At 44.5% G+C, this 109,981-nt stretch overlaps 2 protein-coding genes, 2 long non-coding RNA genes and 1 other non-coding gene across 5 annotated transcripts; 1 reads left to right on the forward strand and 4 right to left on the reverse strand.

Annotated features, from left to right (window-relative positions):
• Window positions 1-245: 245 nt before the first annotated feature.
• LOC118941549 (U2 spliceosomal RNA) lies at window positions 246-432 on the reverse strand. Its single transcript, XR_005037846.1, has one exon. It is a non-coding gene; the product is annotated as a U2 spliceosomal RNA (small nuclear RNA).
• A 23,998-nt stretch (window positions 433-24,430) lies between these two features.
• LOC149975147 (uncharacterized) lies at window positions 24,431-31,397 on the reverse strand. Its single transcript, XR_016488858.1, has 2 exons — window positions 28,117-31,397; window positions 24,431-28,015 (listed from the first exon to the last, which is right to left on the reverse strand). It is a non-coding gene; the product is annotated as an uncharacterized LOC149975147 (long non-coding RNA).
• Window positions 31,398-31,898: 501 nt separating this feature from the next.
• Window positions 31,899-34,578, reverse strand: LOC149975148 (uncharacterized). Its single transcript, XR_016488857.1, has 2 exons — window positions 33,899-34,578; window positions 31,899-33,145 (listed from the first exon to the last, which is right to left on the reverse strand). It is a non-coding gene; the product is annotated as an uncharacterized LOC149975148 (long non-coding RNA).
• Window positions 34,579-44,218: 9,640 nt separating this feature from the next.
• Window positions 44,219-53,613, forward strand: LOC110497448 (thioredoxin-related transmembrane protein 2-B). Its single transcript, XM_021573553.3, has 8 exons — window positions 44,219-44,690; window positions 45,297-45,357; window positions 46,552-46,665; window positions 48,493-48,569; window positions 48,843-48,949; window positions 50,508-50,573; window positions 50,708-50,837; window positions 52,085-53,613. The coding sequence occupies exons 1-8, from the start codon at window positions 44,502-44,504 to the stop codon at window positions 52,262-52,264; spliced, it is 924 nt and encodes a 307-aa protein (XP_021429228.1). The 5' UTR covers window positions 44,219-44,501; the 3' UTR covers window positions 52,265-53,613.
• Window positions 53,614-54,075: 462 nt separating this feature from the next.
• Window positions 54,076-80,606, reverse strand: zdhhc5a (zinc finger DHHC-type palmitoyltransferase 5a). Its single transcript, XM_090210617.1, is given in 19 exon segments — window positions 54,076-56,436; window positions 57,434-58,473; window positions 62,580-62,692; window positions 63,025-63,145; window positions 70,293-70,340; window positions 70,342-70,420; window positions 71,105-71,196; window positions 73,327-73,368; window positions 73,370-73,433; window positions 73,781-73,903; window positions 73,905-73,950; window positions 74,564-74,609; window positions 74,611-74,642; window positions 74,645-74,725; window positions 77,277-77,297; window positions 77,300-77,368; window positions 77,371-77,390; window positions 80,378-80,476; window positions 80,478-80,606. Coding segments are annotated over 19 exon segments (2,421 nt in total). The 5' UTR covers window positions 80,534-80,606; the 3' UTR covers window positions 54,076-56,207.
• Window positions 80,607-109,981: the final 29,375 nt, after the last annotated feature.

Raw genomic sequence — 109,981 nt, forward strand, 5'->3', positions numbered from 1 at the left:
GAGAGCGCTCAGAAGCTGCCAGCAAGCGAGAGACCAATCAGAGTGGAGCGGTGGACCTATTTATTCTTTTATTTTTTTAAATGGCGGGAAACGGGGGACCCCATTGAAGGGCGCTTCGCCTTTCTTTCAGTTTGAATGTTTCTTTGCTTCTCTTCTACTGCCAGCTAGCTAGCCAGCCAGCTAGCTGGCTAGCTAGCTGTTTACATAGCTTTGTGAATTTGTATTTTTCCTTGACAACGGGAGAAAAGTGTTGCACCGTTCCCGGAGGTACTGCAATAGCGGGTCGATGCGCGGAGCGGACGGAGCAAGCCCCATTTCCGACTCCCTGTTCGAAAAATCCATTTAATATGTAGTCCCCCGATGGGGGACGTATCAGATATTAAACTGATAAGAACAGATTTTTTTTTATTTTATTTTTTTATCAAAATATATTTATTACTTTCAAAAACCAACCAATAATCTTCCAAAATTCAGTCAACTTAAATATACAATTCCAACAAACTACAAATAATAATTCCAAACCTGCTAAATTATACCCAAGTCCAAATCCAAAAACCATTGACCAATAACCTACAAAATACCCATATACCCCACCTATATTACAACAAAGTCTCACCCAGTACTCCCCTTCTCTATCCCGACTAACTGTGACCCCACCTCCACTCGTAAATCCCCTACATCACCCCCATCTCTCACCATCCCCCCTCCCCTGAACACAGCAACAGCGCCCGGCACATGCCCCACCCTCAGGTCCATCACCCCCCCCTCCTCCGGACTCCGAACCGGGGATGTCACCTCCCCAAATAGGAAGTCCGGCTCCCCCTCCATCATCCAGTTTCGAGCCATACCCGGGAGGTCAAGTTCAGCGAGGGGTTTGAAAGATGACGATGACGGAGCCCACGAGGGCCCCGCTACCTCCCCACCACCCTGTTCTGCTCCCCCCCCTCTTTCCACCCCTCCTCCTCCTGCTGTCCACCACCTTCTTTGGCCTCTTGCACGGAGGTGCCTTTAGCAAAGGTCCTTGATAGTCAACGTCACACACAGTGCCTTCCTTCTCCTTTCCCTTTCCCATTTCCCTCTCTACCAATTCCCTCACCATCCCTCTCAACTCCTCCACCCTTGCCCTCGTCACTTCACTTTCCCCCCAATCCTTCACACCCCTTCGCCCTTCCGCCTCTCCTTCCGGTTCCATCTCCAAAACCACCTCCACCTCCTTTCTCTCCACTGTTGTCTCCTCTGATCTCTCGACTCTCACCGTCTCCTCACTCTCCTCCATCACTGTCTCCTTCTACCTCCTTCCCTTCCTCTATTCCGACCACCTCTCCTTCCATCCCGGTCTCCTCTCCTTCTGTCCCAGCCCCTCCTTCTGTCCCGGCCCTCTCCTCCTCTTTCTCTTCTTCTCGGGGCTTTACCTAGCAAAGTTTGTAGATGACCTGGAGCCAGTGTGATTGGCGACGGATATGTAACGAGGGCCAGCCAACGAGAGCATACAGGTCTCAGTTGTGGGTAGTAAATGGGGCTTTAGTGACAAAAAGGATGGAAATGTTATAGACTGCATCCGATTTGCTGAGTAGAGTGTTGGAGGCTATTTTGTAAATGCCATCACCGAAGTCCAGGATCAGTAGGATAGTCAGTTTTACGAGGGTATGTTTAGCAGCATGAGTGAAGGAGGCTTTGTTGCAAAATAGGAAGCCGATTCAAGATTCAATTTTGGATTGGAGATGCATCAGTCTAACCAGACCCCTAGGTATTTGTAGTTGTCCACATATTCTAAGTCAGAACCATCCAGAGTAGTGATGCTAGTCGGGCGGGCGGGTGCGGGTAGCGATCGGTTGAAGAGCATGCTCTTAGTTTTACTAGCATTTAAGAGCGGTTGGAGGTCACAGAAGGAGTGTTGTATGGCATTGAGGCCTTTGCTTTCCTAACTGACTGTGTATATTGGTTCCTGACTTCCCTGAAAATTTGCATATCGCGGGGGCTATTCGATGCTAATGCAATACACCACAGGATATTTTTGTGCTGGTCATGGGCAGTCAAATCAGGAGTGAACCAGGGGCTATATCTGTTCTTAGTTCTACATATTTTGAATGGGGCATGCTTTTTAAGATGGTGAGGAAAGCACTTTTAAAGAACAACCAGGCATCCTCTACTGACGGGATGAGGTCAATATCCTTCCAGGATACCCGGGCCAGGTTGATTACAAAGGCCTGCTCGCTAAAGTATTTTAGGGAGCGTTTGGCAGTGAGGAGTGGTGGTCGTTTGACCGCAGACCCATTACGGACGCAGGCAATGAGGCAGTGATCACTGAGATCCTGGTTTTAGACAGCAGAGGTGTATTTGATGATATCTATGAGGGTGCCCAAGTTGAAGGATTTAGGGTTGTACCTGGTAGGTTCCTTGATAATTTGTGTTAGATTGAGGGCATCTAGCTTAGATTGTAGGATGGCCTGAGTGTTAAGCATATCCCAGTTTAGGTCACCTAACAGTACAAACTCTGAAGATAAGTGGGGGGCAATCAATTCACATATGGTGTCCAGGGCACAGCTGGGCGCTCAGGGGGGTCTATAACAAGCGGCAAAAGTGAAAGACTTATTTCTGGAAAGGTGGATTTTTAAAAGTAGAAGCTTGAACTGTTTGGGCACAGACCTGGATAGTAAGACAGAACTCTGCAGGCGGTCTCTGTCTTGACGGAAAATGTAGTTGGGGATGGAAATGTCCGAATTTTTGGTGGACTTCCTAAGCCAGGATTCAGACACGGCTACGACATCAGGGTTGGTGGAGTGTGCTAAAGCAGTGAATAAAACAAACTTACGGAGGAGGCGTCTGATGTTAACATGCGTGAAACCAAGGCTTTTACGGTTACAGACGTCCGACTGCTTCGCCATCTTGGTACAGCTGACTACAATATGACTACAATATGGATGCAAGGACAAATGTCGTGGAAATTTCCTGCATTACCAAATAATGAGAGAGCAAACCACACACAAGTCAGAGTTGTATTATAAAGTCCATCTTTAATTATATATGAGCTTCACCATAGCCCTGTGACTCTCAGATCAATTCAGTGTCTATAAATGAATTATCTGAGAGTGCTTACAAAACAATTATTAGTATCATGTATAGCCAAGACACACCCCTCTCAACTCACATGACGAATTACAGATCTTAGGAACATTACAAAGGAAGACTTCACTTGAGAGAGGAGTATCCCATAGCCAGATAGCATGGACAAGATCAGAAAAGATAGTGAGCCTCTTAGGTCATATACTAGGTCAACATCAGAGGGGACATACAGTGGTTCCAGACACTGCCATACTCTTCCCCCAAATGGGGAAAGTAGGGAGTGACTAGCACACAGACATTGTGGAGCCAAGCAATAATTGGTTCCCCCTCAATCAACAGTTATCACATGGTTTAAAAGATACGTTCACATACAGTGGAGAGAACAAGTATTTGATACACTGCCGATTTTGCAGGTTTTCCTACTTACAAAGCATGTAGAGGTCTGTAGTTTTTTATCATAGGTACACTTCAACTGTGAGAGACGGAATCTAAAACAAAAATTCAGAAAATCACGTTGTATGATTTTTAAGAAATTGATTTGCATTTTATTGCATGTGTGCAAAGAGAAAAACATTTTGACTCACCCTCTTTCATGCTGGCACAATGGTCAATGACATCGTCATACAGTATTCCGCTGGACTTAAGTTCACGCAGCACACACGTTTCCATTGACATTTTTTTGCTAAATGCGTGAGTCTCTCTTATCCACAACTATTTCATAGGTAGGTTTTAATCCTTTTCAGACAGGGACATTACCTTTCCACTGATGTACTTGTAATAGGGACGGTCAGCATCAGTTTCAGGTGCTTGCGTACCATGGGGAAAGTGGTGGTCATATTGGCACAGGGTTTTCATGAGCGCCTGAACCCCACCTCGCTGCCCACTCATGCAGCTTGCCCCCGTCGTAAGTCTGGCAGATGAGTTTGTCTGCTGGGTTGTAATTTGCCGATAGTTTCCATTACAACAGCAGCGATCACCTCTGCGTTTGTCTCTGCGCTCACATCGGAAAAACCCCAGGAATCTCTTGCATATAACATCCGTGTCATTAACATAGAGTGCTCTGATTGTCAATTGACATTTGCAGGACATGTCTGTGGTGTCATCCACGTGGACTCCTGTGAAGGGTGCTGAACTGATCTCACTGTCAGTTTCACTTGATTTTCACTACCGATGCTCCGAATGATGTCATTCTGTATGTTGTTTGACAGGTTTGCTCCTGCTGTCCCAGGTACATTGCTGCGATGATCAGTTTCTTCAGAATGTCTCTTTTTTTATCTTCACCTGTTCGTTGTGCCTCTGGACACTGATCACTGCGGCCTGGTTGAGAGCTTTGTTGATCCGGACTCAACCGGAGAGCTTTAGTTTCAGGCTCGCCATAATGTTTTTTTTTTTTTGTTTTTTTTTCATGACAGTCAAGGGACCTGCCCAGGTTTGCAGGATCAGAAAAACCGGTGGTGGCTCAAGGGTTGTTGAGCAAACATGTGCTCGTCAAATAGAAGACATGGCCAAAACAGATTCTTTAGCCTAGCACTCCATTCTCACTGTTGAAAGGTTGATTCCCCCCATGCTCCTCTCCCCTGCACAATATCCAATTTTGGAGTCGGCCTCCCATTCTCCTTCATTTTCAGCTGCTGCTCAAACTAACTAGAAACTTGAGATCCTCATCTCCATCCATAGCTAGCTACTGCAGGACACAGACCAGAAGCTAACTATAACGACACAGAGCGAGATCCAGATGACACAGGAGGCAGATGGTTCGAGTCTCTGATATTTATTGAACAAGAAGGGGCAGGCAAGATGCAGGTTGAGGACAGACAAATGTTCATAAACCAGGTCAGATTCCAAACGGACCAGGGCGGCAGGCAGGCTCGAGGTCAGGGCAGGGCAGGCTGAATGGTCAGGCAGGCTCGAGGTCAGGGCAGGCTGAATGGTCAGGTAGGCGGGCTTAGTGTCAAGGCAGGCAAGAGGTTAAAACCTGGAGGACTAGGAAAAACAGAGACTAGGAAAACCAGGAACTTGGAAAACACACTGGTAAGCTTGACAAGATGAACTCGCAACAGACAAACAGAGAACACAGGAATTAATACCCTGGGAATAATGGGGAATACGGGTGACACCTGGAGGTGGGTGGAGACAATCACAAAGACAGGTGAAACAGATCAGGGTGTGACACTAACAATGACGTTTTTCTTTGTGTGATTTGATTGGAGTGAAAAAAAATAAGTGATCTGCGTTCAGGGGATCTACGTGTTTGAGAGTGTGAGTTGGAAGCAGACGCTACAGGTGGCATGTCTTGTGGGGTGTGCATGGATGTCTGAGTGTGCGCTAATACATGTTAATTCCTCTCACAAAAATCAGTCGTGATGCAGTCAATCTCTCCTCTACTTGGGGAGGCGCGGTTAGAGCGTTGGGTCAGTAATTGAAAGATTGCTAGTATCAAATCCCAGAGCTGACGAGGTAAAAAAAAATGTACCATCTACCAATAGGTGCCCTTCTTTGCGAGGCATTGGAAAACCTCCCTGGTGTTTGTGGTTGAATCTGTGCTGGGAATGTACTGCTTGACTGAAGGACCTTACAGGTGTATGTGTTGGGAACAGAGATGAGGTAATCATTCGAAAATCATGTTTAACACTATAATTGCAATGTATTATGTGACACGTTAAGCAACATTTTACTCCTGATCTTATTTAGGCTTGCCATGGCAAAGGGCTTGAATACTTATTGACAAGTCTTTTCAGCTTTTCATTTTTAATTATTATTATTAATTTTTTAAATCAACTTTTACACTATTTGGTATTGTGGGTAAGTCATTGATAAAAAAAAATATCAATGTAATCTATTGTAAATTCAGGCTGTAACACAACAAAATGTGTAAAAAGGCGCTGTATAGGGACTACAGTATAAGGAGTAGGGTGCCATTTGGGACAAGCCTTGGTATTGGGGAGAAGAGAGACACGATCAGATCAGAATCACAATTCTTCAAGAGAAGATGATTATCAAGTTGACAATTGAAACCCCTCCTTCACTTCAACTTCTCAATACAGTAGTCATGGACTTTCCAATATTCCAATTTAAGGCTGAAATGACATTTTTGCATCTACCTTTCAATTCTGATATTTGTTTGTATTCTGTGCCGTTAATATGAATATATATTTTTTTTAAATGTCAAAATCAAGATAATTTTTTACATTTTCCCGAGTTTATCATACTAGTGTAATCAAAATTTTGTGAATATTAACCACTTTAAAATGGACATGCATCCATAATTTCAAAGCTCACTACATGGAATTAAACATAATTTATAAACCAATTTCATAGATATTGTAACAAACTGGACTATATGTACTAATTTTCTTTCACGAGATGGCGATTGGGTCTAAAAAACGTGTTTAGCGTTTGGTAGTCTAAATTCAGTGTACTTGTTTTTATCTGCCATTTGTCAGACTTCCCACATGCCAAGTCATTTTTCTCTGCACTTGCCCGTAGGGATTTATTGATATGTGGTACATTTTATTTCTATTTAACATTTTCGATAGAAAACATTTTCATAGAGGCATTTAATTTAGAAGGTAAAAAGATTTTAAAAGTATTTATCCACAATCTGCTCTGAGTACGTTCTGTCCTGGAGTGTCTTAACAAATTAAACCAAAACATTTAGTGTGACTTCATCTAATGTCCAGTATTGTTTTTGTAGGATAATGCAAATATGTAGATATTTCAGAAAAATGTTAATCCAGAAAAGTATTATATTTGTGTCTACTTTCAACTGGTAAAAGTTGATTGTGATATGTTAAGGGGAGATTTTAAAAAATCCCTATTAGGGTGTGGTGCCTTTCCTTAAAATATATAGTTTTTTTCTTACGTTTTTATACAATTGGGGTTTCAATAAAAAAAATGTAAAATAAAAAACAAACATTTGGCTAACCTGAATTGATACAGCATCCCTGTCCCCTGGGGTGTGGTGTGGTGTGGTTGTTCCTGTCAAAGACACTGGACCTGATCCAAATCTCTGCTCTACCCAACATCATGTGTCCAAAATGGCACCTAATTCCCAAAAATAGTGCACTTCTTTTGACCAGAGACCTTTTATAGGGTGCCATTTCTGATGCCGACCAGATTACCAACAAGAAGGGTGTCTGCCCACCCGCCTGTCTGCCTTCCTTCACTCTGTGAATGGTCTGTTAACTTATGATTGCTGGATTGTTTAAGCTCTACAATAAGTAAAATACATTAGTAGTTCAACACATTTTTATAACCATTGAAATAATGTGGGTCTTATTGTCCCGTCTCACTATGAAATACAGACACAAAGATACAACGTGAAGCACTAGCAACAAGATTACCTTTCAATCTTCCCAGATAAGAGGGAATTAATCAAACCTAGGGTTGCAAAATTCAGGACATCCTGGTCATTCCCTCCTGATTAGGGGAATCTTCCGACCAGGTTTTCTGCAGAACCTTTTTGGCAAAGTTACCAGAAGATTGCAACCCTAATCAAAGCACATATTTTTGCTAGCACATCTACAACTACCAACGTCTTTACAAGCTATTACCTAACAGTTATAAACAAACAGGTTACAATTGGTCCTCTGTATCAAGTGAAACTGGGGGGTATTAACTCTTCCTCAGAGACCTCTGATACAGGGCAGTTTCCCAGCCCTGTGGAGGAAGAGCAGGGGCTGCACAAACCCACTAACTACACTGATGAAGAGACAAACATATGTGGCATGAACAAACTGCCCCGAATCTAAGATTATAATAAAAGGTATAACCACTACCCACGGGAGGTAGTTCACCATCATAGACACCATGATAATCACAATGATCTTAAACGCCCTCCTCTTCATGCTATTTGTCCCCTCACTCTCTCTCTCCCCTTCCCCAGGCCCAGGCTGTTTCAGAGCCCTGAGAACTGAGAGGCAGCAGAATAACAAAAATGCAATGAAGACCAAACATTCGCCCAAAGACACATAATATAAGACAAGTTGGTCTTTAAAAAGCATGAAAGTAAAACAGAACCCAATCACAACCAGCCAAACCAATCCAGAACACCCCACCTTGTATCTCAGGGGTCTGTACTTCAGGAAGACCACAGGGTGGACCACTGCCAGGTAGCGCTCAAAACATATACAGCACTGGAACAGGGGGCGGCCAGGGACTATAAAACCACTAAAGAATGCTACTAGAGCTAGGAGAGGGGGAAGAGGGAGGTGTATGTAGACAAAGACAAAGACAGCACACAGGCAGTAGAGGATCTCAGATACAGCCAAGTTGAGAGCGAAGAACTCTGAGGCCATCGTCCCTCCGGCTCCGGTCAGTATCAGCCACAAGACGTAGCCATTGGTGGGTAGACTCAGGATGAGGTTGACTGCATAGCAGGGAGTGGCAACAGCTACATCAGGCTCCAGATAGCCAGAGAGGACAGAGGAATGGTTGGAGGAGTTCATTTTGGAAGTACCGGCTTTAACATTCCAATGATCAGCGTAGAAGAGAGATTTGACAATAACAACACCACCATGTTAATTCTTCACTATCAAATGGACTTCGGAAAAAAAACAACATCAATGTCAATGTCTGCACTTTCCGGTGAAAATAACATGAAATCAATTGAAAGTTATCTGAACACAAACATTTCACTCAGTTACACTGCTTCATCTCAGAGATTAAAAAAATGTAATCCCACCTGAACTCAGTTTGGTGTCTCCTCTCTTCCCGGTGTCTCGCTTAGAACTGAGCTAGGTACACACACCTGTGTGGCATACATCATTGACAACCTACGTTGCCGAACCCCCCATGTCCACACGCCATGCAAATATCCTACTCAGTGTGACAGGAACCACAACTATCAATGTGATTGATGAGGATGTTCTGCTGTTGCTACTGAAAGCCTACTTTTTAAACGCAGACTTGGATGGTGCTAACACATGCTAGCCAAAAATAAAATATTTTCTTGACAAGCTCGAAGAAAAATAAGTCATTTTTCAGGTCGTATACAAGGCTTATACTAAAGAGACCAAAATGTGTATGCAAAGGTTAATGACGTGTCCTCTGACATTTGCCCAGTCTATGTTAGCTGTAGCCTCCTCACATATTATAGTAGTACTAGACGAACACTGCTCTATGGGTGTTAAACAATTGGATTTGATCCATTTGATTCAGTACAATTTCATCTTGGAGGAATACAACACATAACCACTCACACCTCAGTCGCTCCCGTCTGTAAACTGATGCTGCCCGTCACCTCACTTGATGGACCACACCTGCCATGCAAATGTAGTATATTGGTTATGACAACACTTTAGGACGACTGAAGAGAATATGCCGTGCTGTGTGCAACGTGTTAGGGATGGAAAGGGCGCTGAGCTATTCCTGACCAGGTCAGGTCAAGTTTGTCACTTATTTTAAACGACGCAGGTATTTAACCAGACCGACAACTGTATGAACACAGCTTGAGCCTTTTTGGAAGTAAGACAATGGAGTGAAAATCTACACAGTATTTATTCAAATAATAGCTTTGTCATAAATAATACCAAAAATAGATTGAATGTTAGTACTAATTATTAAAAAGTAATTATACCACAAGTTTATCTGCAAATCTATCAAACAGTCTGTCTCCGAAGTAAAAACTGAAAATGTTACGTACTCATTATATATTAGAACGGCATTCAAGCAAATGGCTACATTTTCATTCTCAGATGCCTCAAATATATGAAATAGTAGACCTTTGTTTTGGGGAGTTTCCTGGTCAACATTTAAAAACAATTTATAATCTAAGAGCAGTTTTCAAGGATTTGGAGATCTACATTTAACAGTGATGGTGGTCCATGAGAACCACAGAGTTGGTCAGCCTCATCCTGCTTACAGAAATCATATTATGTCAAACTAAATATCTTGTCGATGCCATATTTGACAGCAGTGACATCTAACAGAGCACTCACACAACTTAATACCCTCACCTACCTTATTACCAAAACCTACCCTCAGCGGTGTATCTTCTGAACAGCTTTTAAAACAACACGTTGGTTGTTAGCCTACACAGCGCAGTGTCAAGCTAGCTATTGAGACCCTCCCTCCTCCAATTGGCGATCGCGTGGTCGCATTGCTGATGAGGTGCATAAAGTTGGAATTTTTCTCATATTTGGATGCCAACTGTCTAGGGGCCAAGTGTTCAATTGCTGAATGACTCCTTTTTAAAATGACAGATTTCTGGTAGCTTGATTGCTGAAAGTAGTGAGCAGTGTGAGTGCCCCATATAAGGAAGTTACCTATTCCTCATAGACCTCTGTTACAGGGCAGTTTCCCAGCCCTGTGGAAGTAGAGGAGGGGCTGCACAAACCCACAGATCATACTGATGGAGAAACAAATGGATAGTGACAAATAGAACACAACCTGATTGAGGACATTGTACAAAGACCTGATTATAATCATAGTGAGGTTGATCTTAAACGCCCTCATCTTCAAGTTACTTGTTATTTCTCTCTCTCCCCCTCCCTCTCTCTCTCCCCCCCTCTCTCTCTCTCTCCCTCCCCCTCTCTCTTTATCCCCCTCCCCCTCTCTCTCCCTCTCTCTCTTTATCCCCCTCCCCCTCTCTCTCTCCCCCTCTCTCTCTCTCTCCCTCTCCCTCTCTCTCTCCCCCCCTCTCTCTCCCCCCCTCTCTCTCTCCCCCCCTCTCTCTCTCCCCCTCTCTCTCTCTCCCTCCCCCTCTCTCTCTCTCTCCCCCTCTCTCTCTCTCCCTCTCTCTCTCTCCTTCCCTCAGTTTCAGAGCCCTGAGAACTGAGAGGCAGCAGACATCAGGATGAGGTCCTGAACCACAAAAGTGTAGTAGTATATTGATTTAGGAATCAGAGGCATTCAGAACAAACAGGACCAAAGCACCATCAACAACACAACACCAGAGTGTGTCTCAGGGGGTTTAAACATCAGGTCGACCACAGGTTTGACCACTGCCAGGTAGAGCTCCACACAGACACAGGTTTGAAATGGGCCGGCCAGTGTTCGAAAAAACCAATAAAAAATGCATAGACGGCAAGCAATTTGTCGACAAAGAATAAGACAGAAGACAGGGAGAAGAGGATCTCAGACACAGTCAGGTTGAGAGCGAAGAGCTTGTCCCTCCAGCTCATGTCTCTGTCAGCCAGAGGACGTAGACATTGGTGTGGATAGCCAGGATGAGGTAAATTGCATAGGAAGCAGTGGAGATGGATGTGAGTTGTGCATAGAGGACAGCAACAGAAGAGCTGTTTGTCTCTGAGATGTTCATGTCTCCTCCTTCTGGACTGATGTGTGAGCTTCAATATTCTACAACAGTAAATAGTTTTCACCAGGATTTGTTCCTGTTGTAATGGCACTGTAAAACATGAGTCAATCAATCATGAATCAGTCAAAGGAACCAAGGTTGGGTTCAATTACATTTCAACTCAGTCAATTCAGGATATTAATTAATATCAGCACAAACGGACATACTTACTCAATGTATTTTTCAACACATCTAATGAAATGATCTGATTGAATAAATCATAAAAAATATATATAATAGTTTCCTACATAATTTTTTAAAACAAAATGAACAAACCTGAACAGACAGTTCTCCTCTCTTGTGGAAGGTGTAGAGGCGACGTTAGAAAGACAAGCTGAAGCCAGAGTGCAGACAACACCCAGTCACTCAGTCATTCACCCTGACACCACAAACGTCAGTCATTCCAACCTGTAGACTGATGATGCCCATCACTTGACAGACCACACCAGACATGGAAATGTAATCCACTTGTTAGTGTGCTTGTGTCATTTTTATGGATGGATAGGAGCCCTGCTGTTCCTAGCTAGGTCCGAAAACCAAGAACTAAAATCTTGCGTAATTGCTACTTAATGAAGTTCTGTAGGGAGATGAGAAAATATGTGAGAAATAAGAGCGGAAGCACGGTCAAGACTTTACAAATTTCCTTCCGGATTTTGAAAGACACGCAACGCAACACACGCTAAATCATTATTTGTTCAAATTTTAGATACTTAAAGAAATACCTAACCCACCCAAAAAAATGCTAAAAAATACGTTTAAAAAAGACAGACATTTCAAATATACATCTTTTATGTGTTTTTCCCACATGTAAAAAAAAAAGTGACATTTCTTCCAAACACTTATTTTTCATATGATTTAATTTCACCACGTGCAAAAGTGCAGTGAAATGCCTTTTTTGAAAGCTCTAACCCCAACAATGCAGTAATCAATACCAATTTAATACAAAAAATAACAAGGTAGAACAAAAACACACGAGATATAAAAACAAGAAATAAGAAGAACCCAATAAAGTAAGCATACTATATACAGGGTCAGATCCAGTACCATATTTACAATGTGCAGGGATACTGGAGTGATAGAGGTAGATATGTATAGGGGTAAAGTGACTAGGCATCAGGATATATGATAAACAGAGTAGCAGCAGCGTATATGATGATAATATTTGAGTGGGTGTGTGTAGAGTCACTACAAATGTATGTGCATATGATGTGCATGTGAGCAAATGATGGAGTGAATGTTTGTATGTGTGTTGGAGTATCAGTGTGCGTAGAGTGTAGGGCCCTGTGAGTAGAGTGTAGGGCCCTGTGAGTGTGCATAGAGACAGTGTAAAAATAAGAATAAAATACAAAAGGTCAACTCAGATAGTCCGTGTAGCCATTTGGTTAGTTATTTGATTAGCTATTTAGCAGCCTTATGGCATGGGGACAGAAGCAGTTCAGGAGCCTGTTGGTGTCAGAATTGATTCACCTGTACCGCTTGCCATGCGGAAGCAGAGAGAAAAGGTTGTTGTCCTGGTCCCACACTGCCAGGTCACTGACATCCTCCCTGTAGGCTGTCTCATCGTCCCCGGTGAGCAGGCCTACCACGTTGTCAGCAAACATGATGATGGTGTTGGAGTCGTGCATGGCCAGGCAGTCGTGGGTGAACCCGGGAGTACAGGAAGGACTAAGCACACTCCCCTGTGGGGCCCTCGTGTTGAGGGTCAGTGTGGCGGAGGTGATGTTGCCTACTCTCACCACATGGGGACGGCCCTTCAGGAAGTCCAGGATCCAGTTGCAGAGGCAGGTGTTCACTCCCAGGGTCCAAAACTCCCCAAATGCAGGTGTGCCAAGCGTGTAGCGTCATACCCAGAAAGACTCGAGGCTGTAATCGCAGCCAATGGTGCTTCAACAAAATACTGAGTAAAGGGTCTGAATACTTATGCAAAGGATATTTCTGTTTTTTATTTGTAATAAATTTGCAAACATTTCTAAAAACCTGTTTTTCCTTTGTCATTATGGGGTATTGTGTGTAGATTGATGAGGCAAAAAAAAACAACGATTCATCTATTTTAGAATAAGGCTGTAACGTATCAAAATGTGGAAAAGGTAAAGGGGTCTGAATACTTTCAAAATGCACATAATGTAGTACTGCAGTCAACTTTCTGAACTTTCCAATATTCCGATTTAAGGCTGAAATAACATTTTTGCATCTATGCATTTTGAGGTTTGTTGGTATTTTGGTCCGTTAATATTAGTAAACATAAAAATGTCCAAATCTTGATTAAAATGTATATTTTCTATTTAGTTTTTCATACTACCGTCATCAAAATGTCATGAATATTACCACTATAAAATGGAGATACATCCATAATTTGAAAGCTCACTTACATTGAATTACACAATATAACTCTTAAATGCAACTACACATAATCTAAAATGTAATCGATGTATCATGAAAGGACCATCTTTGACATAAAATGTTTTGTTTAAAATATTTTAGATGAATGGCTTTGAATCCATCTCTGAATGTACTAGCGATTTAAAAAAAAAAACATCCTGCTGCGCTACCGTGTAGGGATTGGAGACATGTGCTTTGAAAGTGGGATTGGAGACATGTGCTTTGAAAGTGGGATTGGAGACATGTGCTTTGAAAGTGGGATTGGAGACATGTGCTTTGAAAGTGGGATTGGAGACATGTGCTTTGAAAGTGGGATTGGAGACATGTGCTTTGAAAGTGGGATTGGAGACATGTGCTTTGAAAGGGGCAGTGATGTCGGGTTCAGCCAGGAGTCGGACAGTCGGAAGAGCAAATGAAATGGTAGGAGGGACATCCCAGCTTCAAGTGGTTTTAAATGTTGATTTATAAGCGGAAATGACGATTGGAACGGCACCGAACCATGCAGGTCCCCTAAACGGGACTTTACATCTAAGAGGTTTTAAAATCCCATTTCTTAGAGAATGTAACAAACTGGACAAAAAAAAATACAAAAAATAAAATTTGTGATAAAGGGAAAATAAAATCCCTTTTAGGGTGTGGTGCCTGGCCATTAAAATATTTTTCTGCAGGAAAAAACATTCTACATCTCCTTTTTTAAAACTATTCCATTATCACAAAGGTATATTTTTGTACTATGTCAAGTTGTTATTGAAAATTGACAAAAGTCTGACTAAATATCTTGTCGATGCCATACTTCAGAGCTGTGACATCTAACAGGACACACACTACTCACTACCTTGTTGCCAAAACCTTGTCTCAGTGGTGTATCTTCTGAACAGCATGTAAAACATGTTAGTAGTTAGCCTGTCCAGCACAGGGTCAAAGCTACTGTAGCTAGTAAAACCCTCCGACGTTCAGCTATCAAGCTAATTTGTTTTCTGTAAGCAGGAGGCTGAACAACTATGTGGGTCTTAGACCACGATCACTGTTAAAAGTACAGTACCAGTCAAATGTTTGGACACACCTACTCATTCCAGGGTCTCTTTATTTTTACTATTTGCTACATCATATAATAATAGTGAAGACATCAAAACTATGAAATATCACATATGGAATCATGTAGTAAGCAACAAAAAGAAAAGTGTTAAACATATGAACTTTTATTTTATATTGAGCATTCTGCAACAGTGCTGAACTTTCTCCATTTATCGACAATTTGTCTTACCGTGGACTGATTAACATCAAGGCATTTAGAGATACTTGTGTAACATTTTCTAGCTTTATGCAAGTCAACAATTCTGAATCTTAAGTCTTCTGAGATGTATTTTGCGTGACTCACATCAGACAATGCTTTTTTTGTGAATAGCAAACTCAAAGTTTGTGAGTGTTCTTTTATAGGGTAAGGCAGCTCTAACCTGAAAATAAAGGAGAGCAGCACAAAAGGAAACCGCACACTGCTCTTGATAGTATCACTGATATTAAATAAGCTTTCGTATCGGCCTCACGGCCTTCGTCAGAGCTTTTGTGAATATTATATTATTTAAATGTGCACCCTTACAGACAACCTCACCAACATCCGTTCCACGCATCAAAAGTTGGATACCAAGGAAAAATAAGTGCCAAATATAACAATATGCATTTCATCAATATTACAAAAGTGTATAAATAAGACGTATTAAACAAGTCTGTAAAACCACAATGAGGACATAGCAAGTTTCCATTAGTCATTTGGTACATCGTACGAAAAACAGAGTCATCTTAAATAGGCACATAATTCATGTTCAAATTCACATAACATACAAAGGCCTTTCATCATTAAGTCCTTTAGGAAATAATGTCTGGAGGGTGAAAACCCCAAAACATTCTCTTTTACTCAGTATTATTAATATCACCTCCCCTGTCTCATATCTTAACTTTCTTTATGCCACAAAACACAGACCACACAAGCTTACAAACAATTAAAATGGCAAAAGTCACGATAATCACAAGAATGGCTTGAGAGTCTACGTTGAGACCGAAGGGAGCAAGGGTCTTTAAGTTAAAGATCCAGGCAGCCTCTCGTTTTAACAATAAATTATCAAGGTTATCAATTATCACCACCCCTTCTCCTAGGGAGGGTGACGTGTTCGATGCCAATATAACGCAGACGAAATCGAGTGGTGTGCTTCCAAAAAGTGGGCCGCAACTGGATAATTAACGTTTTTGCACCTAATGGTGCTTAAGATGCTCTGAGATACGTACTTTGAATTCGCGCTTTGTTTTTAACTCACATCATTTTTCCCACAAGGACAAGTTCCAAGATAAATACCTGCCCTAGTAGCGCACGTAATAACACCTCGGTTACCCTGTTTGCGGGTGTTTGCAGGATCAACATTTATAAGTGCCATTGCATTGAGCACAGCCATTGCACAGGGAACACCGGAATAAATACCAAGGGACTAATGGGGAAAACGGGTGATACCTGGAAGTGGGTGGAGACAATCACAAAGACAGGTGAAACAGATCAGGGCGTGGCAATACTAGTAACATTATTGACAGTGAAATGTTGATGTGGATTGTCATTTGACCGATGTAACGCTTACCTGATCCTCTTCGATATCTAATTGAGTGAAAAATGAATCGCACTTGGCGTAAATATTTGTATTAACACATTCACCGTCACATGCTTGAAATTATATTGTGAAATGTATCCTCATTAATGCTATTTAAATTGTGAAATGATTCCAATGTCTCGTACCGTATACCTTTTAATGAAATTGAGCCCATTGATATATTTGAATGACCGTAATTGAAACTGTACAGCCTACGGATCATCAACTAGATTCAGCAGCGGGACAATTTTTTTCTTCAGGGGATGGTCAGAGGGCAGGAACATAGTAATTATAGTTCATTTGTAGTCTGCAAATTGACTGTAAGAAGCCGAGACAGATATGATATTTGACTAAAGCATAATCATTTCAAACCTTGCTTTTATTTCTGTAAGGTCACGTGTATCTCTATTATGCGTGGGAATACTTGGGAACAGATTTCTTCAATTAAAATTCCTGGTGTTTTTACAGTGTTATGTTCAATAACAACACAAATAAATACACACATTTTTTTGCTCAGAGAACTTGGGAGGCCAAATAAAAGTACAGCGGGTCAAATTCGGCACCTGGGGCGCCAGTTAGGGAACCGTGGCCTACGGCCTTATGTTCGACTTCATTGGAGACTGGCAACCTTAAAAAAACTAATCAATGTCAAATCCATGGGACAAATTTGTTGCCCTTTTGTCACAGTTGACTATAAGGTGTAAAAAAAACTACAAAAAAAACACGTTTGCATCTACTACTTGAGTACTCACTAGCACCTTAGAGGCTGCTGCCCTATATACAGTTGAAGTCGGAAGTTTACATACACCTTAGCCAAATACATTTAAACTCAGTTATTCACAATTCCTGACATTTAATCCTAGTAAAAATCCCCTGTCTCAGGTCAGTTAGGAGCGCCACTTTATTTTAAGAATGTGAAATGTCAGAAAAACAGTAGAGAGAATTATTTGTTTCAGCTTTTATTACTTTCATCACATTCCCAGTGGGTCAGAAGTTTACATACACTCAATTTAGTATTTGGTAGCATTGCCTTTGCATTCTTTTTATTTGATTTAATATGCCCTGGGAGTCGTTCTGAATGCAGGTGACAAACTTAGGTCTGCATATTAAGCCCATTGATATGCATTGGACTTGTTTTGGTGAGAGTGAACCATCTCGCTTCACCTCTTCCTCTCTGACTTAGTTCTGCTTGCAACCAATGTCAGCCAAAATTATGTGGACACCTGCTCGTCAAAATCTCATTACAAAATCATAGGCATTAATATGGATTTGGTCCCCCCTTTGTTGCTATAATAGCCCCCACTCTTCTGGGAAGCCTTTCCGCTAGATGTTGCAACATTGCTGCGTTGACTTGTTTCCGTTCAGCCCCAAGATTATTAGTGGGGTCGAGCACTGATTATATGCGATTGTGCCTGGCTCGCAGTCGGCGGTTCAATTTATCCCAAAGGTGTTTGATGGGGTTGAGGTCAGGGCTCTGTGCAGGTCAGTCAAGTTCTTCCACACTGATCTCGCCAAACCATTTTTGTATGGTCCTCGTTTTGTGTATGGTGACATTATCATGCTGAAACAGGAAAGAGCATTCCCCAAACCGTTGCCACAAAGTTGGAAGCTCAGCATTGCCTAGAATGTCATTGAATGCTTTAGCGTTAAGATTTCACTTCACTGGAACGAAGGGGCCCGAACCATGAAGAACAGCATCAGACCATTAATTCATCCTCCGCCAAACTTTACAGTTGACACTATAAATTGGGGCAGGTAGCATTCTCCTGGCATCCAACGAACCCAGATTTGTCCATCGAACTGCCAGTTGGTGGAGTTCATCACTCCAGAGAACGCGTTTCCACTTTTCTGAAGTCCACTGGCGGTGAGATTTACACCACTCCAGCCGACGCTTGGCATTGTGCATGGTGATCTGCTTCTGTGCAGCTGCTCGGCCATGGAAACTCACATGTACCTCCTGACAGACAGTTCTTGTGCTGACTTTGCTTCCAGAGGCAGTTTGGAACTTGGTAGTGAGTGTTGTAACCGAGGACAGACGATTTCTACGCACTACGCACCTCAGTTCTTGGTGGTCCCGTTCTGTGAGCTTGTGTGGTCAACCGCTGAGCTGTTGTTGCTCTTATGGAGCCAAAATAAAGAATAGTAAAGTGAGAATTTAAACATCATTTATTAAATACATAAGTAATTCAAATCGATCAACAAGTTTCAGATTCATACAATCAACATTGAAAACTGTACAGAGAACAAATCAAATTCTATTTGTTACATGCGCCGAATACCTTACTTTTTAAAATGTATTTTACCATGCAAGTCAGTTAAGAACAAATTATTAGTTTCAATGACAGCCTTGAAACAGTGGGTTAACTGCCTGTTCAGGGGCAGAACGACAGATTTGTATCTTGTCAGCTTGGGGATTTGAACTTGCAACCTTTCAGTTACTAGTCCAACACTCTAACCACTAGGCTACCCTGCCGCCCCATACTTACAGCCTCTTAACTAACAATTCAGTTTTAAGACAAAGTGTTAAGTCAAAAATAGATAAGTAAAACATTTAAACAACAAATAATTAAATAGCAGCGGTAAAATAACAGTTGCGAGGCTATCTACAGGGGGTACTGGTACAGATTCAATGTGCGGGGGCACAGGTTAGTCGAAGTAATTGAGGTAATATGTACATGTAGGTAATTTCCTTTGAAAGGATTGGAACACCTTGTTTTTACGATTGAATTAATTTGGTCTGCAGATACAAATGTCAAAAATGAATCTGTAATAGAACGTTAATTAAAATAATCACTGCAAAGGGTTCTCCCTTTGATGCAACTTTTTCACTATGTTTCGGTTGTGATACAGTCAGTGGCGATTTTAGCATGCAAATCTTGGTGGGGCCCCCCCACAAAAAAAATGATGCATGCCAGCAAAGCCACTACACAACACAACACTAAACTACACATTAATTGCACTATAACGGTGACAAACGGTGCCCACAAACTGTTATGGCCTACATAAAGCTGTCCCAACAGCAGTCCACAACACCTTACCACTGCTACAACTGGTTGTCAGCGGAGCCTTGTCTGGCAGAGAAACAGTTCATTCAGCCTCATAGCTGATATGGCTGACTTGCTTAAACAAATGTGGTTTCTACTGACAATTAACATGTACAAACTATGACATAAGGGGACGACGAGCAGATAAAAGGCCATCTGTAATTTCGATTAAGACATTAATGAGCGAGCTAGGACGGACGTAGTCAATATACAGTGGGCTCCAAAATTACTGGCACCCCTGACCGTCAATACACAAACAAAACTTAAAAAAATATAAACAATATAATTATAGAGAAACTCAAAATACCAAAATGTAGGAAGTACTGTTTATTAATGTTTCAATGGAACCAACCAAAATCCAACAATTATTTATCACAAAATCAAAGTTTCATAATTATTGGCACTACTCATTTAGTACTTAGTGCAAACACCTCTGGCAAGAATAACAGCATGGAGTCTTTTCCTGTAATGTTTCACAAGGTTAAGGAACACGTTTGGAGGGATTTTGGACCATTCCTCTATGCAGATCCTTTCAAGATCCTTCACATTCTTGGGTTTGCGCTTATCAACTTTCAACTCAGACCACAGGTTTTTCGATTGGATTGCGGTCCGGCGACTGAGATGACCATGGCAGAACATTGATTTTGTTGTCACAGAACCGTTTCTGTGTGGATCTTAAGGTCTGTTTTTGGGTCATTTTTATGTCCTAGTCTTCTGGCAGAGGCAACCAGATTGTCAGACAAAATTGCCTGATATTTGGTGGAATTCATTATGCCATCAATCTTAACCAGTGCCCCTGGACCTCTGGAATTAAAAACAGCCCCAAAACATCACTGACCCACCACCATATTTCACCGTGGGTATGAGGTGCCTCCTTGTATGCATCTCTGCCGATGCTGTATCTGACCAAAACGTTCAATTTTGGTCTCATCTCACCAGAACACCTTCTTCCAGTCATAAATTAAATGACGTTTGGCAAACTCCAAGCACTTGCGTCTGTGTCTTGGGGTCAGAAAGGGCTTTCTTCTGGCAACCCTTCCAAAGAGCCTGTGGTTGTGGAGGTGGCTGATGGTGCTTTTTGAAACCTGCTGACCCCAAGACACCAGCAAGGCCTGCAATTCTTTCACATCGATTCTTGGGGATTTTGTTGATTCTTTCACCCTCCTCCTCCCTATCTTGGGGGGAGGGGGGGGGGGGGGATGTATTTGCGCCCTCTACCCGTGAGGTTTTCAACTGTTCCATATCTTTAGAACGTTTTAATAATTGCCCTGCCAGTGCGCCGTGGTATATTCAATCATGTGTGGATCTTCTTGTAGCCATTACCAGATTTATGAAGATCTACGACCATATGTCTCTTTTGAACTGCCAGTTATTTTGTTTTCTTCATGGTGTTGGATGACAAAGGGATATTGCATGCGTGTTACCTCATTTTTATACCATAGTGAAACAGTAAGTGATGTAATGGTTCAATATAGTTCCTTAAGACTTAGATCAACTTAAATACGTGGAATTTCATTCCTGGTTTTATTTTGGTAGATGTTATTTAATATTTAAGGGTGCCATTAATTGTGAAACCTTGATTTGGAGGACATTGATTTTTAATTAAATCCGTAAATGATTTTGGTGGGTTCCATTGAAGCATTTTAATAAAGTACAGTATTTCTCACATGTTGGTATTTTGAGTTTCTCTCTATAATTATATTGTTTATATTTGTATATATTATATTATATTATATTGTTTGTGCATTGCCAGTCAGGGTTCCAGTAATTTTGGAGCCCACTGTAACGATTTGTTCAGCACTTTTAAATGTACAGCAAAATATTTCAGAACATGGGCCGTTCTTACAGTGCTCTCCCTGTACACCAAGTCAGAACCGTAGATTAATAAAGGGGGGCACATAAGCAGACAATGAAAGCTCTTACCAAATTCAATGATTACATTTCTCTAAAACAGGCTATAGGCTACATGTGCACCACCAAGTCACAACAGTAGCTGAAATTAAGAGCGGAAAAGGGACCAAATGACTAGGGTGAGGCACATGGGCTACTAACAGCTTACTACACAACATATACTTATTGTGCTTTCAAGATAACTTCAAAAAACAAAGTTGAATCATGATGATATCAGTTATCTTCAGGTCGGAGCTCTAGAAAGAGGCATGAGTTCCCGACTTGCAATTCCAAGTTGGGTGACCATTCAAAGAGTATTTTCCCAGTCAGAGCTCATTTTTTGTCTAAGTTCCCAGTTGTCTTGAACTCACTGAAGTCAGACTTCCCAGTTATTTGTTTCCAGTTGTTTTGAGCGCGGCAGAAGTCATGCTGGATTGACAGGCCAATGTTGTATTTATTTGTATATTTATTTTCTTGCTAAAAAGGTGGGGCTCAAAAAAAGAGCCTTACCTGCCCTGAAGGACGGGTCGCCACTGGATGCAGTTAGTGGGGTGGTAAGGAATTCAAATAAATATATGGAAATATGCAATACAAATAAAGTATGTAAGAAGTACAGTATGTCCCACTGACATTATGTTGGAAGACATGTGTGCTGAAAGTTTGGGAAAAACAGGATACAACTTTGTATTTTTTTTTTACTCTTAATTTGCACCACTTCTGTAAAATGACCCATATAGGCTGCAATTTAGGACACTAGACTAGAACACAAACAAGACACGTGTCTGCCCCCCTTCCTACACTCCTGTGGAGTATATCATATTTCCCTTGACCTGACATGCAAATAGACAGTTTACTCTGACTGGACCCAAACCCATGCAAAAAAACACATTTTTTATAACCATTTAAATATTTTGGGTCTTTTCATCCCATCTCACTATTAAATACAGACACAAATATGCAATGTGATGCACTAGCAAGAAAATTGAAAGGTAATATTTCCAGATAAGAAAGAATGAATTAAACGTAGGGTTACACAATTCTGGATTTCATAGTTATTCACCCCTGATTACTGGAATCATCTGACCATTTTTTGTAAAGTTACCAGAAGATTGCAACCCTAATCAAAACACATACACATTGTTTGCTAACGCATCTACAACTACCAACCTCTTTACAAGCGATCACCTAACAGTTATAAACAAAAAGATTACAACTGTCCCTCTGTATCAGGTGAAACCGGGGGTATCGACTCTCCCTCAGAGACCTCTGATAAAAGGCAGTTTCCCAGCCCTGTGGAGGTAGAGCAGGGGCTGCACAAACCCACTAACTACACTGATGAAGAGACAAACATATGTGGCATGAACAAACTGCCCCGAATCTAAGATTCCAATAAAAGGTATAACCACTACCCACGGGAGGTAGTTCACCATCATAGACACCATGATAATCACAATGATCTTAAACGCCCTCCTCTTCATGCTATTTGTCCCCTCACTCTCTCTCTCCCCTTCCCCAGGCCCAGGCTGTTTCAGAGCCCTGAGAACTGAGAGGCAGCAGAATAACAAAAATGCAATGAAGACCAAACATTCGCCCAAAGACACATAATATAAGACAAGTTGGTCTTTAAAAAGCATGAAAGTAAAACAGAACCCAATCACAACCAGCCAAACCAATCCAGAACACCCCACCTTGTATCTCAGGGGTCTGTACCTCAGGAAGACCACAGGGTGGACAACTGCCAGGTAGCGCTCAAAACATATACAGCACTGGAACAGGGGGCGGCCTGGGAATAGAAAACCCCCAAAGAATGCTACTAGAGCTAGGAGAGGGGGAAGAGGGAAGTGTATGTAGACAAAGACAAAGACAGCACACAGGCAGTAGAGCATCTCTGACACAGCCAAATGTAGAGCGAAGAACTCTGAGGCCATCGTCCCTCCGACTCCAGTCAGTATCAGCCACAAGGCGTAGCCATTGGTGGGTAGACTCAGGATGAGGTTGAATGCATAGCAGGGAGTTGAGAAAGCATAATCAGGCTTCAAATAGCCAGACAGGACAGAAGAATGGTTGGAGGAGTCAATTTTTTTCAGTTTGGAAGTACCGGCTTTAACATTCCAATGATCATTGCGAGAGAGAGAGAGAGAGAGAGAGAAAAACATAATTCAGAATATCAGTCAGTGTCTACACTTTCTGATGAAAATAATATAAATTGATTTGAAAGTAATTTAAATACAAACATTTCACTCCGTTACACTGCTAATATTAGAGACTAAAAATAATCCTCAAACCTGAACTCTGTGATTGGCGGGTCCTCTCTTCTCTGGTCGTTTTGCGATTGTGTCTCTCCTTAGAACTGAGCTAGGTACATCTATAGGCTACATCAAAAACCTTGCCAAACTCTGTAGCTAGACCCAAGGACCACACGTCATGCAAATATCCCACTCAGCGTGACAGGAACAACGTCGATCAATGTGATTGATGAGGATGTGTGGCTGTTGCTACTGTAGGCCTACTTGTTAAACGCAGAGTTGGTTGGTGGTGCGACATGCTAGCCAAAAATGATATTTTCTTGATATACTAGAAAATGAGAAGTTATCAATTTGTTTTACAAGGCTTACTGTATATATATAATTCTAAAGACACCAAAATGCAAAGGTTAATGACGTGTCCTCTGACATTTGCCCAGTCTATGTTAGCTGTAGCCTCCTCTCATATTATAGTAGTACTAGACGAACACTGCTCTATGGGTGTTAAACAATTGGATTTGATCCATTTGATTCAGTACAATTTCATCTTGGAGGAATACAACACATAACCACTCACACCTCAGTCGCTCCCGTCTGTAAACTGATGCTGCCCGTCACCTCACTTGATGGACCACACCTGCCATGCAAATGTAGTATATTGGTTATGACAACACTTTAGGACGACTGAAGAGAATATGGCGTGTTGTGTGGAACGTGTTAGGGACAGGGCGCTGATTTATTCCTGACCAGGTCAAATGTGTCACTTATTTAGATGACAAACGTGTGTACTCAGCTTGAGCCTTTATTGGAAATAAGAAAATGGAGGGAAAGTCTACAGACCAATAATTCTCTCAATATCGCTGACATAAAAAATACCACAAAAAATAGATAGAATTGTTTTATTAATTATGAAAAAAAGTAATTACAACACAAGTTTATTGGCAAATCTATTAAACAGTCTGAGGAAAAAAAATGAAAATGTAACGTGTATATGATGTACTAGAACTACATTCAATCAAATGTTCTTTCTTAGATGCCTCAATAACATGAAACAGACATTTATTTTCTGGTCTTTCCTCTGATAAACCCTGTTTGGACAGCATTTACAAAAAGTAAATAAAAAAAAATAGTATTCAAGTTTAAAGGATTTTGCGACATAGATGAAACATTGATGGTGGTCTATAAGATCCACAGAGTTGCTCAGCCACCTCCTTGTTTACAGAAAACAAATAGTATAGCCAATTGTAAAGTCTGTGGACATAAACCATTACTAAGAGACTCATATAACATCACAATCCGTTTGTGAATCACTTTAAAATAATTGAATTGAAACAAAAACAGGATTAACTTATTAATTATAAGCTCAAGTTTATAAAATTCCATTTGATTATTTCAACTTCTTATCTTATTTTTGAGACACTGTTCCTACATTATCTATCACCAAGTAGAGATTTTTCTTCTTTGACTAGTTTTGATATTGAAAATGATGAATGACAGAAACTAAAATAAAACGGAATATCTTGTCGATGCCATACTTCAGAGTAGTGACATCCAACAGGACACACACTACTCGCTAACATCAGCTAACTTTTTGCCAAAGCATCCCCTCAATAGTGTATCCTCTTAATAAAATGTAAAACAGCTTGTTAGTTGTTAGCCTTTCCAGCATGGTGTTAAAACTAGATAGCGAGACCCTCCCTACTCTGATTGGCTATCACGCGGTCACGTCTTTGATAATATGCATAAAGTTGTAATCTTCTCAACTTTGGTTGCAAGCTCTCTAGTTGCCAATGGTTCAATTACTGAATGTTTCCAAGTGTCTCATTCCATTGAAAATGAATGATATTGGTAGCTTAGTCACTGAAAGAGTTGAGCAGTGTGAGTGCCCCATAATAGGAAGTCACCTCTCCCTCAGAGATCACTGACACAGGGCAGTTTCCCAGCCCTGTGGAAGTAGAGGAGGGGCTGCACAAACCCACAGATCATACTGATGGAGAAACAAATGGATAGTGACAAACAGAACACAACCTGATTGAGGACATTGTACAAAGACCTGATTATAATCACAGTGAGGTAGTTCACCCTTATAGACACCAGGAAAAATTAAATGATCTTAAACGCCCTCATCTTCAAGTTATTTGTCCACTCTTTCACTCACCCCATTACCCTGCCAGGGACGTTTCAGAACCCTGAGAACTGAGCGGCAGTAGGATGATCTCACACACTTCGGGATGAGGTCCATGAACCAAGAAATAATAGTTGTATATTGATGTAAGAATCAGAAGCATACAGAACAAACAGGACCCAAGCACCATCAACCACACAACAGCACAACACTCAACCCTGTATCTCAGGTGTTTGGACTTCAGGTAGACTACAGGATGCACCACTGCCAGGTAGAGCTCCACACAGACAAAGGTTTGAAACGGGCCGGCCAGTGTTCAATAAACCAATAGAACATGTATGTAGACAAGGATACGACAGAAGACAGGGAGAAGAGGATGTCGGTCAGGGTCAGGTTGAGAGAACTATGGTGGTTAATTTCTGTATTATCAAATGAGGAGAGACAAACTTATCACACAAGTTAGAGTTATACTTAAACTAAATCTTTATTAGTGAGAGCTTTGCAATAGTGATGGCTGGTCGACAAACCACCCACAGATGATTCGTTGAGAGCCACGATGTTACTGTAATTTAATTATACTAATGTGTTTTCATTAATTGAATTCCCTTAATCTATTTTATGAGAATTTGTAAGATTCTTGTTTGCATAAAATAGACGGAGACCAGTCTTATCAATAATAGGTAACAGTATTTATTCTCGGAGCGCGCTGCCACGTTACCACGAGCAACAGTTTATATACAATAACATGAAGTCATTTCATTGCTTCTAAAATGAATCTCCTCCTCTCGACCGAGACAAAGGGAACTTTAAAAGCTCATTCTGAGTTCATTCTGACCCACTAGCACATACACAGGACACACAACACAACTGAATTAACTTTTGACTCCTCACCATTATCGATCACCACTTAGCTGACAGTTCTAATTAACAGAAAACCTAGGAATGCACTCACTGCCTTATCTAAAACACCCCAGAGCTCAGTTTCGTCGGTTCAACCATAGGTTAACTACCTTATCTGTTTACTTAATCCACAACCCATTCCTTTCTTCCTAGTTGGAATGGTGTTCAACCTGTTGCGACTCTAGGGGCAGTATTTTCATTTTTGGAAAAAAAACGTTCCTGTTTTAAACGGGATATTTTGTCAGGACAAGATGCTAGAATATGCATATAATTGATCGCTTTGGATAGAAAACACTAACGTTTCCAAAACTGTAAAGATATTGTCTGTGAGTGTAACAGAACTGATGTTGCAGGCGAAAGCCTGAGAAAAATCTAATCCGGAAGTGCCCCAGGTTTTGAAAGCGCTGGGTTCCAATGAGTCCCTATTCAGCTGTGAATGTGCCATCAATGAGCTTACGCCTTCTACGTATTCCCCAAGGTGTCTACAGCATTGTGACGTAGTTTTACACATTTCTGTTGAAGATTATCCGTAGGCGGCCACATTGCGTAAGTGGTCACATGGTGGAGATTCTCACGTAAAATACAGCGGTAGCCAATACTCCAATCGGTCCTACTGAAAAACGAATTGTCCCGACGGATATATTATCGAATAGATATTAGAAAAACACCTTTAGGATTGATTCTAAACAACGTTTGCCATGTTTCTGTCGATATTATGGAGCTAATTTGGAATTTCCATTATTAAAGTGGCTGGAGTTGAGTCAGTATGTTGGCAGCAGCCACTCAATGTTAGTGATGACTGTTTAACAGTCTGATGGTCTTGAGATAGAAGCTGTTTTTCAGTCTCTCGGTCCCTGCTTTGATGCACCTGTACTGACCTCGCCTTCTGGATGATAGCGGGGTGAACAGGCAGTGGCTCGGGTGGTTGTTGTCCTTGATGATCTATATGGCCTTCCTGTGACATCGGGTGGTGTAGGTGTCCTGGAGGGCAGGTAGTTTGCCCCCGGTGATGCGTTGTGTAGACCTCACTACCCTCTGGAGAGCCTTACGGTTGTGGGCGGAGCAGTTGCCGTACCAGGCGGTGATACAGCCCAGGTGCAGACAGTTCCCAGCCTGAGAACTAAGGCAGTACATTCCATTTACCCGGTACTTTCCCATCATTGCACCTTGCAAGCATACAAAGGTTATCACACCTTTGTATGTATGTGTAGCAGAATGACATCACGTATAAAATCACGATGTGAGCACTCATGGTCAGTCTAAAGTAGGGAGTGATCAAAACCATGAAAAATGTGTCCAAACACAACCCGATCACAACCAACCAGACTAAACCAGTGAATCCGACCTTGTATCTGGGGGGGTTTGTACTTCAGGTAGACCAGAGTGGACTGCCGCAAGGTAGCGCTCCACATAGGACGACAGCACTGGAACAGGGGCCCGAGCACCTATCAAGAAACCAGAGAAGAATTGCACAGCAGACCAGAGAGAAACATATGGGAAGCAAGTAATCATCAAAGAAAAAAACGGGCAGACAATCAATTCACACATGGTCAGGTGGAGAGCAAAGAAATCTGAGGCCATCGTCCCTCCGGCTCCGGTCACTATTAGCCACAGGATGTAGACATCGGTGGGGAAACTCCGGATGAGGTTGATTGCACGGAACACAATGGATAAGGTCCCCCGGTTGAGATGTACGACTGGTGGTGGGGACCACAGAGGAGAAATAAGAATCCCCCTTCAGTCGTGTTCATCTCCTCTCTGGAAACTGCTTCTGTGGATACAGATGGAGGCGTGAGCGGTTGCGCCCTGGGCTGCATCTCAAATGTCACCTTTTTCCCTACATAGTGCATTACTTTTGACCGGAGTCATGTGCGCTACATAGGGAATAGGGTGCAATTTGGGACACATCAGTAATACACAAATGCATCAATGGAATATTTTGCATTGATTTATTATCAAGTTGACGCTTAAAACAACTCCTTTACTCAAACTATATTATCAAATACATGACAAACTACTACATGTATATAGTGTCATACTGTAGTCAACATCTGAACTTTCCAATATACAAGTATAAATCAGCAATATACAATGAGCCAAAAAAAGTGTTTTACAAATTTGCATAGACCCCAAATATCTCCCATAACAGTGCTGAAAGATCATGTGTTGATGTCTAATGGACAACTACAGAGGAATATGTTTGTTTACCCTATCTGTAGAGTGAAACTCTAAACCGTAGCCGAAGGTGAAGAATATACAGACCAGACCTTAGGAGTGGACTACAGGGTTGAAGGCTGGCATGTGTTTCGCAAGGTGGCGTGTCCTGAACTGAGAGCTAGCGCAAAGGGTTGTAGCTTGCTCACGGGTTACGAGGCCCGTTGGGAAGGTGCCCCTGACTCCTCAGGAAGAACATTTCATAGGGTGAAAATACAAAGAAAGAATTAACTTCCTTGTGGAATGCGTGGAGTTCTATATCAGCAACGAGAAAATCCGCAACGGTCACATCCGTGATGGTGGACTGACTGGGGATTTTAGGCCAAGTATATGCTTATTCCTTTTACAGGTTGGGATATAATGGAATTGAAAATGTTTGAGTTAGTTGATGCTCTCGTTGTACAGAGCCAACATGAGGATGTGTTTGATGGGGTGGACAGTGTTATATTTATGGACACCATCAAGGCCTCTGTAGCCACACTTTTAGATGTGGGGATTGGAGAGTATATAAGAGAAAAAATGCCCCGGTTGTGAGATTAATCACCCCAGCCAGCGACGACATCCTTGTTTGTATGACCCAGACAAGTACTTCTTCTTCAACCACTTTGATGAACTGGTGAAAAGACTGTGGTCCGGCCGTTTTATAACATCGATGGTCAGAGCCCTGGAGTCTATGGGTCTTGTGCCATCGATTCCCAGGGTTTATGGTGTAACAGAGGCTTTCCTACATGAACTGAAAGAGACGATCTTCATCCACGAGAAACTCAAAGAAATCAGGCACACACTGGTGGACAACAACAAATACAAGGAAGCTTTGGTGTCTGATGTGGTGACTTTCTGGCTCAATGAGCACCCAAGAAAACTAGTAACATGATTTATTTTTAAAATGTTGATGCAAAGCAATGGGTAACTATTTGCATACTATGGTAGAGAGAATATATACATTTGTTTTCTTTTGAGAGAATTTGAAAATAAAGTGGACAACGTATCGCTCTGCACAATACAGGGCTTAATGCATAGCGTGTGTAACAAATGGAACAAATCATGAGTCGTGTAAGACATACGGGGAAGACTCTACACTGGTCACAACAGGTATCACGTCTTGTGGATGATTCTGAAGAACTAGAAATATCCTTGTCTAAGATTTTAGTATATTTGTTTGAATCATCATTTAATTGTAACGCATCATGTTTTTTGTTGATATACTTACATAACAATTTCCTCAAAATAGTGTTTTTCTACTCATCCCATGTCTCAGTTTCAGGCGGATCCATGTGACAAGCAGGCACTTGCTCTTAAAAATGATGGAAATCAATACATGCTAACGGTTATAGACATTTTCTCTAAAATAGCATTTGTAACGGTCTTAAATCAGTGGTGCAGAGGTGACCCGGGCCTTTGACTCTATCTTGGAGGAAGGAGGAGCACCCAAGAAAGTGCAGACTGACGGCGGTAAATAATTTTTTTACAATACTTTTTAGAAACTCACGAAGAAGCACAATATCGTACATTTTGCTACAGGTTAGGATTTTAACAGGACTTTGAAGGAGAGGATGTGGAAATACTTTACGCCTCACAACACCCATAGATATGTGGATATAGTTCAAGATTTAGTAAAGGGTTACAACCACAGCTACCATAAGAGTAAACGAATGAAACCGTCTGAGGTATCTTCTGAAAACTCTTTACGTTTTTAAAAATCTGCATGGTTTGTTTCCCCTTCTCCGTAATATATATTTTTTACATTTTAAATTCATAGTGGGTGACTTGGTACGTATATCCAAGTTGAGGGGTGTTTGACAAAAAATATGAGCAAGGTTGTTACCTCTTCTCTGAATCTGAAGCATCCTTCACGCAGTATAACCACATCATTGTCACAGTATAATTCCATCTCTTTATGGAAATCAAAAGATATGATGACGAACTCTCTCATACCAAGTCATAAATCTCTCTCGCTCTTTGGGAGACATTTGATCACACCCGTACATTTCGGGACTGGGATAAGATCCAACACAATGTAGATTCTCCTCAGATGTGAAGAAATGAGGAAGCCAACCTTTCAGAGTTTTCAAAACCCAAAGCCTCAGGCATTTGAGCCAATCTCACGGGTAAGAAACTTAAACTGTCAGTGTATCTCTGGTTGAAGGCTGGGTCTACAAAACACACAATTTTACTACCTTGGGCTATGACACTGGGTGCAATGCCTTGCTGCATCAAGGGGTTCAAAAGAAGATAGGAATCATAGGATCTAAAATTGTGCGCTACGAAAGTGAAGTTTTTGTACTGGGGATTTCGGAAATTGTTTTAGAAAGAGTAGTGCACAATTGGGGCCCTCTGCTGACCAGACTCTTATGGCTATCAAATCATTTCACCCGCAGACTTCCTCTTCCAATGAGTACCCAGGCAGGGATGTTCCCCTCAGGGCCTGTTCGATTTGACATAGAGCAAGTCTTATCTTAAGCCAATCTCTCATCTTGATAAAAAATTATATTTTATTTTGTTTATCATACTACCGTCATCAAAATGTCATGTATATTAACCACTTTAAAAATGGACATCCATCCATAATATCAATACTCACTACATTGAATTACACATGGACAGTTGGAGCGAATTACAAATAATTTTACAGGGCACAAATTGGTATGCTAAGAACGCTATATATGGCATACACATTTGTGCCCTGTAAAATATTTTCATTTTCGATTCAGTATAAATTAATCTTCGAGGAATACAACACAGAATCACTCACCCACACACCTCAGTTGACTCTCGTCTGTAAACTGATGCCGCCCATCACCTCACTTGATGGATGACACCTGACATGCAAAGGTTGTCCATTGGTTATGACAACACTTTAGTATTACTGAAGATAATATGTCGTGTTGTGTGGAACGTGTTATCGATGTATAGGGCCCTGAGTTTTTCCTGACCAGGTCAAGCTAAATGTGTCACTTACTTAAATGATGTGTGTCTTATTGTCTAACATGGCAGGCATTAAGTTCTCTATTGCGGCCACATGCAGTGATATTTGCTACAGTGGAATGGGGATTAAACTTCTTGATTAATGAATGCCAGATTGTTTCTGCTCTACAAAAAAATTAAATACATGAGTAGTTCAACATAAGCGTTTATTGAGTATGAAGGATAAAAAAATGATAACATGCAAAGAAACAGATTTTTATAACCACAAAAAGAATGTTGGTCTTATCATCCCATCTCACTATTAAACACAGACTCAAAGATGCAATGTGAAGCACTAGCAAGAAGATTGATAGGTAATCTCCAGAGAAAAGAGGCAATGATTCAAAAGTAGGGTTGCAAAACTCTGGATTCCCTAGTTATTCCCTCCTGGTTACGGGAATCATACGACCAGGATTTTTGGAGAACCTTTTTGGTAAAGTTACAGGAATAGTCCAAACCGAATCAAAACATATTTTTGCCAGTGCATGTACAAGGACCAATCTCGTTACAAGCAATTAGAGACCTCTGATACAGGGCAGTTTCCCAGCCCTGTGAAGGTAGAGGAGGGGCTGCACAAACCCACTCACCACACTAATGGAGAGACAAACATTTGTGGCATTAAGGAACTGCCCCTTATCCAAGATTCCAATAAAAGGTATAACCAATGCCCACGGGAGGTAGTTCACCATCATAGACACCATGATAATCACAATGATCTTAAACGCCCTCATCTTCATGTTATTTGTCGCCTCCTTTTCTCTCTCCCCTTCCCCAGGCCCAGGCTGTTTCAGAGCCCTGAGAACTGAGAGGCAGCAGAATAACATAAATGAAATTAAGACCAGGCATTTTCCCAAACACACATAATTTGAGAATGTATGGTTCTCTACAAACAGAAAAGTAAAACAGAACCCAATCACAACCAGCCAAACCGATCCAGAACACCCCACCTTGTATCTCAGGTGTCTGTACTTCAGGAAGACAACAGGGTGGACCACTGCCAGGTAGCACTCAAAACATATACAGCACTGGAACAGGGGGCGGCCAGGGAATATAAAACCACTAAAGAATGCTGCTAGAGCTCGGAGAGGGGGAAGAGGGAAGTGTATGTGGACAAAGACAAAGACAGCACACAGGCAGTAGAGGATCTCAGACATAGCAGAGTTAAGAGCGAAGACCTCTGAGGCCATCGTCCCTCCGGCTCCAGTCAGTATCAGCCACAAGACGTAGCCATTGGTGGGTAGACTCAGGATGAGGTTGACTGCATAGCAGGAAGTTGCGAGAGTGGAATCAAGCGCCAGATAGCCAGAGAGGACAGAGGAATGGTTGGAGGAGTTCATTTTCTTTTTTTACCGAGCTCAGTTTTTTTGGAAATACCGGCTTTAATGTTTCACTGATCACTGCAGGAAGAGAGAGAGGGAAAGAGAGCGAGATGTGACAATAACACCACCACATCAGAAAAACACAATTCAGCATATCTGTCTGCACTTTCCGATGAAAATAACAAATTGAATTGAAAGTAATTTAAATACAAACATTTCACACTGTTACACTGCTAATATCAGAGACCAAAAATAATCCTCAAACCTGAACTCTGTGATTGGCGGGTCCTCTCTTCCCGGTCGTTTTACGATTGTGTCTCTCCTTAGAACTGAGCTAGGTACATCTATAGGCTACATGAAATACCTGACAGCACACCTGTGTGGCATATCACATTGCCAACCTCCTTAGCTACACCCAAGGACCACACGCCATGCAAATATCCTACTCAGTGTGACAGGAACCACACCAATGTATGTGATTGATGAGGATGTGTGGCTGTTGCTACTGAAAGCAGACTTTCTAAACACAGAGGTGGTTGAAGCTACCACTGTGCTAGCCAAAAAGGATTTATGTTCTTGATATGCTAGAAGAAATAGAAGTTGTGTGCCAGGCTTAATGTATATATATATCATTCTAAAGAGACAAACGTGTGTATGCAAAGGTTAATGAAGCGTCCTCTGACATTTGTTTCACTCTTTGTTAGCTGTATTCTCCTCACATATTATAGTAAGTACTAGCGTTACCCACCTTATGGGTGGTAAATCATTGGAAGTGATTCATTTGATTCAGTATAATTTCATCTTTGAGGAATACAACACAGAATCACTCACCCTCACCCACACACCTCAGTTGACTCTCGTCTGTAAACTGATGCCGCCCATCACCTCACTTGATGGATCACACCTGACATGCAAAGGTTGTCCATTGGTTATGACAACACTTTAGTATTACTGAAGATAATATGTTGTGTTGTGTGGAACGTGTTATCGATGTATAGGGCCCTGAGTTTTTCCTGACCAGGTCAAGCTAAATGTGTCACTTACTTAAATGATGTGTGTGTTATTGTCTAACATGGCAGTCATTAAGTTCTCTATTGCAGCCACATGCAGGGATATTTGCTACAGTGGAATGGGGATTAAACTTCTTGATAATATTACATTAGGTGGAAACAGGAACATCAAGTTCTCTGGAGATGGACTCGTAGCCTTGAGATTGTCCATGATTGGCTACAATCTTGTGTCTGACCTCAGATAATTTAGTGTTCTTTCATTTCTCCATGCTCATTGCAGTACACACACTGACACAAAATAGGAGAATGACTCCTTTTCTGTATTCAAACTGGTTGAATTAGTGATTTTTATATTGCAGGCACCTGCAACTCACCACAGGTGGGTTCAATTGCAAAGTAAATAAGAATTACCTCCTTGAAATCAAATAATTTCTAACTACTTCTAGAAAGTGCCAATAATTTTGTCTCAGCCATTTAAAGATGTATTTGTGGAATAAGCTAAGATTTAGCAAATGATAGCGAAATTTTTGTTTTAGTTCAACTACACACCAAAGACATACATACAGTGCATTCGGAAAGTAATCAGATCCCTTGACATTTTCCACATTTTGTTACGTTACAGCCTTATTCTAAATTGGTTTAAATAAATGTTTTTCCTCCTTCCATCTACACACAATGACCCACAATGACAAAGCGAAAACAGGTACATTTTTTTGTTGCAAATATATTAAAATAAAAAAAGGTTATTTACATGTATTCAGACCCTTTGCTGTGAGACTCGAAACTGAGCTCAGGTGCATCCTGTTTCCATTGATCATCCCTGAGATGTTTCTACAACTTGATTGGAGTCCACCTGTGGTAAATTTACTTGATTGGACATGATTTGGAAAGTCACACACCTGTCTATATAAGGTCCTGCGGTTGACAGTTGTGGTGGATTATTACAAATTAGACATGCTATGCTGTTTTTTTTACTTAGAGAATTGTTGCGTGTTATATGCTAGTGTTTTTTTCTAACCTGATAAAACTTGTCTTTGTGTGACCTAGTCATAAGACTGGGCGTACAGCTAAGGGCTGTTTGGATGCTACCGCAGCATGTGACACATCCCGTGTTTTCACACATCGGCTAACTGTCGCGTAGACAAGAGGTTGTACTTTTTTTATATATGCTGACAGCCAACTCTGTTCTTTGGGTTTTTAACTGCAGTCTTGAGTGATTGTTAACTGCTCCAGAGCTTCAAATCTTATAATAAAGTTGTTGTTTGAATAATCGACAGTCTCTCTTCCCTTTGGTTAGAAATTCCATGACAATTCTTGGCGACGAGGATGGGATGGCTAACTCCACTTGCTGATCGTTCCCGGAGAGGCCAATGTTAACTGTACGGTGGCTTAAGCGGAGCCGAACGGTACCCACCTTGGACCCAGCAGGGAGCTTCAATGAACGGATACACCATCCCAAACAAATAGAGACTTAAGGATGAGACTGATTTTTTTAAAACACAACCTCCAGAAAATCCTGTTCTGGGAACAGGTTGTGCACATTAGGATCTCTGTTGGAGCAGAGACATCTTTAGTTAAAGGGAAAATTCTGGGAACAGCTTGTGCATCATTGTTGGAGCAGAGAACTGACCATAAGATGACATGGTTTACTAACGTAAGAAGTAAAATGCATGTGTTATGTCATTCCAAACTCGGATCCTAATATTGAATTAAGAAATTATTCCTGCAGGTTAGAAAAACATTGTAAAAGAAAATGAATTAATCAGTGTACTGGTAGTTGGTTATGATTGGGAAACCAGCTATAAAATTAAAACCTAAATGGAAATTTGCATAGGAGGTAACTACCATGTGGGTACAAAATCCAAAATTACATCAAGAAATGTACAAATATTTTGATGGAGAAGAAATTACTCCTTTTAAACTATAAGAAAGGAAGACATTCCTAATGAAACACTATTGTTTTGTGGTTGTGTCTGAGTATGTGTTTAGACAGAGTTTCACAATGGAAGCCAAGAGCAGCAAGGGAGAACCATGCCTGTCCGGCACGTTGACTGGACCGGTGAAGTTAATGACAGAAGTGGGTATCACTACCTTGGAAATTTTTTAAAATTGGCACATAAAGACGTGAGTGAGGAAATCGAAACACTCTGGACACCAGAGGCGCAGAAATAACCACCATTGAAATGGCATCCGTGGTTTCTGATACTCTCGTAAAAAGGGGAATAAAAAATATCAACTATAGCAAAGCCATAGAGGCGCTAAAAGAAGCGCAAGAGCATTCTACCAATTCACACATGAAAAACATCCAATCACGGGTAGAATTGGGCAGCATTTCCCTGCTGACGGAAAATTCCAATCTAATAAAGAATTCAGAGATGGTATTGTAAGCGGGAACAAAGACATTAAAGAAGAATCTACTACTCGTGTCTCTGACCATAGGACCAGTAATAATACCCAGATAAGCTCTGGATATGACGCTGAGCACGTGCATTCAACTTCTTTGGTCGACCATGGCGAGGCCGGTTCTGAGTGGAACCTGTCCTGTTGGGGCAAGGAGTTCCCCTCAGGGAACTGGCCAGCGAAAACACAACATATATTTATGTTAGACCACCACCAAACCAAAGAAAAAAAAACAGCAATTTTTTCCAGCCAAAGATAAAATCACAAAAGCAGGATTAGAAATAAAATGAATCACTAACCTCTTGAGAATCTTCATCAGATGACAGTCATATGACATGTTACACAGTACATTTATGTTTTGTTCGATAATATGCATTTTATATCCATAAATCTCGGTTTACATTGACTTCATGTTCAGAAATTCCTCCAAAATATCCGGAGGAATTATAGAAAGCTACGGCAGATAACAGAAATACTCATAAACTTTGACTAAAGATATATGTTCTACATATAATTAAAGATACACGGGTTCTTAATAATGCAACCGCTGTGTCAGATTTTTAAACGTTACGGAAAAAGCCTAACATTGCAATAATCTGAGACGGCGCTCAGACGTAACCGCCATGTTGGAGTCAACAGAAATACGAAATTACAACATAAATATTCCCTTACCTTTGATGATCTTTCATCAGAATGTAGTGCAAGGAGTCCTAGTTCCTAGTTTTGTTCCATAATGTCCAATACTAGTGTCCAATTAGCTGCATTTGCTTTCACGTTCAGCTCAGGTGCCCAAAAACTGACTGCTGGTCCAAGATAAGTCGCACGAAAACTTCCAAAAGATATATTCCAGGTCGAATAAACTGGTCAAACTAAGTAGAGAATCAATCTTCAGGATGTTATTATCATATATATCCAATAACGTTCCAACCGGATCATACGTTTTCATCTGGAGCCGAATGGAACAGCCGTGACACCCACAGAGAAATGCACCACAGGAAAATGGCATTCTGTCGGGACACTGACTATTTTCCCTCCCATTAGGTCAAAGTTCACAGCAAATGCTCCATTACACTTTCTACTGAATGAGGACATCTAGTGGAAGGCATAGGAAGTGCTTCCAGATCCATTTCTTGTTGGGAAAGGAGGGGGCGATGACGACAAAGTTGCCCCAACTTTCAGAATTTCACTTCTTGTTTGGAAGATTGCCTGCCCTATGAGTTCTGTTATACTCACAGACATAATCCAAACAGTTTTAGAAACTTCAGAGTGTTTTCTATCCAATAGTAATAATAATAATAATAATAATATGCATATATTAGCAATCTAGGACAGAGTTTGATGCAGTTCACTATGGGCACGCAATTCATCCAAAGTGAAAATACTGCCCCTATCCCCAACAAGGTAATGTATGGTATTGGCCACCGTGCTGCAGCTCAGTTTCAGGGTCTTGGCAATCTTCTTATGGCCCAGGCCATCTTTATGTAGAGCAACAATTTTTTTTTCAGCTCCTCAGAGAGTTCTTTGCCATGAGGTGCCATGTTGAACTTCCAGTGACCAGTCAGTATGAGAGCAATGGCACCAAATTTAACACACCTGCTCCCCATTCACACCTGAGACCTTGTAACACTAACGAGTCACATGACACCGGGGAGGGAAAATGGTTAATTGGGCCCAATTTGGACATTTTCACTTAGGGGTGTACTCACTTTTGTTGAGTTATTTTGAGGGGACAGCAAATTTACACTGTTATACAAGCTGTACACTCACTACTTTACATTGTAGCAAAGTGTTGTTCTTCAGTGTTGTCACATGAAAAGATATACTCAAATATTTACAAAAATGTGAGTGGTGTACTCACTTTTGTGATATACTGTATATACAGTGCCAGGCAAAAATTTGGACACCTACTCATTCAAGGGTTTTTCTTAGTTTTTACTATTTTCCACATTGTAAAATAATAATGAAGACATCAAAACTATGAAATAACACAAATGGAATCATGAGGTAACCAAAAAAGTGTGAAACAAATCAAAATATATTTTATACAGATACAGAGACAGAGGGGCGCTGTTTTGCTCGCTCAGATGCTTTCTCCGATGAGAAACATTCAGCCTCTTATGAATTTAAGGAAAATTATGAAACACTGAAAGAAAAATAAATTATTTATATGTGTTTTTTTCTTTGTACATTTTTTGGGGGAAGCCTGGCTTCCCTTGTTATACCCGAATACACGACACTGAATATGATCCATTTTTGCTAGCGATCTTCAGGAACAACCACACGAACGAACGAGACAGAGGAAATGGAATTATGCTAAACGTAAGGAAACTAACACTAAAGTGACAGTTTAAATGTATGTGGGTATAAGTGACGGTGGCTATCGATAGTGGCTAATATTCAGACCCAGCTTGGCATGGGTCTCCAAATTTCACCTCTGCAAATTATGAAGCCATAGCTCTACAATTGAAATTTTGAATAAAGACACAGCTATATATACTTTACTGTGGAAAAGAGGCCGAAGTACCTGTCAAAGAATTTAAAGTGTGGTGGAGGTGTGTCTACATATACGCCGTATTTTCACCTTGATTTAATTCACCCACACAATTCAAACATCTTTACACGTGATGAAATTATGAATAAGGTCGAGCAACCTATAGGTTCCGAGTGGAACAACATCTACTATCTTTTTTTCAATAGAAATAATTTTTAAAATCCATGCACTGTAGTTTACAAATCGATAAGAGCTAGGTACATGAGTAAGCCATTTGGATTAGGGGATTGTAAATATATATATTTTTATATATACGATACCGTTCAAAAGTTTGGGAACACTTTTTGAAAGAAAAGCACATATTTTGTCCATTAAAATAACATAAAATTGATCCGAAATACAGTGTCGACATTGTTAATGTTGTAAATGACTATTGTGGCTGGAAACGGCAGATTGTTTATGGATTATCTACATAGGCGTACAGAGGCCCAGTATCAGCAACAGGGGAGCTTATGGCTGATTTGCTTAAATATGGTTTCTACTGACTCCTTGTGGATTTGTGTAACTGGATAAGAACCACATTCTCAATCAATAATAATGAATGTCGACATGAGTTTGGACTTTTGAACCATACAAACATTATTACATTTATATTCAGTAAATTCACAATGTTTGTTCTTTTATAATTAGCACTTAACTCTAAGCATAAGCAAGTGCAAGCAAATGAGCTGCGATGAGGTAGACCTATTCGTTCAACAATTTCGAAATGGACAGCGACAGAAATTCAAATAGATGTTAGTTCCGATAAATTCAGCAAGATGTTGAGGCCTTAACTTTACTCTTTAAGTCACCACAGAGAGAGAGAAAGAAAGTCCCAGACTCAGCGGTTAGCATATCATTCAATGTATTTTATTAGGCCTTTGTGGTTGTCACGTTCGTCGTATGAATCAGACCAAGGCGCAGCATGGTATGCGTACGTTCTTTATTAATATAAGAATGAACACTGAACAAAACAACAAACCGCTATACAAAAGAGTGCTGACAGGCAACGACACATAGACAAGAACCCACAAACACAAAAGGGAAAATGGCTACCTAAATATGATCCCCAATCAGAGACAACGATAAACAGCTGCCTCTGATTGGGAACCATATCAGGCCACCATAAACATACAAATTACCTAGACTTACAAAACTCGAGACATACAAAAACCCTAGACAATACAAAAACTAGCGTACCCACCCTAGTCACACCCTGACCTAACCAAAATATAAAGAAAACAGAGATATCTCAGGTCAGGGCGTGACAGTGGTCTAAAAAGGAAGAACAATACAATCACGAGGATCCACTTTTAGAGACAGTATACAGACGCACTGAGAGCGCATTGCACAAACAAAACAACCCTCGCAAAATAAACTGGAATTACATGGGTCTATTACTGAACTTTTTGGAATGGGAGTATTTGAATGGGAAGAGACTGTCACTGGCAAACATGGTTACGAGGAGGGGATACTACAATATAATGTTGTTGGGTCTGTAACGTACCACCCTCCTCATGGAGAAAAGCACCCTAGCTAATTATAACACACAAAGTAAGAAAAACAATTAAATTCCTCATTCTAAAACTGCCTAAAATTATTAATAAGATACTTATGAGATAGACCTATACAGTATAAGCAATATAACAATGCAGATGTGAAGGTTTTTATCCTTTTAAAGGTGGAAAAGTTTCTGTGTGACTCGACGGTTGTCATCAGAGTGGTGATGATGATTTTGAGAAGAGAGACCGTCTCAGACAAGGCCTCCTGCAGGTTGTTCTCATAGAGTTACTTCCACAAAGAAAGTGCTGTCTTTCCAGTGTCCAGCTCATGATGCTGGTAGAGAGTGGACAGCTCTGTTTACAGGCTTCTCCTGGTTGCCCACAGGCCATAGCTTGGTGACACGCTGGAGTTCTGAGGTTGGAAAGGAATGTACATACTGGAGGGAAAATGAGCTGTCCACCAACTTAAGTTTCAGTGCACATTTTTTTGAATTTTCACCTTGAAGTTGTTGACTGCTCCGCCGATTCCTGCTGAATCAGTGGTTCTTTTCTGCATTATGTTGTACAAAACATCCACCTCTGGCATGACCAATGAAAAGAACTTGAGCAGTTGCAGAAATGCTTCCTTCCAAACCACCCATTGTTGAATTTGCGACTTCCGACTTGTTGTATAATATTTATGTCCAATGGCTGATGAGCACCGAGACATTTTATCTCTAATTTCTCTTCATATGACAAGGATTGAAAAGGATTTGCCAGTAGATTGTCAACTTGATTCATGATGATGACTGCTAATGTAACAGTATAAATTTAGACCGTCCCCTCGCCCATACCCGGGCGCGAACCAGGGACCTTCTGCACACATCAACAACTGACACCCACGAAGCATCGTTACCCATCACTCCACAAAAGCCGCGGCCCTTGCAGAGCAAGGGGAACTACTACTTCAAGGTCTCAGAGCAAGTGACGTCACCGATTGAAACGCTATTTAGCGCACACTGCTAACTAAGCTAGCCGTTTCACATCCGTTACACTCACCCCCCTTTTGACCTTCCTCCTTTTTCCGCAGCAACCAGTGATCCGGGTCAACAGCATCAATGTAACAGTATAAATTTAGACCGTCCCCTCGCCCATACCCGGGCGCGAACCAGGGACCATCTGCACACATCAACAACTGACACCCCCGAAGCATCGTTACCCATCGCTCCACAAAAGCCGCAGCCCTTGCAGAGCAAGGGGAACTACTACTTCAAGGTCTCAGAGCAAGTGACGTCACCGATTGAAACGCTGTTTAGCGCACACTGCTAACTAAGCTAGCCGTTTCACATCCGTTACACTAACTTGCTAGCTAAGATTTTGAAGTATGATGTTGAGTCCAATCAGTTCAATCAAAGCTATTATAGATATAACGTGATTTGATATCACTCTATCTGTGGCCAATGACCTTGAGCCTTCTTGGATGGGCACTTCTAATGTAACTCTACGGCAGAACTCATGGGGCTAAAATTTTAGAGCTCTACCCATATGACTTGGTGGTGACGTAGTGTCCCCATGAGTGACAGAACACTGAGCCAATCACGGCGCAACACTCCATATTTTCTGCTGGCTTGCCCCACCACCACAGAAAGCACTAAGCTAGGCTGGAACACCTGCATTTTGGAGCTGCCTTGCTTGAAAATGCAAAACAGTAGCCATGTTCGTATGCACCTTTTATTAACTCAATGATTTTTTTCATGACTCAATGAGTTATTTTTTTTACATTGTTTGCAAACTGATATGTGACACGTATTAATGCCAAAATAACAGCCCCCCAGGTGTGGATCCCTTGCTCGCACTACATAAATTTAATTCAACCCCTGAAAACACTCCCACTTGCTGGCCAACAGATTTTCTCTGGGATTTTACATTCAATACTGTTTCCACTGCATCTATCTAAAGCCATGCCTATACATTTGGAGTACCTTTTAATTCGAATTTTCTCAACAGACTCATTAGAACATATGGAGAGAACGGTTCAGAATATTAGGGCTCAAAGAAAGAAAGCCATGTAAATACATGCATGCTTGTCTCATTTTCAGCACCAATTGGTAGATTTAAAAGATACTCTGATCAGTGTATTATTTAGGGTTAGGAAAGTATTAATGAATAATACATTTAAAAAACAGGATTGGAGAGCCTTTACGCACTAAATGTATTGGTGAATCAAAAATACAGTGGTTGGATTCCTCCTGAAAGTAGCCATATTCAATTGTTCAGGTGAGAAAAGTGTACAATGGGGTTGAACAGAAGTCCTATAAATCTACCCTAATAATCCTCACTATTCATGGACTGTGATGACAACGGTCCAGTTCAGTCGTTCTGAACTGTGCACCAGGCTCCAGGTTTAAACTGCTATGTATGGACTGTGCTCCATGGTGATTAAAATAGGCTACATGACCCAAATTATTAAACATCTTAGAATATGTTATATGATCCGTAGCCGTGTGTTGGTAAAATCACTGGGGAAGCCAAGCCCCCTCAAAAAAGCCATATTACCAAATGTTTCTGGACACCTGCTTGTCAAACATCTCATTCCAAAATCATGGGCATTAATATGGCGTTGGTCCCCCCCTTTGCTGCTATAACAGCCTCCACTCTTCTGGGAAGACTTTCAACCAGTGGTGTAAAGTACTTAAGTAAAAATACTTGAAAGTACTACCTAAGTAGTTTTTTAGAGTATCTGTATTTTACTTTACTATTTATATGTTTGATTACTTTTACTTTTACTTCACTACATTCCTGAAGAAAATATTGTAATTTTTACTCCATACATTTTCCCTGGCAACCAAAAGTACTCAAATACATTTTGAATGCTCAGAAGGACAGGAAAATTGTCAAATTCATGCACTTTCAAGAGAAAACGTTGTCATCCCTACTGCGTCTGGCCTGGCGGACTCACTAAACACAAATACATATTTTGTTAATAACGTGTTGGAGTGTGACCAGGTGTCAGAGCAGCCCACATATCCCTGCATCTGTACAGAGCCCATCTGTAAATAGCTCATCCAACGACCTCATCCCCATACTGTTATTTTTAATTTTTATTTTGCTCCTTTGCACCCCAGTATCTCTACTTGAACATTCATCTTCTGCACATCTATCACTCCAGTGTTTAATTGCTATATTGTAATTATTTCGCCACTATGGCCTGTTTATTGCCTTTCCTCCCTTATCCTACGTCATTTGCGCACACTGTATATAGACTTTTTCTATTCTATTATTGACTGTATGTTTGTTTATTCCATGCGTAACTCTGTGTTGTTGTTTGTGTCGCACTGCTTTGCTTTATTTTGGCTGGGTCGCAGATGTTAAATGAGAACTTGTTCTCTACTAGCCTACCTGGTTAATAAATAAATAAATAAATAAAATGGTGTCATCTGCTTTGCTTAAAATAAGACATTTCAAATTATTTATACTTTTACTTTTGATACTTAAGTATATTTCAGCAATTACATTTACTTTTGATACTTAAGTATATTTAAAACCAAATACACTTAGACTTTTACTCAAGTAGCATTTTACTGGCTGACTTTCACTTTTACTTGAGTAACTTTCTATTAAGGTATCAATACTTTTACTCAAGTATGACATTTGGGTAGTTTTCCCACCACTGGGGGAGTCAGTCGTACAGTACGTACAAATTATTTCCAAAAAGGCATTTTTTTCCCATATGAAGAAAAGGGAGGAGCCTGGTCTTTCATTAGTCCTTCCTCTTTTGCCTTTGATTTTTTTCAACTGGCCAATCACCACCATTTCACAAAGGAGGCGGGACCATTTCCAAGGATTCGTCCGCAGTGACCTCCGCACCATCCTTCCTCCCCTTTAATTTGCATTGGCCGACTGGAAATCTATCCTGCGAGTCGCATCACGACGAGTTTCGCATTGCTCCGGGCGGCCTCATCTTCTCCTATTCCTCCGGCTGTTTTATTTTATTTGTATATCTAAATTAGAAAATGGCGTTGCTAACACCTCTCCTCGCATTCCTCTACCACTTGCCGCAGGTGTACAAGTGGCTGCTAAAGCCATACTATGTCGCGTCTCTGTTCATGTCAATCGGGTTTCTCATGATCCGCAAGACGCCAGGCATCTGCGAACATCTTTCGACACAACGAGAGGATGGCAATCCCTGCGATTTTGACTGGGTCAGTATTGGATGGTGTAACAAATTGGGATTGAAAAATATAGAGATACGTTAGCTTGACAACGAGCTAGCTAACGTAGCCATCCTATGCTAAATGTGATGACAGAGTGGGGTGTTCCGTTAGCTAGCTGACGCTAGCTACATGAATGGCCATTGCAATTCGATGGGAGTTGGCCTGGGTTCGACATTGAAAAGTGATATAGACTGTAACCCGAACCGAGATCGGAAAGTAGCAGGCAGGTGATGAGACAGAACCGCGCAAAGGGTGAATATACTGGGGAGTTAGCAGGTGCGAACCCCCTCTGAAACTAGGCTACCAGGGCCTTGATTTTTTTTCTCGGGCAGAAAGTGCCACTGCCACCATGAGTGCATGCACCAAAACCACCTTAAAAACAACAGGATGACACCGGCAATGCTGGAGTTAGTGGCAGGCCTTGTTTAGCCTCCTAGCTAGTACTGGAGCCGCAGGTAGCCTAGTGGTTACAGCGTTGGGCCAGTTACCGGAAGGTTGCTGGATCGAATCCCCGAGCTGACAAGGTGGATGCATTCAGACTAGGTATCCACCTTTTTATAAACTGTATGTTTACTCTGTTATCATGTTCCACAGAGAGAAGTGGAGATTCTTATGTTCCTCAGTGCCATCGTCATGATGAAAAACAGAAGAGCTAGTAAGTATCAGCCCTGAACCAGGTTAATCATTAGCAGAGTTGTACCCACCTGTGTTTAACCATTAGAAAACTGCCCCCCCCCCCAGTTGGTTGTCACTAGCCACATAGGGTTTTAGAGTTTATTAGTCACATGCACAGGGTCACAGATGTGAAAAGTATGACTAGTGGTGGCTATTCAGCAGCCTGATGGTCTGGCGGTAGATGCTATTGATCGTCAGTTTTTGCCATGATGGAAGTGGGGAGAACAGTGTGTCTTGGGTGGCTGAGGTCATAAACCCTGCCTATTTCTACAATTTATCTTCTTAAAATCTGATTTTAACCTTAACCACGCTGCCCACCTTATGCCTATCCCTAAACTTAAATGAAGAACAAGAAAAGCACATTTTTGTTTTGATTTAATGTTTATGATATAGACCATTTTGAAGCTGTTGTATCTATTGGAAACGCCCTCAGTTGGAGCTAGGGGTCTCCTTCAGCAGGTAGACATTTTTTGTTTTACATGACATGGTTACCATTTCAGTAAAACAAGAAGTACCCACACACATTGCTAGCGAAGTTTCACCTTTGTATCCGCAAGGCTAACATTTCAGACAGTTCAACTTTGTCTGAACAACTCGTTTAGTGTAGAGCCAACGTTTTTTTGGTTTGTTCTGGGTTACTGCTGTATATTGATGTTATTGTTGTAGGTATTCAACCAATCTGCTATGGCAAATGTCTTGTCCACACAGCCCTATTTAAATGAGTAGTTTAGTGTTGTAAACGGACTGTTTTAATAGGTCGTTCATAGGAAGAAATGTCTGTCGACCTTGTGGTGTTTACGCTGCGTTAGCCCTGTTGGCACTCCCTTGGTCTTTCATCTGCCTGTCTCTCCCTCCTTCCTAAAGTGAATCCCTCACTTGTTAGGCCTCAACTACAAACTGTCCCTCTGTCTCAGACTCCAAATAGTTTCTACACTATTCACTTTCTTTTCATATCACTCCTTTATCACTCTATGGTTTTACAAAACTGTTTGTTCTAGTCTTCTATTCCCATCTGTTCTCTCTCAATGTTATTGCTCTTTGTCAATGTTATCATCTTTGTTTCCTCTTCCCCACGTGCATTATTGTCCTCAACCTTCAAATTGTCCTTATTCTAGGCAATAGAATTGTTGTTTTACTCGATTTAACCCCAACTCTCCATCTCTCGTTGTCTCAGTAACGGTGGAACAGCATGTGGGGAACATCATTCTGTTCAGTAAGGTGGCCAACGTTATCCTCTTCTTCAGACTGGACATCCGCATGGGCCTGCTCTACCTCACCCTCTGCATCGGTCAGTACACACACTTGCACTACACAAGGTGTGCATACAAACACACTTTGTTTATACATACACACACATACAGTTGAAGTGGGAAGTTTACATACACTTAGGTTTGAGTCATTAAAACTAGTTTTTCTACCACTCCACAGATTTCCTGTTAACAAACTATAGTTTTGGCAAGTCGGTTAGGACATCTACTTTGTGCATGACACAAGTAATTTTTCCAACAATTGTTTACAGATTATTTAACTTATAATTCACTGTATCACAATTCCAGTATATCAGAAGTTTACATACACTAAGTTGACTGTACCTTTTAAACAGCTTGGACATTTCTAGAGAATGATGTCATGGTTTTAGAAGCTTCTGATAGGCTAATTGACATCATCTGAGTCAATTGGAGGTGTTCCTGTGGATGTATTTCAAGGCCTACCTTCAAACTCAGTGCCTCTTTGCTTGACATCATAGGAAAATCAGCCAAGACCTCAGAAAACAATTGTTGACCTCCGAAGTTCTGGTTCATCCTGAGGAGCAATTTCCAAACACATGAAGGTACCATGTTCATCTGTACAAACAATAGAACGTGAGTATAAACACCATGGGACCATGCAGCTGTCATACTGCTCAGGAAGGAGACACGTTAGTTTCCTAGAGATTAAAGTATAAATCAATCCCAGAACAACAGCAAAGGACCTTCTGAAGATGCTGGAGGAAACGGGCACAAAAGTATCTATATCCACAGTAAAACGAGTCCTATATCAACATAACCTGAAAGGCCGCTCAGCAAGGAAGCCACTGCTCCAAAACCGCCATAAAAAAAACAGACTACGGTTTGCAACTGCAATGGGGACAAAGATCGTACTTTTTGAAGAAATGTCCTCTGGTCTGATGAAACAAAAACTGTTTGGCCATAATGACCGTTATGTTTGGAGGAAAAAGGGGGAGGCTTGCAAGCCAAAGAATACCATCCCAACTGAAGCACAGGGGTGGCAGCATCATGTTGTGGGGGTGCTGCAGGAGGGACTGGTGCACTAAACAAAATAGATGGCTACATGAGGAATGGAAATGATGTGGATATATTGAAGCAACATCTCAAGACATCAGTCAGGAAGTTAAAGCTTGGTCGCACAATGGGTCTTCCAAATGGACAATGACCCCAAGCATACTTCCAAAGTTGTGGCAAAATGGCTTAAGGACAACAAAGTCAAGGTATTGGAGCGGCCATCACAAAGTCCTGACCTCAATCCTATAGAACATTTGTGGGCAGAATTGAAAAGAAAGCAGGCCTACAAACCTGACTCCGTTACACCAGCTCTGTCAGGAGGAATGGGACAAAATTCACCCAACTTATTGTGGGAAGCTTGTGGGAGGCTACCCAAAACGTTTGACCCAAGTTAATGAAACAATTTAAAGGCAATGCTACCAAATACTAATGGAGTGTATGTGAACTTCTGACCCACTGGGAATGTGATGAAAGAAATAAAAGCTGAAATAATTCATTCTCTCTACTATTATTCTGACATTTCACATTCTTAAAATAAAGTGGTGATCCTAACTGACCTAAGACAGGGAATTTTTACAAGGATTAATTGTCAGGGATTGTGAAATTTGAGTTTAAATGAATTTGGCTATGTATGTAAACTTCCGACTTCAACTGTACATACATGGATACGGACACACACACACACACGCTCCTCTACCGTTGTGGTAATTAATTCAACCGGTAAATGCCTGGTTAGATGACATGACCTATAACCTGATGACCCCTCATTCGGCCCTCTTATTGGCTCGTTACTCTTCCTTCTGCTCACTGACTGGCTGATTTATTTGTTCCAGTGTTCCTGATGACCTGTAAGCCTCCTCTCTACATGGGCCCAGAGTACATCAAGTACTTCAGTGACAAGACCATAGACGTGAGTACCATAGAGTACCTCTTAAGGCTCTACTGTGTAACACCATATTACCATTGCCATAGTAATGGTGTGTGTTAGAGAGAATAACACCGATGGGTGTATCACAAATCATACTTTTACATGATCGCAGAAGATGACACCAGTTAGATTGTTATTGACATTTCAGTTGAAAGTGTGTTTTTATCATGTAATTTCAAAATTGACATTTTCTATCGATTGAAATGTAACGTTTAGTGAAATCGATGGCTGACCTTGTGCCCCCGGGGTTTGCAGGACGAGTTGGAGAGGGACAATAGAGTGACGTGGATCGTCGAGTTCTTCGCGAACTGGTCCCCAGAGTGTCAGTCCTTTGCCGCCGTCTACGCAGACCTCTCCCTCAAGTAAGACGACGACTAATCTTCACTCTACACGACAAAAGCCGCCATTTTAATGCATTGCGTCATAAATCCTTGGCTTTAATCTACTATCCTCTCCTGAATTGTGTCACAACAGACCATCTCATATGGCCCTATTAGGCCAGACAAAATTGATTCACTTTTTAATGGACCCCCCCCCCCCCCCTCAGAAAAGTGAGGCGAGCGAGCAGAATAAAATAATGAAATGACATTAATGGTTATAAACAATAACAGTACTTTACCACCGTGTCCTAGGTACTTTGTGCAGGCTTCAGGAGTTAGATTATTCCATGGGAAAAGCTACACTATGTTATTTTTTTTTTAAATAATGCAGATGTTACAATGTTATAACCATGAGAAATGAAACGCGATGGGAGGTATTGCTTGTGACAGTTTCATTATTTCTGATTAAGAAAAAAGAAAGTGCAATCCAATCTCGTAATTGAATGTGATGTATAGGGTAATAGAGTGGACTATTTAAAAAAAAGACATGTTTTTTTTTTTAATACATCTAATTCAAGAACGATTGACATGAAATAATTGTAATCAAATGAAAATGTTGATAATGAGTTCATTACCTGAATGTATCTCTATAGCCTATAGGCTCTAACAATATATCCATACTAATATGATTAGGCCTTGTAGAAAGAGGGTCTGCCAAATGAACGTAGCATTGGAAACAAATGCATAAATCCAGCCATAGACTATAGCCTATCATCATCAAAATGGAAAAAAAAATAAAAAATTATAACATGCCCAATTAGATGCATCAATTTATGTCGATCAAGCTTGGTCAAATTTGAGCCCAGTAACTTCGCTCACCGCATCCTCCTTCGACTGTCTCGTCTGGCGGCCACGAAAACCCCCGACACGATGTGTGTGCGTGCCACTGGCGAGATACTTTGCTCGGCGTCCTAGCTGTTCCTCGGTGGCGCGTCATCGCTTCAAACGCATTCTGTCTCGGTTGGCCTACTACTACTGGTGGTACCCGGGTAAAATGCAAGTTATGAATTGCACATCAACATACAGCCGACTCACTTTGATTTCATCAATAATTTTGACTGACATTTGGTTGTTCAAAATACTAGCAGCTTTCACTGCGTCTTTTCTGAGGAAAGCCCTGATCTCTGGCCAGTCAATTAGTTCAATGACATTGTTGTTTCGTCTATTAAATCGCTACTAAATAGATGTGAAAATGGTGCTTTAACCATGAATTGAACCGACTGTTTGTTTATAATGAGGGACGTCCCACGTTTTAAACTGGACACATGAATAGGATGAATTGGCGCTGGCTTCAGCCATGACGGAACGAGGGAGAAATTAAACATCTGCACGTCGCCTGCAGGTGTGAGCGTGTGTGTCTCACTGTCCAACACGAGGCTCGAACATGATCTATCTGAGCGCCTGTTCCGAGGCTGGTTGGTCTCTTGCGCATCAACTTGGGAGAGCAGACCGTGCATTACGAACGAAGCGCCCACATGTCGGTGGTAATACTATTGCTGTGTTTGTTGGGAAATGGATGGGTTTTCTCTCATGGTTACAGGTATAACTGCGCTGGGCTCAAGTTTGGGAAGGTGGACATCGGGCGGTATGGAGACGTGTCTAAGAAGTAGGTCCCTTTTCTCATTCGCCCTCTCTGCAGGTAGATTATATATTTTTTTAGTGAAGTAGCGTTCTGATTGGACGGCTATGATTTGAAACACCGTTTTAATAGCTTCCCTTCCCTCCATCCCTCTTCTCCAGGTACAAGGTGAGTACCTCTCCCCTCTCCAAGCAGCTGCCCTCGCTGGTGCTGTTCCAGGGGGGCAAGGAGGTGATGAGACGCCCCCAGGTGGACAAGAAGTGTAGGGCCGTGTCCTGGAGCTTCACTGAGGTGAGACGAGTGGCTTCAGAGCAGAACACACACACTCACACGCACCAGGGTTTCCGTTAGCTGATAATGGCAGTGTTTTAGCCAATGAAAAAAAAAAAAGAAAAGGTAAATTAATAGAAAAGCAGATTAATAAAATTGGCACCAGCCTCTCCCCCTGGGAGAGGGAAGAATCCCATTGCGAAATAATGCTTTTTAGCCTATTCATTGATGGAAATGCCAGTAGACTGGTCATACTTATCGGTCTATAAGTTAATTTGCATAACTTTGTGTACAGTATATTCATTGTGTATTTTATCACACGCGTATAAATCTGTCGGCCACGGCGAGAGCTGCTGCCACAGCATCTCAGACAGCAAATGCATAAATGGGCAATGGAAGGTCGTGCTTTTAAGTGCGTCGCACACCACTTTGCAATAAGCTGGAGGCAGTATGCATTTTTTGAAAACGTATGCTTAATCGAAACCTGAACACTTTAATGCATAGTGAGGCATGTCTTGACCTTGCTTCAAAGTAGCCTAGTCAAAGTCCGACCATATCTGTGGAGGCAATTATTTTATATCAGCATTCTTTCATTGACCAGTAGCCAAAGGCAAAATCCTGGCCGTGTTAGCAACCCAGAGCTAGTTGTTGGATATTAGATCCCCCTCTATCTAAATTTTTCCATCTCCGTCACATGAAACAGCTCGCGTGTGCAGTGCCCTTTTGACAACGGTGTTTCCCCCTCTAATTGCATTGTGGAACATTTTGTGCTAAACGTTCTGATCAGTTGCGTCGGACTCATTGCTTAAACTTAGCCTAAGCTTACTGGTTGTATGAATTTGGGATCTTACCGTCCCACAACTGTCCCAGAGTCTGTTTTGGAATAGGTTCATTCTTTCTCGACAAGCTGATTTTTAATAGAATAGGTCAACTCTTCTGCTATGCGTGACAGTCGATTTGACGTGGGGTCGTGATTCTGCTGTTCGTTACCCGTCTCGCTGTTGTTCTAACATCCTCAGTGCCCATCAGAATTTGGGTAAGAAGGACCTCACCTCGTGGCGTCCTCAACTTGCATGTTCTGTTAATATGAACGACCATATTCAAAATGTGATTTCTGTCTTTTTCTGAGCGCCGCGTGTGGACGGTTAAGCACCCAATGGATATACGTCCCGTCAATTTCTCAAATGTCCTGTAAATGGAAAAAATGCTGCCGGTCTAAATGTCCGGAAACTCTGACATGCACACGCTCTCTATCTCACTCTCAACAGGAGAACATCATCCGGGAGTTCAACCTGAACGAGCTCTACCAGAAGTCCAAGAAACTCAACAAGTCCAAGGGAGACCGGGGCGACAAGATCAACGAATCCCAGTTCCCGCCCGTGCCCGAAGAGGAGGAGCCCGAGGTCGACGCCCAGGAGGAGGAGACCGAGACCAAGAAGGACAAATAGAATTGTCGGGGGTAGCGGCCTCTGAAGAACGGCGTGGCGTCTCATTGGGACTAGGTGGCGTTATGCTGATGACGGAGGGGGTGTGCTGTTCGATCGAGGGAACAAACATGATTGTTATGAGTCCTTTTTATTGTTTTGCTATATACTGTATGCAACAAGATTTGAGTTGCAAAATAATTGTATTATGATGATTAACTCCATATTAACTCATTTAAATCTACACTGTACGGTTCGATTTTTACGTCTCTCCATCGCACCTATGACAGTTATGTTGATCTTTCCACCAGTTCCCTGGAGGACCTCTATGCTCATCATTGGGTGCGTCCCAAATGGCATTCTATTATCTAATACAGTGCAATACTACAAAGTAGTGCACTAATATAGGGAGAAGGGTGTACTTTATGACTTAAACAATTTGAGTGCATTTGATTTGACGCTTAATCTTGGCACACTACAACGATGCACTCCGTTCATAGTGTTTCACTCGATTTAGAACTTGTCCCATTTGGGATATGAGAGTGGATTTACACTCTGTCCAGTCCATGCTTTGTGTGGCCAAAGTTACCTTGGCTTTTGGGGGAAATGGCAACCGATTCCCTTTTGTAGTGCACTAGTCAAAAGTAGTGATATGGTGCCATTGAGCCGGCAATGTTTCATATTGGACCAACATTTGAGCATTGGCTCAAATGTCTCCTTCATTAGCCAATTGCTGTCAAAGGCTCTTTGCTGCATGTCTACTCTATTGGCTAAGCATTTCACGCCATCTACCTACCTCCAACTGGGTCCATAATGATAAGGTAGGGGGTGTGTGTATATATGAACCACGGCCTCTGTCCCAAAATGCTGTCTTTGAGAGGGAATTTAGAAAAAAATATTAGCAAGTGTTTTTGTTTATTTTCCTTCCATAATAGTGATTTGTGAGTTCTTTTGTCACCTAATCATAGTTTTCAGTTCAAGATGATGCTGATTGGAAAGATGAGGATGGAGAGCGTTTGGCTATTAATGCTAATTCCATGTGAGAACTAGACCAGTGTTTTTTTGTTGTCCTGGCAATAGCTAGAATTACATTTTTACTTTCAAAAGCTCCCATTTCAGGGCTGGCTTTACCCAGTTGTCATTTTGTGAATTGTTGACTAAACACATTTTTACACCAGTGCAGAGAGAATTGTGTAAATTGAGGTGAAGTAGCAGAACATTTGACCCGTTTGACATTCCCTTGGTTACTGTAGAATCCTGCTGTCTCAACGTGTCGATTGATTCTGTGTGTGTGAATCTGCCTCCTGCTTGATATGAAACCCCTAGGGGCGTCTGACTTTTTTTTTTATGCAATAAAAGTGTACATTATTAAATTCAGTCTAATTTACATTTTAAATCGCGCAACAGTAATATAATCACATAAGCGTCTTTATCATGAACGTTATGGTGCCACAATATTCACAACCTGCATTTTGGCGCCACCTTCTGATACATTGTGGTAGTGACGGCATTTAAAGAGTTACGGAAGGAGGTGAGACATGAAGCTGAGCTCCATCAGTGGCGGTTTCCTCTCTACTTACAGGCACCACTGACTGACGTAAACACCACAATCAATCTCTGTCCCCTCTATATCTTGTGTGGAAGAAATGTTGTGAGGTGCATGAAAATCTACTGTAACTGAGTCATCTTAACTGACCGATTTAAGTAACCTTACATTATCTTTTCATAGCCGGTGTGGAAACCTTCGGTTCTACTCACATGTGTAGCAAGTAGCCTGTGTTCTGCATTACCAGACATAAGAAACTTCAACTACAAGCAGAACAAAGCACACTGCCTTTGGTTTTAAATACTTTATTACCAATGCTCAAACACACACTCACAGACGCACACGCCCACACACACAGCTATATAGTACATATCTTTTTATTTATTTTTATTTCAAAACACCCAAGTCCCGGGCTCGTACTTGTCTAAACATCTGCAAGGGCATTGGCTGTTCCTGATGGCAGTCAAACGTCTTTGCCTTATTGGGCGACGTGCTCTTTTAGTCCTAGCCCATTTAGTTTCATTCTACTCTCCTGACTGGTCAAACAAACTGTCGGTTTATAGCAATGCCCTGTAAATTGTCCTAAAAATCTTGCAAAGGAAAGTAAAAAATAAATATAAAAAGGATGTTACTGACTTTTTTTTCAGCTGTCCATCTCATTGGTTTAACCGTTAACGAATAAAAGAGTAGGCTGAAATGAATCTCTTGCTCTCTACGGATTGGTCACGGCAAAGCATGTGATCCTCGCTAGTTTCCAGATAGGTCAGCTAGTGGCAACCGGAGACGTCATTATCTGGACCAATAAAACGAAACATTGGTTGTGTGTGTTATGGCTCCCTATTCCTTATAGGTCCTGGTCAAAAGTGGTGCACTATATAGTGAATAGGGTGCCATTTCAGACAAATTATTACAAAGCTCAGAAGTAAACAACCAGAAGGTACAACGATAACTTGTCTCTGAAATATGCCCCACGAGAAGTCGAGTGGTTTACTGTGTATCAAAGGACTTTAAAATGCTACATGGCCTTTTATCATATACATTGGTTCCCATTAGCTGAACCATATAACAATTGTCCAGCTACTCTCTTTGGCGGGAAGACTCAAAACCCAGCCTCTGATTGGCTGGTGCAGCCATCAATACAACTGAGCCGCGCTCTAGCGCTAAAATCGGAACTAGGAAACTGACATTTTCGACTTGCTAACTAACTGGTTAAACGCGGCACTTGTTAGCCAGTTAGAAATGTCCAAGTTCCGACTAGAACATGAACACGGCAACAGTTTTCCCCTGTTTTGGTTACAATTCTGAAATTAACTCAAACCAGAAAAACCCCTTTCAGGCCATTCAAAAAAATATTGATCTTATCAACAGCTATATATATATAGAGAGAGAGAAATTCATATAAAATAACATTTTGAAATTAAATATGTAAAATAAAAAAAATAAAAAACACTTATCTTCTTGATTTTCAAGGCCATTGCTCTAAAGTTTGTTTAGAAAAGGCCGCTCCATCTTTAAAGTACAGACCCAGCGATATATATATTTTTTAACCATTCCATTGGTCCTTAAGTGAAATCTCCACCCACCCGGGGCACTGAGCCGGGCAAAACGAACTCTACCAATGACCCTGCCGTCTACTACAGTTTAGCATCTCCATTTCTGATTGGTCGAGAGAGAATGGCAGCGAGATCACTAGCCAATCACATTGGTCAATAGTGGCCGGAGCGTGCCACTGTAACCTTTAAATGCCACTGATTGGAGGAAATCACCATAAATTCCAAACCATATAATTCTGTACAGAGAATGAATCATTACACATTTATGAATGAATGAAAGTACATTTCTTTTCTTTAAAAAAAAGGACTTTACACAGGCAGCCCAATTAAGATTTATTTTGCTCAATCAGATCCTTTTACATCAGCTCTTTTTCAGAGCTGATCTGATTGGTAAAAAAAAAAAAGATCAGAATCCAGCTGCCTGTGTAAACGCAGCCATATTGATCTTCCTTGTTTTATCCAATAAAAGGCAAACCCAGTCATAACTGTCACTCAATCATTCCCACAGAGTTCAACCCGTCCAGAAATTGGTGGATTGTCAAAGAGTCCCGCCTCTTAAGGGGTATAATTGGATCTCTTGGCCCATACGCCCACCATGTCATAATGGTGCATTGTGTTCTTGAATGTGACTGGTTAAACAACTTCCTCCCGATTAGTTCTGTAGTTCCTTGACTGGAGGTCTCTGAATGAGAGAGGAAGTCCGGAGTCCATCGCATTTGGAAGAAGAGCAACTTTTAAAACGTCTGTTCATTAAAAGCTTTCCTCTCTCCTGAAGGGCCCGAGAGGCAGAAATATCATCAGTCCATCTCTGACCCCTCCTTCACCTCCAACGCCTGACACCATTAGTCGGAGTGGCCGCCCGTCAAACTCAGACTGAAATCTCATAAGTGGTCCCGCCGACGCCCGTCACCTTCTTCACCCCGCCCCCCAGCTTGTGGGCGGGGCTCTGGGTGTTTCCAGGGCTGGGATAGGCCTGTCCGGGGCGAGTGGACATGCTGATTGGGTGAGAGGGGGAGGAAGGGGTGGAGCCTGAGGAGGAAAGGGAGGACCTGGGCTGCCCGTTCGTCCGGCTGAGCAACTTCATCTGAATCTCATCCCTGGATAGAGAGAACGAGAGATGGGAGGGAAAGAAGGATTAGTTAAGACGTTGGAGAGAAAGAGCACACACTCGTAGTGTGTGTACTAAATGGCACCCTATCCCCTATATAGTGTACTACTTTTCACCAGGGCCCCCCAAAAATGCCTCTATTCACTATAGGGAATAGTGTGCCATTGTGGAAGCATTCATAATCAATCGATAGGATATGTCCACATCATGCAGGGGTGACCAAGGGCTGGTACATTACAGGTGTCGTCCACTGTAATCCTATAGTCAAACAGAGGGACTTCATGCTGGACAACGGTAACACACACACACACACACACACGGAGGAGGATGAAACACATCCACAACTACATCGATAACACAACCGCGATCAATGAAAGACAAAATGCACTTTGAGACGAAAGAAAACATGGACTGCCTGCATCCCTCGGTTCCCTAAATGCTGCGCCTTTGGACCAGAAACTGGTCAACGGTAGTACACCATATAGGGAATAGCAAGTCATTACATAACATGTCATGTATTGTGACACAGCAACATGTTTCGTGGCAGAGACCTGGACAGTCTTTACACCCGTCACATAACAAAGGGAACCAGGACAGGTGATGGGGAGAGGCAAGGGACAGACAACGACTAAATGGAACAACTGCAGTAGCTGGAAACAGACCGTTTCCGAGACAAAACGGGCGCGTACCAAATGGCAACATATTCCCTATAGAGTGCACTACTTCTCACCAGAGCCGCGGTCAAAAATAGTGCACTCCATAGGGAATAGGGTGCCATTTAGAACTGAAAAAGAAAGAAAAGAAACAGAAGCAGTGAAGAGAAGACGCACCGACTCTACAGACGAGTGGAAAACAGACGAGGGGGGGGGGAAGAGGTAAAGGAACTCACAGGAGCCTGGGAGGAGGAGGAAGAAGAGGAGGAAGAGAAGGAGGAGAAGGAGGCAGCGGGCTGCAGTCAGTCAGTGAAGAGCAGAGCCGTTACTCACTTAGGTGCCTGGATCCCGCCCCCCCCTCCCCCTCCCCCTCCGGCCGACGCCTTGCGCACCATCCGGTACTGCATCTCCGCCGCCGCCGCCGAAGAGTACGACAGAGACTTCCCCAGCGGCGGGGGGTGGGGGGAGCGCGGGGGGTGTGTGGAGGGGGCCAGGGGGGTGTCCGTGGACCGGGTGCGATACGGGTAGTGGTGGGGGGCGGCCGAGTCGGACAGGAGCGGGGGCCGGGAGAAGCGGGGGGGTCTGGAGCTATGGCTGCTGTGGTGGTGGTGGTGGTGGTGGTGTGGGTGGGGGGGTTGGGGGGCCGCGGAGGAGGGAGGGGGCTGAGAGTGGTGGGAGTGGGAGTGCGATTCCTGGAGGAGTCGCTCCCTCTCAGGGGGAGGCGGGGGGGAGGAGGAGGAGGAGGCGCGGAGATAGTGAGCGCGGTGTGGGGAGGAAAGGAGGGCTACGGAAGAGGCGGAGGGCTGGTGGAGCTCTGCGTCTCTCTGCTGGCTGAGTTGGGCCGACAGGTAGGGGGAGGAGTAGCCCAGGACGGGGGGCGGGGCGGGGGTACGGTGGCGCCCAGGCGACATGTCGGGTGCGGCTGACTCAAAGTCGGGGCTCTCGGAGGGCGTGAGCAGGCTGTCATACGATAGGCTGCCGTTGCGCGGAGGAGGCGTCTGATTGGCCAGGCTCTTGTAGCTCGTGGAGGTCGTAGCCTCGGAGATGTGGGCCGCATTGTGGGCGGAGCCAGAACGCACGCTGGAAGAACGGGAAGCCCCTCCCCCTCCACTGGAAGATAGAACCGTTGGGTCTGAAAAGGAGGGGTAGGAACGTCCCCCTAGGGAGTAACCGGGGATACCGCCACCCCCTGACCCTGGTGCCCCCCCTACTGACCCCCCTCCTCCGGGTCTGTCTCCACCTCCTCCCAATCCTCCTCCCCCTCTCTCCCCTGGGGCCTCTCTCCCATCCAGGCTGGGTTCAGAGCGGAAGCCAGGCTGCTGGCTGGACTGGAGCAGAGAAGACGACTCCTTTAGACTGTCCCCTCGACTCATCTGGTGGGGAGAGAGAGAGAGGGAGGGGAAGAGAGACGGAGAGAGAGAGAGGCCCAGAGAGAGAGACAGACAGAGAGAGAGAGACACAGAGAGAGACACAGAGAGAGACAGAGAGAGACACAGAGAGAGAGACAGAGAGCGAGAGAGAGAGAGAGACAGAGAGAGAGACACACAGAGAGAGAGACAGAGAGAGAGAGACAGAGAGAGAGAGAGGGAGAGAGAGATGGAGAGAGAGGGAGAGAGGGAGAGAGAGAGAGAGGCCCAGAGAGAGAGAGAGAGACACAGAAAGAGAGACACAGAGAGAGAGAGAGAGACACAGAGACACAGAGAGAGACACAGGGAGAGACACAGAGAGAGACACAGCGAGAGAGACAGAGAGCGAGAGAGAGAGAGACACACAGCGAGAGAGACAGAGAGAGAGAGACAGAGAGAGAGAGAGAGAGAGAGAGAGAGATGGAGAGAGAGGGAGAGAGGGAGAGAGAGAGAGAGAGAGTGAGGTGGAGGGAGAGATGAAGAGAAAGAAGAGCCAGAGAGGAAGAGGGAGGGGGAAAAAAGAGGGAGAGAAGATAAGTCGTGTTAACTCTTTCCTTGTCATTGAATCCCACACTGGAAAGTGGAATGAGAATTGGATGTCCAAATGTACAGACAGCACTAGGCCACTACCAATAAAACCACAGTGGGGAAAAACCAGGTCGAACGAGGGAACAACTCTTTCAGACCAGATGCATGGGCTTCACTATTCACTACACACAAGGGGTCTGCAAGGGGGAAGAATATAGGGGCCTAGAGCTTTTAGAATGCCCACGTGGCTTCTGTTACAGTATGTTGTCTTTACAACACACAGGACAGAAAATTAAACACACACACACACACACACACACACACAGTATATGTAGCCAGGTGGCTGTGGGATGGGGGGGCGACATGTGTGCCCAGTGAAACAACAAGCTTGTGTCTCAAATGGCACCCTAGTCCACATTTAGTGCACTACTTTTGATCAGGGCTCTGAGGGGGGGGGGCACCTGATAAAGAGCTCCTGACACATGGGGGCTGTTTCCCAAATGGCACCCTACCCCCTACCTAGTGCACTATTTATGACCAGAGCCATACCAGGGGACCTGGTCAAAAAGTAGTGCACTTTATAAGGCAGGGATGGTATTCGCAATTGCAGGTGGGTATGCGCACCTATACAACCCCCAAAACATTATAGTAGCCCCCCTTGGCAGCAGCTAAGCTTGCGCAATTCTACCACAGGTGGTTGGTGGCATCCTTAATTCGGGAGGACGGGCTCATGTTAATGGCAGGAGCGGGAAATCAGTGGAACAGTATCAAATACATCAAACACATGGTTTGCCATTCCATTGGCTCCGTTCCAGACAGCATTATGAGCCGTCCTCCCCTCAGCAGCCTCCACTGAATTCTACACATTTTGCAATGGGGCAGAGAGTAGTTTTTTTGCAATTGAATAACTCATTTCATACAATTCTACTCATTTTGCCATGAGGCGTAGAGGAATGTTTGCACTTTTTAATATGATATCGAATTCGACCATGATAACAAGTTTAGATAGCTGGCTGCTATACAAACTTAGCAATCTGAATTTTTTTTTGGACTGACTATCAGTAACTGACACAACAAGAGAAAAACTGCTGATGCACGACCAAATTACGATACAGCACCTTGTGTATTCTACTATTCTAACTCTCAACAGTAAGTTGAGACCCAGACTGAGTCCCATCTCAAAAAAAAAAAAAAAAAATTGTTTTGCTGGTCCCTTCAAAAGGCCTGCTGAGGCCAGTTGCCCATCCCTGTTATAGGGTGTCATTTGGGATGGTTGTTGTTGTACTGAGCCTAAAGGAGGCTTGTGAGGCTCTGCCTGTTCGACTGTGCACCTTGATGCCCTCTTGTGGAGAAAACGTCAAACAGCAACTGGGCCATTGACAGTCCACTGTGTGATACGGCCGGTTGTGACACAGCCCGGGATCGAACCAGGGTCTGTAGCGACGCCTCCAGCACTGAGATGCAGTGCCTTAAACCACTGCGCCACCCGGGATTCCAGAATTGATGTAAGTGAATTATGGTCAGATTGTGTGACGTATAGGAAACACACCATACATGGGAAATAGGACAAATACAATGTGTTACAATGTGTTAATTAACTACCACAGTGTCTCCTGACCCCTCCTGTCTCAGCCTCCAGTATTTATGCTGCAGTAGTTTATGTGTCGGGGGGCTAGGGTCAGTCTGTTATATCTGGAGTACTTCTCCTGTCTTATCTGGTGTCCTGTGTCAATTTAAGTATGCTCTCTCTAATTCTCTCTTTCTTTCTCTCTCTCGGAGGACCTGAGCCCTAGGACCATGCCTCAGGACTACCTGGCATGATGACTCCTTGCTGTCCCCAGTCCACCTGGCCGTGCTGTTGCTCCAGTTTCAACTGTTCTGCCTGTGGCTATGGAATCCTGACCTGTTCACCGAACGTGCTACCTGTCCCAGACCTGCTGTTTTCAACTCTCTAGAGACAGCAGGAGTGGTAGAGATACTCTTAATGATCGGCTATGAAAAGCCAACTAACATTTACTCCTGAGGTGCTGACATGTTGCACCCTCGACAACCACTGTGATTATTATTATTTGACCATGCTGGTCATTTATGAACATTTTAACATCTTGGCCATGTTCTGTTATAATCTCCACCCGGCACAGCCAGAAGAGGACTGGCCACCCCTCATAGCCTGGTTCCTCTCTAGGTTTCTTCCTAGGTTCTGGCCTTTCTAGGGAGTTTTTCCTAGACACTGTGCTTCTCCACCTGCATTGCTTGCTGTTTGGGGGTTTTAGGCTGGGTTTCTGTACACCACTTTGATATATCAGCTGACGTAAGAAGGGATTTATAAATCAATTTGATTTGATACCACAAAATCTTTCTACAAGGAGAAATTGCTCGGGGAGAATCTCTTCTGCAACGGCGTGGGGAGAGGTACAGGCTAAAAGATGACACACAAGGTTGGGTAACAAGACATAAGAAAAGACATTCAAAATAAATACAAAATAAATAAAATAAAAAATACTCCTGCATTCACTTACTGATACTGTTCAACTGAAAGCCACTGAGTAACCAATCAAAAGGCGGGAAAAGAAGCCACAAGTAAAAACAGAGACGCATGAACAAATCAGAACAAATCAAAACGATTAAAGACAGACAGGTACGCAGCCAATGAGAACCCTGATATGTGAAATATTAAGCAGAGTCAGAGAGAACAGTGTGTGTGTGTGTGTGTGTTACCGGAGTAGAGAGAACAGTGTGTGTGTGTTACCGGAGTAGTTTGACATGGATCATACCTCACACAGCACGCACATACTCTTTCAGACACATACAAACACTCTCACACGTAATCACACAGAGACACACACACACTCTCATACGTAATCACACAGAGACACACACACTCTCACACGTAATCACACAGAGACACACACACACTCTCACACGTAATCACACAGAGAAACACACACACACTCTCACATGTAATAAGAGACACACACACACACTCTCACACAGAGACACACACACACACTCACATGTAATCACACAGAGACACACACACACGCACACGTAATCACACAGAGACACTCACACACACACTCTCACACAGAGACACACACTCTCACACGTAATCACACAGAGACACACACACACTCTCACACGTAATCACACACACACACGTAATCACACAGAGACACACACACACTCACACGTAATCAAACAGAGACACACACACTCTCACACGTAATCACACAGACACACACTCTCACGCGTAATCACACAGAGACACACACACACTCTCACACGTAATCACACAGAGACACACACACACACACACACGTAATCACACAGAAACACACACACACTCTCACACGTAATCACACAGCGACACACACACTCTCACACGTAATCACACAGACACAAACACACGTAATCACAGACGCACACACACTCTCACACATAATCACACAGAGACACACACACACACACACACACTCTCTCACACGTAATCACACAGAGACACACAAGCTAGCTGGTTGGCATTAAGACAGTGGGTGTTTTGTTACCTGGTTGGCGTAGGCATGAGTGAGGGCAGTGTGGTTCTTTCCCGGGCTGCTATAGGTCGGCCTGTACTTATACATGGTGGGTGTGGGCGGGGCTTTGCTCAGAAGACTACTCTCTGTGGAGAGAGGGAGAGGAAAAGAGCGAGAGCCTTAAATAAATTCACTCGGGGTACGTCATTGTTATCGTACGTAAACTTAGCTGGCAAAAATGAAATGTAAGTTGACTGATAGCACACTGTCATTCACAGCAACAGCCTGGGCCGTGTTCATTAGGCACCAAACGGAAGATGACAAACGGAAACAGAGAGGGACTACCTGAACTTGTCCCAACCGAAAACGCTTGTTTACCTTCTCCGTTGTGAAACGTTTCCCTACACTGAGTAGTAATGAACACAACTCTGGTGAACTGAGCGTGTGTTTCAATGCGAGTGTGTGTTTGTGTACGTACCCTCTGTGTGTTGTTCCTGGTGGCCTCTGGACAGGCCGGGGTACCTGAGCTCTGGTTTGGGGGGAGGAGGAGGCTCCGCATCACACGACTGACTCTCCATCATCTCCAGACTGCTTTTAGACTGAGTGAGATAGAGGGAGAGAGAGAGAGGGTGGGAGACGGAGAGAGGGTGGGAGACAGAGAGAGAGAGGGTGAGAGAGTGGGAGAGAGGGAGAGAGAGAGGGTGGGAGAGAGAGAGAGAGGGTGGGAGAGAGAGAGGGCAGGAGAGAGAGAGAGAGGGTGGGAGAGAGAGAGAGAGGGTGGGAGAGAGAGAGAGAGGGTGGGCGAGAGAGAAAGGGTGGGCGAGAGAGAGAGAGGGTGGAAGAGAGAGAGAGAGAGAGAGAGGGGGGGAGAGAGATGGAGAGAGAGATGGGGAGGGTGGGAGAGAGGGAGACGGAGAGAGAGAGAGAGAGAGAGGGTGGGAGAGAGAGAGAGGGTGGGAGAGAGAGAGAGAGGGTGGGAGAGAGGGAGAGAGAGGAAGGATGGGAGAGAGATGGAGAGAGAGGAAGGGTGGGAGAGAGATGGAGAGAGGGTGGGAGAGAGAGAGAGAGAGAGGGTGGGAGCGAGAGAGACGGAGAGAGAGAGAGGGTGGGAGAGAGGGAGAGAGAGAGAGAGAGAGAGAGAGAGGGTGGGTGGGAGAGAGAGGGGGAGGGTGGGAGAGAGAGACGGAGAGAGAGGGAGGGTGGGAGAGAGAGCGAGAGAGGGTGGGAGAGAGAGACGGAGAGAGAGCGACGGAGAGAGAGGGTGAGAGAGACGGAGAGAGAGAGAGGGTGGGAGAGAGAGAGGGAGAGAGAGAGGGTGGGAGAGAGGGAGAGAGAGAGAGCGAGAGAGAGAGGGTGGGAGAGAGAGAGAGAGGGTGGGAGAGAGAGAGAGGGAGAGAGAGAGTGGGAGAGAGAGAGAGTGGGGAGAGAGAGAGAGAGAGAGAGAGGGTGGGAGAGAGAGAGAGGGGGTGGGAGAGAGAGAGAGGGGGTGGGAGAGAGAGAGAGGGTGGGAGAGAGACGGAGAGAGAGAGGGTGAGAGAGAGACGGAGAGAGAGAGAGGGTGGGAGAGAGAGAGGGAGAGAGGGTGGGAGAGAGGGAGAGAGAGACGGAGAGAGAGAGGGTGGGAGAGAGGGGGTGGGAGAGAGAGAGAGGGGGTGGGAGAGAGAGAGAGGGTGGGAGAGAGAGAGAGGGTGGGAGAGAGACGGAGAGAGAGAGGGTGAGAGAGAGACGGAGAGAGAGAGAGGGTGGGAGAGAGAGAGGGAGAGAGGGTGGGAGAGAGGGAGAGAGAGACGGAGAGAGAGAGGGTGGGAGAGAGGGAGAGAGAGAGAGCGAGAGAGAGAGGGTGGGAGAGAGAGAGAGAGGGTGGGAGAGAGAGAGAGAGGGTGGGAGAGAGAGAGAGAGAGAGAGGGTGGGAGAGAGAGAGATAGGGGAGAGAGAGAGAGCGAGAGAGAGAGAGAGAGTGGGAGAGAGAGAGTGGGAGAGAGAGAGAGAGTGGGAGAGAGAGAGAGAGGGTGGGAGAGAGAGAGAGAGGGTGGGAGAGAGAGAGAGAGGGTGGGAGAGAGAGAGAGATAGAGAGAGGGTGGGAGAGAGAGAGAGGGTGGGAGAGAGAGAGGGGGTGGGTGGGAGAGAGGGGTGGGTGGGAGAGAGAGAGGGTGGGAGAGAGAGAGAGAGGGTGGAGAGAGAGAGAGAGAGAGGGTGGGAGAGAGAGAGAGAGATAGGGGAGAGAGAGCGAGAGAGAGAGGGTGGGAGAGAGAGAGACGGAGAGAGAGAGGGTGGGAGAGAGGGAGAGACGGAGAGAGAGAGCGAGAGAGAGAGAGCGAGAGGGTGGAGAGAGAGAGAGGGTGGGAGAGAGAGAGAGGTGGGAGAGAGAGAGAGAGAGGGTGGGAGAGAGAGAAAGAGAGATAGGGGAGAGAGCGAGAGAGAGATAGGGGAGAGAGAGAGAGCGAGCGAGAGAGGGTGGGAGAGAGAGAGAGGGTGGGAGAGAGAGAGAGAGAGAGAGTGGGAGAGAGAGAGAGAGAGAGAGTGGGGGAGAGAGAGAGAGGGTGGGAGAGAGAGAGAGATGGAGAGAGAGGGTGGGAGAGAGAGAGAGGGTGGGAGAGAGAGAGAGGATGGGAGAGGGAGAGAGAGGGTGGGAGAGAGAGAGGGTGGGAGAGGGAGAGAGAGGGTGGGAGAGAGAGAGAGGGTGGGAGAGAGGGTGGGAGAGAGGGTGGGAGAGACGGAGAGAGAGAGAGGGTGGGAGAGAGAGGGAGGGTGGGAGAGAGAGACGGAGAGAGAGGGAGGGTGGGAGAGAGAAGGAGAGAGAGGGAGGGTGGGAGAGAGAAGGAGAGAGAGGGAGGGTGGGAGAGAGAAGGAGAGAGAGGGAGGGTGGGAGAGAGACGGAGAGAGAGGGAGGGTGGGAGAGAGAGACGGAGAGAGGGTGGGAGAGAGGGAGAGAGAGAGACGGAGAGAGAGAGACGGAGAGAGAGGGAGGGTGGGAGAGAGAGAGATGAGGAGAGAGAGGGGGAGGGTGGGAGAGAAAGACGAGAGAGAGGGAGGGTGGGAGAGAGACGGAGAGAGAGGGAGGGTGGGAGAGAGAGACGGAGAGAGAGAGAGAGAGAGAGGGAGAGAGAGGGAGGGTGAGAGAGAGACGGAGAGAGAGAGGGTGAGAGAGAGGGAGAGAGGGTGGGAGAGAGGGAGAGAGAGAGAGAGAGAGGTTGGGAGAGAGGGAGAGAGAGAGGGTGGGAGAGACGGAGAGAGGGTGGGAGAGAGAGAGAGAGAGAGAGACGGAGAGAGAGAGACGGAGAGAGAGGGAGGGTGGGAGAGAGAGAGATGGAGAGAGAGACAGAGAGAGAGGGAGGGTGGGAGAGAGAGACGAGAGAGAGGGAGGGTGGGAGAGAGACGAGAGAGAGGGAGGGTGGGAGAGAGACGGAGAGAGAGAGACGGAGAGAGAGGGAGGGTGGGAGAGAGAGAGATGAGGAGAGAGAGGGGGAGGGTGGGAGAGAGAGAGAGGGAGAGAGAGGGAGGGTGGGAGAGAGACGGAGAGAGAGGGAGGGTGGGAGAGAGAGACGAGAGAGAGAGAGAGAGAGAGGGAGAGAGAGGGAGGGTGAGAGAGAGACGGAGAGAGAGAGGGTGAGAGAGAGGGAGAGAGAGAGAGAGGGTGGGAGAGAGGGAGAGAGAGAGAGAGGGTGGGAGAGGGAGAGAGAGGTTGGGAGAGAGGGAGAGAGAGAGGGTGGGAGAGAGAGAGAGGGTGGGAGAGAGAGAGGGGGTGGGTGGGAGAGAGAGGGTGGGTGGGAGAGAGAGAGGGTGGGAGAGAGAGAGAGAGGGTGGGAGAGAGAGAGAGAGAGAGGGTGGGAGAGAGAGAGAGAGATAGGGGAGAGAGAGCGAGAGAGAGAGGGTGGGAGAGAGAGAGACGGAGAGAGAGAGGGTGGGAGAGAGGGAGAGACGGAGAGAGAGAGCGAGAGAGAGAGGGTGGGTGAGAGAGCGAGAGGGTGGGAGAGAGAGAGAGGGTGGGAGAGAGAGAGAGGGTGGGAGAGAGAGAGAGGGTGGGAGAGAGAGAGAGAGAGGGTGGGAGAAAGAAAAAGAGAGATAGGGGAGAGAGAGAGAGCGAGAGAGAGATAGGGGAGAGAGAGAGCGGGAGAGAGAGAGAGGGTGGAGAGAGAGAGAGAGAGTGGGAGAGAGAGAGAGAGAGTGGGGAGAGAGAGAGAGTGGGAGAGAGAGAGAGGGTGGGAGAGAGAGAGAGATGGAGAGAGAGGGTGGGAGAGAGAGAGAGGGGTGGGGAGAGAGAGAGAGGGTGGGAGAGAGAGAGAGGGTGGGAGAGGGAGAGAGAGGGTGGGAGAGAGAGAGGGTGGGAGAGGGAGAGAGAGGGTGGGAGAGGGAGAGAGAGGGTGGGGAGACGGAGAGAGAGAGAGGGTGGGAGAGAGAGGGAGAGAGAGAGGGTGGGTGAGAGAGGGAGGGTGGGAGAGAGACGAGAGAGAGGGAGGGTGGGAGAGAGAGACGGAGAGAGAGGGAGGGTGGGAGAGAGACGGAGAGAGAGGGAGGGTGGGAGAGAGAGAGAGAGACGGAGAGAGAGAGAGGGTGGGAGAGAGAGAGACGGAGAGAGAGAGGGGGAGGGTGGGAGAGAGAGACGGAGAGAGAGGGAGGGTGGGAGAGAGAGACGGAGAGAGAGGGAGGGTGGGAGAGAGAAGGAGAGAGAGGGAGGGTGGGAGAGAAAAGGAGAGAGAGGGAGGGTGGGAGAGAGACGGAGAGAGAGGGAGGGTGGGAGAGAGAGACGGAGAGAGGGTGGGAGAGAGGGAGAGAGAGAGACGGAGAGAGAGAGAGACGGAGAGAGAGGGAGGGTGGGAGAGAGAGAGATGAGGAGAGAGAGGGGGAGGGTGGGAGAGAGAGACGAGAGAGAGGGAGGGTGGGAGAGAGACGAGAGAGAGGGAGGGTGGGAGAGAGAGAGAGAGAGAGGAGAGAGAGGGAGGGTGAGAGAGAGACGGAGAGAGAGAGGGTGAGAGAGAGGGAGAGAGAGAGAGGGTGGGAGAGAGGGAGAGAGAGAGAGAGGGTGGGAGAGGGAGAGACAGAGGTTGGGAGAGAGGGAGAGAGAGAGGGTGGGAGAGAGAGAGAGGGTGGGAGAGAGAGAGAGAGAGGGTGGGAGAGAGAGAGAGAGAGAGGGTGGGAGAGAGAGAAAGAGAGGGTGGGAGAGAGAGAAAGAGAGATAGGGGAGAGCGAGAGAGCGAGAGAGAGAGGGTGGGAGAGAGAGAGAGGGTGGGAGAGAGAGAGAGAGAGTGGGAGAGAGAGAGAGAGAGTGGGAGAGAGAGAGTGGGAGAGAGAGGAGAGGGTGGGAGAGAGAGAGAGATGGAGAGAGAGGGTGGGAGAGAGAGAGAGGGTGGGAGAGAGAGAGAGGGTGGGAGAGGGAGAGAGGGTGGGAGAGGGAGAGAGAGGGTGGGAGAGAGAGAGAGGATGGGAGAGAGGTGGGAGAGACGGAGAGAGAGAGAGAGGGTGGGAGAGAGAGGGAGAGAGAGAGGGTGGGAGAGAGAGGGAGGGTGGGAGAGAGAGAGACGGAGAGAGAGAGGGGGAGGGTGGAGAGAGAGACGAGAGAGAGGGAGGGTAGGGGAGAGAGAGACGGGGAGAGAGAGGGAGGGTGGAGAGAGACGGAGAGAGAGGGAGGGTGGGAGAGAGAGAGAGAGAGACGGAGGGTGGGAGAGAGAGAGAGAGACGGAGAGAGAGAGGAGGTGGAGAGAGAGAGACGGAGAGAGAGAGGGGGAGGGGTGGGGAGAGAGAGACGGAGAGAGAGGGAGGGTGGGAGAGAGAGACGGAGAGAGAGGGAGGGTGGGGAGAGAGAAGGAGAGAGAGGGAGGGTGGGAGAGAGAAGGAGAGAGAGGGAGGGTGGAGAGAGACGGAGAGAGAGGGAGGGTGGGAGAGAGAGATGAGGAGAGAGAGGGGAGGTGGGAGAGAGAGACGAGAGAGAGGGGAGGGTGGGAGAGAGAGACGGAGAGAGAGGGAGAGGGTGGGAGAGAGAGACGGAGAGAGAGAGAGAGAGAGAGAGGGAAAGATAGGGAGGGTGAGAGAGAGAGACGGAGAGAGAGAGGGAGAGAGAGAGGGAGAGAGAGAGAGAGAGGGTGGGAGAGAGGGAGAGAGAGAGGGTGGGAGAGGGAGAGAGAGAGGTTGGGAGAGAGGGAGAGAGAGGGTGGGAGAGACGGAGAGAGGGTGGGAGAGAGAGAGAGAGAGAGACGGAGAGAGAGAGACGGAGAGAGAGGGAGGGTGGGAGAGAGAGACGAGAGAGAGGGAGGGTGGGGGAGAGAGACGAGAGAGAGGGAGGGTGGGGAGAGAGACGGAGAGAGAGGAGGTGGGAAAGAGAGAGACGGAGAGAGAGAGAGAGAGGAGAGAGGGAGGGTGAGAGAGAGACGGGAGAGAGAGAGGGTGTAGAGAGAGGGGGTGGGAGAGAGGGAGAGAGAGAGAGGGTGGAGAGAGGGGGAGAGAGAGAGGGTGGGAGAGGGAGAGAGAGGTGGGAGAGAGAGAGGAAGAGAGAGAGGGTGGGAGAGAGGGAGAGAGAGAGGGTGGGAGAGAGACGGAGAGAGAGGGTGGGGAGAGAGGGAGAGAGAGAGACGGAGAGAGAGGGTGGGAGAGAGGGAGAGACAGAGAGAGAGAGAGAGAGGTGGGAGAGGAGAGACGGAGAGAGAGAGAGACGGAGAGAGGATGGGAGAGAGGGAGAGAGAGAGACGCAAAGAGAGAGAGAGAGAGAGAGAGAGGGTGGAGAGGGAGAGAGAGACGGAGAGAGAGAGGGTGGGAGAGAGAGAGACGGAGAGAGAGAGAGGGTGGGAAGAGAGAGACGGAGAGAGAGAGAGGGTGGAGAGAGAGACGGAGAGAGAGCGAACGGAGAGAGAGAGAGAGAGAGAGAGGTGGGAGAGAGAGACGGAGAGAGAGACAAGAGAGAGAGAGGGAGAGAGGGAGAGAGAGAGACGGAGAGAGGGAGAGAGAGAGACGGAGAGAGAGAGAGAGGGTGGGAGAGAGGGAGAGAGAGAGACGGAGAGAGAGAGGGTGGAGAGAGGGAGAGAGAGACGGAGAGAGAGAGAGGGTGGGAGAGAGAGACGGAGAGAGAGCGACGGAGAGAGAGAGAGGGTGGGAGAGAGAGAGAGAGACAGAGAGAGAGAGAGAGGGAGAGAGAGACGAGAGAGAGAGAGGGTGGAGAGAGGGAGAGAGAGACGGAGAGAGAGAGAGGGTGGAAGAAGACGGAGAGAGAGAGAGGGTGGGAGAGACGGAGAGAGAGAGAGAGAGGTGGGGAGAGACGGAGTGAGAGAGAGACAGAGAGAGGGTGGGGGAGAGAGGGAGACGGAGAGAGAGACGGAGAGAGAGAGAGGGTGGGAGAGAGAGACGGAGAGAGAACGACGGAGAGAGAGAGAAGGTGGGAGAGAGAGAGAGAGACGGAGAGAGAGAGAGGGTGGAGAGAGAGAGACGGAGAGAGAGGAGAGGGTGGGAGAGAGAGGAGAGAGAGACGGAGAGAGAGAGAGGGTGGGAGAGACGGAGAGAGAGAGAGGGTGGGAGAGACGGAGAGAGAGGGTGGGAGAGAAGGAGAGAGAGAGAGAGGGTGGGAGAGAAGGAGAGAGAGAGAGGGTGGGTGGGAGAGACAGAGAGAGAGTGACATTTAATAGAATAAATGTCAAAGTCTATAGAGACCAGTGCCGTGGCAACTGGAGAGCATTAACCATTGACAATACTGAGAGCAAGGATGAGCAATGTGTGTGTGTGTGTGTGTGTGTGTGTGCGCGTATGGGTCTTTGTGCGTCATACCCGGTGGAGGTCTCCATGAGAACCGCTGTCGAGGACCTTAGCGGCCAGCCTGGGTCTCTGTGAGCTGTGGCCGGAGGAACGGAGGCTGGACAACCACACCGCTAGGCTTCTTCTTCCTCCCCAGGTAACTGATGAAGACCACATCGGATCGTATTATTAAAAGGAAGAGGAGGAGAGTGAAGAGGGTCCCCGATGGAGAGGGACAGGAGGGAGAAAGGGCAGTAAAAGAGAAGGAACGGACGAGGGAGAGCAAAGAAGCACCTGAGGATGAAGAAGACCCATAGAGATAGACAGAGGCCTCATCTTTGTATCTGTGCCAATATGGCGCCTGTGACAGCATCTCCATTTAAAAGTAGTCACTTTTCTTATTTAGTATATGGAAGAAAAAAAAAAACAGAAAGATAATATCTGTGATTTTTCGCCACCTGCAATGTCAGAGTCCTGAACCAAACTCGTATCATTCAGTTATGGTGGCCATGAGACGGCAGTGTTCTAGCTTAAACCCATTTCCAAACAAAGGCAGACAACTTGAAAAAGACAATGCTCTGGTCATTGGCTGATTGCTCCCGACCCAGAGGAATCCCACCCAGTTGACTACTGTAAAAAGTCGGAGTCCAACCTAAATGTCCACCTAGAGTCCTCTATCCAGCTCTATGAGGAACCCAGTCTCGGGCGTCAATCAAACCCCTAATAGCATATAGGGATGACTGCAGCTCAAACACACTGTTTGAACGGATAGTAGTACAACCAGATGTACACTATTAGCATACTGTAAATCCATAGACAACGATGAGCACAAGAGGGAGAGAGACCTGGGGGCTTGGGAGCTGCAGAGCACGTGAGAAACGTTCTTCCAACAGCCATTAGTGAAAGGGTTCATCCCTCCCCTAAACTTCCCCGTCACCTGGGGAGGAAAGAGAGAGAGAGAGAGAGAGAGAGAGAGAGAGAGAGAGAGAGAGAGAGAGAGAGAGAGAGAGAGAGAGACAGGAGGGAGAAAGAGAGAAAGGAGAGAAAGAGACAGGGTGAGAGGGAAGAGATAGGAGGGAGAGAAGAGAAAGAGAAACAGGAGGGAGAGAGAGAGAGAGAGAGAGAGAGAGGGAAAGAGAAAGGAGAGAGAAAGAGACAGGGGGAGAGAGGGAGAGAACAGGAGGGAGAGAGAAAGAGACAGGAGGGAGAGAGAGAGAGAGAGAGAGAGAGGGAAGAGACAGGAGGGAGAGAGAAAGAGACAGGAGGGAGAGAGACAGGAAGAGAAAAGGAGATAGAGAGAAAGAGACAGGAGGGAGAGAGAGACAGGAGAGAAAAGGAGATAGAGAGAGAGAGAAACAGGGAGGGAGAGAGACAGGGAGAAGAAAGGAGATAGAGAGAGAGAGAAAGAGACAGGAGGGAGAGAGAGACAGGGAGAGAAATGAGATAGAGAGAAAGAGACAGGAGGAGTAAGAAGACAGGAGAGAAAGGGAGATAAGAGAGAAAGATGACAGAATATTTAAAAAAGGGTTATCTATTTTCCTCAATAATATCATCCATTCATCAACACTCAGATATTAAAAGGTATTACATAGCCTTTTAGTTAAAAATACAATGGGGAGAGAGGGAGGGAGGGGTGAGGGAGAGGAGGAGAGAAAGGATCATTCTCTCTCCTCTTTATGAGATGATGATCCGTACATCTGCATTCAGGAAGGGATGAAGGGAGCACAGGATGGAGGGGAGGGGTAGTGGAGGGGGCATGTTATTCGGAGGATTATCGTGGCGCCGTTGTAGAGATGAAATGTTTTGGGCCTTTAGCAGAAAATCCGTCACACAAACGCATACTACGGGTTCAGTTCTCAGACAGCAACAAAAGAGGTGCGCGCAGGACAATCCCTGCCAGATAACAAGGTGTGACTGTTGGACGGGCTGGTCCGAGGGAGTGTTGGATCTGACGCAAACAAGGGGTCCTACGCATCTTCAAAGGAGAAGGGGCACGAGAGTCAATGGCCCGTTGTGTCCTGTGTGCATGGCCAGAATAACGTTGTTTTGGTTTTGATCTCGGTCTTTGTTTTCCAGGGGATGAGCATATCTCTCATGATTTCTGTGACTACAGTGGAATCTTTGCAATTGCAGGGTCAATTCTAGTCCAGGGGGCTGCCAGATTTGGGTCCAGCCTCTTGGCAACTAAGACACTTTGAAAAAGGGACAGTTATACCTGGGTGTGTGAGTTATACTGTTCATTAAGGATTTGTACCCGGTGTGTGTGTGTGTGTGTGTTATACTTGTTCGTTGAGGTCTTCCTCGGTGTGTGTGTGTTGTACTGTTTGTTGTGGTTTGTCCCTGGGTGTGTGTGTGTGTGTGTGTTGTACCTGTTCGTTGGTGGTTCTCCCCGGTGTGTGTGTGTGTTGTACCTGTTCGTTGGGCCGCCCGGTGTGTGTGTGTGTGTGTTGTACCTGTTCGTTGGTGTTTCTCCCCCGGTGTGTGTGTGTGTTGTACCTGTTTGTTGTGGTTCTCCCCGGTGTGTGTGTGTGTGTGTGCTGTACCTGTTCGTTGGGTTCCCCCCCTGGTGTGTGTGTGTGTGTGTGCTGTACCTGTTCGTTGGTGGTTTTCCCCGGTGTGTGTGTGGTTGTACCTGTTCGTTGGTGGTGTCCTCCCGGTGTGTGTGTGTGTCTGACCTGTTCGTTGGCCCTCGGTGTGTGTGTGTGTTGTACCTGTTTGTTGGCTCTCCCCCGGTGTGTGTGTGTGTGTTGTACCTGTTCGTTGGGCTCTCTGTGTGTGTGTGTGCTGTACGGTTCGTTGGGTTTTCTCTGTGTGTGTGTGTGTGTGTTACCTGTTCGTTGCTCCCCGGTGTGTGGTGGGCGTGTGTACCTGTTCGTTGGTGGTCTTCCCCTGGTGTGTGTGTGCTGTACCTGTTCGTTGGTGGTTTTCCCTGGTGTGTGTGCGCCTACCTGTTTGTCTGTCTTCTCTGTGTGTGTGTGCTGTACCTGTTTGTTTGGTGGTTCTCCCCCGGTGTGTGTGTGTGCTGTACCTGTTCGTCTGTGGTTCTCGGTGTGTGTGTGTGCTGTACCTGTTCGTTGGTGGTTCTCCCCCGGGCCACCAGTACCATGTGGGGAGCCAGTGAGACCAGCCACCGGGATGAGACAGAAGAGACCAGCCACACACATCACTGCCATACTGAGAGACCAGGGGTTAGGAGGTAACAGAGACGCCAAATAACACACTCACCGTGCGCTGTTGGATGGTACCTATTCCTTACATAGTGCATGACGTTTTGACCAGCACTCATTCGGGACACAGGCATAGACTCCCGAAGAAAAAAGTGTTGAACTAAATACTTGTGAGACGCACGCCGCCCGACAGACGGAAACCCAGGAATCTACCGCCCCAAAAAACACACACATGAACCAAACTACACACCCAACCGCACACACTCTCACAACAAAACACACACACACTAACCCTCACCCCCGACGCCCAGACTCGTGGCTTGTCGGACATCCCAACACCTATGTACAGGATACGTGACGGCAGAGTGGACCGTGTCCAGCTGCTGTGTGTGGTAGAGGACGTAGAGCAGGCCGAAGCCAAACACCCCCATGATGTGGACCGTCAGGGACAGCAGGAACAGGAAGAAGTGGCGGTAGTCTCCGGCCGATACAGTTGTTCACCCACGTGCAGTGGTGGTCGAGTCCTGGAGGAGGGGAGAGAGGGATGGGGGACAGGAGCAAAAAGGGCGAGTTAGAGCCATTTGAGAAAATGGAAAGGGACAATGTGAGATTTGGTTGTTATATGTGAAACACTCACAGTAGAAGTCTACTTCTACTGTTTGTGCCCAGTACGCCGTGCTCAGCTTTTACTTGGAGAGGATGAGAGCTTTGCGCCAGAGCGGCCCAACTTTGTTCGGGGCGCCCCCCTCCCCCTGCAAGGGTGGTCGCCTCTCTGGTCTCATAGGATAGTGGAGGCTATTATATTGACCTTAGATAACAGTGGGTTGAATCCCTGGGGCGGGGGCCTGAGGGTCCATTCCACCACAGGTTTGTTCAAAGGCATCTCTAAGAGCTGGGCTTCCTGCAGAGAACTACCTTCCTGTAGGTTTTCACACCACTTGTAACTAACCTGATTTAGCCTCTCAACCAGGTACTTATTCAAATCAGGTGTGCTAGATTAGGGTTGCAGTGAAAAGCTACAGGACGATAGCTCTCCCGGGAACAGTGTTGGAGAGCCCTGCTTTAGAGGATACGTGATGTTCCACCCGTCCAGCTGCATGTTGATGTGAGATGGTGTGTGTGTGTGTGTGTGTGTGCGTACCTCCACACAGTTGTCACACACAGAGCAGTGTGAGCAGCGGGGGCGGTCTGTAGAAGCGGCAGGTGGAACACCATTCATCCTGACCTGGATGCCCCGGATCTCCACCGTCTTATAGAGCGGAGCGCGGAAATCATCCTCCTTGTCCTCATCCTCATCCGCTGGAGAACATAATACTGTTAATAAACTAGCTTGTACACACACCCTTACTTAGATCAGCATGAACAGACACCCTTACTTAGATCAGCATGAACAGACACCCTTACTTAGATCAGCACTAACACACCCCCTTACTTAGATCAGCATGAACACAGCACCCTTACTTAGATCAGCATGAACACACACCCTTACTCACTCCAGCATGAACACACACCCTTACTTAGATCAGCATGAACACACACCCTTACTTAGATCAGCATGAACACACCCCCTTACTTAGATCATACATGAACACACACCCTTACTTAGATCAGCACGACACACACCCTTACTTAGATCAGCATGAACACACACCCTTACTTAGATCAGCATGAACACACCCCCTTACTTAGATCAGCACTAACAGACACCCCTTACTAGATTCAGCACTAACACACCCCCTTACTTAGATCAGCATGAACACATCCCCTTACTTAGATCAGCATGAACAGACACCCTTACTTAGATTATACATCAACACCCCACCTCATGATATTTAGCATGAACACCCCCCCCCCCCCACCTTACTAGATCAGCATACGCACCCCCCCACCTTACTAGATCAGCAGGAACCCCCCCCCATCTTACTAGATCAGCATGAACACCCCCCCTTACTAGGTCAGCATGAACACCCCCCCCTTACTAGATCAGCATGACATCCCACCCCCCCCTTACTAGAACAGCACGATAACACCCCCCCCCCTCTACGAGATAAGCATAAACACCTTCCCTTACTAGATCAGCATAAACACCCCCCCTTACTAGATCAGCATAAACACCCCCCCTTACTAGATCAGTATAAACACCCCCTCTACTAGATCAGCATGAACACCCCCCCTTATGAGAACAGCCACCTCCTCATACTAAGTATAAGCAGTTCCCCAGTTATCATAACACCTCCTCAACCATATTGTATAGCACCTCCACAAGAATCACAACCCCGCCCACCACACGCACTCCCCACGCACACACACACACTCCCACTCACACGCACACACTCCCCACACACACACACACACCTCCCCACGTATACGCACACACACACGCACTCACTCACACATATATATACACACACACCCCCACCACACACGCACACACCACCCCACACACACACACCCCCCACACATTCACACACACTCCCTCACTCACACACACACACATCACGCACACGCACACACACCCCCACCCATATTCATACCAACATCTCCTTCAACTAGATTCAGGATCATTATATGGCGGTTATCCACGATACGCACATCTCCCCACTGAATCAGGCACTACATCTCCCTTCATCAGACACGATCAACACCCCCCACCAGCATATCGGCACCACACCCCCCCCCCACTCACACGCACACCTCCCTTTACTATATCAGGCACACCTCCCCCACTCCATCCACACACCCCCCCCCCACCATATCAGTCCATACACCTCCCCTCAACAGAATCACTACCTGCCACAGATCAAACACACACCTCCTCAACTGAGTTCAGGCACACCAGATTCCTCTTTACTCACACACCACCACCCCCAGCAACGTCACATGCCCACCACCCACACTCCCTCACACACCACCCCTCACGTGTCCACCACCTTCCCATTAGTATAAATCATGTATATTAACTTATACGTATGTTACACCACCCCCAGTATTGAACAGGCACACACGTGCACACACGCACATCTCTGTCTATAGACGGGCACATCTCTATAAATACGTACACACACACATCTCACACACACACATCCCACACCTCCATGTATTCACCACCCCCACGAGACTGACACTACACCTCCCCTGATCAAACACGGACACACCATCTTCCTCATCAATTGAGGCAGGACACCACCACCTCATGAAATCAGGTCACCCTCCCCCACCAGATCAGGACACCACCACCCCCACCCACTCTACCATCCACACCACCCCCCTTACTAGATCAGCACGAACACCACCCCCCTTACTAGATCAGCATGAACACCCCCCCTTACTAGATCAGCATAAACACCCCCCCTTACTAGATCAGCATAAACACCCCCCCCTTACTAATATCTACTTTAGTACACCCCCCCTTACTAGATCAGCATGAACACCCCCTCACTAGATCAGCATGCACACCCCCTCTACTAGATCAGCATGACATCCCACCAGATATCAGCACGAATATCTTCCCCCTTACTAGATCAGCACAAACATCCCCCCTTTACTAGATCAGCACGACACTCCCCCTTATGAGATCAGCATCAATATTCCCCCTTATGAGTATTAGCACGAACACCCCCCCTCTAGACTAGATCAGATTAACACCCCCCCCTTACTAGATCAGCATGAGATCCCTCCCCCCTTACTAAATATCAGCACGAACATCCCCTCTTACTAGATCAAGTGGCTCCTATATATACCCTTACTCAATATTATCATGAACAACCCCCCCCCCCCCCCAGTAGAAACAGTAATATAGGGAGTTTGCAGGGAGCATGAGATGTTGTTTTTATCTGTGCAACACACACACCTCTGGGCATGCCCGGGTCATGAAGGTGGCCATGCAGAAGTTGGCCAGGACAAACAGGAAGGTGACACCGTTGTAGATCGGCATCAGAACCAACTGTCCGACAACCATGGACACCTGAAAGAGAGAGGGAGGGAGAAAGAGAGGGAATTAAGTTAGATCAATTGTCTTTATTTATAACAAGAAGCACAGTGTTTTTGACAGGGAGGGCAGTGGCACTACAGGAGCAAAAACTGTCAACAGTATATGTTTAGGAAGAGCTTGTCTCATTGCCATGGGAACGGGGTGACCCACATATGGGGACCACATGTTGCATAGACAACGGCTCAACACCCTGAAACACAGGGAGAGAGACAGAGAGAGATAGTTCATGCTAGATTTAGCCAAGACTGCGCATTTGTCTTAGTGAATAAAGCACTTTCTGATTGAACCGAGTTGAGCAAATTCAGAGGAAGACGGATTGAAAGAAAGAATATGAGAGAGAGAGAGAGAGAGAGAGAGAGAGAGAGAGAGAGAGAATGACAGCTCTTTATTAAGGGTGACAGATGTGGCTCATTTTCCCTCTATTCCAGCATGGTGGTGGTTGTTGTTGTAATCTGGAGCAGAGATATGACCTGACAGGCCGCTCCATACACACTGACAGGAGACGACCTACACCTGCCTACGAGCTCCACACACACCCTGACGTTGATCTGTCCTGTCTATCCTACTCTGCACTACTACTGTCACACACTCAACTGTGTGTGAAGTACTAAAAGAAAGAGAGAGTGCTGAGGAGCATGTTGAGTAGAGAGAGAGCTGAGGAGCATGTTGAGTAGGGAGAGAGCTGAGGAAGCATGTTGAGTAGGGAGAGAGCTGAGGAGGGATGTCGATAGAGAGCGAGAGAGCTGAGGAGCAAGTTGAGTAGGGAGTAGCTGAGGAGCATGTTGAGTAGAGAGAGAGCTGAGGAGCATGTTGAGTAGAGAGAGAAAAAGAGAGAGAATTGAGGAGCATGTTGAGTAGAGAGAGCTGAGGAGCATGTTGAGTAGGGAGAGAGCTGAGGAGCATGTTGAGTAGAGAGAGAGCTGAGGAGCATGTTGAGTAGGGAGAGAGGGCTGAGGAGCATGTTGAATAGGGAGAGAGCTGAGGAGCATGTTGGGTAGAGAGAGAGAAAGAGAGCTGAGGAGCATGTTGAGTAGGGAGAGAGTTGAAGAGCATGTTGAGTAGAGAGAGAAAAAGCTGAGGAGCATGTTGAGTAGAGAGAGAGCTGAGGAGCATGTTGAGTAGAGAGAGAGCTGAGGAGCATGTTGAGTAGAGAGAGAGAAAGAGAGAGAGCTGAGGAGCATGTTGAGTAGGGAAAGAGCTGAAGAGCATGTTGAGTAGAGAGAGAGAAAGCTGAGGAGCATGTTGAGTAGAGAGAGAGCTGAGGAGCATGTTGAGTAGGGAGAGAGAGAGAGAGCTGAGGAGCATGTTGAATAGAGAGAGAGAGAAAGAGAGAGCTGAGGAACATTTTGAGTAGAGAGAGCTGAGGAGCATGTTGAGTAGGGAGAGAGCTGAGGAGCATGTTGAGAAGAGAGAGCTGAGGAGCATGTTGAGTAGAGAGAGAAAAAGAGAGAGCTGAGGAGCATGTTGAGTAGAGAGAGCTGAGGAACATGTTGAGTAGAGAGGGCTGAGGAACATGTTGAGTAGGGAGAGAGCTGAGGAGCATGTTGAGTAGGGAGAGAGCTGAGGAGCATGTTGAGTAGGGAGAGAGCTGAGGAGCATGTTGAGTAGGGAGAGAGCTGAGGAGCATGTTGAGTAGAGAGAGAGCTGAGGAGCATGTTGAGTAGAGAGAGAGAAAGAGAGAGAGCTGAGGAGCATGTTGAGTAGGGAAAGAGCTGAAGAGCATGTTGAGTAGAGAGAGAGAAAGCTGAGGAGCATGTTGAGTAGAGAGAGAGAGAGAGAGCTGAGGAGCATGTTGAATAGAGAGAGAGAAAGAGAGAGCTGAGGAACATTTTGAGTAGAGAGAGCTGAGGAGCATGTTGAGTAGGGAGAGAGCTGAGGAGCATGTTGAGTAGAGAGAGCTGAGGAGCATGTTGAGTAGAGAGAGAAAAAGAGAGAGCTGAGGAGCATGTTGAGTAGAGAGAGCTGAGGAACATGTTGAGTAGAGAGGGCTGAGGAACATGTTGAGTAGGGAGAGAGCTGAGGAGCATGTTGAGTAGGGAGAGAGCTGAGGAGCATGTTGAGTAGGGAGAGAGCTGAGGAGCATATTGAGTAGGGAGAGAGCTGAGGAGCATATTGAGTAGGGAGAGGGCTGAGGTGCATGTTGGGTAGAGAGAGAGAGAGAGAGCTGAGGAGCATGTTGAGTAGAGAGAGAGAAAGAGAGAGTTGAGGAGCATGTTGAGTTGAGAGAGCTGAGGAGCATGTTGAGTAGGGAGAGAGCTGAGGAGCATGTTGAGTAGAGAGAGAGCTGTGGAGCATGTTGAGTAGAGAGCTGAGGAGCATGTTGAGTAGAGAGAGAGCTGAGGAGCATGTTGAGTAGAGAGAGAGAGAGAGCTGAGGAGCATGTTGAGTAGAGAGAGCGAGAGCTGAGGAGCATGTTGAGTAGAGAGAGAGAGAGCTGAGGAGAATGTTGAGTAGAGAGAGAGCTGAGGAGCATGTTGAGTAGAGAGAGGGAGCTGAGGAGCATGTTGAGTAGAGAGAGAGAGAGCTGAGGAGCATGTTGAATAGAGAGAGAGCTGAGGAGCATGTTGAGTAGAGAGAGGAGTGTGTGTGAGTGTCAGGAGTATGTGTGTCTTTACGTCTGACGTTGCTCTGCTCTGTCCCATTGCCAGGGGTTAACTGACTGTGCACTACTCCATAACTGTCACATTACAGGCAGGCGGTTGGTAGGGGACTGCTGTGTCCGAATTGATGTGCATGTGAGTGTGTCTTTCTTGAAAGGCAGAGAACTCCACCAAGTGAGGGTGTGTGTGTGGTGATAAGTGTTTATGTAAAGGTGTTTGAGGAGACGGTCTTGTGTGTGTGTGTGACTTGTGTAGGACGTGTTCACGCCATGCGTTTGAGCATCTGTGTATGACGTGTGTATATGACGTGTGTGCGTGTGTCCTGGAGGGGGGGGGGGGGGGCGGTATGGGTGTACTCACGTGAAGCAGAAGAAGAGTGTGGTGGATCCCACCAGGAAGGCCGTCGCCGCCGACACGGGCACGTAGCGGGACGGGCGAAGTGGCCGGGATGGGGAGGCGGGTATGGGGGGGCGAGGGGAGGCCACCTGCACCCCCACTCTTACTGCTGCCCGGCATCACACAGGGGGAGAGGGGAGGGGGGCTATAATGCCTTTGATTACTCAGGGAGGGGGGGGGGGGGGAACGGTGGAATTACCCCACCCAGGGAGGGTGGGGATGAGGGGGTAGGGAGGATTTGTTCGGGGTGTGTGGATGGAGGGATTATAGATAAAGAGGGAGGGAGAGATTAAGAGAAAGAGCACAGAGAGAGAGAGAGAGAGAGAGAGGGAGAGAGGGAGAGACAGAGGGATTGAAGTGGTTAGAGAGGGAGGTAGAGGAGTCCCCTTCTCAATCGGACCATGACGAGAGAGGGGGAGTGAAAAGAAAGAAGGGGTAGATTGGCCCCTCCCTAAACCGCGTGTTCAATAAAACAACTCTGTCCCTTTGCTTGAAGTTGTTTGACGTCTATTCAACTTGACCGTTGGCCTCGTCTAAGGAGGTGGTAAGATAAGACAGAGGCTATTTGAAAGGAGAGGGTAAGACAGAGATAGAGGGGGGGGGGGGGGGGGGTATTTGATTGAGATGCACTCTGCCAGCCGCTAGAGGCTTAAAGAGCCTCCGCGATAAGGCCTTTGTTGTGCTGTCCTCCGGACAACACACAGGTCAACATAAAGGTCAACATGAAAGGTAAACAGAGCCACTACTTAAAGACGTGCTCTTGTAAGATTGAGGCGTTGCCGCTCTATGCGTGAACTACTGACTTATATAGGGGGGGGCGACGACAACAACTTCTGCTCAATCGTGTGTCAATCTCAAGGCTGAAACTTTTGAATTGCTTGGTTTTTCCTTTCGTCTTTAAACTGGTTCCTTACAGTGGATTTGGGTCAACGCCTTGACATTTTAAAGGGGAATTTCAAGAAATGTGCGCGTGCGTGCGAGAGGTAAATAACTTCATTGAAGGCTTAGTGATTTTACGATACAAAAATAAAATAGTGCAACAAATAGAAAAGAAGAAAAAGCTGTGATATGGCTTGATTGTTTGGGTGTGGAGTATAAAAACCTTGGACGCTCCCTTTTCAAATGAAAACAAGTAGGACGTCCTAGTAAAACGTGATGCGTATGGTTTGGTGAAAGCAGTTTTAACTTACATTTATTCTTAATTCATTACAATCCTACTCTCAGCTAGTCGCCTAGACTCCGAAACGGTTTCAAAAACACTCAACTCGACTTTCGGGCGTCAAAATGTCAGTTAGGTACAGGGGGATGAGGCAGATCGCCTTGGTTGACCTGCTATACATTCCCTGTTCAATGAAAGCCCGCAGCAATAACTTAACATTTCAAAGAGCTCTGGTCCAGTTCAATGACATTGACCCAATAACCTTCTCCCCTTCCAGACTAAGATGACAGGTTGTTTTGGTCTGTAGCTTGGACGGTCTGTCGACTGTTCAGTCTGTACACTACTCGGTCCGTGATGCAGATTCGACTTGAGTACGGATTTGGTTCTGAAACAGACGTTTTTAAAAGGGTTTGAAGCGATTGAGGAGGTAGAGACTGACTGCAAGGTTTTTGATTTGTCGCAGGTAAAAAGACATAAAAAGATCGCAACTTTAATCGTTTCTTTTCTGCCTCGATAGAAAGGTAGGCTATCACTGGAGCTGGTCTAGTGTGTAAACAGGTAGTTGATATGCATAATGAGGGAGAGAGAACAACCAAGGGAGAGAGAAAGGCAGAGCAAAATGGCCTTTGATTGTGGCCAAGTGGGATTCTTGTCTCTGGTTATTTTGCTCCCTGGTCGGCTCAATCGTCATATGAGATAGGAAAAACAAAACATCAAAACGAGAGCAAAAAAAAATCAGCAAAGACGAATATCAAGAAGTCAGCTAGTCAGCTAGTTTCCTTACTAATTAAATGGCTGTCCCTTCAGTCCACACAGCGTCTTAAAAAACGCCCATGTGCGCGTAGACGGACTCTCAGACTTTGTTCTTCCTGGTCGGGGCATCCCTGAGCCAATGGGAGACAAGCAGGAAGTCTCAGCGGTCGATCCCACATATCCAAAACACCCTTAAAAGGTCCTCCTGAAAAAATGGTTGAAAAAAAAAGGATAAAAAAAAAAAATAGCAATGTAAAGTTGAACCCAGAGAGGAAGGATGAGGGCCTGAAGATTAGAAGCTGTATTCCCTAGTGGGGGGGGGCTGATGAGCTCCTCCCCAGTGTCTGTAGACTCAAGGCCCAGCTGTGTTAGCTAGCCAAGGAGAGAAAGATGAGGCGGGCTTGTTAGTTTCATAAGCCTCTGTCTCACTGAGCGAGGCAGCCAGCCAGCCATTCCCCCAGGGCCATTCCTCTACTTCCGTCCCCCAGCGGAGTGCAACGAGAGGGGGGGGGGGAACCCTCCCACCACGACCCCTGAGAACCAACTGAGTCTCGGAGTGCGAGTCTGAGTGACTGTGAGACGTTTATGTGACTCTCTAGGGCTACTTCTAGAGGAGTGTGTGTGATTATGTGTGTGTCTGTGTTAGTCTCTGTCTATCCGTCTCTGTTCGTGTCCGTCTCTACGTCTGTGTGAGTGTCTGTGCGAGTGTGTGTGGGTGTGTGTGTGAAGGGGGAGGGTGGCAGTTAGGAGAGCAGTGTGATAATCTGTAATAAAGAGAACTTAAATCCAACAGGTTTTCCAACGGGCACTGTCGCTCTCTCCACCCCTGCTGTGGTGTCACTTGTGATCTTCCTCTCTTTAGCCAGATGTGTGTGGCAGGGCCTCTAGATGTCTGCTGGGATACAGCTCCTAGAAGGAGGGAGGAGGGGAGAGAACGAGGGAGGGTAGAGAGAGACAGATGGGATAGAGGGAAAGGAAAAGGGGAGGGTGGGAATAGGAGGGGGAGGAAAAGTGTGGGAGAGAGATACGTGTTTAGCTCCATCGTGAACCACGGACAATTCTATGGACGGGGCTCCATCGTAAAACAAAACAGCATTCAATGTCGAGCACCGACTAGTCCCGCAGGAATGCTTCGGTTGTTCACCTAGCTTCTGCTGTGTAAGTTATCTGCTGCTGTCACTGCGCGCGCGCGAGTGAGTCCGTCAACCTCGAGTGTGTCTGTGGGCAATATATTTATTATTTCTTTCTCTCGGGCCAGCAATCATTCTGGTTCCTAAAAACTCATCCATAAAAACAAGGTGTGTGATTGGGTCTGGCAGATATTCCGTTAGCCCTCCAGGGACTCATCTGAAAGAGTGTGAGAACAAAAATAGATAGATAAAAAAAATAAATGCACTGTCCCACGTCTCGAAACAGCGTTTGACAAGGTGTTGAGAGGTGACGGTTTTCATGTTCCGCCAACTCAATGGGAGTTGAGCCCTTATAACCAGGGCGCCCTGCGTGCCATCCAGACACAACCCACGTTAGAGAGGGCGTGAACCGTGAACGTACGAGTGAGACTGAGTGAATGTGAGTGACTGATTCTGGGCCCGCGAAGGACGCCACGGTTGGAAGGAAATGAGAGCGCGCTCTTCGAGACAGAGGGTACAACCTGAACTTGCACAATAACAACGCTCATTTTGCCGTTTCTCCAGAAGTCCCTACCCTCCTCTGTTGAAATACGTTCTCCAGAACCCCTTGTACACCACATTAGATGAGAAGACGGGGATAAGACACAGCACCTGAGATCAAGCGCCATTCAGACTCATGAATTTCACTGAACCACCACAGAGTCCTAAGTCCTTATTGACTCGTGGGTGGGGGGGTGCATTTATACTGGCTTAGCATTCCCCCCCCCCCCCCCAATCTCAAAGTGCTTTAAACTGTTTTGGGTTGAATCGTCCGTTCCTCAAATCAATAAGGTGCTCCCCATCTCCCCTTCGACAGTTGAAGTAGTCAACTCAACACCGGTCACTTTGTGACATCCTTCCCGGGGGGGGGTCGTATTCATTAGGCGCCAGACAGAAGAAAACATACAAAGAGGGAGGGAAGGACTAACTCAACTAGTCCAATAAAAACATTTCCATTGCGCAACTCTTTTCTCCTCTTACACCGGATAGGTCTGTAATTAGGGTGATGCACTTCTAAAACAGGCTGACTAATAGGGGACATGCTTATAGATATCAGGCTCGGCTATGCAGAGACAGGAAGTGACGGTGACAGTCAGACTGATGACCTGAATCATTCAAACACTATATACACATAATGTAACATGACCGCCCAGGTTCTTCTAAGTGTACGTCCCAAACGGCACCTCCGTTTCCTTTATAGCGCACTACCTTTCACCTGGGCCCCATCATTTTTATTTTAACTATAGGGCCCTGGTCAAAGGTAGTGTACTGTAAAGGAACTAGGGTGTAGTTTGGGACACAGCCCAAGTAAGGCTATTCCTGAGCCAGAACGGCGATACGAGCCCTATCTCCTGTTTCTGTAGTGGGAGGCAGCTTGGGGTGTAAAGTACACCCCCTAGACAGGACGCTAGTCTGTCGCAAGGCCTCACCCCCGATCCGCCTCCTTGGATAGTAAAGCCTAACTGTTAATTCTGGATTATGACAATCTATTACTGATACCTCTCCTTCCGGAATCTCCATCTTAAGGAGGAGGGAAAGACAGGATAGTGACAATAATTCTGTATTTATTTATTTTTTAAATCGCTAGTATGTCTGTAACATATACTCTTCTCCTCTGCTTTGTGCTAAATTCCAATCGAATTTGTAAAACATATAGACCTCGGCTCTGCTTTGGGGCTACGTCCCAATCAAACTCATTAACCTCCTTAGTATCCTCATCTCCTTTCCTTCATCATCATATAGGCAGACCAGGAGTTATCCGACTAGACCAAGGAAAAACCACGGCGCTAGCTAGTTATAGGCATATAAATAAGGCCCAGAGTTTTCCCTAGTCAGTTCACATGGTCGGGAACACCTCTGGCCTTACTGGTAAGAGAGAGAGAAGACTGGCTTGTATCACTCGGACCAATGGTTATCGGAGTGAAACCGGTGCTATCCTAGGAGTATTGGGAACACAGCATGGATACTGATAAAGGCTGTGTTCCAGATGGCATCCTGCTCCCTAGAAAGTCCACTACCCTACGGGCCCTGGTCAAAAGTAGCGCACTACATAGGGAGCCATTTGGGACACAAAATAGGTGGTTAGTCTGTAGCAGTAGCATCTTGCCAGGAAAAAAGGCTGTCTCTGCCTACACTGTCATAGTACTGAGATCTAGGGAAAGATTACACATAGCGGGCAAGATGGGCGCACACACACACACACACACACACACACACACACACACACACAGAGAGAGAGAGAGAGTGAATGTAACATGAGTGTGGATGATTGCCTAATCAGTGGAGTAGGTCTTACTGCCGTGGGGAGAAACCGGAGCACAGACACACAATATGATTCATTGCAGTGCTACGCCCTGCCCGCATTCACCTCATTTTTGGGGTTGTCGCGGAGAACCTGTCATGTGTGACCAACAATAAGCATTCTTCCCCTCTACAGCGTAAAAGGTATGTAATCATCTGACGAGGACTAGTGGGTACCAGGTGCTGAGAAATGACTAGATACTCTAACGTGACAACAGATGGACTGGGATTATTATATATACAGAACCAGTCAAAAGTTTGGACTCTCCTACTCATTCCAGGGCTTTTCTTTATTTGTACTATTTTCTACATAGTAGAATAATAGTGAAGACATCAAAACTATGAACTAACACACAGGGAATCACGTAGCAACCAAATATATTTTAAATTCTTCAAAGTAGCCACCCTTTGCCTTGATGACAGCTTTGCACACTCTTGGCATTCTCTCAACCAGATTCATGAGGTAGTCAACTGGAATGCATTTCAATGAACAGGTGAGCCTTGTTAAAAAAGTTCATTTGTGGAATTTCTTTCCTTCTTAATGTGTTTCAGCCAATCAGTTGTGTTGTGACAAGGTAGAGGCTGGTAACTCTAATGAACTTATCCTCTGCAACAGCTCAAATAAGGAAAGAGAAACGACAGTCCATCACTACTTTAAGACATGAAGGTCAGTCACTCTGGAAAATATCAAGAACTTTGAAAGTTTCTTCAAGTGCAGTCGCAAAAACAATCAAGTGCTGTGATGAAACTGCCTCTCATGAGGACCGCCACAGGAATGGAAGACCCAGAGTTACCTCTGCTGCAGAGGATAAGTTCATTAGAGAGTTACCAGCCTCAAAAATTGCAGCCCAAATAAATGCTTCACAGAGTTCAAGTAACAGCCCCATCTTAACGTCAACTGTTCAGAGGAGACTGCGTGAATCAGGCCTTCATGGTCGAATTGCTGCAAAGAAACCACTACTAAAGGACACCAATGAGAAGAGAGACTTGGACTTGGGCCAAGAAACACGAGCAATGGACCAGTGGAAACCTGTCCTTTGGTCTGATGAGTCCAAATATGATATTTGGTTCCAACTGCCGTGTCATTGTGAGACGCAGAGTAGGTGAACGGGTGATCTCTGCATGTGTGGTTCCCACCGTGAAGCATGGAGGAAGTGGTGTGATGGTGCTTTGCTGGGGACACTGTCAGTGATTTATTTAGAATTCAAGGCACACTTAACCAGCATGGCTACAACAGTGTTATGCAGCGATATGCCGTCCCATCTGGTTTGCACTTAGTGGGTCTATCATTTCTTTTTCAACAGGACAATGACCCAAAACACACCTCCAGGCTGTGTAAGGGCTATTTGACCAAGGAGAGTGATGGAGTGCTGCATCAGATGACCTGGGCTCCACAATGAACCGACTTCAACCCAATTGAGATGGTTTGGGATGAGTTGAACTGCAGAGCGAAGGAAAAGCAGCCAACAAATGCTCAGCATATGTGGGAACTCCTTCAAGACTGTTGGAAAAGTATTCCTCATGAAGCTGGTTGAGAGAATGCCAAGAGTGTGCAAAGCTGTCATCAATGCAAAGGGTGGCCACAGAAGAATTTATAACATATTTTGATTTGCGAAACACTTTTTTTGGTTACTACATGATTCCATGTGTGTTATTTCAGTGTGACGTCTTCACTATTATTCAACAATGTAGAAAAGTCAAAATAAAGAAAAACTCTTAAATGAGGTGTGTCCAAACTTGACTGGTACTTATATATATAATATATACACACACACACATACATACACTCAGCAAAAAAAGAAATGTCCTCTCACTGTCAACTGCGTTTATTTTCAGCAAACTTATCATGTGTAAATATTTGTATGAACATAAGATTCAACAACTGAGAAGTAAACTGAACAAGTTCCACTGACATGTGACTAACAGAAATGGAATAATGTGTTCCTGAACAAAAGGGGGGATCAACATCAAAAGTAACAGTCAGTATCTGGTGTGGCCACCAGATGCATTAAGTACTGCAGTGCATCTCCTCCTCATGGACAGCACCAGATTTGCCAGTTCTTGCTGTGAGATGTTACCCCACTCTTCCACCAAGGCACCTGCAAGTTCCCTCACATTTCTGGGGGAAATGGCCCTAACCCTCACCCCCGATCCAACAGGTCCCAGACGTGCTCCATAGGATTGAGATCCGGGCTCTTCGCTGGCCATGGCAGAACACTGGCATTCCTGTCTTGAAATCATGCACAGAACGAGCAGTATGGCTGGTGGCATTGTCATGCTGGAGGGTCATGTCAGGATGAGCCTGCAGGAAGTGTACCACATGAGGGAGGAGGATATCTTCCCTGTAACGCACAGCATTGAGATTGCCTGCAATGACAACAAGCTCAGTCCGATGATGCTGTGACACACTGCCCCAGACCATGACGGACCCTCCACCTCCAAATCGATCCCGCTCCAGAGTACAGGCCTCGGTGTAACGCTCATTCCTTCGACGATAAACGCAAATCCGACCATCCCCCCTGGTGAGACAAAACCGCAACTCGTCAGTGAAGACCACTTTTTGCCAGTCCTGTCTGGTCCAGCGACGGTGGGTTTGTGCCCATAGGCGACATTGTTGCCAAGTGATGTCTGGTGAGGACCTGCCTTACAACAGGCCTACAAGCCCTCAGTCCAGCCTCTCTCATTCTATTGCGGACAGTCTGAGCACTGATGGAGGGATTGTGTGTTCCTGGTGTATCTCGGGTAGTTGTTGTTCCCATCCTGTACCTGTCCCGCTGGTGTGTTGTTCAGATGTACCGATCCTGTGCAGGTGTTGTTACACGTGATCTGCCACTGGGAGGACGATCAGCTGTCTGTCCTGTCTCCCTGTAGCACTGTCTTAGGCGTCTCACAGTACGGATGTTACAATTTATTGCCCTGGCCACATCTGCAGTCCTCACGCCTCCTTGCAGCATGCCTAAGGCACGTTCACGCAGATGAGCAGGGTCCCTGAGCATCTTTCTTTTGGTGTTTTTCAGTCAGTAGAAAGGCCTCTTTAGTGTCCTAAGATTTCATCACTGTGACCTTAAGAGGTTTTAATTGCCTACCGTCTGTAAGCTGTTAGTGTCTTAACTAACATTCCACAGGTGCATGTTCATTAAATGTTTATGGTTCATTGAACAAGCATGGGAAACAGTGTTTAAACCCTTTTCAATGAAGATCTGGGAAGTTATTTTAACTATCTTTGAAAGACAGGGTCCTGAAAAAGGGACGTTTATTTTTTTCTGAGTTTATACACACACAATGAGATGAGAACAGTCACACACACAATGAGATGAGATTGGAGATGTTGGTTAGTGTTGCCCTGCCCTACGCAAAACACTCACAAAATGTGAGTTTGCTATTCACAAGAAGCATTGCCTGATGTGAACCATGCCTCGAACAAAAGAGATCTCAGAAGACCTAAGATTAAGAAATGTTGACTTGCATAAAGCTGGAAAGGGTTACAAAAGTATCTCTAAAAGACTTGATGTTCATCAGTCCATGGTAAGACAAAATGTCTATGAATGGAGAAAGGTCAGCGCTGTTGCTACTCTCCCTAGGAGTGGCCGTCCTGCAGAGATGACTGCAAGAGCACAGCGCAGAATGCTCAATGAGGTTAAGAAGAATCCTAGTGTCAGCAAAAGACTTACAGACATCTCTGGAACATGCTAACATCTCTGTTGACGAGTCCACAATACGTAAAACTCTAAACAAGAATGGTGTTCATGGGAGGACAACACGGAAGAAACCACTGCTGCCCATTAAAAACATTGCTGCACATCTGAAGTTCGCAAAAGGCAGGAACACAACACTATGTGTGGAGAAAAAAATGGCACAGCACACCAACATCAAAACCTCATCCCAAAAGTATGGGCCTGGACAGGGCCTGGACAGCTTGATCTCATCGACGGAAAAATGGATTCCCAAGTTTATCAAGACTTTTTGCAGGAGAATGTAGGCTGTCCGCCAATTGAAGCTCAACAGAAGTTGGGTGATGCAACAGGACAACGACCCACACAATAGTATATCAACAACAGAATGGCTTCAATAGAAGAAAATATGCCTTCTGGAGTGGCCCAGTCAGAGTCCTGACCTGAACCCGATTGAGATGCAGTGGCATGACCTTAAGAGAGCTTTCCACACCAGACATCACAAGAATATTGCTGAACTGAAACAGTTTTGTAAAGAGGAATGGTCCAAAATTCCTCCAGACCGTTGTGCAGTACTGATCCGCAACAACAGAAAACGTTTGGCTGAGGTTATTGCTTCCAAAGGAGGGCCAACGAGTTATTAAATCCAAGGGTTCACATACTTTCCCACCCTGCACTGTGAATATTTACACAGTGTGTTCAATAAAGACATGAAAACTTAATTGTGTGGGTGTTATTAGTATAAACAGACTGTGCTTGTCTACCGTTGTGACCTAGGATGAAAATCAGATCAAATTGTATGACCAATTTAAGCAGAAATCCAGGTAATTCCAAAGGGTTCACATACTTTCTTGCCACTGTATATTTGTAGTCTGGATCTACTACAAAACTTACATTGCGAAAGTAATGTAATAGAACCTTGGCGTACACCTATCGATCTTCACTTATGCTTTTCTACCGTAATCGTGTTAAACCTGTCATCAAACTTCAAGGAATCATGGATGCATTTTACACGTATTCTCCTAAACGGGCCTGTGTTCAAGTCTCGAGTGTCTCTCTCTCTCTCTGGTGTCCACTGTCCAGGAGAAGTCTTGACTTCTGGACCATTGACCTAGCTGTGGAGGACCTCCCACTGACTCAACCAACAAACTAGCTGCTTCATCTGGAATTTTTTCTCAATTCGTCTTTCCTCACCTTTCTCAAATCACATTGGAGGGGAGAAGGTCCAAGGTACCTCCCCTCGGGCCTTCTCCGCCAATGCGTTTTGAGGAGGCGAGGAGATGCTTTGAAGACTGACACAGACGATACCTGAGAGGGAGAGACCGAAACAGAGAGCTAGCCTGACACAGTCAGATTCCACGAGGATTAGCTCATGATCAACATCACTTCCTCTTCTTTTCAGGTGGCTGCTGGGTAAAACAAGCCGATGCCTTCCTTGTAGGGCGTGCTCACCTACATCATCACACTCAGCGGGGAACAATGTAATAGGACGCAACAGTGTAAATGTGTATGTGTGTGCACAACAGCTGTGCGTCTGTCTCTAGGCTACATGCCCTCATTGCTCAGAGGCTTTGAACTCCCCATCTCTCGGTCTCTACGTTTTCAGCCATCATTCTTTGGGAAATGTGTACGTGTGTGCACAACAGCTGTGCGTCTGTCTCTAGGCTACATGCCCTCATTGCTCAGGGACATTGAACTCCCTATCTCTCCGTCTCTACATGTTCAGCCATCATTCCAATTCCACGGGGAATAATGAAGTACATTCATTAATTCGTTCAGAAAACACCCCTTGACTGTCACACTACAGCTGGTGCTTGAAACAATATACACAACTGACAAACCAAAGTCGTTACAGCTCCTTCTTGCAATAAAATATACTTATGATCTGAGTAGGGCTGTGACACGATGGAATTTTGGATGATGGTATTTGGCCAGCCAAATGACCACAGCCTCCATATTAACCGTTACAATAGCAAATAACAATACAATTCAAACGCATATTATTTTTGACGCACATCTTCCCCTCTCCTCCTTACTGCATGCGCTGTCATAGGTTATATTTCTGTGTGTTGCTGCGCCTTTCTACACGTCCTCATTTGCTTGGAGCAACAAAGCTTCATCACCTTGTTAAGAGTCCACGTTACCGCACAAAAAGGCACGAATACCCGGCCATCTCGTCTTGTCATCTGTTCGCAAAATATAAAAAAAATATATTTACTTTTTTCAAACGTAATTTTTTTACGCTGAGACCACCCTGCATCTATGACACCACACTCAGAAAGGTTTTCGTTCCCTTATCACTTCTTAGGTGTGAGTGAGATATCCCCACCCTGACCAAAATAACTTGGCTTCAATTGGTTTCCATGGAGACGTCTGACCAAAGCTGCCCCGGATGCTGTGGAAAGGGGGCCTTGACACAAAAGTGAACCGATGACAAACAAAACACTGAGGTTAGGTGGAAAGAATGAGTGTATACTGTGGGATACAATACACACAGACCCAATAAACAAGGCAGTTGAGTCCACTCATGAACACAATGACTGTTTCCTCCTTCCCTCATCGGCCGCAGAAGCGCCCAGCCGGCCACGACTGTTGGCACAGGCTCGCTCCTCTCTTTACTAGCTAGGTTTCCATCAAAATCGGCATAAAAACAATATGCGCATTTCCCCACCAACCGTAGTGCACATAAAAACAACTTTGGCGGTTAAATTCCCATGTACCGAATAAAAAGTACAAGTTAAATGGGTTTCCAATCATATTTCCAACTTCACTGGTGGTTTTGTGACAGACAAAAGAAATTGCGCTATATAGCCAATGTCCCTCCTCTGGTCTTGATACATGCGCTCCAGCCAATAGCTAGCAGATACAGTGCCGGTATAGTACAGCCTACACGATGAGGTTATTATAGACAAAATAGCGGATTATTTATATTTGTCCAACCGCAGTCAAGCATCAATTATGTCAGCAGAATAAGACAGCAAAAAAATAAAAATATGTTTGTTTGGAAAGGAGCACCAAGCTCATCACGTGCGCCACCCTGTAAAGTTCACCATTTATTTAATCTGTAACCTAATAAACGGCATTCTTCCCAGAGTCCCATTGGGAGGATCTTACAAAATATCACCACGTGGCTCCAAGTTAACTTCCGATATGATGGTTATTATATCAGTATTTCTGCAAACAGGCATTGCCACCGCCATTTCTTACACAACTCATTTTACAGACACAAAAAGATCCCACCTCGCCTTGCGTATTTTGTTTTTTGTCGACAAGTTTTACTGACAAATTTGGCTGTTCCCGTCAGGCCTGTGGAGACAAGTTTCATCCAACATGGACTTTACCTCACATAAAAAGGTTGTACGGAAACCTGGTTACCGTAATACATTAAACACCACCACTAACAACTTCTCCTGGACCAGTGGGGGGCAGCTGAGGAGAAGTGCATACATTTGCATTCAAATGGACTGTGTGCGTATCGATGGGGTGGCAGATCGATGGGGTGGCAGAGGTCTGCAGCCCAGAGTGAGTCGTCACTCCACGGAGCCTGGAATCCGCTGCCAGCGGCACACGAGTACCACTGTTCTCTCCCTGAGTGTATCATTCAGTCCCCATTCATCAGAATGGAGGTGAGGATCGGATGTGTCCCAATACTCTTGAATAGCTTCAGCTCCTCATCTCCTTCTGTTTGATACATGATGAGTAGAGCTGTAGGTTAGTTACTAGCTTCTATGGCGATACAGTGAAAAACACCCACCCATTCCTACAATTACTCTTCTTCACATTTTATTTTAAACCCAAACCCAATTCTAACCTTATGCCTAACCCTGACCTTAAATTAAGACCAAAAATCACATTTGTGGCTGTGGAATCTGACTTAGTGGTTACAGAAGCTAGTTGAAACCCAACACTCTTGACTAGCTTCCTCTCCTCGTCTCCTTTTGTTTGATACATGCACCTTCTATACTCCCTCTCTGAATGATCTTTCCTTCCCTTACAGGGAGGATCTTACTGTGACCTCACGGCTCATTTGCATCTTATCCACCCTTCATGCTGCAAGCTTCCCAAGTTTTCAAAGGTGGACCCTGCCTGCAGAATCACACGTGCATGCCCTGTGCACGTAAAGGAACAAAACACCATCTAAATAGCTAAAGGGGAGATGACAATCATGTGTTCAGTCCTCAACAGGATCCCCTGTCAAGTGTTACCACACAAGCATGTGCTACTAGGGCTGGGCAACACCCCCACGCAGGTTGGTATCTGGTCTGCCACGGGATAGGCCTTAGTGCAGCATGTGATTTGACATTACGAGGTGGACATCAGGCTGCATATGTAGCCAGGGGGACAATAACAGTGAAAGGAGTTAAATCACAAACGCGACTTATTTTGGATTTGGTAAATACTAGCTAGCACACCTCGAAACTGTGTATATGGTTTGACACACACAGGCATTGAGCCTCATGTAATCCCACGAATATATTGGCACACCTGGGGTAACGAAATATTCCATTCATGTAGTCTGAAAAACCATAAAGGCTGACAAATGGTTGGATAATCTAAAATGGGTAGGTATTCTATATACAATTCTACTAAATATGTGATACCGAAGCTTCGTCAACCGATCGAAAAGGTTAGTTTGTGTTCAGTGGGAAAAAAAAGCGATATGATTTTAAACCCTTTCTCATTCTCGTTGACAAACCCATTCCGTCAATTTTTTGGGGTGTGTATCGCTGCGGTTCCACTCTCTCTCTCTCGTATAGGCCTCAAAACGGATCCCCGAACTCACTCTCCTGTCTAGGTTGAGAAAAGACACCTTCAAACCCGGGGTCGACGCAGCGGCACAGCCCGATGTGTACTGACGGCGCGGCCTTTTGCTCGAAGCGAGATGACACCCTAAACCACAACTCGTTTGAGGTCAGAGTAATAAATATTCGTTAGCCTCACATCGAGACTGTATGGACGTTGACTCCGATTCAACAACTTTGCCCCGAAAATAATATAGACATGAACGTTACTGTCTACAGTGTTAGGTGAGAGTCGGTTATGGTAACCTTAGCCAACTTGAATTGACCAACGTTACTAGTCTATGACTAACTAAAGCCCCCTGTTAAAATGTAGCTAGCTTCAGTGGTACGGAATGGAGTGGATATTTTGCTAGCCATTTCTGGTGGCTAACTACTAGCTAGATAGGAAACTGCTAACTTGGTGGCAACACCTGAGCGTTTGAGCTACCTAGCTACAGTAACATTAGCTCATAGGTTCCATTATAACAACAGCATTTTGACAAACCTGGCTAGCCATTTACCTGTAACGTTAGCTATATGGAGTCACACCGGCTCCGTGAGTGAATAAATCCCAAATCGCGTGAATGTCCTCCGTTGATAGATTAGATTGATAACCGTTTTAATCTCCATACGAAGTTTTGGTGCTGGGTCCTCTCAGTGTTAGCAATTTGGCTAGATAGCTACATTGTCCTTCTCCATTACCGCACAGTGTACGCCTAAAAGATAAGTATCTGAAGTTGTTCGTTTTCACTGGTCGAGGCCTTCGGTGCATGTGTTGAGAAAACGGCTAGGCGTTTTTTAATCCAAGACACGAACGATATCGGCAGGTAGATTGTACGGAGGTGCCAGAAGCCGATACATATTTTCAGCACCAACCGAGCGCAGAGGTCCACTGTCCATGAACCTCTCTCCCGAGAAGATATTGAAATCCCGCCCCCTTCCTTGCTATTGGAAAGTGTGTCTGTCAACCAAGAAGTGGAAGCTAATTTCAAAATGTTCTATTGTACATTATGAACTGGGTGGTACGAGAACTGAATGCTGATTGGCTGAAAGCCGTGGTATATTTAAGTAATAACGCACGAGGGGGTGTGCTATATGGCCAATATACCACAGCTAAGGGCTGTTCTTATGGACACTATATGGCCATATACCACAACCCCGAGGTGCCTTATTGCTATTATAAACTGGTTACCAATGTAATCAGAGCAGTAAAAATAAATGTTTTGTCATATGAGTCTGCTATACTATGGCTGTCAGCCAGGGCTGTATCCAGCCAGTCGTGGCATATTGGCCAAATACCACACCTGGGACACCGGGTCATACAAAACCAACTTGCCCACTCATCAGTAGAGATAAAGACCAATACATCATGTCATGTGTTGGTCAATCAATGTCCATACAAGATACTCTCCCAAAATAAATAATTGTATTGACTCCCAACACACAAATACAATTAGGCCTGGCTATTCCTACTGCATGATTGACAGGTAGGCCTTGACTGAAAGGGGGGTGCTGAAATACCCTCTGACACACTGACATACTAAATACTGTGTGTATTTGTTTGTGTTTACTGTCTCGGTGTGTGTGGGCACGTAAACACACACACGCCAGGGGATTAAACCGACAGCAGGAGTTTTGGATAAGCCCACCCAAGCCCTCTCCACGCACACATATCCCCACAAAGCTCTCTCACACACACACACAAAGCTGACCAACATCTGCTGTAGCACCACCAGACATAATGATACAAATCTGAATCGCACTAATGAAATCACACACAATGGCATAACAGTGTTTCCCCTAGGATTTTGTAAGGTTTGCATGGGGGGGTGTGGCCAATAGCGATTTTAGAGTCCCTCCTTTTTGCCTCAGAGACAAAATGTTGCTGTTTTAAAGTAACTACCCAGTGTTTACAGATTTCTATGAAATATGACCTATCATTACTTACAATATGAGTGAAATAGTTTTCCTTCCAAAAAATTGTAATGAAGTCTGTTAAAAATCAGCTGTTCTGTGTTGGAATGGTGTGGGCAAATCCCGGCCATTAAACATATTCCCGCTTGTAGACTGGCTAGCTCATCCTGCTGAGGAGTATTTACCAGGCCCCCAGTGTCCGGTCTGGAGTGTGAAGTCACGAGCTCCGCTAGTCAGCTACTGTGTACAACCTAGCGGTGCCAAAAGCCCTGGTCTACCCTAGAAAGCCAATGTAAATTATAATCGGTATTATGGCCCAACATTTTTTGGGGGGATGGCCGTTTTGGGCTCTAAAATGTGTTTATTATGATAAAGTTCGATCACCATAGTGAATTATTTTAAAGTTCGCAATTTTTTGTTGTTGAGATAATCAATTAGATAGTGATCCATTCTGACTACTAAATTTGTCATCACACAGGACCATGTGCGACCAATCACAATGGGTAGGCTATGAGGAGACTGGCACCCGGTATTGACACCGATGTCATCTAGCAGCATTGGGTTGATTTGCTCAGGCAGGATGAAAACGACTACATCAACCATGATCCTTTGCTAGTTACGGACACTTACGGATCCTTAGCGATTTTTTTGGGGTGGAATTTAGCACCATTCAGCAATATGGCGAGCTTCAACTTAAAATACTTCCGGCTTCATGCGCCATCTGGAGTTTTCAATAGAAAAATGTGGATTATGTCAGCACTATCACGATCTACTGGTTTTAATGTCTATGAGTATTACATCATACTCTATGAAGAAATAGCAAGCATTTTTATGTTTGAGGTGGGGTTTTTGAAGTGTTTTTTTGTTAAATTTATGCTTTGGCCACAAATACAGGTATAGGACGAGTCAACAACATTGTTTGGGTATGAGTTAACCGAATACAAACTTTTAAAAGTGTGATTTTCCCTTGGCAGTTACTTTCAAACCTAATTTCCTGCAATTCTATACTTTTTTTGGTTGTCATGGGGCTGAGAGAAAAAATGTCAGTTTTAAAGCCAATTTCCTGCAATTCTACACATTTTGCAATGGCTTATGTTGTGTTCTTATGCTAGCTGAGTGACTCAAAACAATGGGGACCAATGCCATGACATTTTTTTTAACTTTAGATTCTCCCTGACTGTGTAGTTTTTATTCTGGTGGTTGTTAGTTCTCAAAGATGATCTAATAAAAACCTATTTACAGCTCCATTATCTTTTCTACATAATTTAGATCTGGTATTAGTAATTTAAGTTGATACGGAAAACGTTACTATCCCAAAAATGATAGATATAAAGAAAATACTGCTAAATGAATATAGGGGAAACACTGACATAGGTGGCTGACATGGGGGTGACAAGTGATTTCTAATGGTGTGTATGTGTGTGGTACAACGAGAGGGAGCGAGTGTGTGTGTGAAAGAGTGTGTGTGTGTGTGCGTGTGTGTGTGAAAGAGAGAGAGTGTACTGTAAAACCTTTGGTAGTTGGCACAGAGAGTAAAGACAACAGAGGGGATGGACATGGCAAAGCAATGCTTCCACGCGCTGCCGAAGGAAAGATAAACCTCAGTGTGTTAATACACTGATGAATACACTCGCTCACAGACACACAGGGCAGGTGTAAGGTTCACCTTACAGTGAAATACTTACTTATGAGACCCTAACCAACAATGCAGTTTAAAAAAAATACGGATAAGAATAAGACAGCTTTTCTGATTATTCACTACAAACAGTGGCTGACTTAACAACCATCCGGGGCAGAGGTACATGTTATTACGGCTCATGCTGGGAGTGTGTTAGCCCAATAATGGACTAAAGGAACCCTAACGTTACTTCTTATAGTCCAATGACCTCGTTCTGTTTTGTGGTGAATTGGCTCTAGAAGCCAAAACAGCCACATGCATTAAGGTTCTATTAACGTAAAGCACCCTACTTTCATATCACATCAAAATAATTTCACAAATGCAAAATATACACTTACTGTACACTTTTTGAAACCGGGTTTTAACACAGTTGCAGCCGACAGTATTTTTCAGTGACATGTGTGTGGCCTGTCTTCTGTTTACACAGGTGTTTGGAGACGCAGATAGGTCATTAGTACAGGTCCGTCTCTGTCCGTTTTCAGTAAACAGGCGCCGTGATATGAGGCGATTTCAGTGCCAACAAAAATTGTATTTGTGTTAGAATATTTAATTATATTGAAACTGAATTGATACATATTCAATTAGAATATTTTATTAAATTGAAATGTAACTTTAAAACAGAATGCAATATTCATTCAATTCAGTTCAAAATCATGAAATACAAGTTCAATTTAGGAATTTAATGATTCAATTTAGGGTTGCAAAATTCTGGGAACTTTCAATAAATTCCTTGATTTTTCTGAAATCCCGGTTGGAGGTTTCCCGGAGTCAGGAGGGAATGAGCAAGATATCCCGAATCATCCAAACATGATTTATGGAAAACCAGGGAATTTATTGAAAGTTCCTGGAATTTTGCAACCCTAATTCAATTTGTGCATTACAAATTAAAAAAATATTGAATAATATTCAATATCCTAACACAAAATCAAAATGAAAAAAATCAAATACAATTTCTGTTGGCACTGAAATCGCTTCATACTGGAACATGGAAATATGGGAACCCTAAATGTGGTAACCCTAATCGTATAAAGGTGTATAGTAATTTAACCTTTAGTTTTTTTTAGTTTCTTAACAAAACTACCCCGGCCAGAAGATAGTCACACTTTATTTGGATAGTCCGGATTTTCATACGGTCAATAAACTATTGGTTGATAAACTGCTTGCTACGGTTAGGGTTAGGTTTAGAAGAAGGGTTAGAGTTAAGTTCAGGGTTAGGATACGTTTTAAGGACAGGGTTAGGGTTAGGAGATCTGTGGATCTACAGATGGACTATCCATATAAAATGTTACCGATGATACTATTTATTGCCAATAGGCACTAAAGGTAGTTAGCATCTATGAAAGGGTTAGGTGTGTGTGAGAGTGCACAACAGTGGAGCTGCAATTACTGTTTAAAAAAAAAAAAGTGGACAGCAATTTCTGGCACATGAGATCTCATGTCGAAATATGCCATCTTTCGGTATCGGTAGTACCGGCCGCTGACCCGGTTCGAACAGTTCCTGGCTTGAGTTCCGCGAGGGCTCGTGGGGATGCTGTTTGCTGTCTTGCAGTTGCTCGCGCCATGGCGGGGAGCTGACAGGTCGGCGAGGAGGATACAAAGACTGTATGGGGAGGCACCCACCAATCACCAACCCACTTTGACTTTTAACGGCGCTCGCGATTCGGCTCGAACACAAGATTTGACGGCGAGACCGGCCATTTACACTATACTAGCGGCACTCGCCTAGCCATGCTAGCCTCGCCCTCGTGTGGGTGCTAACAAGCCAGCTAGGTCGTGCTACGTATCAACAACCAATGCCAGCCAATCGAATAAAGGTTGGAAGCTATAGTGAGCTTCGATTGGTCACTCGTGTCGCAATATCGTGGAGGATTCGAATCAAGTTCAGCTTTCCTGAACTTTAGTCCGGCCCTGATCAGCTCCCTTGCCCAAACTCGCATCACTCAACGGCCCATTCCACTTCTCTCACTTTCCTTCTATTGAAAGTGAATTGCTTCCAATGTTTCACAGAGCTTCCTATTGTAAAATGGCCAGTTAGTGTATTACTCTGGGACTAGGCCTGCTTGAATACATTAGGCTATTGAATTAGTATTTCATATAAAAGAGTGTGTTTTCAAGTACAGCATGTCACAAGAACACAGTGGATATACACTGAGCGTACGAAACATGAAGAACACCTTCCTAATATGGCCCTCAGAACAGCCTCAATTCGTCGGGGGCATGGACTCTACAAGGTGCCGAAAGCGTTCCACAGGGATGCTGGCCCATGTTGACTCCAATGCTCCCCACAGTTGTGTCAAGTTGGCAGGAAGTCCTTTGGGTGGTGGACCATTCGTGATGCACACAAGAAACTGTTGAATGTGGAAAAACTCAGCAGTGTTGCAATTCTTGACACAAACGGGTGCGCCTGGCACCTGCTACCAATACTCCGTTCAAAAGGCACTTCAATCTTTTGTCATGCCCATTCACCCTGTGACTGGCACCCATGTCTCAATTGTCTCCCGGCTTAAAAACCATTATTTAACTTGTCTCCTCCCCTTCATCTACACTGATCGAAGTGGATTTAACAAGTGACATCAATAAGGGATCAAAGCTTTCACCTGGTCAGTGTATTTCATGGGAAAAAAAGCAGGTGTTCATAATGTGTTGTATATTCAGTGTAGGCTTGCATCCCAAAAGGCACCCTATTCCCTATATAGTGCACTACTTTTGACCAGAGTCCTATGGGAATATCAAATCAAACTGTATTTGTCACATGCACGGAATACAACAGGTGTAGGTAGACCTTACAGTGAAGTGCTTACTTAAAAGCCCTTAGCCAACAATGCAGTTTTAAGGGGGAAAAAAAGTGTTAAGAAAGTTTTTTTTAATTTTTTTTTAAAATAGGGCCATTTGAGACGCACACAAAGTGTGGCTTTTGATGGTTTAGCCGATATCTCGTTTGCAAGAGGGATTTACATACATTTTGAACTTAGACAATATAGTGGCTGGGGGCCATGCCGGGGCCACGTCCGGCCAGGGAAGGGACATTGCTTTAGGCCTCCCTGTATAGAAGTCACTGTAGTCAGAACAGGCCACATCCCAAATGGCACCCTATCCCCTATACAGTGCACTACTTTTTGCCATTTTACTACGTAAAGTGCTTTGAGCATCTGGAAAAGCGCTATACTTTGCTATACAACCTGTCAATGATTCTCTCCGAAACAACTTTACAGTGCAGTTTATGAGAATAAACATACCAATAAGCATCCTAAATTATTTGATGTTTTGATTTTTAATTGATCATGTCTTGATTAAAGTCATATGTGTATGTACTGTATATGCTGTATGTGCGTGTGTGTACATCATAGGAGGCTGGTGGGTGGAGCTATAGGAGGACGGGCCCATTGCAGACTGGAATAGTGCGGATTTGTGAAGGTCAGGACTGTGTATGTGTTCTTGCATACCTGTGTGTGTGTGTTATACTGACCCAGTCGTCTCTCTCTCTCTGTAGGTGTAGTATCCAAGGAGGGTCAGTTCTCCCCCAGCCTCCGGGCAGCAGCCTGGCCCCATGTGTTGCTACCCCCAGGACCTAGTGCCCATGCTCAGAGTCATGGGAGGGCCCAACACTGACTGTTGGACGATAACAGGAGCTAAACAATAACTGCCACAACAACAACAGAGAGAGCTATAGAACCACGCAACAGGGAATGCTACACATTACTACTGTATATAATGATACAACAGGAACAACTCCCCAAGCAGGAACAGCTACACTATGCAATCACAACACAATAGAATAGAATAGTAAGTCGTTTTTTTAAATATTTTTGTAAGTATTCAGCTGACAATTGCGTAACGCATATTTATGTTCACTAAAACTTAAAACGTCAGCTAAACTGCGACTTCACATCAAGAGCAAATCTTACTTGCTGGTTTACTGGACACAAACTATTGAGCGGGAAACCTACCCACAATCTCATTAATGTAGCCAGCCGACTCTTGTCTGCTGTCATGGTGTTCTCCAAATTCACCACCAGGTGGAGTTATTGAGTTATTCTATGAAAATGGTGGCTTTTTGAACAGCCAACTTTTAGAAACTGTATTAAAAAATATATACATCAAAACTTTGTCAGAAAATAGTTAACCCCTTAACATTATAAATCAACATAAATGACAGCGTAACATATTTTTTATCTTTTTACTACATTACATTTAAAAAAATGCTTGTGCTGCCTTTTTGTCACTGGTGTTACCTATATTTTAGATGACAATTCAGGCTTTCTAGAATGTAATTTCAGTCTTTAATTTGCATATATAATCAAAGACAGAAAAGGTTAAAGATAATAATGTACTTTAAACATGCATGTGTAAAGTTCAATTGTCTGACATTTTCCCATTTCCATTTTCTAACATTAGAAATGATTGAGTTTGAGTCATCAAAATTGAAGGATCATGTCCATAAAATGTTTACTAATGAATGTAGCAACAGTTAGGTAGATACAAAACCCATATTCAATTAAATTGGGCAACTCTGATGCCAGAACACCAATATACCATACAGTAAAACCAGTGATGCAACATAACACCAGTGACACAATGTAACACCAGTGACACAATGTGAAACCAATGACAAACACAAGATTATTTCAAACAAATTTGACCAATTTATTGGTCATATTTTTTAATTACAAATCATTTCAGATTTCATAAAAAGGGTTGATTTAATCTGAACAATACAATTAGGGTTATTGGTCAAAGATTAAGACCAAAAGATGAAGCCTAGACTAAAATGTGTCTTTCATATCACAACATTGTCATGCAAGCATATAAAACATGCCCACTAGAACATTAGAAACACTAACTAAAACTGTTTTCCTAACCACACTGATACGAACATGTTGTACTCAGTAAAGCATGTTCATGGAATTTATCCTGCATTGTTCTTCACTTTTACATGTTATTGTGTCGGGTCCATCTCTTATCATCTCTGAGCCAATCGCCATTGCTTCCGAGCTGCAGACGGCTTCTTCACTAGTGGCCAGTTCACATCTGCCACTTTCACACAGTCAAGTGCTCCTCCAAGTACTTCCAGATACTGTGACACATTTGAACTGATATTTTGTTCACTGGCAGCGGCTCTGGCATCAGACAAACAATCTGGTCATCCCCAGTTGATATCATCTCTTTGGGCTTGGCCTGTAGAACTTGTTGACACCAAATCCTGCGCATGCACTTTACTTTGACATTATGTTCTTCAATCACCAGTATAAAGCCAGGGAATGGCATTTAAAACAGTGGCCAGGTAAACAACAGCATGGTTTTCTGTTATACCTTGTCCATAGACTGCATACATGTTAAGGAAACCAACATGTCATTTTGTAATTTGGGTGAACTATCCCTTTAAGTAACTCTGTAGATACAGAGTACATATGTCTTCCTACAGACACATTGTCTTAATTCTGACCTTGCAGTACTGGGTTCAGTGTCTGGAGTGGATGGGGGTGGGGGGTTAACGCTGTCGTTCCTGCTCTCAATCTCTCTCTGTGTTTTGCATGTCTGACCCGCCATTTCCTTCACGCCTGTCTTTTATTCCCTTTCTGTGAGATCCTTCACTCTCTTTATTTTTTGACTCTGGTGTTTTTGTTTAAGGTAGGCTGCTCAGCGGTGTGGGTCAGCATCCCCGGGCTGTCTGTATAGAGTCTAACGCTTTTCAGCAGCACCTCATTTCGCCATTACCTATCAGAAGAAAAGTTATATTATGTGATTACAATATTGAAACAGTAATCAAATGCTAATAAGTCTTTTTTTAATATAATTGTTGAGGGTTTTATAAAACATTGCCTGGAGAAAAAGTTTGTGGTTTTATTGATTGTCACTGGCTTTATCGACATGTCACTGGTGTTACCGGCAAGGACAGTGGTACCTGGTGATATCTGAGACACTCCGGTATCTCAACATTTTGCATGCTTTGCCACGAGCCTACAGGTCATTGCAAAATCTCATATGCTGTTCTAGATCTGTGAATAAGAGATGGATGAATTGAGCTAGTAGATTGAGTGTCCGTTTGTATTCTATTTGGTGATGTCACCGTGTTTGTGTTAGTCGGGGTACCAGCCTTTTTAGCTATTCGTTACAGGCTGGTAAAAAAAATCTAAAAAGGTCATCCGGGATTTTGAAAATGAAACAACACACTTCTTAAAGATCCTATTTTCATTGGAAACATCAAATATATATTTTTTTGCACAAACAGACTCGAGTCATGAAAGTAGATGGTCGGAGTTGTAGCCATTAAACGTGCCATAGAGCTGAAGAACCTGACGAACCTTGGAGGAAAATATTTGATGAGCAAGCGCGACGGTTTTCTAAAGAAAGATCACCCATCTCAAGAAGAAGAGTCTGTGTTTAAATCTTTACAACTAGAGTTAGAACAGTTTTACAAGGATCTGGGTGCCTTTCGCAGATCACGAGCAAAATGGATTGAAGAGGGGGAAAGAAGCATCAGTTATTTCTTTGCACTTGAAAAGAGAAAAACATAACATCTATAACAGCACGCAAATGAATGATGCATTATTAAATATTTAGGAATACTTCTATCAAAAAAACACTTAGTCAGACAACATATGAATTCCTCTCCTAAAAAGGAGAAAACCAATAATATAGTTAATAGTTGGCTACAAAGGGATCTATCTAATCCCTCTACCTGTAAAGAGATCAACATGTCAAGACATTTCTTGACTTCATCTGGAAAAATAAGTCTCACAAACTTAAAAAGTCAGTCCTCTCAAATAAAAGATCTGAAGGAGGTCTGGAAGTGTTGGATTTTGTTGACATAAATAACATGTTCAAGATCAATTTGTTGAAAAGATGTTTGGTCAATACAGAATCCATTTTTTATTTTTCTTTATTTTTTCACCTTTATTTAACCAGGTAGGCTAGTTGAGAACAAGTTCTCATTTGCAACTGCGACCTGGCCAAGATAAAGCATAGCAGTGTGAACAGACAACACAGAGTTACACATGGAGTAAACAATTAACAAGTCAATAACACAGTAGAAAAAAAAGAGAGTCTATATACATTGTGTGCAAAAGGCATGAGGAGGTAGGCGAATAATTACAATTTTGCAGATTAACACTGGAGTGATAAATTATCAGATGGTCATGTACAGGTAGAGATATTGGTGTGCAAAAGAGCAGAAAAGTAAATAAATAGAAACAGTATGGGGATGAGGTAGGTAAAATTGGGTGGGCTATTTACCGATAGACGCAGTTGGAGGCCACGGAAGGAGTGTTGTATGGCATTGAAGCTCGTTTGGAGGATAGATAGCACAGTGTCCAAGGACGGGCCGGAAGTATACAGAATGGTGTCGTCTGCGTAGAGGTGGATCAGAGAATCGCCCGCAGCAAGAGCAACATCATTGATATATACAGAGAGAGAGTCGGCCCGAGAATTGAACCCTGTGGCACCCCCATAGAGACTGCCAGAGGACCGGACAGCATGCCCTCCGATTTGACACACTGAACTCTGTCTGCAAAGTAGTTGGTGAACCAGGCAAGGCAGTCATCAGAAAAACCGAGGCCACTGAGTGTGCCGATAAGAATATGGTGATTGACAGAGTCGAAAGCCTTGGCAAGGTCGATGAAGACGGCTGCACAGTACTGTCTTTTATCGATGGCGGTTATGATATCGTTTAGTACCTTGAGCGTGGCTGAGGTGCACCCGTGACCGGCTCGGAAACCAGATTGCACAGCGGAGAAGGTACGGGGGGATTCGAGATGGTCAGTGACCTGTTTGTTGACTTGGCTTTCGAAGACCTTAGATAGGCAGGGCAGGATGGATATAGGTCTGTAACAGTTTGGGTCCAGGGTGTCTCCCCCTTTGAAGAGGGGGATGACTGTGGCAGCTTTCCAATCCTTGGGGATCTCAGACGATATGAAAGAGAGGTTGAACAGGCTGGTAAAAGGTGAGGCGACAATGGCGGCGGATAGTTTCAGAAATAGAGGGTCCAGATTGTCAAGCTGATTTGTATCGGTCCAGGTTTTGCAGCTCTTTCAGAACATCTGCTATCTGGATTGGGGTAGAGGAGAACCTGGAGAGGCTTGGGCGAGTAGCTGCGGGGGGAGCGGAGCTGTTGGCCGAGGTTGGAGTAGCCAGGAGGAAGGCATGGCCAGCCGTTGAGAAATGCTTGTTGAAGTTTTCGATAATCATGGATTTATCGGTGGTGACCGTGTTACCTAGCCTCAGTGCAGTGGGCAGCTGGGAGGAGGTACTCTTGTTCTCCCTGGACTTCACAGTGTCCCAAAACTTTTTGGAGTTAGATGCAAATTTCTGCCTGAAGAAGCTGGCCTTTGCTTTCCTGACTGACTGCGTGTATTGGTTCCTGACTTCCCTGAACAGTTGCATATCGCGGGGACTATTCGATGCTATTGCAGTCCACCACAGGATGTTTGTGTGCTGGTCGAGGGCAGTCAGGTCTGGAGTGAACCAAGGGCTATATCTGTTCTTAGTTCTGCATTTTTTGAACGGAGCATGCTTATCTAAAATGGTGAGGAAGTTACTTTTAAAGAATGACCAGGCATCCTCGACTGACGGGATGAGGTCAATATCCTTCCAGGATACCCGGGCCAGGTCGATTAGAAAGGCCTGCTCACAGAAGTGTTTTAGGGAGCGTTTGACAGTGATGAGGGGTGGTCGTTTGACTGCAGATCCGTAGCGGATACAGGCAATGAGGCAGTGATCGCTGAGATCCTGGTTGAAGACAGCCAGTTGGTCAGGATGACGTCTATGAGGGTGCCCTTGTTTACAGATTTAGGGTTGTACCTGGTGGGTTCCTTGATGATTTGTGTGAGATTGAGGGCATCTAGCTTAGATTGTAGGACTGCCGGGGTGTTAAGCATATCCCAGTTTAGGTCACCTAACAGAACAAACTCTGAAGCTAGATGGGGTGCAATCAATTCACAAATGGTGTCCAGGGCACAGCTGGGAGCTGAGGGGGGTCAGAAGCAGGCGGCAACAGTGAGAGACTTATTTCTGGAGAGAGTAATTTTTAAAATTAGTAGTTCGAACTGTTTGGTATTTCATTCCAAACAATGTGTTCAATAAGTTGGAATGTTTAAATTTTTTTACTGAAATGTAATGATATTCCTGAAAGATTACCTGCTAAATTGGCTAGGTTTCACCAACAAGCTTTAATGTCCTGGAAAATATGTTTCCTGCACAACGTTTCCCCACATAACGCTCTTTTGTGGAATAATTCAGACATACAGTACATTCGGAAAGTATTCAGACCCCTTGACTTTTTCCACATTTTGTTATGTTAGTCTTATTCTAAAATGTATTACAAAAACAATTGTCCTCATAAATCTACACACAATACCCCATAATGACAAAGCAAAAACAGATTTTTATAAATTTTTGTAATTTTACAAAAAAAAAATAACTGAAAAATAACATTTACATAAGTATTCGGACCCTTTATTAAGTACTTTGTCTAAGCACCTTTGACAGCGATTACAGCCTTGAGTCTTCTTGGGTATGAGGCTACAACCTTGGCACACCTGTATTTGGGGAGTTTCTCCCATTCTTCTCTGCAGATCCTCTCGAAATATGTCAGGTTGGACAGGGAGCATCGCTGCACCGCTATTTTCAGGTCTCTCCAGAGATGTTTGATCGGTTTCAAGTCCAGACCCTGGCTGGGCCACTCAAGGACATTCAGAGACTTGTCCCCAAGCCACTCCAGCGTTGGCTTGGCTGTGTGCTTAGGGTTATTGTCCTGTCACCCCAGTCGGAGGTTCTGAGTGCTCTGGAGCAGGTTTTCATCAAGGATCTCTCTGTACTTTGCTCCATTAATCTTTCCCTTGATCCGGACTAGTCTCCCAGTCACTGCCGCTGCAAAACATGCCCACAGCATGATGCTGCCACCACCATGCTTTAAAGTAGGGATGGTGCCAAGTTTCTTCCAGACATGACACTTGGTATTCAGGCCAAAGAGTTCAATCTTGGTTCTCATGGGCTGTCATGTTCCTTTTACTGAGGATTGGCCTCCGTCAGGCCACTCTACCATAAAGGCCTAATTGGTTGAGTGCTAAAGAGATGGTTGTCCTTCTGGAAGGTTCTCCCATCTCCACAGAGGAACTCTGGAGCTCTGTCAGAGTGACCATCGGGTTATTGGTCATCTCCCTGACCAAGTGCCTTCTCCCCCGATTGCTCAGTTTGGCTGGGCGGCCAGCTCCAGGAAGAGTCTTGGTGGTTTCAAACTTCTTCCATTTAAGAATAATGGAGGCCACTGTGTTCTTGGGGACCTTCAATGCTGCAGACAATTGTTGTACCCTTCTCCAGATCTGTGCCTCGATACAATCCTGACTCGGAGCTCTACGAACCATTCCTTCGACCTTTTGGCTTGGTTTTTGCAATGACATGCACTGTCAACTGTGGAACTGTCACGAGTCCGACCGAGGGTGTTTCCCTTTCCCGGGCAGGTGGCGCTCGGCAGTCGTCGTCACCGGCCTATTAGCTGCCACTGATTGTTTTTCCTTCCCCTCCTTGTATGTTGAGTGGTAGCACCTGTGAATGTGTAATTAGTTTGTCTTTATTAGACAGCCGGCCCGCCTGGTTGTTGTGCGGGATTATTTCATTGTAAACCTTCGGCTCTGTGGTATAGGCACGTTGTGTCCCATTTGTACATTTTGATTCCCTGTGTTTTGGGAACGTAACGTTTTTGTGAGCACCCTGTGGTGCATTGGTGCGATTAAAGGACGCGCAGCATTGAACTCTCTGTCTCCTGCATTTGACTCCACACCCACGACACCCGGAGCCTTACAGGAACCTTACATAGACAAGTGTGTGCCTTTCCAATTCATGTCCAATCAATTGAATTTAACACAGGTGGACTCCAATCAAGTTGTAGAAACATCTCAAGGGTGATCAATGGAAACCGGATGCATATGAGCTCAATTTCGAGTCTAAATAAGGTATTTCGAGTGTAAATAAGGTATTTCTGTTTGACTTTATGGGGTATTATAGGGTATTGTGTGTAGATTGTTGAGGAAAAAATATAATTTAATCAATTTTAGAATAAAGCTGTACCGTAGCAAAATGTGGAAAAAGTCAAGGTGTCTGAATACTTCCCAAATGCACTGTAACTGTAAGGAATAAATCATTGTTCTACCCTAGCTGGCATGAGAGGAATATTGACTTTGTTCTTGATGTTTTCGACAACAGGGGTAATATTCTTTCATATTAACAACTTATAACATTGAATGAGTTTCCAAAACCTTTCAGAGAGTTTATGTCTGTGATCAAAGCAGTTCCGACATGAATTAAAACTCGTCTTAGCTTTGGTGATGATCACAGAGTTGATCCAGAACTCAGTATAGAAGGCGCGGGCTTAACTTGAGAAATCTTGTTGTAACAACAAATGTATAAGACACATTTTCCGTTCACGGAACCAACTTTTGCCTAGAGTAAAACGTTTCTGAAACATGCTTATTCCTGACATAGTCTGGGGGAAAAAAGCTTGGTTGATGCCTTACGAATATTGTATACCAAACTTATTTAAGGAGGTACACTTTAAGATTCTACATAAGATATATCCATGTATTTATATTTTGTCCAAATTTGTTTATATGAATGATATCTGCCTTTTCTGCGAAAAAAAGAAAGTGACTCACTTCTTCTATAAATGTAAACCTGTGATAGAGTTTTGGGAAAACGTTACAGAATAGTTATTTAGCTTTTTGAACACTACTCATGTTTTTGACATGAAGGATATAGTATGTTACTATTGCAATGATAACAAGACCATTGAAATTGTGATTTAAAAACAAAAATATTGTTGCCAAATACTTTATACACAAACAAAAATGGCAGAATTCGATACCAAAATGACAAATATTGTGGATTGAATTGAATAATCTTGTTAAGACTTTATCCATAGTAAATAACAAAAATAATGACATCTTCCTGAATCATTATAATTAGATTTTTTTTCTGAATGAATACAATCTTCACTTGCATTTTTTTATATTTAATATTTTCTTGTTCATACTTGTTTTGTTTTGTGAGACATGTCAGATGTAGGGATGTACGTTGTTGATAATTTTGTATAATGAATAATAATTTTTAAAAATATGTATATATATAAAAAAATGTTTTTAACTCCTTGACA

This window comes from Oncorhynchus mykiss, chromosome 19, assembly GCF_057628025.1.
Source record: "Oncorhynchus mykiss isolate SJ-2025 chromosome 19, ASM5762802v1, whole genome shotgun sequence".
Classification (NCBI taxonomy): domain Eukaryota; kingdom Metazoa; phylum Chordata; class Actinopteri; order Salmoniformes; family Salmonidae; genus Oncorhynchus; species Oncorhynchus mykiss.

What these genes read in the sequence shown, in the direction of transcription:
- LOC110497448 (XM_021573553.3), top strand. Translation starts at nt 44,502, where the DNA reads ATGGCGTTGCTAACACCTCTCCTCGCATTCCTCTACCACTTGCCGCAG. An exon ending in GATGAAAAACAGAAGAGCTA is followed by an intron (nt 45,358 to 46,551) that starts GTAAGTATCAGC and finishes TCGTTGTCTCAG; the next exon opens with TAACGGTGGAACAGCATGTG. An exon ending in CTACCTCACCCTCTGCATCG is followed by an intron (nt 46,666 to 48,492) that starts GTCAGTACACAC and finishes TATTTGTTCCAG; the next exon opens with TGTTCCTGATGACCTGTAAG.